Source organism: Ctenopharyngodon idella, chromosome 20 (genome assembly GCF_019924925.1).
Source record: "Ctenopharyngodon idella isolate HZGC_01 chromosome 20, HZGC01, whole genome shotgun sequence".
Lineage (NCBI taxonomy): Eukaryota > Metazoa > Chordata > Actinopteri > Cypriniformes > Xenocyprididae > Ctenopharyngodon > Ctenopharyngodon idella.
In genome coordinates this window covers 12601360-12732652 of record NC_067239.1, presented here as the reverse complement: position 1 = coordinate 12732652, position 131293 = coordinate 12601360, and the positions used below count along the sequence as shown (strand labels likewise).

Genomic DNA, 131293 nt, shown 5'->3' with positions numbered 1-131293 from the left:
CGTATATAGCCTACCTCAGAAATTCGTTGACCATAAACTTATAGTCAGCAGCAAGAAAAATAAAACGAACTATTTAAAACAAAACGAAATGGATTAGAAACTTAATTATGTAAGTATAAGTATTATAATAACAAAATGGACAAACTGGGTGCGTGTAATCAAACTCATTGTTTTCATTTTATTCTGGAGACTGAACTCGCGCTCTGCTGCCACACTGGAGCACACTCACCACCAACTGGACAGGGGTGGGAATTACAGTTAGCCTCAGTAATCTGTCAAAACGACGGAGTGGCTGCAGACGTTTTCCGTCACTGCTAAAAATAATTCCATCAATGACGGAAAATTTTCGGTTAACGCGACCTTTGAGATTATATTATATATATATACATATATTACATATATATATACACACGTCACACTACCGCCGGTGTCACTCCACGGCCGCAGTGGTGCGGTTGTCATGCCGACCGTCACAGCCCTAAGTGAGGCATACAGTTTATTAGGCAATTTAGCACTTTTTTTTTATTATTACTTGAATATCGGCTCGGTATCGGTCGATACTGAATTCCAGGTATCGGATCGGTATCGGAAGCAAAAAAAGCCGGATCGGTGCATCCCTAAATGTAATCGGCATTAAACAGTCCTCAGAGTGTGTATGTGAAGTTTTAGCTCAAAATACCCCACAAATAATTTTTTATAGCATGTTAAAATTGCCGCTTTTGAGGGGTGAGCTTTTGTGTGTGTCACTTTAAATGCAAATGAGCTGGTGCTCCCGGCAACCTTTCAAGAAGAGGGCGGAGCTTCAAGAGCTCATACTGGCAACAAAACAAATCTCACTCACATAAAATGTCAGATACTGTTCAGTTTGAAATGGAGTTGGACAATGATGCCTACAGAGCCAGGGAATATATGCTGCCTAGAGATAGAACAGGTATAGTTTAGTTTAATTAAGGTTATAATTTATGTTGTCATCTTGCTTTTATCCACTATTACAGCAGCCATATCATACTGTAGCCCAAGACTGGTTGATCACTGAAGCTAAGGTTGAACAGGCTCAACAGGGTTGAGCCTGGTCAGTACCTGGATGGGAGACCTCCTGGGAAAACTAGTTTGCTGCTGGAAGAGGTGTTAGTGAAAGCAGCAGGGGGTGCTCACCCTGTGGTCTGTGTGGGTCCTAACGCCCCAGTATAGTGATGGGGACACTAAACTGTAACAAGCACTATCCTTCAGATGAGATGTTAAACCGAGGTCCTGACTCTCTGTGGTCATTAAAAATCCCAGGATGTCCTTCTAAAAAACAGTAGGGGTTTAACCCCGGCATCCTGGCCAAAATTGCCCATTGGCCTCTGTCCATCATCAAGGCCTCCTAATCATCCCCATATACTGATTGGCTTCATCCCTCTGTCTCCTCTCCACCAATAAAGCTGGTGTGTGGTGGGCATTCTGGCACAATATGGCTGCTGCCACATCATTCAGGTGGATATTGCACATTGCTGGTGGTTGAGGAGATTCCCCCTTCCATGTAAAACGCTTTAAGTGCTGTGAAAAGTGCTATATAAATATAACAAATTATTATTATTATTACAAACCTGCTGTAGCGGACCCTGTCCAAATGATGGCCAAAACTTTACTGATGAGTTTTATGAAGTTTATTGTACATCACACAAAAGATGAAGCGTCTGTTTTCACTCCAGAAAATCACTGTAAGAGCTGAATAAAACACAGTACAAGAAGTGCACGTAAACTCTCTCTCTCCCTTGCATTATCATCAACATACACAGTGAATTACACAAAAACATTTGTTACAACTAACAGTAAACAAATATATACAGACCTTATGCCTTTTCGGGGGGTGCTTAATAAACTGGTAAACTATATATCCATAAAACAACTCAGATGAACTGTAATAAAGTGCATGTTCTCCCTCTCATTACTGCCGTAACCAGTATTGCTATGGAGACTATAAGCTGGATCACGAACAGTTGGTACTGATCCATCCTTGAGTAACATCTTTTTAGCAAAACCTTGTTTTGTATTGTCCCTTGTATTAACCCTCGTTCACAAAGCAATCTGGTGTAAAATGATTTGCATAGACATAAACGAATTTAGGTAAATGGGGGCGCATTCCCTTCAAAAATAAATCAACTGCGTCTTCAGCGGCTCTAATGTCGGGAGTAAATGAAGACTGTTATGTACATCTTAGATTCAACAAACCAACTGCATTACTTACGAGACATTGTTGTCGCTACAGCTGCTCGTGTACGGAGAAAATGGCGGACAGTGTGCAACTGGCTATGGGCAGAAACAATACTAATACGGGACAGTCCATCATCGGTCGTGGGCGGAGCCTGAGTAGTATGACGTTATACTGCTCAGAAAATCAAAATGGCTTGATAATTGAGACTGTTAAGGTTTTTTGGGGATTTAAAAAAAAGGAGTGAATGGATTTTTTTTTTTATCATTGTAGGGTGGTTGTGTCCACACACTGCTAAGACACATTTATATGCAAACACTATGTAAAAGTGAATTTTGCATCCGATGTCCCCTTTAACATCAAAATAGGCCAATCTTCAATATTTATAAAAAAAAAAAAAAAAAAAAAAAAAAAAAAAACTGAATTAACTAAAAAGAAAACTGTTGGCCTACTTAATGTGTCCATGTAAGAATATGATGTCATTCACTATGATGAGGGCTTCAGATTGTAGCAAATTAGCCCAAAAGGAAATATGAATAATTAATCATAACTGGTTATAATTAATTATAAATATTTAGATCAGCTGTAAGAATTAACTTGATGTAGCAGAATTAATACCATACTCAACTAACCTGTTCGTCCGGTGAACACTCGGTATTAATTATTGATTAATTCTAAGAAATGTTAATTTCCGGGGTATGGGAAATAACTTTCTTACTGTATAGTACTACTCAGACCAAATTAGTCAAATAACAAGGCCGCAGCATGGCATAAATGGGTTCTTAGAAGACTTCTAGCTCAGCTTCCTCTTCACATCATAATTTCTCAGAATTCACTAAAGGGGAAGAAGGGAAGGCCTGATCTTGTGATCAGTGATCTTTTAAAGCATAAAGATGACAAACCCTCAGGAGGTGAGTGAGCCAAAAAGGAGTTGTTCCTTTAGGGAAACTTTACATTCCTTTGCCTTCTAGCAGGGTGTTTTGCATACATAATTTGACTGTGTGTTGATGGAGAAACTATTAAAGATTCTTATAATACTAATATGTTGCAAAGCATAGGTATCAACAATGTAAATGATCATTCAGGCCATTAAAACAGAAACTCATAGATAACAAACATGGTACACGTGATCTTGATTAAGTAAGGCTATAACATTCAAAGAGTTTAGATTAATACATAGGCAAAACACTATAAAGGAACAAATGATAGCATAGGAAAATTGGTTACATGAGTGTACATAACACAAGTGATTACATATGGAAGGTATAGGATTAGGATGGACTGTATAGAAAAAAAGGGTACATTTGACTGTTTCAATGTGAATTTAGAGTGAAAATACATTTCTTTGAGTTGTAAACTAGTCTTATGTTTGTAGTAACCAGAGGCCTGGTGTTAGCTGCATTTGGGGTGTTAGTTGCTATTCGGAGGCAGTCCTTTAGAACTCTACTTCATTGTCAGCTTGTTGGGTATTGTATCGTAGATTATTTATTAAATATAACAAATAATTGTGTGACTGATCTGTCTCAGTTCCTACAAGATTAATGCTCCTCTGCTCCAGTATGCGACTGAAAATATTGAAAGTTCTCTCCGATGGTGCGCTGGAAGCTGGGATGCAAAGTACATGGCATGTTAATTTGCTTAATGTAGGAAACTCTTGATATCGTATTTTCCAACACTTGAGGACATCCTTAGGCCTGTGTGCTTCTGATCCATCCAACCTGTAATAAGATTTTGGAATCTAATGGCACATCACTGTTCATGGTATCAGCATCCTCCCATTCCGCGAAGTCTTGAAAAGCAGCTTTTTTGCTGGCTGCAGTTGTAGGTTTTCCTCTGTGTTTTCCTCATCACAACCACAACTCATTAACTGGCACTTTGATCACAGCTTGTCTTTCATTAACATCAATCATCTTTAACTGACACAGTTTGGGAGTGAGGAATGTTGCTATTTTGTATAGCATATAAATTACATTTGCTGAGAAACTGTTCAGCGACATTAGTTCGCCCAGATGTTCGTTGCACACAAGTCGATGCAATTTCATTGAGAATGCTGTCAGCCCTGGCTGCCTCGCACTGGTTTCTTATGATCTTACGGACCCGCGGCAGAACTAGAGAGGCACTCAAGGCTGTATTGTCTGACTCCAAGTCATTGGTTGCGTCTTTGAATGGCTTAAAAAAATGTCACCAGGGTTTTAAGAATATTCTTGTTGATGCACCCTACTTTGTCATTCTGTTTATTATCTAACAGGATTGTTGCAATGTCATCATACTGTTAAAACAGAACCTAGCATTTCAAAATTACAATTTTATCTTGTTTCCACTGACTGCTTTACTTACTCGGCTTGACTTGCAGGTCAGAATGTTTGAAAGTTTTTACGTCTTTTAGAAGATGGCCAACTTTAAATGTTTTATGCATCACAGCAGAAGAGAATGCATTTGAAAGAATGATGTTAAGTATGTGAGCAGTACAGTTCAGTCTTGTAAAGCCACTTCTGTCAGGACCACTATCGTCAAATATGATTGATAATTGCATAGAGTTTGTATTGGCGGTATGGTTCTGTTCTGGGCAAGAACTCCCTGCGCATCCATGCAGCCTAGCATGGATAAGAGCAGGGAAAGCAGCAATAACCTCCCCTAGGGTAAACAGAACAGAACCAATATGCAGATATAATTAATGTCAATAATTTAACATGTACACATATTTCAAGAATTAGTTTGATTCAGGGGAATCATAAGGCCAATCCTGACTGAAGAGAGGAGGAGCTGGGGATGGAGGAGGGTAATTAGCTCCTGAGAATGCAATAGCTGCTGATAATACTGAAGAGCTTATATATGGATGCTGTTATAGGCGTCGTATTCCTATAGATAGACGTGAGTCACCTGGGAGCTTGACTGACGTGACCTGCCAGAAATGACGCTAACGCTGGATGTAGACGAAGTAAAAAAGACTTTTTTTTTGTCTGTGAACTATCTATTCCAAAAACACTGAGATTTTGAAATAAGAAAGCTCAAATGTTTTCGCTTGATTTTGAAATGCCTCCATCGAACATGGTTGCAAAGAGCACCCTTGACACCAAGTCAAGTTGCATCTATGTCATGTTTCGTGGCTAATAGGAAGGTGGTTTTCCGATAGATTTCGGTCCAGATGTCAGCTGTCACTCTCCTACCATATTTCACAATTGTATCGGTCATGTCATCGACAACAGCTCTTCTTTGTGTTTGTGCCCTTTCACTCAGATGGCATGACAGTATCATTAGATGAGGCAACAACTTTGTCACATCAGATTTTCTAATCTTGGCTGCTATTAACTGCGTTAGTTTAATAAAACCCTGGCCAGAGCTGGTGTCATAAGGTCTTGCACAAATAAAGTCAGCATCTTTTTCTTTCGTTTCATCTTTTTAGTGCAGTTGACACTTTCGATCTCAGGGAAGTTTGGCCTTTCGAAACTGTGCACGCATGCTGCTTCAGACCTGAAGTTCCAGACTTCTGCCCGTTGTATGTGAGTATCTTTCCCTCACTGTCGGATACAACCAAAAAACATTTCCAAATATCAGATTTTCCTTTGGTTGGTTTTGTAGTTTTGTATGTTCCTTTCTTTAGTAATGAACTAATATCCGTAGCACTAAGGGATCCACCTGTGTCATGCTCAGACATTTTACCTCAGTGTGGTAGGCTACTTTCTGCATGGACCACGCAAGAAAGAGTTAGCCTCCAACCTTGTGCCTGTAAATCATTTTTATTTTATTTTAGTTGTTTTTGTTGCTTTTGTGCAATAGATGAATAACTATTTATTTGTTTTTAGATATTTCCACTTTGCAGGAGTCCCGCAAATCATTTTATTCTCCCGCAACCCACCCACACGAGTGCCTTACCACCCACAACTCACCCATAAAATCTTGTCCCGCACTGCACTCTGTTGCGTCGGGTCCCTGCAGGCCTCTACCCTGGGGGAATAGAGGCTTTACCTGGATGTGGTGCAGTTGCCACTTGTACTTGAAATAGTTTGTACTCCACTATTTTGGGTGTTGTGGGTATTAAGTGGTTGTCCTTGAAAGTAGCTTTTTTACTAACTGTTGCTTCCAGTAAACATGTTGGAAAGCTTCTTGCTTTGGCGGTGAGTGAGTTGTGCTTACACTGGTTACCGGTGGTTTCAGGCGTTATTTTTTAGACTAATCAAGACTTTCTTCCCAAAGTCTCATTCCTGTAATTTGTGAATCATTCCATTCATCTGGCTTCTTTTCAACTGCCTCCATACCACTCTAATACAAATAGGAGAGTTAATAAAAAATCTCATCAACCCTTACCAGAAGGTGTTACTTGCCATTCTACCAGGGCCACCTCTTAGTCTTGGCCCATTTTACGGGGAGTTTCCTTGGCAGATATCTGCGCTTCATGTACGGTAATGTGGCTGATGTGAGCTCTGCAGTTCTTCTGAGCAATCTTGGTGTTTTCAGGTGGGTGGCATTTCATATGACTGTTGGTGTGTGTCATCCACTAGTGCCTAGCATTGCCTCTGGCAGTCAAGAGGAATGAAGAAGAATCCTAGTTGTGTACTATAAGAAATTACAGACTGCCTCGACCCAAATTCCACCCCAAGTTAGGTGGTTGAACATTCTCATTTCCCACACTGCAAAAAATGCTTTTCTTACTTAGATTTTTTGTCTTGTTTCCAGTCCAAATATCTAAAAATTCTTAAATCAAAAAGCATTTTCTTGACAAGCAAAAATTATTGTCTTGTTTTCAGAAAAAATAAGTTAAAATTAAGTGAGTTTTTCCTTAAAACAAGCAAAATAATCTGCCAACGGGGTAAGCAAAATAATCTGGTTTTTGGTTTGAAATAAGATTTTTTTTGCTCACCGCATTGGCAGATTATTTTTGCTTGCACCAGCGTAGGGTCTGACAATGGGTCCAAGGATTTCATCCCAAAACCTAATGGCAGTCAGGGTGCCATTATCTAGGCTGTAGAGGTCCGTGCGTACCTTCGTGGATATGCCTCCCCAGACTATCACTGTCCCACCACCAAACCGGTCATGCTGAACGATGTTACAGGCAGCATAACGTTCTCCACGGCTTCTCCAGACCCTTTCACGTCTGTTACATGTGCTCAGGGTGAACCTGCTCTCATCTGAAAAACACAGGGCGCCAGTGGCGGACCTGCCAATTCTGGTGTTCAATGGCAAATGCGAATCGAGCTCAATGGTGCCAGGCAGTGAGCACAGGGCCCACTAGAGGACGTCGGGCCCTCAGGCCACCCTCTGTTTCTGATTGTTTGGTCAGAGACATTCACACCAGTGGCCTGCTGGAGGTCATTTGTAGGGCTCCGGCAGTGCTCATCCTGTTCCTCCTTGCACAAAGGAGAAGATACTGGTCCTGCTGATGGGTTAAGGACCTTCTACGGCCCTGTCCAGCTCTCCTAGAGTAACTGCCTGTCTCCTGGAATCTCCTCCATGCTCTTGAGACTGTGCTGGGAGACACAGCAAACCTTCTGGCAATGGCATGCATTGATGTGCCATCCTGGAGGAGTTGGATCTGTGCAACCTCTGTAGGATCCAGGTATCGCCTCATGCTACCAGTAGTGACACTGACCCCTAGCCAAATGCAAAACTAGTGAAAAACAGTCAGAAAAGATGAGTAGGGAAAAAAATTTCAGTGGCCTCCACCTGTAAAACCATTCCTGTTTTGGGGACCGTCTCATTGTTGCTCATCTAGTGACCTGTTGTTAATTTCATTAACACCAAAGCAGCTGATTAACAACCCCCTCTACTACTTAACTGACCAGATCAATATCCCAGGAGTTTACTTGATGCTATTCTCTGATTAAAAAGTGTTCCTTTAATTTTTTTGAGCAGTGTATATTTGTACAAGTACAAAAATGTATTTATCATACAGTACCTGTCAAAAGTTTGGAAACATTACAATTTTTTAATGTTTTTGAAAGAAGACTCCTGTGCTCACCAAGGCTGCATTTATTTAATCAAAAATCCAGTAAAAACAGTAATATTGTGAAATATTACAATTTAAAATAACTGTTTTTGCTGCTAAACAGTTTTGTGGAAACAATATTACCATTCAAACATGTGTGGTAAGATTAAAAAATAAATACTTTTATTTATCAAGGATGCATTAGAAAAAAATATCAACAGTGAAGACATTTATGATAATACAAAATATTTCTATTTAAATGCTTTAATAAATTTAAAAACATCTATTTAATAAACGCTGTTCATTTAAATATTTCACATTACTGTTTCTACTGTATTTTTGATTAAATAAATGCAGCCTTTGTGAGCAGAAAAGACTTCAAAAACATGAACAAAAATAATTTTTCCAAACTTTTGACAGGTACTGTATTCTCAGATTAATATCTGATACTTTTGATTTTTGATAAGATGTGTGTTTTTTTTATTTTTATTTTTTTGATGCTAGCTCATTTTCATAAAAAAAATATTACTATCCCTTAAATTTACCCAGTTAGAAAAATACAACTCACTTATTTTATACAGCTATGAAAAGAACTTACAGTAAATACTTCAAATAAAAGCATACTTAGTCAAAAATGAAGATTCAGCAACCTGGTAGTGATTTTCACATACAATTAATCTGTTTATTACTTTTTGGAAATATCATATTCACATACAGAAATAGGCAAATAGTAAACCGAACATCCACCAATATAAAACAGATTTGATTAATTATATATTTATATATATAATATTCTATAACAACTGAGAGTTTATTTTAAAAAGTGATATTGATCTTTAAACTATTTATACAAATAGACTATTTATAAAAATCATTTATACGGTCCCCAAATTTGATTAATTAAGTGGATTTCCACTAGTATTGAGAATAAAAGCGTTGGGATGTTTGACTGTGTTCATGGTTTTCCAGACTATGTGCGTAGTTGAAGCAGAACTATTCAAGAACTCCCTTTTCTTTTGCTTCCTGCTAGAATTCTCCTTATGCCTTTTCTTCCTTTCATTCACTTCTGCTCTGTTCTGTGACTACAGTATCTTTGCTGTTTGTTTGTTTATTGGCTGTTACCGTTCTAATTTCCTAGCTGCTTAAATTATGTTATGAATTACTTATTTTGTTTTCCTTTTGCACACTTGTTACACTTGTACTTCTTTCTGACAATTACATCTTGTACAATCTTAAACATATTACTGAAGAGAGTCTCTCCATTTGCTTACTTTTACAAAATGAAATTCAAGTGCAATCCTAAACAGTACACACCATTTACATTATTCACCAAGTATTTCCTGTTTGAGCTCCATTACATATGTGTGGTCCTTTCCATGAACAACCTCAATGATGGCCAATGCCTGTAACACAAACAATTATCACTTACTACTGGCATTTACAGAGTATTAAAAAAAATGGGTAACACTTTACAATAAGGTTCATTAGTGAAACATTATTTAATGTATTAACTAACATGAACTAAGCATAAACAATACACTTGTTACTGTATTTGCTAATCTTGGTTAACGTTAGTTAATGAAAATGCAGTTGTTCATTGTCTGTTCATGTTAGTTCACAGTGCATTAACAAGATTTTAATAATGTATTAGTAAATGTTGAAATTAACATTAACAAAGATTAATAAATGCTGTAGAAGTGCAGTTCATTATTAGTTCATGTTAACTAATGTTAACTAATAAACCTTATTGTAAAGTGTTACCAAAAAATGTTAGGCCTACTTTTGTCTGTAGTCCTAAAACCTCAAAGAGAATAAGCATTTTCAAGTTGTAAGTTGGGGTCTTAACAAGTTGTTACAAAGTGACTAGCATTACCACAAGGATGTGAGTGTATGTGCTCAACAAATCCAAAAATAAAAATATGTTGGTGCTTTATAGAAAAGAGTGGAAAGAGAGTTGATCCCACTATGAACGAATAAACCATGCAGCACTGAATGTGTGGCTATAACTAATCTTGAGTCAGTGCTTGAATAAAATTAGGTATAATAAAATCATTGGCACTGAATTGTTCGGCACTTGTAAAACATGAAATATTTAAATTTAAATGTTAATATGTCATTTTGTCAGAATACATGGCTACTTTTTTTTTTTATTATTATTATTTTTTTCAAGGGAGAAACATGCTCTGTGCACCCATGGGACCATACTAACTACCCAAACATTGAACCTTTGGGTCCTCTCACTAAAACACACTGTACAATAAACCAGGGGTGTTAAACCACATTCATGCAGAATTTAGCTTCAGCTCTAATGAAATACCTGAACCAGCCAATCATGAACTGTGTTCGACTTTTATGCCCTTGCCTCGCTTACTACATTCTGCCTTGTGGACTTGGATGTATGTCATTCCTTATGTTGTGTGAGTACCACTACTGGTGGAACCCATGCAATGGGTTTAAACAGAACTATCAGAATCTGCTATAATGAAAATGAATTATTATTTATAATTTTTTTCATTATGAATTTATTTTATGCATTGTTCTATAGGTCTATGGTTTGGGATGATGGAGAAAACCTTTCACAAATGAAAGTGATATTAATTCAATAAGCTATGACTGTTGAGGCTCTGTGGAACCAAAATTGAACAAATTGACAAAGTGGAAGAGACTTCCAAAGTGGTGCAGGGAATTCCCTGAATTTCCCTGAGGGAATACTTATTTAGTATGAATACAAACTTTGTATGAAACAAAAAACATAATAATAATATAATACATAATAAAAAAAAATCCTTCTTATATATTAAGCTACCTTGCAAATTTTGATTCCCCAAGTCTCAAGAATCAAAGAATTGATTGTTTTTAAAATCAACTCCTAGTCTTAAAGGGATAGTTCACCCAAAAATGAGATCACGCCTATATAGGTTGCTGCATCCAGGATAAGCACAAGTACCATTTTGATGAACAATACAACACACATCCTCTCTCTCTGTTGTAAACAAACACAGCTTCAGCTCATGTGTGAGTTTGCTTCAGCGCATACGTCATAATGTGACAGGAAGCTCGCACTCCAGACTGTTGTGATCGCACTCAAGACCGTTTGCCGAGGGTGTGGATTACAGGTTTTTACGTTGTATATAATATTCAGTTTCTTGTACAGACCGATTGTTTCGTTTCATAAGACCTCAATGTATCGTCAGGAGCCACAGGTATTAAGTTTGTTTTGCCTGTATATGTTTTTTTGACTCTCAAAGTGACGGTAGCATTATATGAATTACCAAGGACCACGATTTCAGCTAAAAATCTTCTTTGCTGTTCAACAGAAGAAAAAAATTCACCTACATCTTTGATGGCCTAAGGGTGAGTAAATTAACAGCAACTTTTCATTTTTGGAAGAACTTTCCCTTTAATAGTGTCTGACTAATACAGCCAAATGTGGAGTGCATTTTGGTATATATTTTCAACCTTTCAACAGATTTATAGTCTCTGTTGTTATAATTCAAAAGGCACAGTACGGATCATTTACTCATCCTCATGTCATTCCAAACCTGTATAACACTGTGTCTACGTGACCATTGTTGCATCACCTTGTGGCCTAAAAGTCTGAGGCTGTTTATGCTGAACATGTACAAGAGAAAGTTCCAAATCTATTTTTACTGTTGTTGGAAGTAACTCAAGCGCATGGAGTACATCAGAAATAGAACTTGGCATCAGATAACTGTCAACTTCTTGTTGCTTCACGCTGTGTAGACAGTATCACTGAAAACAATGGGTTCTCTGGTTCTCCGGGCCTGTCATATTCCAAAAAGTTTAAAACACGACCAAAAATGATCATGATTTGTATGCTACATTCCGAGTCTACTGATACCAACAACAGACCAAAGTTCAGTTGTTACCCATGCTGGTCCCAGCATGCAAAACATACCTTATGCTGGTGACAAGCAATGTTGGATTTTTCAGCAGGAGTAGCTCTCAAATATTATTCAATTTAAATATGGTGCATCAGAATGCACAGCACTAGGTTTAACTTTAATGACAACTGATGAGAACTAATGATATTTTACAATACAGACTTAAATAGTGTAACATGCTAGCTAAAGTGGAGTGGATATTTTCAGCGAAACATTTGGAGCTGGTCCGTTTGCCCTTTTGGAGCTCCAGTCACTGTATGCTTTCATTGTATGGACAAGATAACATTCTGCTTTTGTGTTCCACAAGAGAAAGTCATACAGGATTGGAATTACGTAAGTTTGTACCTTTTGAAGGGCACTGATGCCTGTGGACTTCCTGTCCAGAGCGATGTAGAGTCTGCCCATCTTCAGGTACATAGATGCAATATTTAGAGAGTATGCTGGGTAAAGGACACTACAGATAAAATGCAGACAATAAAAATTGTTGGTATACACATGAATATCAATTTATTTAAACACAATTTATGTATTATAAACATATACTATGTATACGTGTATGTGTGTGTTCTTACGTGTATGGCTTGATGACTTTTTCGCCATAGTGAACTGCTCCTTCGTAATTCTCCATAAAGAGACAGATGCCCATTGCCTGGTACATCATATGAAGGATGTAGATGTTGGAATCATCAAACACGGTGCTCATCTTATCAATGCTGAGCTCACACATCTCCAGCAGCTCAGCGGGACATGAACGAGAGTCAAGATTCAATAAATGTTTGATTTAAGGTGCAATGGACTAGGTGCACAAGATGGCGCCGGTGAACTGCGGCAATGCGACTGTGCGCATGGTTACTTCCGCTCATGCCCTTTTTGCAACGTTTGCATTTGGTGCAGAAGAAGAAACTTAAATATGGGGTAATTTTTTAATAAGGGATAGTTTTTTTTTTTTTTTTTTTAATTAAAGAGAAGATGGTTGTCTATCAGAGACGAAAGAAAACATCCTTGTTATATTATTGTGTAACGTTACCTCTGTGTGGTAATTCAACGAGATACGCAGAGATACGCGATCTTTGACTTTCAATCTTTCTCCTGTTGATTATGCGGTTCAGGCTCAGCGGTGATCCACAGGGATCTCTTTATCCATACAAAACACTCAAGTGTGTAATATATTGTATCTCCTGATTTTGTTCTGGCAGCTGGGGGACTAAATGGCTCAAAAACTGCCTTCTCTTTTTGCGTGGAACAACACTCGACCTTCATGAAGATCTAATGTTTGCTATTGTCAACCGAAGCATCAATCCTCATCAGAGATATAAATAAACATGGGAATATGATATGGACTCAGTGTATGCTTAAGTAACTTTATTTGGTAACATTATTATCGCCAATGTAATTTAAATGCATAATTTTCAGTGTATTTCCCCTGTGCATTTCTATTAATTACTGCATTTATTTAGTTCAAGTGAGACGAGTAAAGAGCATCTGTTGCATAAATCATTATCTGTCTCGTCTAAGCAGCAAAAAACGTATTTTACTACAGGTTAAAAAAAAAAAAAAAAAAAAAAAGTACCTATATTAAACTGTTTGTGCTACAATTAAAAATGTAAATTAAATCGCAATCTTTTCACAGCCCTTGTTTTTATCTAAAAAGATAATTGATGCAAAGAAATTGTAAAATATGATCATATTGATGGAGCAATTGATGTAGGTAAGTGAAAATATATGCGCAGAATTGAGAAAATAGTATTTATGGAAATAAATTTATCACAGGGCAAACGTGTAAATGTTCACAAGGCATTTTATGCAGACAACTCTAATCATAGTTGTATATTTACAGGCATTATTGTCATTGTATATGCGTATGCACCATGAGTTTGTTAATCTAACCCATGCATGCATGCATGCATTTAAATGCCATTGGCTCATGTGATTGTACTATATATCTTCTTAGTTGTATTTTAAGTGATATAACAGATTCTATAAAGAATCTGTTATCATTTTCGGCTTTCTCTGGCACTCTGCACCAGCATAATGCGAAACCGGAAGTGTATATGTGTACACTCGCTCATCGAAAATCCAACATGGCGGCTACGTGCAACTGGTCCATAGGACATTTTCGGAGAGGCTAGCAATAGCGAGCTAGTTTTCAAATCATAACATCCAACCCTCCCTTCAGAGCATCTCCAAAGCAATGCCTCCTCCAAAACACATGAAGGCACACACAGCTGTTCTCGGCAAAGCGCCACAAGAGACGGCGTTAAACTACCTCATGTCTCAGTGCACATAACATTACAATAATACTGAAAGTAAACAACTTAGAGAGCTTAGAGAGCACACAAATCCAGAGCAAGACATCGATGAATAGTTTTACATCATTGCACCATAGGCCCCACCCACTGGCGTTCAGTCACTTAACAGCTGACACCTGTCTACCCGAGTGTCACGTCAAAAGCAAATAAAACCCATTAACAGATTATTTTATATCTCTGTACAGTCTTCAGAAGGATCCAGTGTCAGGAACAAATGGATGGTTTATTTTTAATGGCAGTCCAGGTCATGTCGGAGGATTATGTTTGTTTGAAGCATTTGACTGCAGATTCTTTTGAAAATTAAGTAAAGTGTAATTAAGGGTTCGATGAAGAAGCCAACTGTATATGACAGCATCTACATTGTAAACCATAAGTAAAATTTCATAATGTTTCATAATTCATAATTACTCATGTGCAATAGCAAGTGAGCGTTGATACTTTTTCCTGTGCAATGATGTTAGCCAATCATAACAGTGTCTGTTTACTGACAAACTTTGAAGGAGCCACCCCTTAAAAACTGATAATTTCAGACAGAGGGACAGAATAAGGGCTGAAAAAAATAATTTTCACTTTTTTTTTTTTTTTTTTTTTGAGCAAAAAACTAAAAATATAAGTGAACCTCAAGGAACATATTAAAATAACAAAAAATATCCATATCATGACCCCTTTAATATTTTGGTCAGTTGATATGGCTTTGGTCAATGAAAGCATGTGGATTTCTTTGCCTGTTTCATGTTCTGTCAGATGAAAATCTTAAGCTTGATCACTTCAACAAGCAACATAATTTGAGACACAGAAGTTTAAATCTAGTAATAGTGATGGTGATGCTTGACTTAGCAAACATTATTAATGTTACAACCTATTTAAAATATACACTGAATCAGGGTTGCCAGGTTTTCACAACAAAACCCGCCCAATTGCTACTCAAAACTAGCCCAATGGCGTTTTTGGCAGGGTTCCCCTGGTAAAATTCGCTATTCAGGAGCTAAATATCATGTTATTCGGGTTTGTTTCAACCCGTGGACATGAAAAACAACCCGCGGCAACAGTGTAAAAGTAGCCCAAATCTGCGGGAAAACCGCGGACTTGGCAACACTGCACTGAATAATAATATTTTGAATAACTGACAGTATTATGAATCAAACAATCATGTAACAATGCAGATTTGCAAACAATCTTGCACAGTATTAAAAGTCATGGGTAAAAAAAAAGGATATTTTTCTCATGTTTGGCCCTGCGGAAGTCTTCCATTGCATTCCGAGCATAACGCACCATATCCCTGGTATCCTTTTGACTGATCTCATCACTCAGCTTCCGCACCTTCAACTTCACCATATCCTACAGACCCACAAGAGCAAAATGATATGATCTACATATTATATTAAAACAATATATAGTAAAACCATATAATGCCATTTACTAAAATCTTGTACATGTGATGGCTATAGACTTTCACCTTCAGAATGATGGTTCAGAGTCGAACTGTTTTAAAAACTCATTTGAAGCCTTGTTGAATAAAATAATCTTTTGGAATGGTAGTGTATATTTTATATTGTATTGCTTAATTATGTTGTGCTATATGTTTGTATGTGTTCATCTTGTATCGCACCACGTACCATGGATTTGGTTGTGCACTCTTTGCAGTCACAGCTGAAATAGTAGGCATCTCTGAGTTTCTCAATCCTGTCCTCTGTAGGGTACAGCAGGTCTATGTAGCTGGTGTATATCTACAAACACAGAGGAAATATACAGAAAGCTGTCAGCAACTGAAACATAACAATAAGGATACCTGCAACGTGTAAGTCATCAGGATCATGACAGATTGAATTTTAACCACTATCAACTTTGGACATCCCTGTTGAAATATCCAGCATAAACCAGCATGAATTCCATGTTGGTCCAGACTGTTTTTGCTGGTTAGAGAGGACATGGTGCTGGTCTAGCTGGAGGACTAGTACAGTCATGCTGTTTTCAAGTAAAACATATATATATATAAATATATAAATATATATATTCAATTCATATTCAATTCTTTTTGATTTGAACATTTCTTCTCTAAGATCACTTTACAGTAATGTAATGAAAATGAAATTACACAGACTGCTCCTCTAACTTGAACACACCATTGATATCAGTTCTGAACTTCTAAACACTATTACAAAAACTTCTTATTGGTAGTCAGAAAACATTTTGAATGTTAACCCTCTGGAGTCTGAGGCTGATTTGGGGCCCTGGAGAAGTTTTGACATGCCCTGACATTTGTGTTTTTTTCAGTTGTTCATAAACATATTAATGGAAAAGGTGTCATTACACTGTATTCAGCACGAACTAGGCTACCATAATATGTGAACAACATGTATGTACATGTTTGTATTTTTGAAGGAATAACGTTTATGCATGGTTATTGAAAAAACAAAAAACTTAAGTCACTGAAATAAGGCCAAAAAGCAAAAACCCTTGTTCATATAAAACAATAGAGAGATTTATATTTTCTAAGACACTTTTTGTCAAGAAACACAGTATGCATGGAGACGTGAATCTTCATGAATAATGCTGTGATTCACACCCGAGAAGACAAAAGATCCTCATAATGACCTGCATAATGACCCGCATAATGAGCCTTTCAGTCAGGTAGGCTATGTTAAAAAACCCTCTGATAACAGGATCACATCAGCTATTGTATTAAAGTTAATATAATGTCCACTTTTGACAAAAAAAAACATGATTTTTGTGATCTCATGCATGCACGTATTATTGCACATCATGTAAAGAAAATTTTGTATAGTTTAAATTACAGTACCAGTCAAAAGATTGGACGCATTACTATTATGACGTTTTTTAAAAAAGTCTCAAGTCTCAAACCAAATAATGGTTTTCTATTTCAATAAACTTTAAAATATAATGTATTTCTGTGATGCAAAGTGTCTGAACATTCATGTTACCTCTATGGCATTTCATATAGGCTTTTAGCTTAAAAGCATGCACATTTGGAGAAATAATGATGGATTCTCATATGTTTATGTCAATTTTCTATACAGAGGAGTAATATTTATTCAATATTTATTGTCATCACTATGAGTGCTGGATACTGTGTTTTCAATTCATACTTACAGCCGGAGGGCGCTCTGTGCACATTTAGTCCACAAATTACTCTAATGAAGAACAGGTATACCATGTGACATTCCAGGAACTAACAGAGGCTTCCAGAGATCGCTATAATCATGGCTATAACATGCAGATAAACACTTTTGAAGATAATAAATACACGATAAATACACGAGTGTACACAAATAAAAAGACATTCTATAGTTTCAATTGATATATTGCTTCTGTCTCTATGACAAAAAATGACAGAGTATTTTAAGCCTGTTTTGCTGCAATGTAAAAAAAAAAACCTGCAAAACGCGCCGATGCATTTCCCGACTCCAGAGGCTTAATACTTTTCACTACACTGTAAAATATTATTGTGATTTTAACGGTAAGAGAGTAAAAATGCTATGGTAAAAAATGTCTTCCCTGAAGGAGGGAACGGAGACGTCACGTTGGATGACCGACGAATTGGGATTTCGCTACAGAGGCCAATCTACTTCAAGTGTAACTAAAACAAGCCAATGCACATTAATGTGGCATGTGATAATTGCATCAGCTGCGCTGTCCTGCAAGCACGGGTATTTAATGAGCAACAGGTGCACTGGACACTTCAGGTTGAGGAGCCAAGCCAGATTTGGTGAACGAGGGTTACATACATAACCGAGATGTTCCCTCAGTCACTCTCAACGTCATGTCGGATGACTGACGAATTGGGATCCCTACCAAAATGCCACAGTTGCTGCTGCCTTCCAGTGGCCTGCGTAAGCCTGCTGAACCCTCTTGAAGATGGGACAGGGCTTACGCAGAGAGATGGACACTGCCCACACAGTGAACTTGGATAACACTGGGAAAGTCTACCCTTTCCATAGGAAAAGGGACACTGCGGAAGCCACATCCTCCACAGGAGGTCTGGTGGAGTACACATATATGGACTTACCCCGTATTTCATATGGAAGTCTCTGAAGTGGCTCTCACCCGGTTTGGGAGGAGGCCACACATGGCAGAGATGGTAGAGTCCGCTTTTTTGGGAAAAACACAGGCTTCCGCTTAAGAGCTTTACCGTGGAAAATACACATATGGGATCCCCTCAGGGTCACACATATGGGTACCCAGCCTAGAACTGGTTTACATGTATACAACAGCTGATGCTCCGCCACGTCTGGCTGCCAGGGGTGATGGAGGACTTAACAGGGTCTGCCCGTAAAGGACTCTCTGGAGCAATAGCACAGCAAGCCGACACTAGGCCGGTGCCTCTCGGTGTCTCTGACCGGTTGAGGTGAGAACACAGGAGCTCAACACAAAAGCTATAGAATCTAGCAAATGTGTTAGGTGTTGCCCAATCCGCAGCGGTACAGAGGTTGTGGCAGGCGGGATGTAACGTCTCCATTCCCTCCTTCAGAGAATGAGGGTTGCATCAGATGTTCCATATCAGTCAGTCACGTTCAACGTTACACCGAGAAGACTGACGTAATGGGGTCCCTATGGAAAGTGCCACAACCACTGACACATCCCATCGCCCCGTGTAAGTCACCTAGACCTTTGTACCCTTTGAAACTCCATCCAGTGTTCGCCTGGCAGGGAACTTACCTGGAGAGCAAATAGACACTCGTATCCCCCCCTGAGAGGGGAATGGCGCTGCAAGCAAGACACCGAGCCAGCCTTCCTGCACATGACCTATTTGTACCCAATACACATGAAGAAACTGGCTCAACCCAGAGATGTAGGATCTCGTGAAGGTGTTAGGTGTTGCCCAGCTCGCAGCTCTACAGATGTCTGCCAGAGACGCCCAGGAGGAAGCAACAATCTGGGTGGAGTGAGCCCTCACCCTAAGGGGGCACGGCTCATCTGGTACGCCAAGACGATGGATATATTCCAGCTAACCGTGCCTTGCTCAAGTGAACCGTGTGCACCACTTTGAATTGTATGAGTCCTAACTGAACAGAGGATGATGATGAGTGGACATTTTTAAGCACCTCCAAAAAAGACTCAGATAGCTTTATGCCAAGTTCATCTTCCCATCTGGATTTAATATTATCCAGATAGTACCCTTTCAAAGACAGGAGTAAGGCATTGTTAATATTTTGAGGTGTTATTTTCTTCATCATATTTTTGTCAACAGTATGTTTTAATTAAAATAGTGATGTGCCTTTTGCCTTGTCTTTGTAATGGTTGACAAAATAAACAAAAATAAATCTGTCAGTAAAAACAAACATTCTGTCTGTAATTTTGTGACTAGATTAACACTGATGGCAATGACATACTGACCTCTTGCCCTGGACTGATCTCCTGCACAGCCCGTACTTCAGCGTTGACACCTCTGTATGTGATTATGACATTGGGACAGCAGCTGTGGTTCATGAGGGCAATGCTAAGAGAGCAACAGAAACACAATGCAGGAATGTGGGAGTGTAAACTGCAAAAACGCAAATCTGTGAAAACAGTGACGGCATGCACATGCGTATTATGTGTTAAGGCTATCCAGCTTATTTTTCAACGCAAAGGTAAGGTGTTTTCTGTGAATGTGTGAGACTTACAATTTATTTGGCCGCTATAGGGAAGTAATGAGAAGAATATCAAAGTGCAGTAAACTGTAAAAGTAAGGTGGAAAGGCATGCGCATTTGGCGCGAGTGCTCGTAAAAGAATGTGTATGCACAGGTGCGGAGTTTTTATTTACAAAATGACATCGCCAACTACTTGTCTGGCATGCATAATACAGCGTTTTTAGTCATTTTTGCGGATCTGAGTGAACGGGGTTAGTTTTGATAACTGTACAAAGAAAAAACTTTTCCATTTTTAGTACATCGTTGTCGTGTAAACGTACCCTTAGTAGACTCTAAAAACGATGGATTATGTTTTTAGTCTAATCACTGGATTGAGACTGTTGGGTAAGGAAGCTGGGTTGATTTGACCCAATTTAGTTTGATAATTGTTCATAATTAGTAACAACGGTTCTCAACTCTGGCCCTCGAGGTTCACTTTACTGCAGAGTTTAGCTTCAACCTTGATCAAACTCTCCTGCCTATAACTTTCTAGCAATCCTGAAGACCTTGATTAGTTTGTTCAGGTGTGTTTGATTAGGGTTGGAGCTAATCTCTGCAGGAGAGTGGACCTCGAGGGCCAAAGTTGAGAACCCCTGCTCTAAAACTTTGCCTATCCATGTTTGTGGTGCTGGAATGACAAGAATATGTGTGGAAAACACACAACCTTGCAAGGTATACTTTATTTGATAGCGTGCGCGAAAACAGGCAGTCGACACATGCACACTAGAAAGTTTCATCCTTGTCCAGTATCGCTGCTATTTCTCTATGAAAATGTCTTTGTACTATAAAATTACAAAATTAGAGTTATTCACAAGCGCTCATCAATGTGGGTATGGGTTGTTATTGGTTACTGGTTGATCTTTGGCTGCATTTAATTTTGAAGAATTAAATGATAGATATTTATCTGACTTTGAGGAGTTAAGATTTATGTATTAATTCAGCATCTTCAACTGCTGTGAATTAAATACTGTTTATATGATTATGGCCAGTACTCCGTTTGCGTTCCCATTTCCTGCATGTATTTTTAGTGCAAAGTGGGATTCTCCCCTGTACCTAATACTGCACTATAGAGTACAATTTAAGAAGAGTGGGCTATTCCAGTGCTTGTGTCCCACTTCTTCAACTTTTGTATTTTAGTGTATGAACTTAAACACCATTTTTAGGAGTATGGGTAGTACTCCGTTTGCGTTCCCATTTCCTACGTTTATTTTTAGTGCAGAGTGGGATTCTCCCCTGCACCTAATACTGCACTATAGAATACAATTTAAGAAGAATGGGCTATTCCGCTTCTTGCGCCCAACTTCTTCAACTGTATGGATTTCTCACTACTTATAATCTATTATGCAATAGTACAGAATGGCTTTCCTCTGTATTGTGCTTAGATCTGTGAGTTGAAATTGAAGAAGATGGGCTATTCCGCTGTGTGTGTCCCACTTCCTCAGCTGTGATCTGCACATGTGCTTTGTTTGTGTACAGTGATGATTAGGAAGAGGGGCAGTTTCGCCTCTCATGTTCCCATTTCTTATAATCTGTTGCCCAACCACTTAGAGTGGCTTTCCTTCAGTGTTGCGCTTATGGCTGTGAGATGTAAATGAAGAAGACGAGCTATTCCACTGCTCGCGTCACACTTCCTCAGCTGTGTTTCTCACAATGTTATGAAACTGCATACTGGTTTTAAGAAGATGGGCAGTATCGCCTCTCGCGTTCCCACTTCTTCTAATCTGTTGTGCAATAGGATGGAGCATCTTTCCCTCTGTATTGCGCTTAAGACTGGGATGTAAATGAAGAAGGTGGGCTATTCCGCATCCCACTTCTTCAGCTGTGATCCTCACAGTACTATGTTGGTTATACTGAAGATGGGCAGTACCGCTTCTCGCATTCCTACTTCGTATATATGTTGTGTAATAGTACGGAGTAGATTTCCCTCTTTATTGCGCTTAAAGCTATGAGATGTATATGAAGTAGGTGGGCTATTCCACAGCTATTCCGCATCCCACCTTTTCAACTGTGATCCTCACAGTGTTATGAATTTGTGTTAGGAAGATGGGAAGTATCGCTTCTCGCGTTCCCACTTCTTATAATCTGTTGCGTAATAGCTTTTTTTCTGTATTGAGAGAATGGAAGAAAGAAAAACAGACTATGGCAGACTATGGCAGTCCTGCCAACTTGTAGACAAACTAATAAGTGCTAAAAAAAAAAATCAGAGGAGCAAACAGAATATGAAGGTTGCATGCATACTATGCTGATAATGATATTTACGTCACACACACTGTACACACGCCCTAGCGTATGCGTAAAAACCTTGTGCTTGTAACATGCTGTTGTAAAATATGACCTTTTTCATGTCAGTTTGGTTATTCAGATTTTTCCTTAAATAAGCTTCGGCAAATGGATTCCTAACCTTATGTCTCAGATTATGGCCAATTCCATTCAAATTCCAGCTCATTAATTGAAAGGGAGATCTCATTTTGCTCTTTGCGCTTTCCGTCATTTCTCATTTTCTGCTATTTGCTTGGCCAGTGTTTTGCTTTCTTTCAGTTTCTTTTGCTGTGGTAGGCTGTAAGACTGTTCAGAATCTGAAACTTCACATTCAACGTCATGAAAAAAAAAATTTTTTTTAATGTTCTCTATCACAGCAGCATTTCTGATTATTCATCACCCAACAGTCTCATGATTTAAAACACTTATACAAACAACATAAATCCTTGTGAGAGGAGCACATTGTCAAAGAGATTGTGTATGTGTATGTGTTTACTTGTGCTTACTCTGGAAAAATAGCTAAACCCAAGTTTGAGAGTTCCTCATCCTCCACAGTAAAGCCGTTACAGTGAACCTGTGTGAAGCAGACACAACACATCAAGCCAATCTTTTACTTTAATTGAATCATTTAGGGTTAGATCAATTGACCCTTTGTAGAGACCCCCTTTGGTTATTGTTGCTACATATCTTACAGAATACCCCAAGAAATTAATTTAGTCAGATTTTTAGCAAAAAATGTTCATAAAGTGCTAATAATGGAATAGATTGTTGGCATTTTAGGGGAGAATAGGTGGGAACTTAAAGGGATAGTTCACCCAAAAATGAAAATTCTGTCATCATTTGCTCATCCTTAAGTTGTTCTAAACCTGTATGAATTTCTTTGTTCTGTTGAACACAAAAGGCGATATTTTGAAGAATGTCAGTAACAAAATAGTTGCTGGACCCCATTTACTTCCATAGTTTGGAAAACAAACTATGGAAGTCAATGGGGACCAAAAACTGTTTGGAAATTGAAGAAATTGCAAGGGAGTGAGGAGAAAGTGTGGAGTTAGCAAAGATTCATTTTGTGATATACTAACAGTGAAATTCTTCGTTGTTTTGCTTATGGACAAAAAGAAGTCTGAAATGCCTTCACAGTGCTATACTGTTAAGCCCAAAGTATACTTCACTTTTTACCCGTACGCGAGGGTCAGCGTACAGTGCGCGTGATGCGAATTTCATCATCAGAAGAGTATGCGCGTACTGTACGCGCATCGCCGGATTTTTGTAACCGCGCGTACTTGGACATGTTGCACATGCACGTTTTTGCAGTAATTAGTTTATTCACAAGGTGGCAACCGTGCCCAGGTGGCGTCCATTCACAAACAGAACAAACCGGATTCATAAACAGAACAAACCGGAACACATGCAATCTACAGCGACGACGGAGGCCTACATAGATGAGAGATTGTGCAAAGAGTTTAGAAAACTCTAGCATGAAAGAATACAAAGATGTTTACAAGAGTTGTAACTTGTGGTGAGAGATTGCTCAAAACTGCACAAGCGTCCAACGCCTGTGTATGCGTACGAGTCAAATGAAGTATACTTTGCAAGGCTGTGCATTCGGCTGTACACGTACAAACGAAGTATACCCAAGGTTTTAACAACCATCTGACACTGTCCACACTGATGAGAGCATAGTTTGAATATGTAAATATGTGCTGCTCGCTTTTCTCTCAATATAACAAAATAATCATAGAAAAAAATAACAGCAGTAAGAAAACAGCAGTTAAGATCTGATCATAGCTATGTGGATATGTTTGCACAAGCTCTGCAATTCGGCACTGTCCAGTCAAATCACATTTATTTATAGCCTACTACACTCTGGGTTATTTTTTAAACCCAAATGCTGGGTTCAGCATGTTCATTTTATGTGTTATTTTAAATGTTTTTACCAGGTGCTGGGTAGTTTTTCTGTAACTCAGCTGCTGGGGAATTTTTTACTGTAAATACAAATGATGCACCCTCTCACAGACCTCTCACAGCGCTAGGTCACTACCAGTTGTGACTACCATGTGACTACCAGTCACTACCATGTGACTACCAGTTTTGGGTAGTTTGTGCCAAACCGGTTAAAACAGGATACATTTGTCAATGGTCATTAAGTTCTGAGAGAAAACTTCCGGAGGGGAAATTTCCTGAATAAAATTAAGGCTTGTATTGCATTGTATTCCTATCAAAATATTATTGTACAAATAGGAAAATGTCTTTAGTCTCACATTTTACCTTTTTTGATTACATGTGCACAGTGCTGGGTGATAACTGATTACATGTAATCTGGATTACATAATCAGATCGCAAAAATTAAGTACTTGTAATTAGATTATATATAACGTTTTAAAGTACTTGTAATCAGACTGTTACTTTTTTATTGATTACTTGACTGTTATTTTTAAGTGGCAGTAATTTATTCATAATTTATTGATTTGCCTGTCAATGAAAACTGATTTCACTTTTAAGAAGGGTTTTCTCAACATTGCAAAAATGCATATTTAATCAGCTCCTGTCAAACACATGAATTATTATTTGAATTATCGCACATTGAATAATTTAACAATGTATTACTGTCTTTGGGAGGTTTTTGTCTTTCAAACACATTAAAATGTACAAATTAATGTCATTTCATATTTACATGCAATGCAGGGATTCCCCAACTTTTTTATCAGCTGAACCTCTTTGACCTAATATATTTACTTGAAATATTTAAGTTAATATGTTAAAGGGTTCGTTCACCCAAAAATGAAATTTCTGTCATAAGTATTCTTGTCGCTTCATAACATTAAGTTTGAACCACTGTAGTAATGTGGACTATTTTAATAATGTCTTTACTACTTTTCTGGACCTTGAATGTGGTAATTACGTTGCTTTCTTTTAGGGATCAGAAACCTCTCGGATTTAGTCCAAAATATCTTATTTGTGTTCTGAAGATGAACGAAGGTCTTATGGGTGTGGAACGACATAAGGGTGAGTAATTAATGACAGAAATTTCATTTTTGTGTGAACTGACCCTTTAAGTCAATAATAATAATAATAATAAATAAATAAAATTAAGTTCACAACTCTTCTGTCAGTCAGTTGGCTATGTCAGTTAATGGTCACATGACACGCAGCTAAACAAATAAAAATGTTCTTTTTTAATAAGTGTATTGTTTTGATTGTTTTTTTAAATTATTTATTTTAATTTTATTTTTTATGATTGTATGAATTTTAATTACTTAGCTTTTCATTAAACTCATGAACCCCCTGCAGTTCCATCATGAACCCCAGCCTGGGAAACCCTCACATAATGTAATATTTAATGCACTTCATGTTGTTTATAACAACGAATGGAATATATTTTCTTTCCCTTTGTATATTTATATCAATATGGTACAAGATTATCCTATTCAAATCAATGTGATGAATTAGGTCAAAAGTAATCTAAAAGTAATCAAAAGTAGTCAGATTTTATTACCTAAAATGTGTAATGGATTACATTACTAACTACAACTTTTGCCTTGTAATTTGGAATCAGTAACTGACTTCAATTCGCAAGTAATCTACCCAGCACTGCATGTGCTCTGCAGCTAACGTCTGCTTGAAACGCTAACCTTCTACAAATGCAGCTACATTCTACACTCAGAGCCGCCATGGAAGTTTTCCAGCTTGAACTGTCCCTTTCCTATATAGCCTATAGGTATAACAGAGATTTTAGAGTGTATTTTTATTATTTAAAATAAAAAGCCTTCAATATCAGCTTGATTGACCCAGCACTATGTCAAAAACAACCCAGCAAATTGATCAGCGAACATAAACACAAGCTCAACCAAACCTGCTTGATGCGTGAGAACAAACCTCTTCAGAAGCTCAAACATGCTGCATAACACATTAGAATGAAGCTCATTGGTTCTCACACATCAAGCAAGCAAGCTTGAGCTTCCATTTACCATAACTGATCTGTGAGTTGATGAATGTTTATATGTGAATAAAAGCCTAAATTCAATCTGTTCATCATATAAAGCGATCGTGTCTCTTCAGAAAAAAATTTAATTCATATGAATTAGTTTTACGATCTCTTTATAAACTTTGAAGCAAAAGTGGTTGCTGCGTAGCTGTCTATGGAGGGACAGAAAGCTCTCAGATTTCATCAAAAAGATCTTCATTTGTGTTCCAAAGATGAACGAAAGTCTTACGGGTTTGGAACGACATGAGGATGAGTAATTAATGACAGAATTTTCATTTTTGGGTGAACTGCTTAAAGGTGTAAATGAATACAGTATCGCACTTCAAGCACTAAAGCCAGGAGCTTATTTTTAGTGCTTATTCTTTGACAGATCAAAATGCATGGTTCTCATTTCATTGCCTGAGATTCCTCGCAGACCCCTGCCCCCCATTTTCAAAAACTCATCAAATCTACACAATCATACAAATGATCTATTCTGGGTTCAAAACATCAATTGCCAAAAGGTTTGGATCTCTGAAGTAGATTACTAGGTCTTCCTTGCTATATTATGCATTATTTCGCCTTGTTGACAGTTTTGAAAATACAGTAAAAATGGAGACATTCTACAGCCATACACAGGCTACCAGAAACTGGGATGTCTTGTAATGAAGCAGTAAGGAAAGACAGAGCAAACGGTCAACTCTCAGACTTCTTTTACAGTATATTTACCTGTGAGAAAAGTGTGAGCAGGGCCTGATGATCAGGGAAGTCCAGGTGTTTGGAGTAGAAGTGATGAAGGCCAGCTATATGTGCTTCAGTCATCTCTCTTTTCTCATTATCCAAATCCTCTATGTCTGTGAGAAGATGAAGATATCATAATATTATCCAGCATCTGTACATGCTTAAAGTCAACATAAAAATGGCATTTCAACATTTCTCATTCCACACACATCCATATTGTACATTTGGAGATACTAGAGCTGTAGCTGTAAAAAACATACTTATATATTAAAAAAAAAGAAGAAAAAAAAAGCCAAAATGAAAAATTACCAAAATCATATTTGGGTATGTAGTGTGTAAACACTGCTTAATGGACACAGTCTAACCTGAAACACAGACATCAAAACAGCAAAAAGATTCACCTTCTTTCTCTGAAACACTACAACAATATAACGAGACTCAGGACCAAAAAAGTACAACACACCCAAAGCAAATGACAATAACTGAAAAGTCAGTCAATTCAACCAATTTTAGGATTATTAGAAAAAAACTGAATAAAACTAAGAATTGGCAATTCAAAATGGACAAATATGGGAAACCCATTTCCAAATATGTTTAATACAGTGGAAACAGATACAAATTTAAAGCAAAATGAAATAACCAAAGAAATCTGACTACTAAAATTGACTAAAAGAGAATCAAAATCAACTAGACTAGTTAAAGATGGAATATAAAATAAAATGATAACACTAAATTTAGTACTATATTTCAATTGGAATCAAGGATTGATAACACCATCTTTAAAAATTGAGAACATTTTGACCACACAAAGATGCAAGCAAAATGGGAAAGTTATTTTGTAAAACAAAAATAATAATACATGCAAATTAAATTAAACACACAAAATACTAATTTTCACTTTTAACACCGTAACTGGATGCCACTCAAATGCATTGTGTGACAACAATATAGCATAACATTCATAATGCCTAGTATGCACAGTATTCAGTAAGTTAGTAATCCATTTTGAACATAGCCTCTCTGTCAGATGTGTTTAATATTTTCTGGTACTTACGGGCTTCCATATCCTTCAGTAAGAGTAGTTTTTCTGATGGGCTTCTCTCTTTCTGGTCTCTCTACATCAGCAAAATATACGTCAAAAACTCATTGATTCTGTATCTATAAAAAGAGTAAGAAAATATTGCTTGTATCTAACCAGCCTGGCGATGATTCTGGCCACTAGTCGCACCGTCTCCGAGGGGCACCAGTTCTCTCCAAACGTACACATGGCATGACATTCCAGCTTGTGCATGGGCCAGTTCTTTTTCTGTCAAATACACACAAAAATGACACATGAAACACTCACTTACACATATACACAATACATAGTATGAATGACTATACTACAGTGAGTTATATTGCATGAAAAGTAAAATCAGTCACCATTCACTCCTAATAAATAATGGGTGACTTTTTAGTATGATTTCCATATTCAAAAATAAAATAAGCATGTTATCTCTGTGTCATGATTACCTCTATACGGTATAAATATTTGGCATTACACAGATGTTAAAATCAAGTCAACCCAGAGCACTTTGCATGTTGCATCAAGTTAATGCATGTTATAAACAAATCACATTTCAGAACGATACTCAGACCACTTCTCTTCCTTATTTATTTATTTATTTTGACAATTTCAGTTTGGTTCACTTTTGAGTTTGGAGGGATTGGTGGGTATTTGAAGCTTTAACAAGTTTTAACAGGGATGCGTAGAAACAATTGCACAAATCATCTTAGAATTACCAGCTACAGCAATCCTTAAGTGCTAAAGTGCATCATAAGGACAGTCACCTGCAGGACAACCACAAAATAACATCAGTTAGGATTCTTAAACTTCACACTTAATGTACGCTGTACAGTATGAACTGAATATCAGGATATGTTTATTAATATTATATTTACTTTTATTTAAATCCATAATTAAAATAATATTAAATAAATGCATAAAAGAAATAATATAAATAATATGAAGTAATTAAAGTGATTTTTGTGGACAACCACATAGTTTGGTACAAAGTTGTGGTGTAATTGTTGCGGACAACTGCATAAATAAAATTCAGAGGGAGTGGAGATGCTATATTTAAATCCTAATGTGCTTTGCAGATGGAGCCTCATAAAAACAGGGGAAAAACATGTCAATGACTTGCTGCTGCACATGAATGCAATGAGGAGTCACTGATGTTTCTGCACTTCATGAACAGACAGTCATTTTGCAGTAGCACAGCACCATTTTCAACAAAAAAACTGAAAACTTTTTATGCATTTTGGCCGTTCTTTAACACAACAACGGCATTTTGGGGGCCTGAAAATGCAAACTTTTGAAAACGGGTTATAAATTGCAAGTTTTTGAGTATGTTTACATGACAACGATGAACTAAAAACGGAAAAATATTTCCTTTGCATTTTTTGTGTACAGACCCCCCTTCCCCGTTCACACAGATCAATAGAAAACAACTAAAAACACTGCATTATGCTGCCAGGCCAGTAGTTGGCGATGTCACTTTGTTAAGAAACACTACTATGCACAATAAACACATAATACACATGCGTGTGACGTCACTGTTTTTTTATTTTTATTTTTACAAATTCACGTTTTTGTAGTTTACACCAAGACAATAATGGTATCATTTTCAAAAACTTTGAATCCTGTTTCAAAAGTTTTCAGGCCCCCAAAATGCTGTTATCGTGTAAGTGGCCAAAACACATAAAAAAACGCATAATAGTAAATGGTCCCTTTGAAAACAATACCATTATCGTCTCCATGTAAACTACAAAAACACGAATTTTTGTGTATTACGTGTTCAGTCTATAGGTGCGTAGTGTTTCTTTACAAAGTGACATCGCCAACTACTGGCCTGGCATGAATACAGTGTTTTTAATCATTTTTGCGGATCCTTGTGAATGGGGATCATTTTGATCATGTTGATCATTTTGATAATTTGATCATGTTGTCTGTATGCAAAAAAAAAAAAAAAAAAAAGCACAAAGGAAAACCTTTTTCATTTTTAGTACATTTTTGTGAAAACGTACACTTAAAGTGTACTCACACACACTCTTACCTGACAGTTCACATTGCAGTAGAATGCTTTTTTGCACTTTCCACATTTTGCAAGACCTTTTTTCCTGTACATGATAGATAAAAACACAAACAACCACCAATGATCACTAAAACTCTCAGTGATAAAAATGAGTGTGTGTGTGTGTGTGTGTAAAGACTAGTAATAATTTCATATACCAATGAGTGTGTTTCATGTGAAAACACAATGATTACTACATGAAAATATAACTTGTTCATTTACACTGAATTAATTCACTCTGTCTTCAAAGTCCCATCTGTAACTGTGATTAATTGGAAGATCTAAGAGAAACTGAAACAGAATGCAATAGAGAACAGCCATTAAACTCTAAAGCAGCAGTCCCTCTTTAGCAGCTGTCTGAATGAGTGTGCTACTTTTGACAGGCACTGTCATTTACACCCACTGATCCTGGCCAGAGCAAATGTCCTAAGATTTGGCCAGCTGCTTTTAGATGTTGGGTTGTATTTTTAGATATGTCCTTTTGGAGCTTATCTATACTGGTCATAAAATAAAAGCGAGATCAATCTAAATGGCTCATTTATGGTGACTATTACTGTCTTTTTAATGTCAAAAAACTTGTAAAGACCATGCCTTGGGAATTTTTCACACTAAAATCTAAAGAAAAAGTGGCAGATAAGACTGAATTCACCCCCTTAGAGATATGTGGACCTCAAGCTTCTTTGTTCCCCTACACATGCTGTTAAATCCTGTCATTCATTCAGCTTTACCAGAAAGATTTTTAGCTGTGTAGATCAGACATTAAGTGAGGAATTTATTAGAAAATAATGATCATAAACGTATCATAAAAGTAACACAGTAGTTTATAAGGTTATCATACGAAAATTAACCATGGCTTTACAACGAATAAAAAAACAAACAAAAACAAAAACATGGTTTTACTGCCTAATATAACCATGTTTAATTTTCGTAAATACGATACATATATAATTAAATAAATAAAGTACCAACATGATATGACAACAAACATCCCGTTAAGTCAGACCTTGTAAAGCACTGTTCACAGATGAGTCCTCTCTCGTTTACTGACAGGACGTACGAATAAGCGGGACACGAGAACAGCAGTTCACCGACTCCATAAGCTCTGCTCACCCGCAGACCTCTGCCCTTCCCCGGGCTGGCAAACTGCTCGATGCCCACGATTCCCTCCGCCTTCATCATGACACTGAAAACTAGTTTAATGGTGGTCTGCACCGGTTGTCCGAGTTTTTACATTTCTGAGGTTGTTGTGTTCGATTTCATTGGGCGGAGCATATATGAATATTTATGAGTTTTCCCAGACATGCACGTGGATTTGAGTCCACGCTGCTCGAATCACAGCTCCCCTCTCTGGACCCAGAGGAGCTTGTGGCGGTCCAACCACACCCTAAATCTAACCTTATTAGGTTAAGCCCCACCCCTTAAAACCACAGAGGTGGAGCTGGACCATGTCAAACCCCACCCATTTGAGCCATTTGGCTCGGGCGGCTCTGCAGTGAGCACCACTTACTTATTATGGCCACGTTCACACAGCAGTAACAGGTCATAAAGTGCGAGAGCTGTTTTGCTAAGGGGTTCTGTGTGCGATTTTGCTTTTGGTAACTTAAAGCGACGGAGAAATGAGCTGCCTCAAGGTTTTAAATCCAGTCACTGTACTCCACCGTCAGTTTTGTGTTCTATGCGCGACTCAAATTCCGTGAGACGCTAGCGCGTGTTTAAATTGAAGTTTCTGGCGGTTAATGAAGATTTGACGGATAAACTCTTGGCTCAATTATGCTGCCTTCACGTGCTCTCGGAATTATGGTAAATACGAGTTTACTATGCAAAAATTGCACATGAACCCCTCCCATTTTGAAACTTGAATGTGATGAGCTCGTAATCACGACTTCAAAGTGGGAATTATCAAATTTCCTATAGCACTTGAAGGCAGCTTATACTCTTGTCTTGGCAAAAATAACACTTTTAGATTTATGGACGTCGCCATCTTTGAAATTGGGTCACTGTCATCATAGACATTATGTCTATGATTGTCATGACTATGACTGGTACGAATATACAGACTCGACTCGTTGTAGGCTACGTTCATACAGACAGTATTCGAGATGCTGTGAGTTGCTGTGTGAACGGGACATTTCGAGACTCGCGCCTGTAAGTAAATTCGGTTATGCTAATTCCAACCCAGATAGCAAAATACACTCGGGCCAGTTCGGGCTTCTCGCCTGCTAGAGACTTAACGGTCGGGCCGGATGCCCGTACGTACTCACTGCCCGACACTGCCGCAGTCGAGCCGGAATCTGGCCGTCACTAATGGGCACAGCGCGCCTGACACGGCCCAGCTCCATTAATATATCTAATGTTCATTAATCTTTCATTTAAATTTGATACCCAGGCAAAAACTTACTTACATTTTAATTATATAAATTATAATACATTACTTAAACATTACTTAAATCTATACAAAAATCACATTATTATGAAAGAAATTGTATGTCCATTTGTAAAGAACTCACTTGATCTAGTTGGCATGAAGACATTTTATTTACAAAATTATTTTTCAAATCTAAATTACATCAAATAACAGCAGTTGTTATACAATTATTGTAAATAAAATATTTACCACATTTAAAAAAAAAATACACTTGTATTTACTTAAACGGACTGTAAAAAATTAATAAGAATAAACATTAGTTTTGATTAACACATTGGTAAATGGAAAAGGTTTTGCAGCTAAACATTTTGTACTTAGCAAAATAATTAGCTGAATAACTTAGCTGAACTCTGCTGGCAGATAGATCTCCAGGAAGGATCTGGCACCTCTGCAGTAGTACTTCATTAAATAAAAATACTAACTAAAAAAAACACCTATGCATAACTCAGGCTAATCATGATTTCATCAGGATGGTGTTCAGCATAAACTAACAAAAATAAAAATAAATAAACCTTCAGGTGTACAATTGAAGATTTTTTAATTAGTCTAGGACTATATAAGCCAGCTTAGTAGCCCATCTCAGCCAACTGGAAAACTTCTGGTGAAATGTCACTTGTTGGTGTGTTAAGCATCAATAGTGTAATACTTACTCTGGTGCTCCTTATTTGGGAGTCACACTTGTGTTCTTCCCGGTCAAAAGTGACCGGACACCTGAAATGTAACTTTTTTCTCCCTCAGCAAAACCAATGTAATAATTTTTGTGTTCAATAATATTTTTTTCTTTTGTAATTTGTAATTTGAGAGAATTTTATGATACTAATTAATATTTATGCAATAATTATGATCCATTTCCCCCATTGAAAATAATAATAATAATAATAAAATCCTTATTTTTCTCAATTATTTTTCAATTAATGCAGTATTTCTGATTAATATAGAGACTGCGCCTTTCCAATCTATTTTTTTTTTTTTTCTAATTTTTTTTTAGCACCACCTGGTGAGAGCAAAGAAAGATAATCATGTCATTCCATTGTGTAACCACTAGATGCCTGTATAGCGCCCTATATGGAGAGGCTTGTGAGTTGCCTATTAAGTTTTAAGGCAAAATTACTTACTTTTAAGTTGTGGATTTTATTGTATGGTAACACTTTACAATAAGGTTCATTAGTTAAACATTAGTTAATGTATTAACATGAACTAACCATGGAGCAATACATTTTTTTTTTTTTTTTTTTTTTTTTTTTACTGTATTTACTAATCTTTGTTAACATTAATGAAAATACAGTTGTTCATTGTTTGTTCATGTTAGTTCACAGTGCATTAACTAATGTTAACAAGATTTTAATAATGTATTTGTAAATTAACATTAACAAAGATTAATAAATGCTGTATAAGTGCAGTTCGTTATTAGTTCATGTTAACTAATGTAGTTAACTAATGAACCTTATTGTAAAGTGTTACCGAATGTATATTTAGAAATTCTCAAATTCTACTTTTTGTCAAGGTTAATATATTTTTTTGTTGTTTGAAATTTTGATTTTAACCTCTTATTTTAGTCTTCTGACTCATGTATGCTTATAGCCCTACCAATTAATTTGTGTGTATAATTGTGTGTGTGTGTGCATGTGTGTGTGTGTTTGTTTTGAACTCATTCCCCTGGTTTCACAGACAAGGCTTAAGCTAGTCCTAGACTAAAATGCATGTTTGAGCTGTTTTAACTGAAAGCAACTTGTACTGTCATATCTTAAAATATGTCAGTGCCATTGTTTTGACCCAAGATTAACACAAAGGTCTAATCCTGGCTTAGGCTAAGCCCTGTCTGTGAAACTGGGCCTTGATGTTTTAGAGTGTAACCCCTTCCTTGCTGTCCACTTTTTTTTTTTTATTATTATTTACCCAGGTGAAAAAAAGTACATTTCAATAATGTACTTAAAGTGCTCTATTTTTGCACACTAATTTTGTACTTAAGAAGTACTAAAGAAGAATTTTTAGTATATTAAGATAATCTTAAGAACATCTAAGTGTACTCAACTGTGCTATTTTGAGACACCATGAAATATGAACTAAAATGTGCTTTTAATATACTATCTCTGTATTTAAAAATATATATTTAGGTACCACTTGTAGTACACTATGGGTTCAAATGTACTGTAAGTAGTATCTAAATACATTTTTTAAATACAGAGATAGTATATTAAAAGCCCATTTTAGTTCATATTTCATGGTGTCTCAAAATAGTACAGTTGAGTACACTTAGATGTTCTTAAGATTATCTTAAGTACTAAAGAATAATTTTTAGTATATTAAGTACAAAATTAGTGCACAAAAATAGAGCACTTTAAGTACATTATAGAAATGTACTTTTTTTTCACCTGGGTAGGAGAGCTGGGGAGGTCTTCTAGGAGTAACAAGATGGCAGCAGAGAAGAGGAGACACACGCTTTCCAATGAAGATATGATGTATTGGAGTTCCCATTCAGTCGGTCACGTTCGACGTACGCCGGACAGACCGACAAATAGGAATCTCGCTAGAGAGGCCAATCTACTTCGAGTGTAACCACAACGAGCCAATGCACATTGCCATGCAATCATATGCATCAGCTGCTCGCCTCGCAGCGCGGGTATATAATGAGCAGCAGGTGCGTTGCATCTTCAGCTTTTCACTTCGGAGCCAAACCTTATGGTTTCTACGGAGTGTGTGACTTCAAAGAAACAAGCCCTTTCTTCGACTGCTCTTTTTTGGTGCAGGTGGACAGCACTGCAGCGGGGTCGGTCTCTCTTTTTTTTTTGCTTTCTTTTGTTTTGTTTGCCGAGTGAGCAACATCTCCCGAGAAAGCTGTTCTCATGGCTGGTAAAACGGTGCGCTGTATTAAGGGCGCTAAAAAGCTGTTTTAACAGCTGGTAAGAGAGCGGCTTCAAAGAGAGAGTGCACACGACAGGCTGCACTCTTCCCTGTCTGTGTTGCAGCGGCCATTCCCCTGCAGCGGCCATTCCTCCACCCTCAAAGTCCATACTGATGCTATCTCCGCATATCACGACCACATAGATGGCAAGTCTGTTGGTCAGCACGACCTGGTCGTCAGGTTCCTTAGGGGGGGCGAGACGGTTGAATCCTCCTCGTCCTCCCTCCATACCCTCTTGGGACCTTGCTCTGGTGCTGAGAGCACTTCAGATTGCTCCCTTTGAGCCCTTGCAATCAGCAGACTTAAAGATTCTGTCTATGAAGACTTTGCTGTTGGTTGCATTGGCCTCCATCAAGAGGGTAGGGGACCTGCAGTCGTTTTCGGTCGACGAATCGTGCCTAGAGTTCGGGCCGGGTGACGGCCACGTGGTACTGAGACCCCGGCCTGGCTATGTGCCCAAGGTTCCTACCACTCCCTTCAGGTAGTGAGCCTGCAAGCGCTGCCCCCGGAGGAGGCAGACCCAGCCCTGGCTTTGCTCTGTCCAGTTCGCGCTTTGCGACTGTACATTAACAGAACTCAAAGCTTCAGGATCTCAGACCAGCTCTTTGTCTGTTACGGAGGCCAGCAGAAGGGAAAGGCTGTCTCCAAGCAGAGGATGGCCCACTGGATAGTGGATGCCATCGCCCTGGCTTACCAAGCTCAGGGTGTGCCCTGCCCGCTCAGGTTGCATGCGCACTCCACGAGAGGTGTCGCATCTTCCTGGGCAAGCCTAACACGTTCGCTAGATTCTATAGCCTTCGTGTCGAGCCGGTCTCCTCCCGTGTTCTCACCTCAGGTCAGAGGCACGGAGAGGCCCCGGCTTAGTGTCGGCTTGCTGCGCTTACATGCGCTTTTACTCCAGAGAGTCCCTACAAGGCAGACCCTGTTGAGTCCTCCGATCTCCCTTTGGCAGCCGACGTGGCGGAGCGTCTGGAGCTAGGCCTATACTCCGTTGTATCCTTGAGAACCGGGGTTAGGCTGGGTACCATATGTGTGACCCTACAGGGATCCCATATGTCTAGTTCCACGGTTGCTCCTAAACGAAGCCCGTGTCTTTCCCTCTGGGAGAACCCACCTCTCATCGAGTGGAGTCACCCCAGTTTTTCAATATGTAGTACAGCCCTACGGGGTTAGTCCATATGTACTTCACGTAACTCTTTCGGGGAAGGATGTGGCTTCCGCAGCGTTCCTTTCCCAGCGGAAGGGTATGCTTTCCCAGCGGAAGGGTATGCTTTCCCAGCGGAAGGGTATGCTTTCCCAGCGTTATCCAATAGTCTCACTGAATGGGTTTTGGGGAACAGCAGTGATCGACACTCTCTGTGTTAGCCCTGTCCCACCGTCCTTAGGCAAGGGGGTTCAGGTGGCTTACAACAGAGCGCTGGAAGGGGGCAGCTCCTGTGGCGCTTTGGTAGGGATTCCTATTCGTCGGTCTGTCCGACGTACGTCGAACTTGACCGACTGAATGGGAACGTTTCGGTTACAAAGGTAACCCTCGTTCCCTGAAGGAGGGAACGGAGACGTACGTCCCGTCGCCACAGTCGCTGTACCCCGCTGATGCTGCCGCCTATCTGGTTCGGCTCCTCAGCAAAAACCTGAAGATGAAACGCACCTGCTGCTCATTATATACCAGCGCTGCGAGGCGAGCAGCTGATGCATATGATTGCATGCCAATGTGCACTGGCTTGTTGTAGTTACACTCGAAGTAGATTGGCCTCTCTAGCGAGATTCCTATTCGTCAGTCTGTACGTCTCCATTCCCTCCTTCAGGGAACGAGGGTTACCTTTGTAACCGAGACGTTATATGACATGGAGTTGATAAAACAATATAAACTTGATTGACAATTCTTTTTGTAACTGACCTAATAAGAAATGTAATAACTTTAAATAAATGTAATAAATTTAATATATATTACTTAAACAATAATTAAAACATTTAATGCATTTTAAAACATTTAATGACTTTAAATAAACTTTTTATAACTTTAAATGTAACAACTTCTCCCACTCTACAAATCAATGCTCTGACTGTAGAATGAAATAGTAATTATCTTTTTTGGTAACTGGAAAAATGCAGCAGAGCACGGTGATGACTTGGACCCATCAGTCCACAGTAAGCAGACTCTTAAATAGTACTATTGCTAAACTTACCACACCAAACATAGTGGCCAAAATTGATGTGCAAAGATTTTTATTTTTAATGACCCTACAATTTTGTTTAACCCATCAAAATATGAGGAAAATGTTTTTATTTTTATGTTTATATTATTTAAATGTTTTAAAATATGAGGGAAGAATAAAACACTAAACTAAGCAAAGGTATTTATCTGACAATTTTTTTGGCAAAAAAAAAAAAAAAAAAAAAAAGGAAAACTACACCTACAGGTTTCAGAAAAACAAAAAAAGCACACATTGACTACAGCATAATCAGTTTTTAATACTTCATTGGTCCTCTTGTTTTTGTGTTCATAATTTCTTTGTTTGACAGCCTGGCCAAAAATAATATGAAATAATTTTAAATAATTTTAAATTTCATTTCATTATCACACATGAAACAATTGACTCCAAGCACAGCTATGCAATAAAAATATTTGAATTAAGATTGACGATGTCAATTTTCATATTGCTGGACATCACATTTGGCAACTCTATGGCAGTTCATTGACTTTCCAACTGACCATCAAACCATGCGGCAAAAGCAAGCCACTTTTATGTTGATAGTGGGCTCCCTGGAGTTGTTGGAGCATTGATGGAACTCATGACACAACATTGCTCCAACTGTAAATAAGGCGGCATATATCAATAGAAAAAGATTCCACACCATAAATACTAATTTGTAATAATTTTGCACACTGCAAAGCTATTTTTAAAAATAAATTTAAATATTAAAACGTTTCAGTGTCTTTTTAAATGATTTTTTTGTTAATAATAACATTAAATGATTGGTGTCATGCTGCTGTGACTGGCTGGTTGAGGGCAGCCATTTTGAGTTGACATCATTGTAGTCCTTAGTTCACAACAATTAAGTCAGCACTTAAGAATCAGTCTTAGACTTTACTAAAACAAACCCAGAGTTCTCCCCCGTATCCCCAGCCGAGAGTGAGGAATGGGGTGGCAGAGGGATGCAGAAAACTGTTGCGGTAACTATAGGTTAGTCGGCGCTCGTCTGTGTATATATACCTCCCCTTGAGCTGACTAGATAGACCGTTTGAACATGCTCCTCCCAAACTTTGTTTATAAAACATAATTTGTCACTTGACATCTGCATTCTCTCGAGACGCAGACATGTAAGAGGCTGATAATTAGCTGAGCATACTAGTTTTATTAGTGACACTTAGCCTACATTTTAAAACGTTAATTTGAATATGGCAACATGATACCTCATTCTACAATATTTCTATGATTAAATCGCTGACAGAGACTCCTCCCCCATCAACCAGTAAGCATGTTGACATTATCCATATCCATCCACAAGGTCAACCCCGCCCTTACTTTTAGCTTAAGATTTCTCTCTATTCCTTAGTAAAAGTTGGTCTCAGCAGCTTTGTGAATAGGTTTTAAGAGAAAACTCTTAAGAACTTTTACTGCCATTTAGGAGAACTCTTAATGGTAAGATAAAATGTTTTGTGAATACGGCCTCAGATTTTTATTTAGTTTGTGACAGGCCTACGTAAAAGGAGGTCTGTATCTGATGTTGAGCTGCAGAATCTAATTTATTTGGAAGCAAATGACAGCAAACGTTGAGGCACATGCAACACCTGATGCATTCACTACATTTGGAAACAAGGTAGCATCTGAATTGAGGATACTACATAACACAGCCAAAACATCCAGATTGAAAAGGAACATTGTATTTATTTTACTCCTGTAGAAGACAAAGTCAACATTGACCGTGCGTGTTAAATGTTTTGAATCTGTACAGTAATGCACAGGACTATAGTTTTAAAACTTTATACTGTTATTTTATGTACTTTTTTGTAATGTTTGAAATAAAGGTTACAAAAAGAATCTTTACATGCAGTTGAAACAATAACAAAGAAAATCAAATACACAGTGTTCTCCACTACAAAATACTATTCTGACATCCTTACAATACTAAATGTGTTCCTCCTGCCAAGGAACACAACCTGCAGGTGAGACAAAATAGTCACACAGAAGGTTTCGTTGGCTTTCTGCTGTAACTGATACATTGCTTTCACTTCTTTGCTCCACTGGCTGGAAAGACCCAGTCCCTTGATTTCTCCAGGTTCCCTCAACTAAGCCGTGGTCCTCATTCTCCCAATCTGCAAAGGCTGGTGGTGTATATGCCTCAGACCTGCGCTCACGGAGGAAGTTATGGATGCATAAGGAGGCCATAGTTATCTTAACCACCTTGTCTGGCTCCAAAAATATGGTGTTCCTGAAAACCCTTAATCTGTTTGCAAGAATTCCGAATGCATTTTCTGCCACTCTACGTGCCCTTGAAAGACGGTAGTTCAGTACCCGTTGACTCTGGTCTGTCTGCTTGCATGGATAAGGTGTCATGAGATCAGGCCTTAAAGGATATGCCTCATCACCCACAAATACGTACGGCATCTTTATGTCACTGTTAGGCAATGGTTTAGGTGGAGGAAAGTTCAGCGAACCCTGATCCATCGCTTTGCACAAGTCCGAGTGAGCAAACAGTCCAGCATCAGAGACGCTACCTTGGGTTCCTACACTGGCATAGATAAACTTGGAATTTGCATCTACAGCAGCCATGATTGTCACAGAGAATCTACCCTTGTAATTATGGTCGAGGCTGCCACTTTTTGCTGGAGGCTGTAAATAGATCCGTTTTCCACCAAGCGCACCTAGGCAATGTGGAAATTGCCATTTCGATTCAAAGTCATGGGCTACTGTCCGCCATTCTGCCTCTGTTGATGGTGTCTAGCAATAGAACAGAAGAATAGAACAGAATAAGATTTAACTTCATTTTGTGCACTTATAGATACTACATGATAGATACTATGTATAGATACTATATATAGATACTAAGGGGTGTAACGGTTCTCAGTAAAAAAAAAAAAATCAAACCACACCGTTCTCCACCCACGGTTCGGCACGCACTTGCACCACGGTTCATCTTAAACCTAATGACGCATCTATAATATGGTTTGTTGAAAATAGCAACATGTAAAACAGACAGACAGAGTTCGGATAATGTATGTTTCAGTCGGTGGATACGCATTATGGTTTCCCAATACGTTACAACAGCAATGATCAAAAAGTGTGGACAAAACAGTCACTCTTTGTTCAGTGCGAGTGCCATATGCTCGAATATGACCAGACACTTGCGCCTTCTTCATCCGGGTGGTGATAGCGCCCGAGTGCAGGTGAGACCTGAACAGCACAATTTGCTATCTGTGTTTAAACTAAACTCATTTAAGCCTTGCTAATTTAAACATTCAAGAGCAAGATGCGAAAGAGAACTCGCACGCTGTGAGAAGATTTGTGTGTGCAGTCATCTAAAGTGCGCACACGGAAAGCCGCATCTCACAGACAGCGCGCAAATACTGAGTTCAGTTCTCTTTCGAGTCTTGCACTTGAATGGACAAATTCACACAAAAATTATCTCAACATGCCCATCTTGGAGAGTATCCTAGCAAGCAAACAGTCAAACAAGCAAAAAGTCGGTTACACCTTAAGTGAACGTAAACAGTGCACATGCAGAAAGACTGTATGTGTAATAGTATGTACTGGATTGTGCATTATGTCTTAAAGGGAAAGAAGCCTAATATTCCTGCTGTCTGTGTTTTTAATGTTAATCAAACAACAAATGACAAATAAATCACTCACTGCTCATGACTGAATAGCTATGGTAACTTAAATAATGATTAATCTTTATTCAATTCATACAGTGAAGATAATATGCAGTGTTATTTTATATTTGATTATTCAATTTCTGTACCTAAAATCTAAAGCACTGTTTATTTTAAGTGAATATTTGCTCTATTGTATTTATTTGTGCTGTTGCTTGTATTCTCATCCCAAGTCTTTAAAATCCATTCTCTGACCATGTCTTTCTATTTTTTTTAGTATTTCTGTATAATATATTCATTGTTACATTTCATTTTCCTCTTCAATTCATGTTCTTCTTTACCCAATTAACGCTATGTATTATCTTTTTTTTTTTTTTTTTTTTTAATAGGCAAGTATATATATTTTGTTAATACTCTAAATGTATGACAATCATGCCAGTGAAGCTTTAGTTTTATATGATTTCTGTAGGCCTATGCAGTAGGTGGCAATAAATTTACCGACTTCACTTTATGGGAAGTTAACACTTATATTAGGCTATAATATTTCATTTCACTACTAGGCTAATCAATAATCAGTTATTATACTAAGGATAATTGTAATGTTATAATTATAATTAGTGGTGTTTGTGAATGAATCGTATAAGTGAACAAATCATTTAGTTCATGTTCATTGTTTTGTTTGTATATGATTCACTGTTTTTACCAAATCGGTTGAATCAAGGATATAATGATTCTCTAATAACACATAAAACACTATTTTTTCACTACCTACAGAAATACTTTGAGTAAAAGCTTTATTGGCATAACTGTCGTGCATTAACAGTATTTACAAAATATTAATGGTGCTTTAAGTATAAGTAAAATAAATATATAGCAATAAATATAGTATATACAAATATTACATAGAATTTAGAAAATCAGTGAATGGATTTAGAAGACTGTGGGATAGAATAAATAATTTTTTGTAAGTCTATATTGCTTGATGTTAATACATATTCTTGCAACATACATTGACAATACAAATTATTTCAATCTCATTTGAATGCTGTCAATACTTGGCATGAGTAATGGAATATAATATAGCCATGCCTTAATGCTGTACTGTCTCTATGTCATTCTTAACTTAAAATAAAATATTAATTAATAATCCCTATTTCTGATAATCCCAGGTTGCTATAGTTGTGCAGGTTTGTTTATGCATGAAACTTTGTTCTCTCAACATAGGATCTCAAGGCCATGACTTCACATTGCGTGGTCACGACAAGATACTATCAAGTAAATAATGGAAATCAGAGCCTACCTTCAGGAAGTCTTTTTTCATGACCTGGTGAAGAGCGGCACATGTCTCCATAACTATCTGTGAAATAGTGCTGGCCCCAATCCTGTATTGTAAACTGAGGGAACTGAATGTTTCACCTGGTTAACAAAAATAATTACAAAATGTACGGCCCTTAAAATAAACAATAGCTAATTTAATTTAATATTATTTTAATACTGCCCTGACAGACCCACCTGATGCCAAATACCGTAAGGTCACAGATAGGCGATCTCTTGGGGATATTGCCCGTCTCATTTTTGTGTGCTGCTTGGTTATGAGGGCTCCGACCATCCCCAGCAGGAACTCAAACTCCTCAGCTGTCATCCGCAGCAGCTCCCTGCATCCAGTCTCATCATTCAACTATTTGTTTGGTGGGCACAAAAATATAATTTCTATCAGAATAAATAAGGTTTCAGATATCAGAATAAATACACAAACGCGTTTCAATTGTTGGTAACACTTTACAATAAGGTCTCATTTGCTAACATTAGTTAATAAATTAACTAACATGAACTAACAATGAGCAATACATTTGTTACAGTATTTATTAATCTTTGTTAATGTTAGTTAATAAAAAATACTACCATTCATTGTTTGTTCACGTTAGTTCAGAATCACAGTGCAATAAATAAGGTTAACAAATACTACTTTTAATTTTAATAATGTATTAGTAAACACTGAAATTAACATTAACTAATATTAATAAACTCTGTATAAGTTTTCATAGTTAGTTCGTGTTAACTAAATTAATTAATGAAACCTTATTGTAAAGTGTTACCCAATTGTTTGAAACAACAACAACAACAAAACCTTGTCGAGGCGCAACACCAGCAGGCAGCAGCAGCTACCTGCGTTCATTACACAATTATTTACCTCCAACACTCTCTGCGGAACTGACAATCCTTGCTGCCCGCGTCTCTTCAAACATTCTCTCCTCCATATTCGCCTTTTTTTCTTTTTTTGTTTTTCGCTGCAAATCAGCGCACAAATAACTTGGATTGCAAGCTGCTTGTTGCTGTTTGCCATATTTGAGGGAAGAATTCCAATCTCGCACGAATCTCCTGTCTCGCGCGTGCGCTTACATCTCTTCTTCTTTTTTAATGGCGACCAACTCCGTAGGAGCATTATCGCCACCTACTTTACTGGATGGCAGATTAAACTTGCATGAGTGATGAGTCTGAATTCTATGGTCTGAATGGATGTTTTATCAGCCTTCCTAATCAAATCCTAACTTTACTTTACAAACCCACATACAATCCTTGCAATCCATATAAACCCTTGATTCTTATCCCCCCAGAGAGGCTTCATATAGCTTCATCCGGTGCTGTGTGTTCAGCTCCATCCACACTCAGCCCCCATGGCGGGATTAGTGCTCAGAGTATTCCCATCCATACATATTATATTCTAGACCCTAGACCTGAGTCATATATAAATTTAATTAATTCTCTGTATATAGCTGCCTGTTCGTTAAACCTTTTCCTAAAATATCCTCATTCTTCATTCTGTCCTCACCATTCTTAAAGTGACTAAATAATAAATCACGATATATATTATATTTACTACATAAAAAGCACATGACACCACACACATTGCATAATCCATTTTCATGTAAACCCATAAGTGCCAGTGTTGATTTCAACCGTGTGTGTCCAAGTTTTAATCTAGACAGCAATACTTCTTCTTTTCTATTTTTTCCCTGGCAATTTATTCTCCCTACTGTCTGTGTAATACCATCTCCCTGTGCAATACCATCTCCCTGTGTTACTACTGTCCCATCTAATTTGCCACTTATTCATTAACTTTTCCTTTTTCATTAACTTTCCTTTTTCCCCATAGGTACTTTAACATCCACCTCCCTCTTGTCTAGAGCTTTTTTTGCTAATTTATCAGCAACTTCATTACCAAATACTACAACATGTGCTGGTACCCAACTATTTCAGCCTCTTTATCTGTATAGTGATAAATATACTTCCATTAATAAATCTTCTTTGTCTGATCTTGCATGTATTACAGGTGCTGGTCATATAATTAGAATATCATCAAAAAGTTGATTTATTTCACTAATTCCATTCAAAAAGTGAAACTTGTATATTATATTCATTCATTACACACAGACTGATATATTTCAAATGTTTATTTCTTTTAATTTTGATGATTATAACTGACAACTAAGGAAAATCCCAAATTCAGTATCTCAGAAAATTAGAATATTGTGAAAAGGTTCAATATTGAAGACACCTGGTGCCACACTCTAATCAGCTAATTAACTCAAAACACCTGCAAAGGCCTTTAAATGGTCTCTCAGTCTAGTTCTGTAGGCTACACAATCATGGGGAAGACTGCTGACTTGACAGTTGTCCAAAAGACAACCATTGACACCTTGCACAAGGAGGGCAAGACACAAAAGGTCATTGCAAAAGAGGCTGGCTGTTCACAGAGCTCTGTGTCCAAGCACATTAATAGAGAGGTGAAGGGAAGGAAAAGATGTGGTAGAAAAAAGTGTACAAGCAATAGGGATAACCGCACCCTGGAGAGGATTGTGAAACAAAACCCATTCAAAAATGTGGGGGAGATTCACAAAGAGTGGACTGCAGCTGGAGTCAGTGCTTCAAGAACCACTACGCACAGACGTATGCAAGACATGAGTTTCAGCTGTCGCATTCCTTGTGTCAAGCCACTCTTGAACAACAGACAGCGTCAGAAGCGTCTCGCCTGGGCTAAAGACAAAAAGGACTGGACTGCTGCTGAGTGGTCCAAAGTTATGTTCTCTGATGAAAGTAAATTTTGCATTTCCTTTGGAAATCAGGGTCCCAGAGTCTGGAGGAAGAGAGGAGAGGCACACAATCCATGTTGCTTGAGGTCCAGTGTAAAGTTTCCACAGTCAGTGATGGTTTGGGGTGCCATGTCATCTGCTGGTGTTGGTCCACTGTGTTTTCTGAGGTCCAAGGTCAACGCAGCCGTATACCAGGAAGTTTTAGAGCACTTCATGCTTCCTGCTGCTGACCAACTTTATGGAGATGCAGATTTCATTTTCCAACAGGACTTGGCACCTGCACACAGTGCCAAAGCTACCAGTACCTGGTTTAAGGACCATGGTATCCCTGTTCTTAATTGGCCAGCAAACTCGCCTGACCTTAACCCCATAGAAAATCTATGGGGTATTGTGAAGAGGAAGATGCGATATGCCAGACCCAACAATGCAGAAGAGCTGAAGGCCACTATCAGAGCAACCTGGGCTCTTATAACACCTGAGCAGTGCCACAGACTGATCGACTCCATGCCACGCCGCATTGCTGCAGTAATTCAGGCAAAAGGAGGCCCAACTAAGTATTGAGTGCTGTACATGCTCATACTTTTCATGTTCATACTTTTCAGTTGGCCAAGATTTCTAAAAATCCTTTCTTTGTATTGGTCTTAAGTAATAATCTAATTTTCTGAGATACTGAATTTGGGATTTTCCTTAGTTGTCAGTTATAATCATCAAAATTAAAAGAAATAAACATTTAAAATATATCAGTCTGTGTGTAATGAATGAATATAATATACCAGTTTCACTTTTTGAATGGAATTAGTGAAATAAATAAACTTTTTGATGATATACTAATTATATGACCAGCACCTGTATACTATTAAAGCTGAAAAAGAATCTGAGCATATTTATTTGTTCTGACTTGTTCAACGCATTGTAGTCCTATTATTATAGCTGTTAACTCTGCAGTGTACACAGATAACTCATCGGGCAACTTCAAACTAATTTGTGGTTTAAATTTCAGAATATATACACCTATTCCAACCTTTTGACTGACAGGTTCCTTAGAACCATCTATAACATTTTTGTAAAATTGAATAAAATTTGTTATTTAAAATAACATTAACCTCGTTTCCAATGTATTCTTTTTTGGACTTGTCTGTTAAGCTCAAATCTACAAGCGGTTCAGGGACTTTCCATGGTGGAGCATCAGTAAGTGGTACATTAGAACAGAAAATCTTATTGTCCATGCCACATTCCTTAGCCCACATTCTACTCTTCCATCCAAAACTATTTCCTCCGCTCCATCATATGAATATTCCCAGAACTCCTCCAGTACTTTGCGAGTTAGATGTTTATTCACTGATTGTTGAAGATTCACCCAGTATTTTCTCCTCTAAGATCTAGAGGCATCTCTCCCATTTCTACCCCAAATGCATTTACAGGGGATGTTGGGGGACTGCTCCACAACATATTCTTTAAAGCTCTGGATTGAATAATATCTAATTTTTTCAATAAAGTCTTGGTTGCCGACCCATATACAATACACCCATAATCAAAGCAAGAACGAATCAATGCTTGATACACGCACAACAATGCACTATGACTAGCTCCGCAATTGTGACTAGCAACTGTATGCATACAACCATACAGCAAGGTATTTAAAAACTGGTAATCTTTCCAATGTTTGATCATACAACTTCAGATCTAAATATTCAGTCCTCTTGTCCTTTGTGAATAACATATGTGTTTTTGAAACTGAAAACTTAAGACCCTGCTCCATTGACTATTCCTCCACTTCTTTAATCGACTCCTGTACGCCTTTAACTACATTTTTAATATTACGGCCTCTCTTCCATAATTCTCTGTCATCTGCATAAAGAGCTAATCCTATTCCTGGTTATTTAACTTTATCAAAAACATCATTAATCATTAAATTAAACAATATTGAGCTAATTGTACCCTGCGGAGTTCCATTTAGTTACATCTCTTCTTATTATTCTTTTTAGTTTTATGGCAGATTGCAACCATGACTTAATCGGGTGCATACCATCACCTACTGTACTAGAGTATGTAGCATGGATTATAGTTTGATGAAACTACTTTACATAATAATGAAATTATATAAAAAAATAAATCTTATAATATACCCCTATATCTGTCACAAACAGAAGAGGACAGACGAGGTGAGTAATGTAAAACAATTCTTTATTGCAGGTAACAGACAGAGCTAGAACACAACAGGTAAGTTTGGCTTGAACTTAGCTGAATGGTAATATAGTCTTTTCTGGTGTAGGTGATGTGGAGATGAAGCAGACAGACGGACAGGAACCAGGATGATAAGGAAGATGAGACTGAAGATGAGGATCAAGATCAGGATCAGGAACCACAGGTAAGTGCTCAGGTGAGTACGGGTGAGTCTGTTTGTTGAGTGACGAGACCAGACAATGAGGTGAAGGGAGTGGTGGTTTATAAACGGTGCACTGATGATGGTGAACAGGTGCAGATGATCAGTATTCCAGGGATTGTGAGTGAGTGGGCAGATCTGGTGCTGATGGCTCGGTCGAAGGTGTTGCTGACTCTGTGACAATATCCTTCAGGTATTCCACAACATCTTTCTGTGCATCTTTTTGTGCATATGTTCCCAAAACACCCTCAAGATTCCATTTCTTCCTGTCTGACTTATCTTTTGCTTTAATCTAATCCTCTCTTCCCTATACTTCCTACAATGCAACAATATGTTCTGCACTTTCTGTGATTTTACCTTGCCTACATTCATCTGACTGACTTGTACCTAATAAAAACAATGTTTTATTTAACCCTGTGTGCTCAAACCTCAGTCTAGTTAAAACTGACTCCTCCCTTCTGTTCCTTCCATTCACACCCTTTGCATTGATACATTTCTGTATACTGTAATAACTAATGCTGCATTCACGCCACCGCGTAATTACCGTGAGATGACAACACATGACGTTATATTCGGAGGCGGAGCTGTTCACGTCTTCAGACTGGGAATTATGCGTTTCTAAAGGTGCGTTCACGCCATATATTTTTTCTTGTTTTCTTGTTTTCAGTTTGTGCCACTGCCTCCCCCTGAGTGGTTTCATATGTCTCCTTCTCAGTGTGTCGCTCATCATCTCCTCCAATCTTGTGTGCCTCCTCATTGTGAAGCTGATCACTTTCTCCAGCCTGGTGGACCATAGTCTCAGCTGACTGCAGTCGTCTTGCAGAAAATACAGTGTCTGTGTGTGTATCTCAATCAACTCCTTAGCTTGTGAATCACTATAATGTACACAAATTCAGGCACTGGTAAAGACCCTGACTCATTACACATTGGGACACTGATGACTCTATTTCTGGCAACATGACAACATCCTCTTTCTACAACATCACTACTGATTTATGAACAACATCAGAACTATTTTTCTGAACTGTTTTTTTTTTTTTTTTTTTGTAATGCTATTTAAAATACATTATGATAAATACTTTGTTACATATCCCTTCCACATATCAGCTGAAAATTAATTATAAATGGTTACTAGTTCACTATCACTTCATGCCTATCAATGTATGTATGTATGTTTATGCTGAAATAATTAAAGAACAGTTTGTTTTTCTTTAAATCATCTATCATGTGTCATGATGTATATTTCCATTAAAGGAAGATAATGAACATCGATTCTACCTGGTCTATACAGGGCATGGTGGGACTTTTTAGGGAGCGAATGCCCTGATCAGTGCCTTGATAACTGAACTTGAGAGCTGATTGAGATACCTCATTATATGAAATTAAAGGGGTATGCTATTTCATGTATTCTGACTTATTTACACTGTTAAAGAGCTGGATTCTCATGCTAAAGTTTCAAAACACGAGTTGGACGTAGGATGGAGAATTTCTGTGCCAAAAATACTCTTCCAAATCCTCGTAAACTTCAACTGCCTTTTTTTCGAGTATGGGGCTGGGTGACGTCATAAAAGTTGGAAGTCCTTGTATGGGGACTTCTCCCGGAAGAGCACGTGCGCACACGCCGACCACAGCGAGAGAGCAAGAGCACGCCCATCAACGCGCGTTCGGCTTTACGGAAGTCGTTGGCAGTGCTGCAGAGGTCACAGGACTTCACGAAATCAACAATGTCACCAAAGAAGTGTGTTTTTGGTTGTGAGGGAAAGATAACCTTGCTTCCCAAAGAACCCAGCGTTAAGTGGACCTGAGAATTTTGTGCTCACGCATTACATTGATGCGCTTTCGATATTTGTTATTAAAATTACCATAGAAATTGTTCTACGCTGGATTTGCAGATCGTTTAAAACTGAAAGATGGAGCGGTCACAGCGGTAATGATTCCAGTCATGAGTCGGAACCGCAGGTGGTGAGTAAAACTGCTTCAAATGTCTGTTTTGTTGGCAATAGGCGCCTAAATGCATATAATGTAAACAACACGAACGTAGTGAATTCATTAATTCATTATTCATCATTCACTATATGCTATATTTATAATAGTGATTCAAAAGTTATCCAGGGATAATGTGATGGTGTATTGTGTGTGTTTAAATACATTTGTTTAGCTGACCATTGATAGCTTGCAGACGATCGCTATGCAAAAGCTGCGCGTGCCCGTCACTCTTTAGCTCTGCCCACGGCACGCCTCCAAGCACTTGGCTGTTTTCGGAAAGACTCGGTACAGGGTATGTATCTTTTATAAATATGATAAAACTAAAGACTTTTTGAAGATGCACTACTACTCTATAGGTACTGAAGATTAACATGAGATTGGCAGAAACTGTGCGTGATACCCCCCTTTTAAAATTGTAAGAATTAAAAACTTTTTTTTTTTTTTATATTTATACATTTAAGTAAAAGGGTTCAGTTTAAATCGCACTACGGGGCGGCTGCATGACATTTTAACCTCTGTGCCGAGACAGTGAAGCAGTACAGCTCTCCTACTTTCATCCGGACAGGGATCCCCTGTAGCATCAATAACTTGTAGGTAATTTTCAAAGATCCGCAGTCATGTGCTAAACGGCATAGTAGGCTCACCAGGGCAAGGCAGAAAAAAACTTGGGACAAGTCAGTTAGCAACAGCCATCTTCGTGACCATCGATCACGACCAATCCTTATCGCCAATTTGTGGTATCTGTATGGAGTTAAGCAATGAAGCACACAAGACAGGAGTAGAGAACTTCATCCATCTTGTTTTTTTGGTCACTTATATTTTCACACACATTATATCATTAGACAACTGTTCAGACTTCCTTTTCAAAATAGTAGTTTACAACACAATTCACACATGAACACAACATACACCAAGATATTGGGGCTTATTGACTGCTGATGAGCATCATATGTTTAGAGAAAATGTTTAGTTGTCTGAAAAGGTGATTACTAATGTAGGTTTGCTGCTCTTCTGTTTATGTAATAACTGTACTAGTTTATTACTGGGAGCTATTTGATTCAAATATGCAGATGACACAATTTAGTTAGTCTCTTCCAAGGGAATGAGAACTGTATAATGAACTCGTCTTGGAAGAGTTTATCCCATCATGTGATATTTCAAATCTTCTTATTAACACTTCTAAAACCAAAGAAATCCACATACATTTCAGGAAAGAGCCCAAACTGGTTGCTACTATTACTTTTTTGTTTACATGGTGCATGGGACAGTAAAGAGTTGAGACGAAAAATTGTCCAGTACTGTATAGAGAGAGGGGATTGGAAAGAACTCAAACTCAAGTCACCTGTGATGTGTCGGAGTGTTGACCACAAGGCTATTAAATCACCCATAAATTCTTAACAGCCATTAAAATCTCATGACATAGACTGTGTTCTTTATCTAATGTCCCAGATATGGAACATTTCCTTAGCAAGGCCACAATTAAAGTCTCACATTGACCATTACAGTGGGTCTGGCACACGACAGGAAATGGGTGTTTGCATCCTCCTCTTAAGTACAGACTTTCCTCCATTATGACATCACGGGGAACAGGAAGTCATTGGAATGGAAAAAAAATCTTTAAAGCCCTGAGCAGCCGTGAACCACACAATATACAAACAGATGCCAGGTGCCTGAGGAAAGACTGAGAGATGAATGAAAGGGAAGGAGACATGACCTGCCCCAGCTCAGAGCACTGCTGGTGGGCCACAGGCTTCGTTCAGGGACTCTGGGGTGCTGCGAAAAGCAGGATGTTTTGGTTTATTTAGCACTAAATGTGGGTGTTTCCGACAAGGTGCGCAGTGCCCTCCTCACCACAAAGAAGTAGATTTATGAGAACGAAGACTGGTAGCACAGGGGGTAAGTAGAGTAGAATCTCTACTGTGCTACTCCTATGCCACAATTTATTTAAAGAAAATACATTTTCAGTATATATATAATATATATAAAATTCAATATATATATACGCTACTGTGCAAAAGTCTTAGGCATGTCAGTATTTTCAAAAAATGGTTTTAAGCCAGTTATTTATATCTTTTGTTGTAGTGTGTCAATAGGAAATATCAGTTTCTATTTCCAAACATTCATTTTTGCCATTAATTGTAATTATCCAGTGAAATTTCTGAATGCACAAGGAGTCTGACAACAGCTGTTGCTTTACACGGAGATCTGATCTCACCATCATCGAGTCCGTCTGTGATTACATGAAGAAACAGATGAAACTGAGACAAACTAAATCCAGAAGAACTGTGGCCGTGTCTCCAAGACGCTTGAAAAAACCGACCTGCAAAGATACAGTACTGTGAAGAGTTTTAGGCACTTGTGTAAAAATGCTGTAAAGTGAGGAAGCTTTCAAAAATACTGTCATAAATAGATTTTATTTATCAATTAACTTTTATGAACTAAATCAAATCAATATTTGGTGTGAGCTCAAGAGCTCAAGACTTTTTGCACAGTACTGTATATATATATATATATATACCCGCTGCTTTGCATGCTGCCTCTGCCAGTCCCATGGCCCGTCCAGCGACATTCACCGGTGAGGCGGAGGATAGCAACGGGTTCATTCTCCAATGTTCGCTCTATTTTGAGATGCAATCTCAACAATTCTCTAATGACAGAGCTCATGTAGCATTTGTGATTTCTCTACTCTCAGGAAGAGCTCTTCAGTGGGCCCACTTGTTATGGAATTCCAACGCTCAAGTAACCACATCACTGTTGTCATTCCTCGGCCACTTTAAAGAGGTTTTTGGTCAGACTGCATCCGAGCTCTCAGTTCACGATCAACTGTTTATGCCCTCCAGTTTCGCACGCTGGCTGCATTGAGTGGGTGGAATGAGACTGCACTGCTCACTGCTTTTCGGCAAGGTCTCAACACAGATGTACGCCAACTCATGGTCATTTACGACGACGCTATGGGATTAGAGAACTTTATTCAAAAGACCATTCGTGTATCACAATGCTTGTCGGCTTGCTCTATGTCTTCACCCGTTTTGCATCCTCCACCCTCTGTTCCATCTGTTGCCCTTCCAGCAGCTGAACCCATGCAAGTCGACTAATTTCATCTAACATATACGGAGCGTCAAAGGAGGATACTCAACCAGCTGTGCCTGTACTGTGGTGGAGATGGTCACATCCTAACCAACTGTCCCGTTCGACCACCACACCCAGCAGTGAGTACATTTCAGCTTCCTCCCAAAATTGCTCCTTTAATTCAAACAACTGTACATATTCTAACTCCACAAATCTGTGTTTCAGCACAAGCCCTCATCGACTCCGGTTCAGTGGGGAACTTCATCTCCCATCAATTACTCCAGAAACTCAATGTCAAGAGGAAACGCTGCTCCCAGGAATTAACCATCCACACCATCCAAGGAAAGCCGCTGGGCCGTGGTCGCATCAGTTACTTCTCCCCCACCATGACGCTCCGCATAGGCTGCCTGCATACTGAGAAGATCTCGTTCATGGTACTGGAAGGTTCCACCGCTGACATCATCCTGGGATGCCCTTGGATGTCACAACATCAACCTCAAGTTAGCTGGAACACAGGAGAAATCCCGCAGTAGAGCGAATCCTGTCATGAAAACTGTCTAACTCCAGTTCTCAGAAAATCAGTCATCTGGTCCTGGTCAACCTGGTGTCCTTCTCTGCTCGACTTCCGTTGAAAGTCCAGAGACTGAGAGTAAGGTGAAGACTTCCTCCAAATACTGGGCGTTCCAGGATGTGTCCAGTAAGCGGTTGGCCACTCATCTACCACCTCATCGACCATCGAGCTTCTTCTTCATAGCCAAGAAGGATGGAGGCCTATGGCCATGCATTGATTATTGTAACCTCAACTCTCAAACTGTCAAGTATAGTTATCCTCTTCCTCTGGTCCCAACAGCCCTAGAACAACTGCGTGGAGGTCCTGAAGGGCTCCTTTACGTACCATCAGATCTTTGACAGCCCCTCATGGACTTAGCTCATTCCTCTACGGGCCCTGGACACCCAGGTAGTCATCGTACCCTCTCGCTCCTTCGTCATCACTACTGGTGGCCCTCCATGACCCAGGATGTCTCCCAGTTCATCAAAGGATGCTCAGTCTGCGCCATCACTAACACCCCACGGAAGCTCCTGGAAAGAAAGCTGGTTCCATTACCTGTTCCACACCGTCCTTGGTCTCATCTGGGTATAGACTTTATGACCAACCTTCCTCCTTCAGATAACCACACCTGTGTGTTTGTCATAGTGGACCGCTTCTCCAAAGCTTGCAAACTTATCCCTCTGAAAGGCCTACCCACTGCCTTTGAAGCCACAGAGACTCTCTTCCAGTATGTGTTTTATCATTTCGGTCTACCCGAAGACATCGTTTCAGACCATGGTCCTCAATTAATCTCACGTGTATGACAAGCCTTTTTCAAGCTCCTCAGAGTTTCTGTCAGCCTCTCCTAAGGCTATCATCCGCAGACCAACGGCCAGACTGAGTGGAAGATCCAGGAGATGCAGTCCTATTGCCACCAAAACCAAGACAGCTGGAGCCGATTCCTCTCCTGGGTGGAGTACGCCCAGAATTCCCTCAGGCAATCCACCACCGGACTCATGCCATTCCAGTGCATGCTGGGTTACCAACCTCCTCTGTTCCCCTGGTCCGGTGAACCATCGGAGTTTCCAGCTGTCAATCATTGGTTCCAGCAGGAGCCACCCATGGAGGAGGGGGTACTGTCACGGAGTCGCAACCATCTATCTATCTATCTATCTATCTATCTATCTATCTATCTATCTATCTATCATTAATAATAGAAATCTGTATTAAAAAAAACTATTTGACTTTTTAGTTCTTTATTCAGGGTGCGGACATTAATTAAGATTTGTTGAATGGAAAAGAGCCACCCTAACACTCTGCTACCTGCATTAACTCTCATTTTATGTTACCCTGAAGATGGAAAGTCATACAGTTTACAGATTAAAGAATTTTAATTTTTGGCCGAACTAACCCTGGCATGGATTCACATCAGTGTTATTTTGGAGCTAATCTATTTTCCAGAGTGTAATCTTGATGTGTAGCTGCCAAAAAAATTTAGATTAGTAGATTTTGGCAAAGCCTCAATTGATTCTCACCTGTGGTTATTATTGTTAAGATATTGTTTTACTTTATTGTACAGACAGCTAAATGATTGAGAGACAGTTTAACCCATGAGGTGCCATGAGGTCAAATATAATTACCATGTGTACTACAAACGCACCGCTCTTATCTATGTTATTCCACTTGATCTTTATTAAAATATCAGGTAAAGTTGGAGTACTGTTTGAAGTAGACTGTCTGGTGACCTTCTGTCACACAATCAGAAGGTCAGTAGGTAAGAGAACATCAAAGCACAGGAGTAGGGCACTCGTGAAACATGAAAATAACCCAGCGATTAGACAGATTAGATAGATAGATAGATAGATAGATAGATAGATAGATGGAGACTAATCAGAAGAGACAGATAGAATCCTGATTAATCAGTGCTATGATGACCATCACAGATTAGTGGCCTGCATGTCATTGCACTCCAGTATTTGTTTGCTAGTTGGCCATTAAGTGTGCTGCACCCTCTGTCATCAGGCCCTCTGTTTTTCTCTCTCACACAGTCTTTTCCCATGTTATGATAAATAGAGAGATAGTCTTTTTGCATTTAATGAAAAAAATGATGGGGCTGGGGTGGCTGGCAGCCTTCCTTGGGGCAAAAGCTGCTTGTTCCAAAGGTCTTTTCTCTATTTTCAAAATCATCACAATCATTACCTAATGATCTATATTTAAAATGAACATCTTTGTCTTGTAAAAACACAGTTATTCTGATGATACATGTTTGTCATAACAGATCCTGGGTTTGTCAGATCTTGATCTGATTGTTCATTTAATTGTTAATTTGTTTGATGTGGAATACAAGCTCCACTTTAAGGGACATTTGAAATTTAAGAGGAGGAGCTTGTCCCTTTACCCTAATAAATGTAACTGAGTGGTTGTGTTCTGTTAAAAATAGTATTTATACTTTCATTTCTACATTGCTAGCAAAACAATATGAAGATACAAAGATACAGATAAAAGATAAAAAACAAGGACAAAATATGATTTCCAGTTAGGTAGTCTGAACACTGCTACTGAATGTGGAGTTAAATTTCAAAGGTGTGCACTTTTTTCCCCTAAAAAACAATTTAAAGTTGTTATTTGATTATCTTGACATGTACTATGAAATGTTATCATCCCTCTAATTTTTTTGCTCCCACTTTATATTAGGTGGCCTTATGTACTTACATCAAAAAATAAGTACAATGTATTTATTGTGTTCTTTTTAAACGGTTAGTTCCTGTCTTGATTCTGATTGGTCAATAGCTATGTTTTATTCATGATAAAACACGGCTATGACTGCTTCACCCAACGGTTCTGTGTATCACTACACAATACCCTTAGCAACCACTCTTAGCAATGTAAACTGTATTATGTAGAAGAGTATTGTGAGAACGAGATCGAGTGAGTGAGTTTATTACCAGCATTCAGATTTAGCATTTTCCTTCAGGTCAGTCCTATGTTCATAATAAAAAATCTGTTTACATGTCCGCTGCAATATCTTGGGGTGTAAGGGGTTTTCCAGTGACTGACAGCACTAGTCAAAGCATTTGTCAGTTGCGTCTTGTCCCGTGTTCACAACAATTCAGTCTTTTCAATATAAAAGTCTTCACTACTGACTGACACACTCATAAAGACAGTCTTTGCCGCCATCTAATGGTGTAATAATGTAACTTCTGTTGCTGTTCACGGTCAGGGACTATTTTTTTCCGGCGGAAGGAAGGCTTTTAGTGATTTTACTTCATGAAAGTTGCAATAATACATACATTTTTTTTGGCTTTAATATTTGTACTGTGTGGTTTTATAAAAGCAATAAGCAATAAGCAATAAGCTTCACGTCGTGCCTAACATCGCACTTCAGCTGTGACTTGTTCACGATACAGCACAGCCTCTCGTACCTTATTGCTTGCATATTGTATTGCAAAACCCTTTTTTGCTGCTATTGAGGTGGGATACAGGTAAGGTTAGGGACAGGATTGTTGGTATGGGTAGGTTTAAGGGTGGGTTAAGGTGTAAGGGATGGGTCAACGGTGTAATTATAAATGTAATTACAGAAATTATTACAGATGTAATTACAAGCAGGTATTTTTTAAATATAAGTACATGTAAAAACATGTATGTACTATGTACACAATAAGTGCATTGTATCAACATAGTAGTATGTAAGTACATAGTAGTTAAGGCCACCTAATATAAAGTGGAACCATTTTTTTTTTTTTTTTCATGGACACTATGGTGCAGACAAATAGTGGAGGAACTTGAGAGGGGAGCAGTTTCCCATGCACTGATGCTCTGATCAAAAAAGCAATTTTCATTTTTTTTTTTTTTTTTTTTTGTAAGTCATACAAGATTTTTTTAAAAAGTCAGTTATATACATTTTATGTTGAAATTACTTACTCAGCCAAGTTGCTTGTACTTAAAAAAAAAAAAAAAAAAAAAAAAAAAAAAAAAAATTTTTTTTTTTTTTTTTTTTTTACAGTGTAACTGTAATTATTAATGATTAAAAGTAGTTATTACTTTTTGAACAGCAACAACGTTTGTGCCAAATCTAGCTTATTTGGCACTTGTGGTTTGGTTTTGGCATTGGGATTGTGTGAAGCAGAATCAGGTGAAAAATAAACGGAACCTGTTAGGTCTGTCTTGAAGTCTGCTCGACTAAAGCCTGAACTCTGGAGTGAGTCCGGTTTGTCAAATGAAGAAAAAAAAAAAAAAAGCAATAATTTGAATAAACAATTGGAATATCACGCTGGGTTCATTGCTCTTATTGGTAGTTACGGCGTTACATCACACTGATTTAATGACGCGGAGTCCCTGTTTCCTTCATTTTTGTCTTTAAGTGCTTCTTACAGCTAGAGAAGAGCGTGCAGAGCGCTGGTAGTATTCCATCATTATTGCCCGTCACTCATTTTCTGCTTCATTCATATGCCGCCTCGTCCTGCTAGAAGATTTTATATCATATTATTCTGTTTATCATCTCACAAACCACAGCAGCTTTTTCTCCAGTCATTTGCGAGGTAAGTGACATTTTGTCCATAGGCTATGACAATGAATGATGAAGTTTATCGTGAAGGATTTGCTATCTGCTGGCGACGTTCACAATTTTGTTGTACAGAGTCCTCTGACAACACGCACCGTCTTTTATTTTTTTCCCCGTATTTTTCCCCGTCTAGTATAATTTTTGTGTTTCTTTTGGACTTTTACGCGATTGTTTTCTTTTTCAAAAGCTCTAGGCCTATTATTTAAAAAATATTTCGAGTTTGGGATGCTGAACATTGTAGGCTTATATTTCTGTTGTTGTTTTTTTAGAGTTTGGAAACGTAATAGGAAACAATGTTACCTTAGGCACAATGCTTGTGGCTGTTTGACCAGAGGTTTAGTAACATTTTTTCTTGATGTTTTCATCTGCGGAATTTAGAGAGAGAAGTTTGCTATGTTTTATATGTGTGTTTTTTGCTCATTTGGGAAGCTGGTTACAGGTGTATTTAACACGATTTGCTCTACACGTTGTATTGTACGAATCAATAATGTGACAATGATGTAAAATTAAGTCATACAAATAAATATTGTTAGGTCAATGAAGTTAAGATAATTTTTAATAGATAAAAAAAGAAGTCATGTATAGCCTTAATTTATTCAAAAATACTTTAAAAAGCAATTCATACATACTATGACTTGAATTCCCCTAAAAAAATGTCAGGTTAATACAACTATCCTGATGGCATAATGAAGGAAAAAATCTTCTTAAAAAGGTCATTCTTAAGAGGAAAAACTTTTGGCATAATGTTTTATTATTATTTCTTACATTTTACAGTCCAGTTTTACATTTTACAATCCTGTTTCACATGTAGGCTACATAATTAACTGGGTAATAACTAGGTAGTAGTCCTGAACCTACCCCTAAACCAAATCTTAACCCATGTAGTTACCTTATATTATTCAGTACTTTCTTGGTAAGTACACTCTAAGTACATTGAAAATGCACATACTGTAAAATAAACTGTGGCGTTTTAAAAATTTTTTACTTTTAATGGATGGTAAGCCTACACCACATGACATTATTAATTTCATTGAAAATCTTGGCAAACTGTTTAAGTTTTAAACCTCTGTTGAAAACTAGATTTATGAAGGATCTTAAGATGTGTGATGAAGGCCATGAAGTTGGCCATAACATCAGAAATAAAGTCAAGTCTGTGTTTGTAGAGTGAGTGTCACACTTTTTTCTTAAGTTTGAAATTGTGATTTTTTAAATTTTTTTATTTTTTTATTTATTTAAATTTTTTTAGCTGAAAATCCTCTACAGTTGGTTGAGCATCTGTCTTTTATTTTTGCCTATTTTTAGATTTTTCCATTTATTTATTGTGGACATGCTTTTGTGGACACACTTAACATGGGTGGTAACACAAACATTTTCAAAGAGGTGTTAGTGAGGATTGTACAGGTAAATGCACAGGTGTCCAAATAGGAAGATTGAAGTCACATTTTATCTGGCTAAACAAAGGACAAAGTACAGAAAGAAAGAAGATGGAAAAAAACAAACAAACAAACAAAAAAACTGTACTATAATGTAATGTACTGCTAACTCATAACTATTGCTAAAATAATAATCACATTCCATTTAAATTTATTGAAATTACAGTTATAATATTTTATTATGATATAAAAAAATGTATCTTTAGACTCATGGTCCGATGCCTTTAATCTAGCTTTGATACAAATTTCATCAAACAGCATATTTAATGATTTCTGCATTCATTCTCTCCCCTTCTCTAATAGTTGTAATATTAAATATAATGAGCCATATTATATATTTTTTGTAAATATTTATTTTGGGTTTTTTAATATTTTTAGAAGATTCTAGTTTTATGATTCCAGTACAGAAAAAATCTCCATTAATTTTGTGTTTGTCTAACTTTTTTTTATTTTTTTGTCAGTAGGGGGATTGAGATGATGGTTTGAAAGTTCAGGCTTGTGTGAAATAGGTCAATAGCAGCTCCACAAATGCCAGACCATGGCACAGAGTTCCATCTAAATCAACAGACCAAGAGAAAACGAGTGGACATTGGAGTGAAGAGAATTGTTAGCTCAGCAACCACATCAACACATACAGCTTCTGCTGTCATCACTGTCACTCGTGCAGCCAAATCCACTGTCATCTTTGATGCCATGAACTCCCATCACAGTAGGAAGCAAGATGTGCTTGAGTGCCAAGGGGCTCATCTCAAGCATCGGGACTCAGGTGAGGCTAAGTCAAATGTTCTCCGCAAACTGCTTAAAAGGGCCAGCTCATATGAGGATAACATGATACCCTTTTCTGGTGCCACAATCATCACCAAGCTACTGGAGAGTAATAAGGCAACGAGAGAAACAGGAGGCAGGGAGCCAATGTTCCCCAGGAAAGCAGAACCTGAACCACCACAGGAGGACACTTGCAGCAGCTCATCCCAGGAGAGTGCAAAAGAGTGTCTCTTATCATTTGGACAAATCACACGGACCCCATTGGACTCTGAGCGGCTAAATGAAGAGCACCTTCAGGCCAAGCGTGCACGTGTCGAGAACATAATTCGTGGAATGAACCACTCACCAAATGCAATGGCACCTTCTATCCCTAGTGAAAAAGATTGTGAGCAAGAGGGAGAGGGAGAAACCAAGGTTCCAGCACAGTCCTTCAGCCCACGAGAAGGCAATCGTGAGAACAAGAGGAAACAAAAATTACCGCAGCAGCAGCAGCAGCAGCAGAGCTTCCAGCAGCTGGTTTCCACACATAAAGAGCAGAGGGCTGACGAACGCAGGCAGTTGAAACTACAGTTAGAAGACATGCAGAAACAGCTGAGGCAGCTTCAAGAGAAGTTCTTCCAGATCTATGACAGCACGGATTCTGAACCAGATGGAGGGAATCTCTCAGAAGACAGTGCACGATCTAATGGAATGCTTGGTCACAGCGGTATCACTGAACACCTCATTCAAAATTCTGTGGCTGATCGAACTGATAATAAGATAGCGGACTTGGATCCGGAATGCATTCTAGATGAGGCAAGGGTCCTGCTCAGTGAACAAGTATTGCTAGATGGAGAGATGGCCAAACGAGAGGGTTCTTTGAGGAGCAATGGTTTGAGGTCTATGCATGCAGTAGGCAAGCATCTGGCAGAAACCTTAAAGCAGGAGTTGAACTCTGCCATGTCTCAAGTGATAGACACCGTGGTGAATGTTTTTTCAAAACCTCCACGGCCACTGTTACAAGTATTCCCATCACTCCCAGCAACCCAGGAACGCTTTAATTTTAACGGGGACAACCCAAACTTCCACACTGCTAATCAGAGGCTGCAGTGTTTTGGTGATGTTATCTTTCCCAGCCCATTTGACTCATTTGTTGGAGTCCCTCTTCCTAGTTCCAATGACCAGACAGAGGCACTACCACTGGTGGTACGAAAGTCTGCATCTGATCACCACCAGTCCACAGATCTTGGAGCTCAAAGTATCCACCCACATCCCTCCCTACACACTTCTTCTCTTTCTGGAAACACAAGCTTCATTTCCCCATCATTCCGCCATCCATTTTCGCTTCCTCTCATGGGTTACTCATTTCAGAGCACACTTGGTGCTTCATCAACAGGATACTCTAGTAAAGACTCTCCTGATTTGATGGATCTGTCAAGGGAGACCACCAGCTTACGAAAAAAAGTGGCTTCCAGCCACCATCTGATGCATAACAATTCCTGCTCACCAGTTCACTCAGAAAGCACTGCTGAAGGGGTGTCACTCGTCAAATCTGAATATGGGGACATCCAGGAAATGTCAGACATCTCGCCACTCTCAGGGAGTACAATATCCTTTTCATAGTAGTGAAAGCTATTTTTTGGTGCTTCAGATTTTACAATTCACTTTTTCTCATGCTTCTCTCATTTACGTGTTTAACCATAGTTATACAAATGTTTCATTATAGTATAAAGGAGATTTTGCCCCAAATGATTTTCTAGAGAAGTAGTTCAAACCAATTTTAAAGCGGTTTTCAAAGTCAACATATCAGATCTTGAAGTCAACATGACATCATATTTAACTTTAGTTACTATTTACATCTTACATGTTGACATGTTTTGAATCAGTGCACAGTATCCTCCAGTAAAGAAATGTCAGCTACACTTTATTTTAAGGTATCCGTGTTACCGTGACATTTAAGTACTGAGTAATATTAATTAACTACTTGTACTAGGGTTAGGATAAGGGTTTGGTTTAGGGTAAGTTGCTTGTAATTATGCATAATTTATAGTTTATACTGCAGTAACTTAATGTAACTTGTAATAAAGACACTGTAAAACAAAGTGTTACCAAAATGTCTTATCTAATTATTAATTAATATTTAATTGAAATGTACTTGCACACTCCGCCACTGAAATTACTTTCCTTTTCACCTGATGTCATGTTAATGTTAATTAGCAGCCAAATAGCATTGAAGTGAATGTACTTTTCATTTCATGGATAATTTTTATTGAATAATAGGAAGAATGACTTCAGATTTGGATGTAGATCTTTGAGCACTAAAAGAAAAGGGCTTACTTTACAATTCCATTGTTATGGCATGTGTCCAAATAGGACAATGAAGTTGAATTTGGTTTATGTTTATGGCACTTATTGGGGAATCGGTTTATTGCCTGGGGAGACGATATGGTGCCCTTCTTGGTAGTTTGTGCCCTGAATTCTGCGAATAGGAAGTAGCATAATTGAAATATTTTTAATAAACTGATATAAATTATTGATAAAGTTGTGGGGCAGCGCTGACGACAAGTTTCTCTGTGTGTGAATGACTGTGTGTCCAAGCATCTGTATGTGTGTGTGGGAGAGAGAGAGAGAGCAAGAGAAAGATATATTGCACGTTACATAGGTAATTAAAAATAATTTCTTTTAAAAATAGAAATAGTTTGCCATTTTTATTCTATTGTTTTTCATATTTATTTGCTTTGCCGATGTCTTTGTTGTTTTGATTCTAGCAGCAAGACTCTTTAAAATAACTGAATTAACTTGTGGCAAAGTGATATGGACCTGTAATGGGGTTGACAGACTTGGAACTACTTCATAGCTGTGTGTTTAATGGGAAATGATTGGGACTATTGTTATATTAAGTTTTGATTCAGATAAACCTAAACAACATAGATTTGCTTGCTGTTGTGTTTTTTTCTTAGCAGATGAATGCTCTCCTGTTTGTCAGCTGTTATATTGGCAGTGGTCAAGGTTTTTTGTTTGACAGTCACAAAAAATACTTTACACTGATGTCAGAGCTCAGAGAGGCCTTAAAGGAGGCAACTCAGCCCTCTTTGTCTGGAAAATTTGCCCAGTCAGCAATTTCGTTGTCTGGCAGAGGTCAGTGCAGGACAACGGCAGGAGTGTCACACACAGTGCAGTTTGAACTTTCAATGTGTTCTTATCTTGATTATTGATGGACGCTGAAAGAATGGAGGAAAATGTGCAGTGTTGGCAGAATGATCAGACAGTTAGCCAGACTGTTTGTTTTCCCTTCAAACATCTAAAATTGAATACACCAGGCATCAATACACTATGTAGGGTTTTTGTTATTTGAAATCAACAAATATCATTAGTACATAAAAAAAAAATTAAAAAAATTAATTGATTTTAGTTACTAGTTACGTCTTAAAACATGTTTTGAATCAGTGCACATTACTCCCCTAGTAAACACATGTCTTATCTAATTATTAATTAATATTTAACAACATGTTCACTCCACTTCTGAAATTCAACAAATTTCATTACTGAGTACATAAAAAATGCCCTACCCCGATTCACTTCTGTAATCTTATTATAATTATTTATTTTTAAGTGTCTTTTCAGATTATTGTCACCTATGAAAAACATTCCTAGCTTGCCATGCCCAAAAGATCCTCCCAAAGCCCTTACCGCTATATTTGTGTTCCGTCCCTGGTAAAATGAAGGTTACAAACACATTTGGAGGTGATATGCAAATACTGTCTTTATCTCTTTGACATCTGGAGGTTTGGGATCAGGGCATGGGGAAAGACGTTGCTCGCTTTGCCTGTAAAATTAGTTTCTGATGTAAAATATGCTGGTGTGGTGTTTTTCATGTTTTATTGAACGTGACGAGCCGACACCTTGAGTGATGAGATAATAATGTCAAGCAAATATTGTGCCTTAGCATTGGTCTTATTTTCCTTCACTGCTGGTCTCACATCCAGGAGGGCTTGTCCCCAAGTCACCTGAAGAAGGCCAAATTAATGTTCTTCTACACTAGGTACCCAAGCTCCAGCATGCTCAAGATGTACTTCTCAGATGTGAAGGTGAGTGTAGACTGATAGCGATTCTTTAAAACCTAATGTAACTCATTAGTATTTAACATGCTGCGTGTCTTAGTTTAACAGGTGCATCACGTCTCAGCTGATAAAGTGGTTCAGTAACTTTAGAGAGTTCTACTACATTCAGATGGAGAAGTTTGCCCGGCAGGCCATAAATGATGGTGTGGTGGCAGCGGATGACATCAGAGTGAGCCGTGATTCTGAGCTTTACAAAGTGCTCAACATGCACTACAATAAGGCCAACGATTTTGAGGTATGTGCTCACTTACAAACACATGCACAGGCTCAGATGTTCTGACACAATGTTGATGATTGTGACATTTATTAACTCTTTCCCTCCCAGAGTTTTTTTTTTTAATTTGCCAGCCAGCCCTAGCATTTTTGAAATTTTCACAAAACCTTCATGGCCTTCAGAATATTTTGTTGTATTAATATCTGAACATGCAATATATAAAAAGAAATAGTCTTTGCTTTTAATCTAAAAAAAAAAAAAAAAAAAAAAAAAAAAAAGTTTTATTGTAGCTTCATGTATTCTTTTTTTTATCAAAACTTCAATGTGGGTAAGTTTCATAAAACAATACATACATATATATTTTGAACAAAAAGCTGAGAAAATAGCATTTTTGTCAAAGGCTACGTCCGGCTTGGATTCAGGCCAATGATCAAAACATATATGCAGTAGACTGAGTCCATGAGCACCCCTAAAGCTTGCAGAATCCTATACCTCATCCTGGGTCGATATTTCATTGGTAACGTTAGGCAGTTTTGATTTATATGCTTTATTGCATTATTTTACATGTGCGTGAGCAATGCTTCTATGGCTTGTTTCTGCTTCTTCTTCGCTTGTATTTTGATCCGGAGATTCTGTACTCTTTCAGAAGATGTGTAAATGCATCACCTACCATATAAAGGCCTGTTCACACCAAGAACGATAACTAGAAAGATAACAATGAAGATATAGTCCTAAAAATCGTTCTCAATATTAAAGATTAGCAGAGTTCACAACACAGCTATAACGATAACGGCACAGGGAAACAATATCTTTGGAATCACTTTCAGAACGATTTTATCCAGCTGATGAATGAACGATAAAAACACTGACAGCCAATCAGAATCCATCCTGCTGTAATGAGCTCGAGCATTTAAAGTGACAGACAAGAACGTGATTAGAATAAACAGAACGATATCGTAGGCTGGTGTGGGCGCTAATATAGTTATCTTTATTCTCATCGTTCTTGGTGTGAACAGGCCTTAACAGTGAAAACATGGATTGCCGGAAAATTACGTCAATGGCGGGGAAAGAGTTAAGGTTAAATTTTGGTTAATGTTGAGAGTCAACTAAGAAAAAAATTGATTTCCTAAAGAGAGTAACCATTGTGGCTTTGTTTGTGCTTTCAAAACATTGCTTCAAAATGCACTTTTGTGCACAAAATTGCACACTTGCACATTTTTTGCTGTTTGAGTTGCAATTCATTTATGATAGTCTATTGTAATGCAACACAATATATTGAATAGATGTATATACCAAAAAAAGTATTGTTTTGTGAATCAGTCAACCCGTTCTAAGTTTGTAAAAAATATTTTTCTGTTCTCACGCAGCTCACTCATAAAAACACACAAAGACACTGTTTAGGGATGTATGGACACAGTCCTTCAATAGAGGGACTAAAAGATATTCACCTAAATGCAAAATAACTATAACTTTTTATTACACAAAACTAAAGTCTTCACACGAAATGATCCAATAAAAAAACATTTGCAAAACATGTAACCTGAGCTTTTGGACTCATATCACCAACATAATTAGCTTATTATAAAAACAATGGAAAGTCTTTGCTGTCTTCACTATAGAGTGCAGAAGACGTCATTTTGCAGCAGCAGAGTGGGACAGAAGTGCTGTGAAAGGGTTTGTTTGAGTGTGTTTATAGGGGAAGGTGACCTGCCAATGCTGAGTGTTCCTGTGGCACAAATGTGCTGGAGTCATGTGATAGAAATCTACCCCCTCTTTCTCACTGCAACAGAATCTCTCCATGCCCCTCCCCCCCAAGACTCCATCCATGGTCAGGGAAAAATGTTATTGCTCTGAACTCCATAAAGTCTCCTGAGCAACCTCTCAGTTATGATTCAAATATCAACTTTGTCTCAGATGTTTCTCCTAACATTCATGTGGATAGCATTACTTAGATCATTTGGTTATAGACGAATTTTACAGAAATTGTTTGAGTTCATATTTAAGTCATTGACTTTTGATTGCTCAGATTTCCAAAGATACCAAATGTTTGCATAGTTTCAGACATTTTTGTGATCTTTGTCTAGCTAGAGTAGGCACATATCAAATATGTTATATTAAAGATAAAAGATATTAAATGCTCTGGTTTCACTTCCTTGTGATGGTCTCTTTAACACATTCTGTTGACTATAAGTAACGCTGCACCTACATGTCTATTAACTCTCATTAGAGTGTTAGAGTATTAGTAGACTGGTAGGGTTAGGGTTAGAATAAGTTGACATGTACTTGCAAAGTTACTTACAGTCAGTAAAATGTCTTTTGGGGACCATCACAATAAACAGTTAGCAGATATTAAGCAGACAGTCACTAATACTCTGAGAGTTACTTGTCATGTAGTTGCAAAGTTTCTTATAGTCAACAGAATGTTCAAAAGGGACCATTAAACTAAAGTGTTACTAATGATCCCAGTGATCAAATTTTTCTTACTGTTGATGTTCTTTCCTTATTTGACTGAATCAAAGAAATGGGAATACTTTTATACACACACACATACACACTGTTCTGGTTCCAGGAACTGCATCAATACTGTTATTTACATAAATAAATGAGGAATTTGCAAATAGTGCTGAGATCAGTGTACAAATCTACTGTTAGGTCCATCACATGCTTCGTGAGTGTGTATCTGTGTGAAGACATGGAAGGGAACATGTTTTGCATGTTAAGGATTTTCTCAGTAGGTATCTAAGAGATGTGATGGCTGATTAAAACTTTGCTTAGGGAAAGTGTGTCAAGCCATGCAAATTTCACACACAAATCAACCACCTTGACTTTTACCTGTGTAAGTGTGTTTGTGTGTGTGTGTTTATGAGTCTGTGTTTATCCACTGAAATGGGAAATCATGCTACTTGTGAACTTAAATGTCCCTTACACCCCTCCCCTACTGCTTACATCATCAACTGAAACCAGATTCATGCCTAACTAGCAGCACACACTCATAGGCTGCGTACGAAATCACATGCTCTCCCAAGTAGGTACTTATTTTGAATAAGTACCTACTTTGCGAGCTCCAAAAAAGTATGTTCTATATAATATGAATGTGTATAGTATGAATGTAATACGAACATACTATATTCGCCATGTTGTCACTGTCATGTAGCTGTGTTTCCACTACCCTTCAAATTGTGCAAATTAAAATTCCACAAATCAAAATTGCGAATTGAAAATATGCCCAAATGGAAACACGTCAATATCGCAAAAACTCCCATATACAGCAAAAAGTTTTTACACTTGCATGAGGTGGTTTTTCTGGTAATTCGAAAAAGGAATATTTTTCAAAACTGCAATGGAAACAGTTTTTTCATATATACAGGTCACCTGGTGTACGTAAAAGTCGATAATTCTTTAAAGATGTTTGGACAGAAGACGAGACAGTGTTCTTTATTAAACTCATAAAAGACAAAGGAATTATGGGAATACTGGATTCTAAACAACAAAGAAATGCCACAATTTATCAAGACCTCGAAGCAGATAGGAGGGTGAAACACCCAGAAACACCTAATACATGGCCGCTCCCAAGCATAAAGGGATTTCCTTGCCATTAATATTTGGATAACATGCCTACGTCTCCTTATATTAAAAATAATGGCTAGTGCAGTGGCCGCAATATACTTAAACCTAAAATCTGTTGCCATAATTTTTGGAATGACTTATTGCGAGAGGAAAAAATTAAGTTTTAATCGCATAAGATCAGTTAATGGAAATGGCATCATTTCACAGTAGATTTTTATAGACATTAAGAAAATATCGCAAAGGTTTTGTGCAAATCTGTAATGGAAACCTAACTAGTGTCTGTTGTGTTGCTTCACTGCAATTCACAAATGGGATAGTAAAGTGTCCATCAGAGTTTTTTTTTTCTTTCTTTTTGCCTACCATTTTAATGAGCACTGTGAATTTCAACATACTTCTTTTGTCACATACTGTTTTTCACCTAGTAGGGAAGAATGTAATTTCAGAAGCAGCCTCACACTTCTACAGATCCACAGCTTTGTTGATCCTAGTCTTGGGAATCTGTTTTCTGCTTCTGTTTGATGCTGATGTGATTTGTTGTCACACTTGCTCCTTTTGAAAGGGAACTCGTGCTGCATCCCCAAGGGGTCGCTATGGGGAATGCCTCCGGTGTCTGAATGCCAGGTGTCTGAATCGTGAGTCTAAACACGACAATGAACTTGACATTGACAGGCGGCAGTCTATGACGTCACCACAGGTGTGACCGTGAGTATAAAAGGGCACCTGGAAATAACATCATCCTCTTTCTTTTCTTCAGTATACTGGTTTGTTTGACGTGTGTTTATTCAAGACAAATCTAGGATTATGGCGAGCACTAGCACCAAAGTCTTTCAGACAGTGTGTTCCTCCATGTCAGGTTCATGTGACACCAGATGACACAGACAATATGTGCGTCCCTTGAGGGGGCTGTTTGTGTGGATTTTGAGTGCCTTTGAGGAATTTTCCTTTTTTCGAGGGTATTGGGCCAGCCATCTGTGTCTCGCGGTTCAGGACCTGCTGCGGCTGAGGCGAGTAGGAGACTGAAGTTGTGGGGCTCGCAGGTGGAGCTAACAAATGAATTCAGAGAGGTATGATTATTTCTCATTCATTTGCGGTTGACAAGAGCAAAAGCTGCCGGATGATGATGTGTTATCTCTCTCATCATCTGATCTGACAGCGAGCGCACTCCTTGCTTTGGGCTATTATGAGCAAGACGAAGCTGATGAAATAGATTATGTTTAAAAAAAAAACAAAAAAACTCTTTCAGCCTGCTTGCTCGCATGTGACGAGTTTTTGGATGTTTGGATTAGATATGCCGTGGAAACATGAGAAGCTTGAGCCCCTTCGCGGTCGCCTTGATGAATGTTTCCTGTCGGGACATAACTGTCCACCTCGTACGTGCCTTCCTTTTCTCCCAGATCTTCACACTGAGGTAAAGAGATCTTGGAGAAAGCCATATTCTGCCCGCATCCATCACACTCAGCCGATGTATGCTGTTGTTGAGGAGATGCAGGAGCATGAGCATGCGTCGATACCTCTGATCAAAGAAACATTGGCCAGCTATTTCGTGATGGGTGTGGCATCCACGTTGAAGGCTCTGTCTCTGCCTACTAAACCTTTTGGCGTCATCTTGCATCTTAATGGCAGAGCATACGCAGCAGCAGGCCAGGCTGGCATGGCGATGTACACTTTGGTTGTGTTGCAAGCCTATCAGGCTGATCTGCTGAATGACCTTTTGTTTTTTTGTTTGTTTTTACTTTTACATCTGCCTTACTGATGGTTTGGCATTAGTGGCTAGCTTTTATTTAGGCCTCTGCACTTTAGAGCTCTGCCATAATAGCAGTTTTGGGTTGCAGGCTCTCTGTGAGCCTCTTTGCTAGACATCCTGAATGTGGGGCATTGTTAGGCCTCCTCTTGATTAGAGAGTCATTATTCTGAGGCCTCTGCTTCTAGAGCTCGGCTATTATTTGCTAAGTTGTCAGGCTCACTGTGAGCCTCCTTGGCTAACTTGTACATCGTCAGGTCTCCTCTCATTAGAGGGAGTTATCTTATTGAGGCCTCCGCTCTCTAGAGCTCCGCTAGGGTAACAGTTATGAGTTGAAGGCTCTCTGTGAGCCTCCTCGTAAGTTATCCTGAGCATGGAACGTTGTTTAGGCCTCCTCTCAATAGGAGAGTCGTTATGCTGAGGCCTCAGTTCTTAGAGCTTGGTTATTATTAGCTAAGTTGTCAGGCTCTCTGTGAACCTCCTTGGCTAACATGGGCGTCCTCCGGCTTCCTCTCGTTAGGAGGAGTTTTCTTACTGAGGCCTCCGCTCTCTAGAGCTCTGCCAGGTTATCAGTTGCGGGTTGTAGGCTCTCTGTGAGGCTCCTTGCAAGATATCCTGAGTGTGGAATGTTGTTAGGCCTCCTCTCGATAGGAGAGTCCTTATGCTGAGGCCTCCGCTCCTAGAGCTCAGCTATTATTAGCTAAGTCGTCAGGTTCTCTGTGAGCCTCCTTGGCTAATATGAGCTTCGTCAGGTCTCCTCTCATTTTTGAGAGTTGTTCACATTGAAGCTTCCGCTCTTTAGAGCTCCACCAGGATAACAGTTGCGGGTTGCAGGCTCTCTGTGAGCCTCCTCGCAAGTTATCCTGTGTCTGGAACGTTCTTAGGCCTCCTCTCAGTAGGAGAGTTGTTATGCTGAGCCCTCCGCTCCTAGAGCTTGGCTATTATTAGCTAAGTTGTCATGCTCTCTGTGAGCCTCCTTGGCTAATATGAGTGTTGTCAGGCCTCCTTTTATTTAAGAGAATTGTTTTATTGAGGCCTCCGCTCTCTGAGCTCCACCAGGTTAACAATTACGAGTTGTAGGCTCTCTGTGAGCCTCCTCGTTGGATATCTTGTGTGTGGAACATTGTTAAGGCCTTCTCTCAATTTAGAGAGTCATTATGCTGAGGCCTCCGCTCTTAGAGCTCGGCTATTATTAGCTAAGTTGTCAGGCTCTCTGTGATCCTCCTTGGCTAATATGAGTGTCGTCAGGCTTTCTCTCATTTAGAGAGTTACCTTTTTTTGAGGCCTCCGCTCTCTAGAGTTACGCCTGGATATCAGTTGCAGGTTGCAGGCTCACTGTGAGCCTCCTCGCAGGTTTTCCTGAGTGTGGATCGTTGTTAGGCCTCCTCTCGATTGGAGAGTCCTTATGCTGAGGCCTTTTGTTAGCTAAGTCATCAGGCTCTCTCTCTCTGAGCCTCCTTGGCTAATTTGAGCGTCGCCAGGCCTCCTCTCATTTTAGAGAGTTGCCTTCTCTGAGGCCTCTGCTCTCTAGAGCTCCTCTGGATATTAGTTATGGGTTGCAGGCTCTTTTTTAGCCTCCTTGTGGAAAAGTCCTTGGTGTGGAGCGTTGTTAGACCTCCTCTCGATAATAGAGTCGTCATGCTGAGGCCTCCACTCCTAGAGCACAGCTAGGCAGTAGGGTAGTGTGCTAGGTAGTTAGGCTCACTTTGAGACTCCTTGGCTGCTTACCTCAGTTCGAGTGTGTTAGGCCCCCTCTCAATCTGTGAGGTATTATTTAGGCCTCCTCTTTGCAAAGCTTTGTGGGCCAGCTGGACTCAACCCGGCACTGCCCTTGGGTTACAGTGTTGTCAGGCCTTTTGTTGAGGCCTCCTCTCTCCAGGACTGCTTTTTTGCGAAGCTCCGGCCTATGGTTTTCACTGGTGCACCTAGGGATGAAGACTGTTTGAGTCTTTGACTTAGCTCAGCCAATAAGGCATTCATCCCTTCAGCATGGCAGCGTGGGTATTCCATTCCCCATAGCGACCCCTAGGAGACGCAGTGCGAGTTCCCTTTCGAAAGGGAACGTCTCAGGTTATGCATGTAACCACGGTTCCCTGAGAATAGCGAACAAGACGCTGCATCCCTTTGCCATGCTTCAAGCATTCCTGCTCAGTCTCCTACAGGCAAGAAGTGGATGACATTATTTCCAGGTGCCCTTTTATACTCACGGTTGCACCTGTGGTGACGTCATAGGCTGCTGCCTGCCAATGTCAAGTTCATTTTCGTGTTTAGACTCACGCTTCAGACACCTGGCATGCCGGAGGCATTTCCCATAGCGACCCCTATGGGGTGCAGCATCTCGTTCCCTATTCTTAGGGAACCATGGTTACATGGGTAACCTGAGACGTTTTCTCTCATCCCTTTTTTCCTCCTTCAGAACAAATCAACACACCTATGCACAAAGCCTTTTAAAGGGGTGTTTACACGACATGGTTTTCTACTAAAAACTGAAAACTTTTTATGTGTTTTGGCCATCAACAACAACATCAACAACAGCGTTTTGGAGGCCTGAAAACACAAGTAATGCAATGCGTTAATCCCCTCTCTTCCAGGTGCATTTTTGATGTGCATATAACAGGCTTTTTTTCTCCGATTCTCTGATACTGGGCTCTAGATTAACATATGAGAGTAGTGGCACCAGGTAATATAACACAAAGTATAGCATTATAAATATTATTTTTTTAAAGAATGAAAATACGAAAAAAAAAAAAAAAAAAAAAAAACTTTTAATAGAGCCACAGTGTTTACAGTTTTTTGGTGAGCTCAACCTACCAACGGTTTACTTGCTTTCAATTGTCTCTGCATATTAAGCAGGAGAAAGTATTTTAATGTCAACAAAAAAATAAAAAGAGGAAAAAAATCCAACAGAATACTCACAATTAATATAATTTATAAGGCCGCGAGAGTAAAATAAACTAGTTTGAAGTATTTCACTAGTTTGTAGATGGCTCTGAATATGATTTTAAGTAACATAATATGATATTAAATAGGGATGTGCAACAGCGATCGAGTACTCGAGTACTCGACCTTGACAGCGACGATCGATCATGTAAACGATGATCGAAATGTTTTTTTCTTTTTCTTTTTTTTCTGATTGGTTATAGCAGCACTTTGGGTGGCGCCCTGAGCTCTGATTGTTTAGCTTTCCACAGTATGCGTCAAAAGACGTGAGAATGGAGCGAATGGCCTCAAAGTCACATAGTGATGTCTGGCTTCACTTTGACAAGATAGATGAAAATACAGTTCAATGCAAGCTGTGCAGCGCCAAGCTTTTATCTTGTACTGAAAATATTCATAATTAATTTAGCAATAATCATCAGTGATTTTCATACTGTAAAATAACATTTTGGTTGATCAGAAAGTGCAAATTGAATCCAAAATACTGCTGAAATATTAGAATACATAAAAAAATTACAATAATGACACTTTTTAAAGCGCAATCGGAGTTACGCCCATTTCACACTGCAAGCTTAAGCGGCGCGTGAGCAGCGCGTGAGCGTAACTACATCGTCACTGCAGCTGCAGAGACGCGCGAGTATTCACACTGGAAGCGTTTGTACAGCGTCACAGCAGCGGCTCGAAGCTACATATAAAGTGAGCATTTCTTTACAAAGACAGCTATAAATTTGTTTTTATAAGTTGGTCATTTATAAACTTAATAGTCTTGAAAGTTTGTTAACATGGGGAGGTGTACAACATTCGCATATAAACGTAAATAAATAAATAAAAATAAATAAATAAAAGCCTCGTGTCATCCATTGCTGCGCATGAATGAGGTAAGCTTTGTGTTTTACACCATCTGCCGCGTGCACATGTTTACAAGACAGCAAACTCTGCGAATAAAGCCAGCAAACTCGGGTTTGATTTGGGTATGCTGCAGCCTATATATCTCTCTGTGTAATAACTAAAATAATGTTTATATATCATATTTTTTGGCTAGTTTACTTTAGTGTTTTATAATACACCATACTTTAACCCAAACTGAATAATTAAAAACAAGTTTAAATAGGTAAATCTTCTATAGGCCTAAATATTTTTGATTCTTAATTTTCTTTTCTGTCATACTCAAATTCTTGTTAAAACACATTAGACATGCTTATTCTGTGCATTTTGAACACTTTTTGTGTGAAATTATATTTATTTTGTCCATCAAAAGTGTACTTTCACTTTAATTGAGCATCAGCAGCGCAGCAAAAATAGACTCGGCGCCGAAACCCCCGCTTCACTGCTGCTTACGTGACGCTCCTGCTTGACCCTTAAGGCTGATTTATACTTCTGCGTCGAGTGTACGCCGTAGCTGCGGCGTAGGCTGTGTGTAGCACGCGTAGCCTACGACGTAGCCTGATGTGCACCTCTTCAAAAATGTAACAACGCGTCAATTCTGCGCGGACCGCAAGAAGTGCTGTGATTGGTCTGCGTTTTCAGCTTCCATATGAATGAAAAAACACTCTGTTCCAGGGGACACATTCAGTCAAACTGCAACCTAGTGGTCTGCATGCACGTCAACGCGGACAACGACGCAGAAGTATAAATGAAAACAGACGCATAGCCTACGGCGCAGAGGCTCCGGTGTAGGTCCGACGCAGAAGTATAAATCAGCCTTTACGCGCTGCTCCTGCTGCCAGTGTGAATGCTCTCATTGATTAGCATGCACGCCGAAAAAATACGTGTTTAGTTTCATGCTCAAATGCAATGCCCGATATTGACTTATTGAGTTGTCAGGCTCTCTTTATTATTGAGTTATTTGAGACGGTCATATTGCTTTTAGATGTTTCTTTTAAAAAAATAAAAAATACTGATGTTATAATAATGAAGCAGTGCTTTTTTCGTAATATTTGTTCAATGGCATAAAAAACGTGCAGGCGATTTATGGAATCACTTAATAATGTACATGAAAATAAAGCACAGATCTGCCATAAACATATCATTATAATGAGAACTTAATAGAAATCTACAGTAAATTCTGTCCTTGCCCGTGTTTCAGCGCGCTGTCATGAAAGCGCATCACGGCGAGAGCTCTCTCTCTCTCTCACTCTCGCTATAGCGCGTAACTTAAAGTTCACTGCCATTTGCATACTTTTGTGCCGATACAAGTTGTAATGTTACATCTATATTATGTATCTAAGTTATTTGATTAATATCATAGGATTTGTCATAGAACGAGCTTCAGTTTATTGGCATAAATTCACTCTTCACCTCAGGCAGCTATTCCTTTTAGATGCTTCCTTATTATTAACATTACTGCATCATAATCAGTCTTAACAGTGTTCTAATCACGTTTTCATGTTTTCATGTCATATTTTTATTTTTAACATTTACTTTACTAAAAGTCTTTATATATTTTCATTATCTCCATGACGGCCATGCCCCGCCCCCCGCACACGCCCCGTCCCCCGAGTACTCGATTACTCGTTTTTGAAACCTATCGATGATCGAAATGAAAAATTGCCAAAAATGCCCATCCCTGATATTAAAAGGATAGTTTACACAAAAATGAAAATTCTGTCATCATTTACTCACCCTCATGCCATTCCATGCCAGAGAGAGTCCCTATGTGTAGATGTCACCTCCGAAATTTTGCAGCGTGTAATTGGCTGTCAGTCGAAAAAAAATTATTTATGATTATATAGCCTCAAAAGAGTTAATCCCTTTATAATCTCTAAAAAGATGTCACTTTGTTTGTTAATGAGAGGCTTCGCGATCATGCAGAACTCAGCACTGAACAAAAACTCTGGCGTTTTGAGTGGTGAGTGGATTCTGACTAAATGAAACCCCTGTCATTGCGTTCAAGAGATCAACAACCATGTCTGTGATTGGCTACATTTCTCACCACTGCAAAAATATGTTGTAAATAGAAATATTTGGGCTGCATCCGAAAACCTAGGCATCTGACTTGTTTCCTTGCTGCCCTATCAGGCAATGACTTGTAAGGCAGTGTTTGAGCATGAAGACACCTCACGTCACAAAACTGATTTCAGACATACTTCTGAGGCAGCGTAACGGTTTACAGCAAAACAGCGCGAGCTTTGGTGAGAACTAAACAAATATTTAATTACTACAGTAGTGATTTCTCGCTAGAAATGACATCAAAAGTGGAAAATGTTGGTCAAAAACGTACATTTACACACAAACTGACCAGTAAACGCAACTTTCAGACGCCATCTTTATTTTTCTAGCTCAACTGTCACAGAATGGAAAGCACAGGATTGTGGGATATCAAAGGCAGTGAAGGATACATCTATGTTGCCTTCAAAAATCGATCAGATGAAGGTATCTCAGGAGACAGGAAGTGAAGCTAACATTGGATTCGGACCTGCCTTGATGCCTTCCTACCTTGGAATGTGTCCTCTGAAGGCAGCGTTTTCCTGTTTTCGGACGCAGCCTTAATGTTTTCCAGAGCGGAAAACACACTGGAGTGTTTGCCTAATGTTTTGCCAATATACATATATGAGAGTATTATTAGTATATCAACTGAGGGTGCTCTTATTTTAATTTAAGGGTGCTCAGCGTTTAACTTTGTGATGTTTTTTTACCCATGTTTTAATTTTTTTTTTTTTTTTAACAAAAAATTATTTGTGATCAAATATTATTTGGCAGACCCCCTACAGTACAGCCCCAGCTAACAGATTTTTGTTATAAGAACGTTCTTTAAATATTCAGTGTTGTTTCTGGAAATGTAAAAAATGTCCAGTTTTCTTGACGTTAGAGGAATGTTTTTTATAAGGTGTGATGTTCCTTAAACGTCCTTTTAACATAATTTTGATTAACAATTCAACATTCTAAGAATGCTGATTTGTAACATTCCAAGAACATAAAAATGTCCAGTTTCCTTCATGTTAATAGAATGTTATTTAAAGGTTAGTATGATGCAGTGGTGTAATTAACGAAGTAATAATACTTCGTTACAGTAGCCTACTTGAGTATTTTTTGGGAGAATCTGTACTTTACTTGAGTTTTTATATTTAAATCAACTTTTACTTTTACTCCACTACATTTCCTAAATAAAATGTATACTTTTACGCCGATACATTTTCACAAAGCATTTTCATTACTTGCTACAAAATAAAGTCGGAAGAACAGACTGCAGCAAGCATGTGCAAACAAGTGCTCGCACAACTGCGGTTGATTTCATTTTCCGGGTTGCGTCCGTTGCTGGAGCAGCTGAGAAGAGTGCGCTGTCATTATACAGTACGAGAGCGACCTCTAGAGGCGAAATAAAAACTATCACTGATGCCTCGTAGAGTTTGTTTTGACACGTGACGTAAGGCTGCGCGCTGCACAGAGCGGGACACTTCAAAAACGGATTTAAAACATAGACAACAAAACGGTATGTTATACAGTGTACACTACAGTACATGTTTTTATATCATTATAAAGTAATTAGTTTGTTGACTAGATGCTGCATTAGTGGAGACGTCTGCTGTCGAGGCTGAAAGGATGCTAACATTAGTAGTACCTCAAGCGGTTAAAACAATGTGACAAAAACACCAACTGTTTAATGTCACGATTCATTTGCATTAGTTTATATCCATTTATTTGCTGTTATGCATTCGTTATCCAGTGAAGTTACATATCTAAACTGTATCCTCATCATGCAGCGACAGAAACATAAATCAGAAATGTATTCGATTTCAGTTCTTTTTTTTTCTCGGCACTGTAACACATATTTTGATTAGATAATCATCAAGTTTTCTAAAATAGAGCCAAATAATGTGTGAAAGTATACATATAATAGACCTATGCTATGCCTTTGTGTGTAAAGATGGCAATGATTAACCATGACTGTTTGGATTTATATGAAATGGTAACACTTTACAATAAGAGTCAGTTTATAACATTCAATAAGGTTAATAAAAATATTGTTCATTGTTAATTTCAACATTTACATTTTAACATTTTAAAGTTATCTTACATTAGTTATAATGCACTATGAATTAACATGAATGATCAATGTATAATTAATATATTAGTATTTTTTATTTAAAACTTACAATAAACTTACAATTTTGCCTTTTTTTTATTCAAAGAAAACAAAATGTAAGAGTTAAAACTGAACACAATTTTGCTGCTCAAACTGTGTATAGAAACTATGTATATTTTTAATAAAATATTTTCTGAAGATAAAAGACATTAAATCTCTCAAGATTAAACAACCCCACAAACAGCATTACCAGCTTCACTTTTTACTAACCAGATTGACTTTATTTCTGTCAGATGTCTATAGCAGTTCTTATTGAGAAGTTGATGTTTGGTTGAAAATGTTTAGTTTGAAGTCACCATAATGGGATCAGCATTTTGCTTTAGTTGGGCTCTTGACCCTTGTTTTTTGTTAAGTTGCTTTTTTTTTAGCAATTGCAAGTGTTTTCAGAAAACATTTTGGCATTGATAAAATGGATCAACATGTTTGTTTTAATGGTCAAATGATTGCTTTAAAGTGGTTTAAACAATTGCTTATTCTGTAGTTGTTGACTTACAGAATTGAAGCATTATTGAAAACTATACTACAGGGCTGTTGAATGCTCAAATCTGATTGGTTGACACACGTTCTAAGGTGTGCAATTCTTTTTTTAGGGAAATGCACGGCTAAAGTAGTTCTAGCAGATCTTGTCCACATTGCAGTTCTATATCACTTCGCCAAATGATTTCGGTTATCTCAATAGGTCCTTACAGCCTACAACCGCAAAAGAACCAAAACCCACAACGACACCGACCAAGCAAATAAATATAGTAAACAATAGGATAAAAACGATTATTGTCATGGTTTTTGCCACAAAATATGTACAGATCAGGTAGGCTAATTAACATATGCTGCTTATTCTCTCTCTCTCTACTTTGTTAATAACTGTATCAGTGGTATTATTCTGCTATCAAGGCTCAAGCCTTCGTTACTAATTACTAGGAATTAGCAACAGAGGCTTGGGATGAGATGCGTAAGAAATTGGTCCCACACACAAGTGTTTTAAGGACAAAAACCTGATGAATGTCTTGAAATACAACATTGGAACAGTGTCTTGAGGTGTGATCACCATAGTATAAGCAGAATAATTGACTCCAGGGTGTTGAATTCTTAGAAAATAATGCACACCGGAAGTGTAACGGCCATGATGCGAAAGAGAGCGACTATTACACCGCGGGTGTGCATTATTTTCTAAAAATTCAACAGCCCGGAGTCAATTATTCCTTATGTATTAAACTCAGTTTTAGATGTTGAATATTGATGTCTGGGACATGACATTGTTAACTTTCTATTTATACACACACAGACATCAACATTCGGCATATGAAACACAACAATGGTAACATGTTTCAAGCCAGCATACAAAACACATTCATTGCTCCCAGCATGCATTGCGGCATCAATAAATTATGCAGCTGAATTATTTTTTGATTGTCACCATTGTTGAGGTTTGTATGATGAGTGTTGATGTCTAAGTGCGTCGCAGTGTCTTATCTTTCAAATAGTTGTGAACAATCTTATGCAAATCACTTCAGTGTTTCAAATGATATTTGTCAAATCAGTCTATTACTTTCTTCTCAAAAGATACTTCAGTTCCAAAAGTAGTTGTTTAAACCACTTTAACCCAGTCATTTGACTGAAATAAAGTCAATCTGAGGGTGCGCTTTCCAAAGCGAACTATGGTCGCAAGTTCCGTCGTTATCAATAGAGTTTAATGGGATTTAAGCCCCGGGTATACTTCATTTTCCACGCCCAGACGCACATCTTTCAAAGTATACTTATTATTATTATTATTATTATACTAACCACGGATGCGCACGGATGACTGCGTTCGACACATGCGCAGAACAATCATTTCTATATTCATTACCAGGCATCGTGTCATCAACGGGACATTCGCTGGGCAGGATCGGAGAAGAAAAATAGTGCATCCACCATTGCAACATAGTTAAGAAGATACACCAAGAGAACAAGAATCAAAAACGATGAAGAAGGCATGCTTCTGAGTTTGCTCGTCTTGTTTTTGAATCGCTCTTTACTCACTCTTCTTCGACGACTGCACATTGTGCTCAGTACTGTGCGTATTGCCACCTAGTGGACTCTTCTGACCTGCTTGCGCATGCGCTGTTGCACGCGCACCGTCTGCGCGGTCTCGAAATTTGGGCTGCACGCAGACAGGGTTTGTGGCCGTCCACATGATGTAATTTTCGTCATGCGGACGGTGCCAGAACGCAGACGGCTGAAGTATACCCGGGGCTTTACGATCATAGTTGGCTAACGATGCTTTCGGGAAACGCACCCCTGGTTAGTAAAAAATGAAGCTGGTAATGCTGTTTGTGGAGTTCTTTAATCCTCCTCTGCTGAGGTCTTGAGAGATTTAATGTTTTTTTTTGTTTGTTTGTTTGTTTGTTTTTTTATCTTCAGCTGATTTCATCTAAGGCTGTGGCTGATGAAAGTTGTAGTTTCTGTTCTTATTTCAGCAGGTGTTTGAATGATTGAAAGAATGTTTTAGGAACATCATACTAACCTTTAAATAACATTCTATTAACATTAAGGAAACTGGACATTTTTATGTTCTTGGGATGCTACAAATCAATGTTTCTAGAATGCTGAATTGTTAATCAAAATTAAGTTGAAAGAAAGTTTGAGGAACATCATACATTTTAAAACATGTTCCTCTAACGTCAAGAAAACTGGACATTTTTTACATTCCCAGAACCAACACTGAATATTTGGAGAACGTTCTTATAACAAAATCTGTTAGCTGTGGACTCCCAGTTGAAGATCTTTGGTTTAGTTACCAACATTCTTCAAAACATTTTCGTTTGCGTTCCGCAGAGGAAAGAAAGTCACACAGGAACAACATGAGGAATGACATGAGGGTGAATAAATGGTGACAGAATTTTCATTTCTGGGTGAACTATACCTTTAAGTTATAGGTTTTATCATATTCACAATGTGGCAAAACATACAGTACATCTAGTAGTTATTGAAAAGTGTCAAGCTTGCTGACTGTCCTTTTTCAGTGTGTTTATGTTCCATTTTCGGTGAGAAATTGTGCTGATTTCAGGATTCAGATTTCTAAAGTGATATCAATGTGTTCTTTTAATTGTTCTACACTTTTACCTGAGGGTGAAACACAGTCTTTGGGATATCCACACCTCTGACCTTGAGCAATCAAGGTCTCTGCAGTGCAGTGAAAAACAACACGCTACAGTTTCAGAGGTGTGATTGAGTTTAGTCATGTTCCAAGATCCCCTAGGGTCCTCATTTGAACACAGTCCACAGTCTCAGGCAATTGCTAGAGATGGTCACATCACCATGGATATATATTAGGGCCATACTGTATACACATCCAACAGAGGACTGATAAAGACCTTATGGATCTATTATAATGTACCTTTGTATGTTTTTACGGTAACATTTTATTGCGATAGTCTACAAACTATAAGTAATTTGCAACTACATGTCACTACCAGTCAATAGAGTAGACTTTATTTTGGTGGCAGACATTCTACTGGCTATAAGTAACTTTGCAAGTACCTGTACATGTCAACTTATTCTACTAACCTGAACCCTAACCTAACAGTCTAGTAATACACTAATGACAGTTATTTGACATGTAGTTGCAAATTAATTAGAGTTACAGTAGTTGAAATGCAGTTGCAAAGTTACTTATAGTTATAAACTGTAACCATTTTTACTTCTCTTTCTAGTTTTCTCATGTTCTCACCTGCTGAGTTTGAAAACAGTCATTTCACAACTACACAATTTTAGAACACTACAAAAGCAACAATGCTCAATACTTTTTGGATTGGATTTCATTTATACTTTATTTAGGTCATTTTCACAAAATAGTGCCAATAAGTTTATTATTATTAGTAGTATTCAATTGGAATTCTTTTTTTTTTTAATTATTTAATTTATAAAGGCTGCTGCTGAACCTTTAAGATACCATATCTGATTAGTCTCAACGTACCAGAGGACAAACCACCAGACACTGAGAGGCCGCTACAGTGGGATATTGCATCCCGCTGTAGCAGCCTCTCAGTGTTTGGTGGTTTGTCAGATTAGCGGTAAACAAATGTTGTTGTTGTTGTTGTTGTGGTTTTTTTTTTGTTTGTTTGTTTTTTCAAAAGCTGATACAAAAACTAGTGCAACCTGTGCATAGTTATTTATCATTGCTAACACTAAACAACAACATTATTTCAAGTTTTTCAGGAAGGAATTAATATATACTACCAAACAAAAGTTTAGACATAATTGAATATTACTGTAGAAACTAATACAGTGCTTCAGTGATGACATAGTTTTGTAGGCAAACTCAGAAGTTAGCATTACCCTGAACTCCTCAACAAAAAGCATGTAGAATGTTTCAATTGGCTTTTGGATTATTGCAGAAAATAAGCTCTTTGACCAACAAAGGTTTTCTGATTCTTACGTTTTGTTCATCACGACAATGAACACAACTTTTATGAATTTTGAAGCCTAAATACATTAGGCAGAAGTAAAAAGCTAAATGTATGATATAAATTAACTTGACTTCAATGTCACCATCACTAAATTTCTACTAGTAGTTACATTATACTGTCACATAGAATTTTAAGCAATTAACCTCACCCCTAACCCTAAATCTGAACCTAACAACTTCTCAACAATTTAGAAAACATAACAGTGAGTAGTGCTACTATTTAAATTTATGATGTGGAACCATTTTATCACACATAACTTGAAAATCATGGCATCCACTTACGCAAAGAAAATATATTTCCTAATATATGAATGACCAATATATTAAATGGTTTAACGGTATATTGAAAATATGCAGAATAATATATTGTTAATATATTACAATATAATGAATAATACATAAGGAATTGCCGCTTTCATATATTGAAAAATATGAGATGATATATTTACTAATATATTATAATATATGTAATTTTATATTCAGGAATACACTTCATAACATATAGTTGTACATGTGATAAGATATGGTAGCCTATTGCATGGGTGTAATTATATTGCACATATATTTATTCAGTATAAACAAACACACACACATATATATATAAAATTATTTACATTATAAATGTCTCTTAATTTCAAGCTAGTTAACAATAACAGCACTGTGCTGAAGAGTACACAGCAATTATTTTTTTTAAATAAATCATATAGTCTTAATACCATTCGCCCAATCATCAACCTAACCACAGGCTCTACTCTTCAGCACAATGGTAACCCTAAAAACTCAGACATACCAGAAAACCTTTTAAATTCTAAAATAATAATACATTAAACACTAACAGATCTCCCCCTATATTATTATTGAGCAAAACACATGAAATAACATTTAATTTTTACATTTACTCTCCTTTAACATGCTGGGAACTAGAAATCTGCTGTAACTCATTCCGTGAATGTGTTTATATGTGTGTATATACATTCACATTTATATGGGAACATGTATGTGCAATATATGTACACAATAAGGGATAAAACTTTATGAATATTACATGTAATGCTATTTTTGTATTAATTTCTAAATATTTTATATATATCAATATAGAGCCATACATGGTCATTGCATATATTGCAGTATATTGTAAAATTTAAGCACTAGTTTCCTATATATGGAAATGTATTATGTAATATAGCTCATTATATTTTGCAGTATATTCCCATATATTTTTGTTACGTAAGGGTCATTATACAGGCCTCGAGTCGAGCCTTGCGTTTCACTCTCACACAGAGTTAAGTGTGTTTACTTACCCTTCATCAAGGCTGCTCAATTCGAAGCCTTGCTTTTTATAGAAGTAATCTCTGAGCCCTCAAATCAACCAGACAGATTGCATTATACCTGTGCAGTTCTCAACTGACATGAGAAGTGTTTTAAACTGCATTCCCATGTTGGTTGGTTATGGATTAAACAGAGCAGTTTAGAGTGTATGTGCGTGCATGTGTGTGTGCGGTTCATGGATCCTTCAAGTATATCGCTTCCTCTATCTCTCATGGTCAGTGTGTGTTTGGTGAGTGCAGATCAAATAAAAACATGTTCCCAGAAGAAGACTGAGTCACTGTTCTCTGCACTCTTAACAAGGTCAACTCTAGAGTTTTGTCAACTATTCGTAAAGGAACAATTCACCCAAAAATGAAAATTCTGACATTATTGAATCAAATAAACAAAGTCATTGACATTCCTTTCCAAACAAAAATGCCCCCTTTCTATGTAAATTTAATTAGTCTTATTATAGATTGCGCTTTATTTACAAAATAAAAGTTTGGATGCATTTCGATGTATTGGGTCGATTTATATGTCGGATTGGTGGACGTTAATACACCAAGTGCAACATGTTCCTGGATCAACATCTTTGTTGATTCTGGAACAACATTCCAATCAACCAATCAGATTTGAGGGACAGCTTTACAGTTCATGTCAAGTTTTGGCTTACAACCAAGGTTAGGTGATTCTACATCAGCGTAATTCACCTTCATAATTTCTCTCTGATTTTAGGGATAAGTTATAGGTATGGTTAGGTTAAGGGGTAGGGATAGAGTTAGGACAAAATTTTGGCAAAATCACAGTGATGATGTAGGCTTGTCGTCAATGTCATTTGCTCGGTGCAAATTAGCAACGGTTCTAATTTTATGGGTGTGTTTGCAGCGTTGCCTGATCTAAATATTTCCTTTAGTGAATTGGCCGCTAAACCAGTGCAGTTAGTTCATTAAAAAAAAAAAAAAAATGCTTTTAGCAGGTGCAATTCATTCTTAAGGAATTTGGCTTTTGACTTTGACTTTGTAGAGCTGCCAAAACACTGCTCTCTTTGTTTGTGTCTGGCTAGTTTGGAAACCTGTTTAAAAACAGTCTTTATTTACTGCAATTTCTGCTTACAGAGCTGCTTCCCAGCTAACAGGGAAAGTACTCATAACTTTGGCTATAGTTCTGGCAAGGTTCTTTCAAAGTTATGATCGAACAATCTTCCAGTAACATTAATAGAATATATGTTCAATGTTATCTGGTCTTCAATAATGTTCTCAAAAGGGTAGCACAAAAATGTTATTTATACATTGTTTGTAGAAGGTTTTTTAAATGTCCTCATAATGTTGGGAGAAAACATTCTTAGAACAACATTCTTGAAACATCCCAGGTGAAAAAAATACACTTCCATAATGCACTTAAAGTCCTCTATTTTCATGCACTAATTTTGTGCTCAATATACTAAAAATTCTTCTTTAGTACTTCTTAAGATAATCTTACATCAACTAAACTAACATCTAAGTGTACTCAACTGTACTATTTTGAGACACCATGAATATGAACTAAAATGTGCTTTAACATACTATCTCTGTATTTAAAAATGTATTTAGTTACCACTTGTAGTACACTTGAACCCATCTTTGCTCCGCTGCTTTTAAAACATTCATACTGCGCTGGTCCAGGTCCATGCCTCAGCCTGCGAGGGGGGCTGGCCCGTCCCAGTCTCAGGACCGGAGACTGATGACTCTAGAGCTCCGCTAGGATATCAGTTGCGGGTTGTAGGCTCTCTGTGAGCCTCCTTGAAAGATAACCTGAGTATAGGCATTGTTAGGCCTCCTCTCGATTAGAGAGTCGTTATGCTGAGGCCTCTGCTCATAGAGCTTGGCTATTATTTGCTAATTTGTTAGGCTTCTGTGAGCCTCCTTGGCCAGTGTGAGCATCGTCAGGCTTCCTCTCGTTAGAGAGAGTCATCTTTATTAAGGCTTCCACTCTCCAGAGCTCCGCCAGGATACCATTTGCCGGTGGTAGACTCTCTTTGAGCCTCCTTGCAAGATATCCTCAGTGTGGAGCATTGTTAGGCCTCCTCTCGTTTAAAGAGCCGTCATACTGAGGCTTCCGCTCCTAGAGCTCGGCTATTATTTGCTAAGTTGTCAGGCTCTCTGTGAGCCTCCTTGGCTACTATGAGCATCGTCAGGCCTCCTCTCGTTAAAGAGTTGTCTTTATTGAGGCCTCCGCTTTCTAGAGCTCTACCAGCATAGCAGTTGTGGGTTGTAGGCTCTCTGTGAGACTCCTTGAAAGATATCCTGAGTGTGGGACGTTGTTAGGCCTCCTCTCGATTAGAGACTCGTTATGCTGAGGCCTACGCTCCTAGGGCTCAGCTAGGCGGTAGGGTAGTATGCTTGGTCGTTAGGCTCTCTTGGAGCCTCCATGGCTACTGACATCAATGCGAGTGTTGCTACGCCTCCTCTCATTGTGAGAGTCATTGTATTGAGGCCTCCACTTTGCGAAGCTTCATGGGCCAGCTGGACTGAACTCGTTACAGCCCTTGGGTTAGAGTGTTGCCCATGCCTCTTGTTTGAGGCCTCCACTCTTCAGGGCAGCTTGAATGGAAGTTCTGAGTTTTTTAGGCTCTCTGTGAGCCTCCTGGAAAGCTGGCCTTAGTATAAACTTAGTTAGGCTTCCTCTCTTTAGAATCATCCTGTTGAAGCCTCCGTTCTTGAGAAGCTCTGACCTGTGGTTGTTGCTGGTGCACCTAGGAATGAGGACTCCTTGAGTTTTTTGACTCAGCCAATAGGGCACTCATCCCTTCAACATGGCAGCGTGGGTATTTCGTTCCTCATAGCAACCCCTAGGGGATGCAGCGTGAGTTCCCTTTCAAAAGGGAACATCTCAGGTTACACATGCAACCATGGTTCCCTAAGAACAGGGAACGAGATGCTGTGTTGCTTTACATGCTTTCAGTATTCCTGCACAGGTCACCTTCAGACAAGAAGTGGATGACGTAATTCACAGGTGCTCTTTTATACTCATGGTCACACCAGTGGTGATGTCATAGGCTGCCGCCTGCCAGTGTCAAGTTCATTGTCGTGTTAAGACTCACGCTTCAGACACCAGGCATACCGGAGGCATTCCCTATAGAGACCCCTAGGGCACAGCATCTCTTTCCCTATTACATGCATAACCTGAGACGTTTTTCTCTGGCTGCTTTAATAGCATGAAGTTATTAATTACAGTGCTAGTTAGACACAACTGGCATATAAAACTCAACAATATTTTAATATATGTCAGTGCAAATTGCTTTCAGTTAAGTAGCTCAAACATTCATTTTAGTCTGGGACTAGCTTAAGCCTTGTCTGTGAAACCGATGAGAAAATGTCTTTCTGTCAGTCTGGTGTCTAATAGCTTAGGTAAACATTCAGAAATTAAAAAGAATGCAGTCAAATGTAAAATAAAATCACTTAAATTTCTCATTGTATTCATTATTGGTGAAGATATTGGTGAAGAATGCTGGGTTAAAAACGACCCAAGTTGGGTTGACAATGGACAAACCCAGTGACTGGGTTGTTTTAACCGAGTGGTTGGGTTAAATGTTTGCCCAACGTGCTGGGCAGTTTTATTTAACCAAATGAACAACAAGAACAGAAAAAAGAGGAGATAAGCAGAGACATAACAACTAAACTGACAACTATTCCAGCCACACATTATTACATTTATTACCAATCAGTTTGTCTTTATTTCTGTCATACATCTGCAGAAGCTGTTATTGAGAATTAACAGAGGTTCAGATGTTGATGTTATATAGAAAATGTTTAGTTTGAATTACCATTATGGTGATCAGTGTTTGCTTTAGTTGGGCCCTTGACTTTTTGCAGATAAACACTTTTCAAGATAATAAATACACGATTGCGACGATGTATACATGTATTGCCTCAGAATTTGCGTCTGAATAGCGTTTGCTCCGTGGGCATGGCCGCATTAGCGGATAATGAGCTGAATCACGGGCGTCTGACGTGTCTCTTTTCATTCAGATTACATAAACAGAGAATTTTTGTTTTTGATTTGAACCTGACATTCGATTTAAAACCTGACATTTCAACGTTTCTTTAGACATAAGTCTAATTTTTTTGTGATTAGTATTTACTAAGTTACAGTTCGTTTTCTGAGAACTATCAGATTGGATTTCGTTCAGAGGGTGACGACAGATCACGCATCATGTTAGTTTTCTTTATTTTACAAAAAACACAATATTTTGTTTTTACTCTGAGTGTACACAAATAAAAGAAGATATTTCACAGATTAAAATGGTGTATAACTCTTAATTGTATGTGCAACATTGACCGAGTATTTTGAGTCTCTTTCATACTGATAAGAAAAAAGCACGGTGGTATTGCCGGCGCGACCAGCCGACCCCTGAGTGTTAAAAGCTACCGCCGGTGTCTTTTTCTGCAAAAAAAGTTCAACTTTTCTGAAAAAAGTTTTGTAAGTTTCTGTTTTGTAAGTTTTTTAAGTTTGTAAGTATTTTGTAGGGGCGGAGCTTGTCTATACATAAACAAAAACATGCAAGTACTGAAAAATGTATACGTGGAACAGGCTGCAATACAATAACAATACATTGTGTAAAGTGTGTTTTGTGTTTAATAGCAATAGAACTGAATAGCTCTTAAATAGATGTTTTGGGTAGCTCTTAAAAGAGCTGTTGATTTTGAGAAATGATGCTGCATCAGTAGCTGTCTTGCCAAGGAACTCGACCAGCTGGAGACATGAAGTACTCAGCAAACCTATCCCTCACAGCTACAGCATCTCTCCTGGCATTGTTGGTGCCAAGCCAGGGTGCATTCTGCATTCCTAAAGATGGCTCTGTTTTCAAAGTTGGAGCAGGAGCTGTGAGCATATCCATCCTCAAGAAATTGTGGAGCATACAGGTGGCCTTCACAATCTTCTCAGCTACACCAATGTCTACAACCCTGAAGTGCTACATGGCATCAACAACTGCTAGGAGAACTACTGAAAATGTCCTTTTGTAGTTGTAGTATAGGGACCTGCTAGATGGAGGGGCTTCAATGACATGCTTCCCATCCATTACTCCAAGGCAGTTGGGGAAAGCCAAAAGATGTTGGAACTCAGTAGCTATCTCCCTCTACTCTGCTGCATCAGGCACAGGCATGCAATCAGATAGTAGACACGTCCAAGATTGCCTCACACACCTGGCTGATTATTCCAGCCACAGTACTGGCACCTACCCTGAAGCTAAAGACAATAGACCGGAAAGAATCGCCTGTTGCCAAGTACCTTTAAAACAGATGAGAGATTTTATTTAAACCTATTATTAAAGTGATCTTATGTTAATCTTATTCATCTTAGCTTGTCAAGAACTAGAACATAGAGCCATTATATCATTTACAGAGACTACAAGATCACAGCAGCCTCTGGCAGTGAAAATGGATCCTGTGAATATGAGGCCATCTAGTGGCATATGTTGCATTACAAGATGTGTTGGACTGGCTTAATTATTGTATTCCTCCAGGCTGATGGTCTCCCTGAATTCTCTCTGCGTTTTTGCAATCAGTGGTGCAAGGATTTGTACCAGGGGCCTCATTTATAAAGCGTGCGTATGCACAGATTTGACCTTAGAGTGTGCATACGCTTAAATCCATGCCAACGCTCATGTTTATAAAAACAATCTTTGACATGGAAAAGCGCTTAGTGCCACGTCAGGGTATGAGCAGACGTATGCACTTTTCCTTGTCAGATTACTGCAGGTTTTTGGAAATATAAGCTATTTTTGCAGTTCGCCATTCTAAATGAAAGGATTTGAATGATGACTGGTCATTTTTTATATGTAAATGACATTAATTAGGTGTCATTTACAACGCGGAGAACTGAAACCATTCAGCTGCGTGCAAGTTCAAGATCATTTGCGATTTATAGATTTCACATCTGAAAGAGAGGCATACGCTAGTTTTCTATGAATCACACGTACGCACATCTGAGAAATGATCGTAAGATCAAATTTAGGTTGGTTTCTGCGCAACATTTTATAAATGAGGCCTCAGGTCTTCAAATTGACTTTTGTTTAGTCTAAAATATGCAGCAAACCATGCATCATCCAACAAGAGCTCCTAGAATAAATTGTTGTAAGCACCATACTGTTTCCTTGCCCATATAATGTTGTACACCCACAAACGTCGTTGTGAACCGAATTCTCCTCCCTGTTAACTTCAAAAGCTAACGCAAGAGCCAACTTCCTCTTTCTTGACCTTTCTGCACCACACAGCACTAGGCTACTGTTACAACTACAGTTACAGTTAAAAAAACAGTTAAAATGAAAGATTTTTAAACTCATCAAAAAAAAAAAAAAACTAGATAAACTCTGAACATCACAAAACAGGCTTAAAAAAGTCACAACAAAAACAACAGCAAAAAATACAATCAAATAAAGAAACTAGCAAGACCATTCAGCTGCATAATTTATTCATGCCGCAATGCATGCTGGGAGTTTTGTACTATGCTGGCACCCAAAATGCATTGTGACATGGAACTTTTGATTGTCACCATTGTTGAGATTCATATGCTGATTTCTGTGTGTGTCTAAGATAATTGTAGCAAGGTTCAGGATTCAGGAAGGAAGAGGACAGGGTCGGCTTGACTACTTTATTTGAACTAATTCACCATATACAAAAAACAAAGGGGTGCAGACAAGCACAAAGCAGTCATAAATCATTCACAATTCTCTCTCAAAAGGACATATCCAGCACGTCAGTAGTCCTTCTCTCTCTCCTCCACTCCTGTTTCTCCTGGTGTTATATACTCTCTCCACACCAATTACTGAAACAAGAGACAGGTGTTCGTCATTTGCATTTAACCCACTCACTCACCGTTCGTCTCCTGACTCTCTCTCCCGCTGCTGACTCCGCTGAACCACGCCCCCCTCGCCACAATAATGTTTTCACAACAACAATGTACTAAAAACAATGTACTTTTTGTGTACAGATGACAATGTTGTCAAATTGGTCTCTATTCACATAGATCCTAAAAATGCGGTATTATGCTGCCAAGCCAGTAGTCACTTTGTAAAGACTAAAAAACTAAACACCTATAGACTGAACAAATAACATGACATCACCATTTTCGCAAATTTGTGTTTTTGCGGGTTACAGAGATAACGCTATCGTTTTCTAAAACTTGCACTTTGAAAACCATTGTCAAAAGTTTGCGTTTTTAGCCCTTCAAAAAACTATAACTGATTCTCTGTCTCTAACAAAAAAACAGCTATACAAATTTTGAAGGAGGGATCAACTGTATTACTTCACACAATACTCAGCTACATCAATAAAGAGTTTTTTTCCAAACCCGTTTGCTGATTAAGTTCTTTTTATATGCAAACATAACATATGCAAAATCCACGCTTATCAATGACTCGATTCTTCAGAGATTTCCATTTACACCAAACATGAATAACCCATAGTTGAACAGACCTTCTCCAATTATATCAGTACAAACAAGGACCAAACACAATCAAAACAAAACAAAACAAACAACAACAAAAAAAATAGTAGAAATCAATCAATAACCCAAAATAAGAAATCACAAAAAGTCTTATCAGTGGAAAGAATACTTGTACTTGTGATAAAGTCCAGACATATAACGTAGGAAATATCCCATATGCCCTGGCACATCAGTCTCTTCTTCAATGATAGCACCTCCAAATTATTCCCATAGCATGAGTTGATGAATAAGGAAAGGAAGCCCATAAACAAAAATCCTTAATTGAGCAGCAAACAATTAAGTTTCTCAACAAGGATGTTCTCTCAGGGCCGAGAAGGAACACAAGGCACACCATGCTGTCCTCTATCTTACTCTACTACTTCCTCATCTTTTATCACACCCAGGGAGCACACTAGGACCCCCTGGTGGTGAGGATAAAAACTACAACCATTAGAACCTTGTACAGTTGATGACACTGTTACATACCCTTCCCCTCATTGGAAGGCCTAACATAACCATGGAAAAGCTTCAAGTTCTGTACATGAAAAGTGTCTGGATGATCAGGGTCATCCAAAAATGCAAGAGAACAATTAACTGGACCCAAACACTTTAGAATTTTAGCTGGACCTTTCCATTTGGCAGCTAGTTTAGACATAAAATCTTCACTGGCCCGTGACAAGGGATAAGAGCGCACCCATACCAACTCCCCAACCTGATACTGAGCATGTTTCTTGCGAAGGCTATAATAGCGTCCTTGCTTCATTTGAGCTTGCTCCACATTCTCTCTCACTGACTTCAGTAGGTTCTCATATCGTTCCAGCACTGAATAAGCAAGATTACTGGGATCAGGTGGACTTGACAGGGCTCGCTCTACTGGTCCTTTTAGTTTTCGCCCTAAAGCGATTTCGGCAGGTGTGAATCTAGTGGATTCTTGCCAAGCTGTATTAATGGCAAACCTGAATTCTGCAAGCCAGCAATCCCAATGACGATGATGTTCGTTGACGTAGGAGGCTATCATAGTTTTGAGCATATGGTTAATGTGTTCTGTGAGATTAGTTTGTGGATGACTGCCATCTGTCTGCACCTTAAATGGTCTAGAAAAGTCTGGGGAAATTAGGACAGGGGTTTGAGTTAGATCATTCTTGATAGTTTCAAATGCTTCTTGACAGGATTCTGTCCAAGCCTGAATGGCTCCCTTCTTTTTTAAAACATGTAGAGGGGCTGCTTTTTTGAAAATCGTGGTACAAATAGGTGATACCACCCAGCAAGTCCTAAAAACCGTTGCACATCTTTCAGGGATTGAGGCACTGGAAACTGACTCACTGATGCTATCTTAGCAGGATCCATCTTAATGCCTTGCTCTGAGATCACATGGCCCAGAAAAGTTAGAGACCTTTGCATCATGTTGCACTTTTTAAGGTTTAAAGTCAGCCCAGCTTGATTGAGGCAACTGAAAACTTGACTGAGGTGCAGCAGGTGTTCATTCTCATCCTTTGAGTATACCACGATATCGTCAATATATACAAAGCAGCACTTTCCCTTGATTTCTCTCAGTACACATTCCATTAAATGCTGGAACGAGGCTCCGGCAGTTTTGAGGCTGAACAGTAGACGTAAGAACTCAAATAGCCCCGAAGATGTCACAAAAGCAGTTTTAGGTATGCTTTCTGGCTCCAACTCCACCTGCCAGTATCCACTTTTGAGATCTAAAGTGCTGAAAATTCTTGCTCCATGTAAAGATCCCCAAATGTCCTGGATTTGGGGCATCGGATAAGCATCCAAGTAAGTTTTTGAGTTCAGTCCATGGAATTCTACACAAAACCTGGATCCACCGTCCTTTTTGGGAACAATAACAACAGGAGAAGCCCATGGTGAGTTGGAAGGTCGAATTATATTATTGGCTAACATCTGCTTAATCTCTTTGTCAATGAATTGCTGTTGCTCCACAGATACACGGTATGCTCTCCTACGGAGAGGCACTTCATCTATAGTGTTGATGCAGTGCTTGATTACTGAAGAGTGTCCTACCTTATTTGTGCAAACCATAGGCCATTCACTCATCAACTTCTCCAAGTGACTCTGGAACTCTGAGATGGTATCAGCTTTAAATGCTAGTTGTTGAACAGCCGATGAGACTTCTGATGATACTTCTCCACCAGGCAAAGCAAGATAAAAGGAAACCAAGGAGTTGGTAAAGGACTTAGATGGCAAAAGGGTAAACTTCTCACTTTCCTCTTGGGATACTATGCCATATTGGGCCCTTCGGTAATCCAGCATAATCCCAGCAGAAGTTAAAAAGTCCATACCCAGAATTATTGGTACTGTCAGATCTGAATCTTTCAACACATACAATGTCAATTTGAGTTTTTGTCCTTGCAGCTCACATTCCCAGTTAGACATGCCTATGGAAGAATGCATTTGACCATTGGCTAACATGAATGTCTGTCCTTTGCTTGGGTTCCACTGGTCTTGTCCTTTCAGCTGGTTCCAACAGGACTCTGGAATAAGAGACAGGGTGCTCCCTGTGTCCACCATTGCCTGAAAGAACCGACATCTTAGTAATATGGGTAAAGTCACCATTTTCAACTCAGACTGACTGGGAAATGAAACAGACTGAACTACTCGGGTATTAGCATGGGTCGACCTATGGATGGTATCTTTCTCGCTAGTAGATCTTTTCTTCTGCATCTCAGAATTAGCATGGCTCCAATATCGTTTGGATTCTTCAAAATCTCTTTCGATTTGGGTCCCTATCCTTACCAATTCACTGACGTCTCTCACTGTTCCACGCAACAGGCTTGCAAGACGAGGATTGCAGTTTCTTAATATGGCTTGCACCATCTCTCTCTCGGGCATGTCCTTCTTCCATCTTAGGCACAGTGCTCTATAATGGAATGCAAAATCACGTATACTTTCCTTAGCCCCTTGTTTCCTCTCCAGAAGCCTTCTTTCAGCCTCAGCCTCATAATCGTCATTTAAAAATGAGCAGAGAAAGACTGCTTTAAACTGTTGCCATGTCAGTACCATTCTTTTCTCTGCTAACCACCAATCTTTTGCTGTGCCCTTCAATACTGAAATAAGTGAAGCGAGAATTTCAGAGTCACTCAGGGGTCGAATGGCCAAATATTCTTCACATCGTTCGTTAAAAGACACAGAATCGGTGTCTGCCTCACTTCCAAAATGGGGAAACTCTATTTTTACAGGGGGCAGATATGGGGGTGCAGATACAGTTTCAGTGTTGACTGAAAGATGCTGAGATGCATGGGTCTTCCTGACACCTTGACGTGAAATGGTTGTGTACTGCTCAGGAGCGGGTGTAGCTACTGGAGTTGAGGTTACTGGTACCCAGGATCTTAGCTTGTTATCAATCTGTAGATCTCTCCTTTTTAAACAGTCAACCATAGACTTCCCCAGATCTTGTATACTCAGTTCTAATATTCTTTTAACTTGGTCACACTCCCTCTCGATGTGATATGCCATCTTTTCCTCCAGAGATCCACACTGAACATCAAGATCTGCTTGCGAACAGCACTGGCTCACCTTCTGAATACAGTCTGCACTGCATTTCTCCAGGTTGACAACTCGTCCTTTTAATTCCTCTATTGCTGCCTGTAGGGACAAGTTCAAGTCAGCTTCTTCCTTTTCATCAGGTGGTAGAGGCGTTGTAGAGCGAGGTTGTGGGTCTGCATCTGCAATGGAATCATCCTCTTCAGAATTTTATATACAGCTCACTCAAAGTATGTATAAGTTCTTTAACAGGTTCTCTACGAGTCACAAATGGACCAGCTGTAAAATCAGGGTTGGGCATACTCTCATCCCTCTCATCAAGACTTAAGTCTTCCATTTCTTATTTTGCACATCAAAGTAGTTAGATATAAATACAGAATAGTAGAATAAATACAGATCGGTCCCTGTTCGGGCATCATCTATAACTGATTCACTGTCTCTCTAACAAAAAAACAGCTATACAAATTTTGAAGGAGGGATCAACTGTATTACTTCACACAATACTCAGCTACATCAATAAAGAGTTTTTTTCCAAACCCATTTGCTGATTAAGTTCTTTTTATATGCAAACATAACATATGCAGAATCCACGCTTATCAATGACTCGATTCTTCAGAGATTTCCATTTACACCATACATGAATAATCCATAGTTGAACAGACCTTCTCCAGTTATATCAGTACAAACAATGACCAAACACAATCAAAACAAAACAAAACAAAAAATAGTAGAAATCAATCAATAACCCAAAATAAGAAATCACAGAAAGTCTTATCAGTGGAAAGAACACTTGTACTTGTGATAAAGTCCAGACATATAACGTAGGAAATATCCCATATGCCCTGGCACATCAGTCTCTTCTTCAATGATAGCACCTCCAAATTATTCCCATAGCATGAGTTGATAAATAAGGAAAGGAAGCCCATAAACAAAAATCCTTAATTGAGCAGCAAACAATTAAGTTTCTCAACAAGGATGTTCTCTCAGGGCCGAGAAGAAACACAAGGCATGCTGTCCTCTATCTTACTCTACTACTTCCTCATCTTTTATCACACCCAGGGAGCACACTAGGACCCCCTGGTGGTGAGGATGAAAACTACAACCATTAGAACCTTGTACAGTTCATGACACTGTTACAACACTGTTGGTGTGTAAATGAATGGCCAAAACTCATAAAATGTTTTCCATTTTTAGTTAAAAACGGTGTCATATAAACAGCCCCTTAGTGATACAGGAGTTAAAAATGTTTTTAAAATACTTCAAAATAGCTGATTACTGAAACATTGCGGGATCTCACACTGCAGATTCACAGAGCTACTATAATCAATAAATACAAACTTAATAAAACACCCATATAATCAGAGGTTAGACACTGGATGAGATCAGTGAATCAGATGAGTCCACGATGATTACAGCATCATCACAATGTAGCCAATAACACCTGACCCATTTCTTTGTACAATTACAAATGCACCTTATAAACAGTTACAACAACCAGAGAAAAACTGATGTTAAAAAGTGAAGGGTCAAAAGCCCAACTAAAGCAACACTGATCTTCATAATGGTAACTACAAACTTTATAATTTTTTTAATGAAACATCAACATCTAAACCTTTGTTAACCTTTGTTAATTCTCTTTTGTACATGTATGAAAGAAATAATGTAAAATTAGTTAGTAAACTGGTTTCACACTCAGTGTGATAGGACCTTAAGGCTGTGACTGGAAGTCAGTTGTAGTTTGTGTGTATGCTGCCCATCTCTTCTCCTTTTTTTTCTGTTCTTGTTGTTCCTCTTTCCTTCAGTGATTCTGCTTAACAGCAGGTGCTCATCAGTGTCTACATTCACTCACTTCTTTTAATCCACTCTGTCAAGTGGACTATATTAGTAAACTAATGTAGGGAATAGTGAATGAGGGTATAGGGTGTGATTTTGGACACAGCCTCTGAGTGTTGACTTTAAGCACTGTTTATTCATAGGGCCCTATATTAACGATCTACGCATATGGTCTAAAGTGCACGGCGCAAGTGCACTTAGGGCGTGTCCGAATCCACTTTTGCTAGTTTATGGGAAAGAAGTTCTAAAAGGGTTGTCCCTATTCTCTTAATGAGTAATGGATGTGTTTTGGGCATAACATGCAATAAACCAATCAGAGTCTTATCTCCCATTCCCTTTAAAAGCCAGTTGCGCTCGCACCATGGCGGATTCGCTATTTACATGGCGGAATTTGCAAGCGGATAAACTGAACGCTTCTCTAGCGAGGAAATGGATCTGCTTGTGCGCAAGGTTAAAGCTTGCGAACAGACCATTTACGGGACAAGCCTGATTCCATCAAAGCATTTTTATCTTTATGCACACAATAATAATTTTTACATTGTAATCCTTTTATTTGTATTTTTTGGCGTGTTTGTGTGCTGCTGCACATCCCTGTGTGTGTAATAAGCAGAGTGCACACACATTGTGCACCCGCCTATAGATGCATATTACTAACACGCTCTTTAAATAACAAAAAAATAAATAAATACTGCACCATTGACTTTAGACCAGGTTTTTGTTGGTCAAAGGCGCAGTCTATTTCAGTTGCCTCAAAATAGCAACATGCCAACAATGCACCTGAACACACCTCGTTTTCAGACCAGCACGCCCATGGACACACAAATGGGTGCAAATGCATTTGCTATTTATGCACTGCATTTTTTTATAGTGATATCTGTTTAATGTGATTAAAATCATAGTGCTCTATATATCTTAATGCTGTTATGTTTATTCTGGTTATAAGCATAATCACATTAACATAATTGCAGTATTCTGTTTACATGAACTAAAGTTTAAATCACAGTATTGCCTTAATCACATTGTACATTAATTGCATTATGAGGGTGCATGTAAACACAATTCAACACTTTAATTTTATGGTATCTTTAACTTCCTCTCCCCTTGTGTTTCTGCAGGTCCCTGAACGTTTCCTGGAGGTAACTCAGATTGCGCTACATGAGTTCTTCAATGCCATAGTGGCCTGTAGAGATGTGGATCCATCGTGGAAGAAGGCCATTTATAAAGTCATCTGCAAACTGGACTCTGAGGTTCCAGAGATATTTAAATCATCCATTCATCTTCAGGAGATCCTACATGAGTAACATGTTACAAAACTTCAATTATATGCTTTTTTAAATGAATATTGATAATTTGAGTTTATCTCACAGTTGAATGTGATATATGAAGTAGCATTTTATTTATTAATGCTCTCATTTGGTAACCTTTAGTGTATAACTCTAATCCATGCAACCTATTGATTGTAGACCAATCTCACAATCCCGTTGTGAGACATTCCGATTTTGTAGTGTGTATTTTTCCTGGAAGCAGGCCATTGAATGTGAAGGGTGAACAGAATTATGGTGAAATCATTTTTATCATTAATTTTATGTACCCTGTAATTTTGTGTATTCATGCTATGAGGTTTTCTATTTGTTCTTTGGTAAAGCTCCAGTACATGAATTATTATTTCAAAATATATAACTCAATATGCAAATTTATACTACTGAAAGAGAAGTAAAAGAGTTGTTTTTGCTAAAGAGCAAGTTTCATTTTTTTCATTTTCTTTTGAGGTTTGTTGGAGTGACCGCTTAATATGCCAAAGAGAGTAGTCCCCTCTTGATTGAGCTTGCTTCACAGCATAGAAAACAATTGTGCTCACTGTTTGATATAGAAAGGCTGGCACAGCTGGAAATGCCTCTGCTATCAGCAAATTCATTAGCATATTCCTCAATCAGACTCTATCAGGATGTCTCACTATACCAGAAGTATATGAGTGGAGTGAAGTCACTCCTAAGTGTCCTAAGTCACTCCTGGATGACTCTAGCATAGCTAAAAAAAAAAAAAAAAAAAAAAAAAAATATGTCATCTCAAAAAGCCATCAAGAGCAAATGGAAGTGTTTGTTATTGCCTCTTTTAAAAAGAGAGCCAAAACATTTGGGGACAGTGTTTGTATATTCATATATGAAACTGAAACATGTCTGGCTCCAGCTTGTGTGGCTGATCTCTTATTTGAATTCCTTCTTGTCATACAGTACACACTTTTGTGAATAAAACGTTACTGTGATAAGATACAAAAAAACAAACAAACAAAAAAAAACCTTGAACTGAGATATAGGCAACATTTTTATCTTTGTTGCCTGACACTATTTATGACACTATTTTTTTATTTAATAAAGATAAAATAAAATAAAAAAACCTTGTATGACTTGTTTCATTCTGGTTTTACAGATTAAAACTAAAATTACTGAAGCTGTAAATCAGGCGACTGAGGCACAGTGGTTGGATTGGGAGTTATCTATGTTCCCAGAGTATTATTTTCCCAGGGTAACCATAAGTTCCTATGTTACTATAACCCATGGATACCAAATTATAAATATCCTGCGATATCCAATGTCCAGCATAGTTTAGTTGCAACTTGCCCCAATACACTAGAGGTTCTAGTAATCCTGAAGACCTTGTTTATCTTGCTTAGGTGTGTATAATTATGATTGGAGCTAAACTCTGCAGGATACCCTGCAGAGTCCTGTTCTAACTCTAATCCAGACTCTGGGAACGTAGGGCCTCTTGATCATGTGTTCATTATTTGCCATATAAATCTTGGAAACATAGGATCCATGTTCTGAATCTTTTAATGCAGTGCCTCTCAATCCTGTTTCTGCCAAGCTAGAATTTTTATTGTTCTAAGAATGTTCTGAGAAAATTATGCTATATAATGTTTTCAGCAGCAAGTTTTATTTTTGTTCTCAGAATATTCTGGGTTATACGTTTTAAACTTATAAAATAAGTCTTTAGTGGGAAGTTTCCCATCGGGCACTTGATGTGGAATCCAACGTCGCTCAGATGTCAAATTTTGGTCGAAAATGAAAATCAGGTTGATGTCTAAACTCAAACTCAAAAACAGCATTACCAACTTCACTTATTACAAACCAGATTTTATTGCTGTAATATGCATATAAAAGTTTTTTATTGAGATAAAAAGAGGTTTATATGTTGATGTCTGTTGGAATTAATAGTTTGGTTTGATGTCACCATTATGGTGATCAGTGCTTGCTTTAGTTGGGCAGTTTGACTCTTAACTTTTTATTTGTTAGTTTTTCTTTGGCTGTTGTAACTGTTTGTTGTGGCAAGTACAGCAAAAGAAAATGTGATCAGATTAGGGATGCACCGATCTGGCTTTTTTTTGCTTCCGATACCTGGAATTCAGTATCGGCCGACACCGATCCGATATTCAAGTAATAATAAAAAAAGTGCTAAATTGCCTAATAAACTGTATGCCTCACTTAGGGCTGTGATGGTCAGCATGACAACCACACACCGCAGTCGTGGAGTGTCACCGGCGGTAGTGTGACGTATATATATATATATATATATATATAATCTCAAAGGTCGCGTTAACCGAAAATTTTCCGTCATTGATGGAATTTTTTTTAGCAGTGACGGGAAAAATCTGCAGCCTGTCCGTCATTTTGACAGATTACTGAGGCTAACTGTAATTCCCACCCCTGTCCAGTTGGTGGTGAGTGTGCTCCAGTGTGGCAGCAGAGCGCGAGTTCAGTCTCCAGAATAAAATGAAAACAATGCGTTTGATTACACGCACCCAGTTTGTCCATTTTATTATATATTATAATACTTATACTTACATAATTAAGTTTCTAATCAATTTCGTTTTGTTTTAAATAGTTCGTTTTATTTTTCTTGCTGCTGACTATAATGGTCAACGAATTTCTGAGGTATATACGTGACATTGTTTGCAACACTGATTGAACTGACGTGATACAGATTTCGGTAAGCTACTGCAACTTTCAACATATTTTTTGATTTTCATTCATGTTTATTTCCTTCTGTAAAGTAGTAAAGAGGAAGAGATGATCGCGTTCACTCACGATCCTCAAAAAGTGTTCAAGATGAAAACTGAAAAGTGACGCAGTCTTTACCTTTCTTTCCATAATACTTTCTTTTCATAATATAAATAAATGCAAAGCCAATTTGTTTATCCTATAAGTTTGTGAATAAATATGAAAATGTGGACGAAATCAGAAGCTATTAAATGTCTTGTCATTAAAATATAAAAATGAAAATGATGCATGGTAATAATTATGACGGTATTTTTACGATCCTGTCCGTCAAAATGACGGCGAAAGTCTAACGCAACCTCATATATCGAAAGTGTAGTGTAACAACTGTAAATAAACCAATAGCTTCACTAGCTCGGTAGACATTCAAAATAAACAGGAGTCCAGCTGATTCCTTCATCCATGACTCATGGCTTTTTCATGAATGTTTGAGTCATATAACATAAACTAAATATATTTATATATAAATATAGGCTATACTATAAAATTAAAAGACATTTCTTTTAAATTCATAGCGGAGTTTTTTTTACTGAGGCAGCAACATATGATATATAGGACAGAACAAAAAAAAAATGCTATTAACAATCTTTCATTGCGCAAAAGTATTATAATATGAACGGCTCCCATACAGAGCGGCACAAAGCGCTTATGCGCATCCCGTGTGCAGAATGATGCGCTTGAAGCATCATGGAGTCACAGCGCGCAGCGGCAGTGCTTCGCATTGAAAAGTTCAAAGCACAAAGTGAAGATATATTGATGCGTATTGTATTACCGGTATCGTTATCTACAGATGAAGTATAATAATAGAAACACTGATTCATCTTGGAGAGAGTTTCATTGTGTTGACTGTTGTAACCGAACGCGACACGCAGTTTGAATGCTGAATGGAGAATGACTGACAGCCGCAGCGGAGGGAGGCATTTACGTGAACTTTAATTTAACGACTTAAATATTTATCTGTACCTCAAATTAAACTATGGAATGGCTTCAGAACACTTGGAATATAGTGCACTGAAACTTTCTGGTGCTTTTTAATGTTTTTGTGCCTTTTGTGGAGCCTAACAATAACAGACTATGTATTACAGCCATATACTGATACGCACAGTATCGGATTTGGATCGGTCCCGTCCGGCCGATACCCGATCCGGCAAAAATGGCAGTATCGGAGCCGATACCCGATCTGAATATCGGTGCATCCCTAGATCAGATGATATTAGTTGTTTGTTGATGATAAAGATATTATTGGTCTGATTTCACCCAGTCTAATTGAATTTCACGTTACTTCTTATAGCAACTCCGTGATTTTGTAGCATTAGATCCAGCAGTGTTTTAATCAGATAATCTCAAAGATTATAAACTGGATGAGGTTAGTTGATCAGACCACTACACGATGATTGTATATTTATCACCAAGTAGCCAACATCATCTGATCATATTTTCTCTTGTTGTTACTTCTATAATAAACACAATTACAACAACCAGAGGAAAAACTAACATTGAAAATTCAAGAGTCAAACTGCCTAAATAAACACTGATCACCATAATGGTAACATCAAACCAAATTATTATTTTCAATAAAACATCAACATCTAAACCTCTGTTAATTCTCAATAAGAACTTTTGTATGACAAAAATAAAATCAGTCTGGGGTGCTTTTTCCAAAAGCATCATCAGCCAACTGGCCGCAAGTTCCAATGAACTCTATTGGTAACAACAGAACTTGTGATCAGCTGGTTTTGGGAAACACACCTCTGGTTTATAATAAGTGAAGCTGGTAATGCTGTTGGAGTTATTTAATGATGTTGGAACTTGAAACAAAGATTGGGTTTTTTACTGAGCAACATTTGAGTCCACATTCAATGCCCAATGGGAAGCTTCCTGTTAAAAACTTTATAACAGTGTTACAGGATAATGTTTTAACAATGTTATCAGTAAACATTTTTAGAATGTTTTTAGAGAATGTATTCCTACATAGCAAAATCCCCAGTGTTAAATTAACATCCCTCAGTGTACATATGTGTCCACACCCTGTAGGGTGTTAAAAGTAACAGCAGTGTTAAAGTTAATAAGATAATTAAGTGATGATTGAGTGATGAATGACCATTATTGAAGACACCTGATGTTAATAAGCAAAATCATTGAAGGAAAGGGAAACAGCAAGAACAGAAAAAAGAGAGACACAACAACTACAACTGACTTCCACTTATTACTAACCAGTTTAACTTTATTTCTGTCATACATATACAAAACCTCTTATTGAGAATTAACAGAAGTTTAGGTATTAATTAATTTTTAATTAATTTAGTTTTAGTCACCATGATGGTGGTAAGTGTTTGCTTTAGTTGGGTTCTTGACCCCTTATTTTTTAATATTAGTTTTTTTTCTGGCTGCTCCAACTTTAAGGTTCATAAGAATCAGCATATGAACCTCAACAATGGTGACAATCAAACAAAGTGCTTTATGTTGCAGTGCATGATGAGAGCCAGTCAAAATTCATCACATGCATTGCAGCATGAATAAATTATGCAGCTGTAATTTTCATTGATTGTTCCTGTTTGCTTTTATTTTGCTGTTGTTTTGTTGTGACAGTAGCTTGTTTTGTGATGTTCAGAGTTGTTTGTCAGTATTTTGTATTTATTTATTGTCTCCGTTCTTGAGAATCGTATGCTGATTTTTGATGTCTGTGTGTGTCTAAGCTTCTGTGCACAATGCATTTTTGAAATTGTTCATATTGTCGTTGGATTTCAAGCTGTAAAGTCACAGAGCTACAATCACCAGTACTAAAGTTACACATCAAGCATACAGTCAGAGATTTAGACTCTGAATGACATCAATGAATTGGAATGTTCTTGGAACAAACTTGGATGGATTAAATCAGGGGTCTCAAACTCAAATTGGCTGGGGGCCGTTGCTGTGATTGACACCTCATAGGAGAGCCACTTTAACATTCAAGCACAAGAAAGCGCAAAATTTCTGAAAATTTACTTTGTTTTGCATTATTTCTCATTTACTTCAAATTTCATTGCTAAAATATTTTTGCCATACTTAACAAAAAATGTAAACAGCAGTGTCTCTATCATTGTTACAAACAGTAGGCTATTAGTTAGTGCAAATATTTTCCCTTTATTTTAGCTTAAATAACATCGAAATCTTGCACTGAACAACACTGTAATGAACAAATGCAATCCCTGAATACATTTGTACACTATTCTATTTCTTGCCAGACACCTGGCAGCGCTTCTGCTCACACAGCTGAGCCACATTTGTCAGATGCCGTTTGAGCATCGGTAACGTTTATTGGTAGCATCGGACGCGTTTTGTTGGTTTAAATCGACACTCGTGACTTGCGCGAGTGCTTTTACTGTAATTAAGGCAAGCGGTGCGCTTGTTTTTCCAGGCGCGCCTATGCCGTGGCGAGATGAAAACATCTAAACTTTTCAGAATGCCGCAAGCGCACCGCAAGTCATGTGACAAGGACCAACAGATGAGCTTCGGCCTTTCCTTAACAACATCGAAAGCTCAGCCAAACAGTTGATCATAGCTGTACAGAGTGGGTTTTTATTTATCATATCCATAAATATATTACTTTTTGTTTTGCTGAAACTTCCTCGTTATCTTAGAGAGCGCAGTTTATGGTTGCATAGCAAGGAAAGACGCCACGGGAGCAAAAGCACTTTGGAAAGAAGGAGAAAGCGGCGTGGCCGCATATGTGATGCAATATGTGAATGGCTGCCTTTTTCTTTGCATATCAGGCAGGCAGGTAGTGTTTCCATTAAACTCCATGAAAAAATGCTGCAATTTTTTTGTATATAATGGACAAAAGGGGGGGCCGTAAATGGCCCGCTGGCCAGCAGTTTGAGACCACTGGATTAAATGCAGAGGACAAATTCCGAGTATGGGTTGCCATACTTGGCCATCACGTCATGTCACTTTCCTCTTATGATGTAACAAGTACATCGGGTGTTATGGGGAGTGTTCCTGGTTCCAGTTGATCTAATTCACGCAGCCTAACAATCCTTTAAGGGATTTAAATAGAAATGTGATAGTGTGTTATTTGTATGCTAGGTTAAAGAGATGGGTCTTTAATCTAGATTTAAACTGACAGCATGTGTCTGTTTTTCTGAACAAGGCTAGATAGACTGCTTTAGAGTTTGGGCACTAAATAGGAAAAGGATCTACCACCCGCAGTCGATTTTGATATTCTAAGTGTTATCAGCTGCATACCCCCTCTCTTTTACACTGTTAAACCTTGCTGTAAAAAAACGGCCAAATTCTGACAGTAACAAACCATTTTCCATTAAAACAGTAATATACTGTAGAAAACATTGCATCCTGGGTAATATTTGTCATTTTTGAGAAAGTAGCCTACAGGAATATACTGTAAGTTAACAGCGCTCAAAGTTGACACTCAGAGGCTGTGTTCTAAATCACACCCTATACCCTCATTCACTATTCCCTGCATTAGTTCACTAATATAGTCCACTTGACAGAGTTAATTAAAGGAAGTGAGTGAATTCAGACACTGATGAACACCTGATAAGCAGAATCACTGAAGGACAGAGAAACAAGACCAGAAAAAAGAGACGAGCAGAAACACAAGAACTACAACTGACTTCAGCCACACTGAGTGTCAAACCAGTTTACAAACCAGTTTGACATTATTTCTTTCATACATGTACAGAAGTTCTTGTTGAGAATTAACAGATTTGTATGTTGATGTTTTATTGAAAATAAAAATTTATTGAAGTTTGCAGTCACCATTGTGGTGACCAGTGTCTGCTTTAGTTGGACTCTTGACTCTAACGTTAGCATTTTCTGGTTGCTGTAATTGAGTGTTTATAAAACACATTTGTTATGACAGGAAAAAGCCAACATGAATTTGATCAGGTTTTTTTGGCTGTTGTGATGATGCTGTAATCATCTTGGGCTTGTCTAATTCACTGAACTCTTTCTGTGTAGTCTTTGGTTAAATAGGTATTTTATGTTTATTGATTATGCATGTCTGTGATTCAACAGTGTAAGAACCAACAGCATTTCAGTTATTTAGAAGAATATTGAAGTCATATAGTGTATAAAATATTTTGATTCCTGCATAACTTGGACAGCAGAGACATCAATCAGAATATGAATCTCAACAATGGTGACATTCAAAAGTTTAATGTCGCAATGCATGCTGGGTGCCAGCATAGTACAAAACTCCCAGCATGCACTGCAGCATGAATAAATTATGCAGCTGAATGGTCTTTTTTTATTGCCACCATTGTTGAGATTGGCATGCTAATTTTTTTATATATGTGTGTCTAAATAATGTCGTAGCTGTTTTTTGTGCATGGTGTTTAAAAAAATATATTTTTAACTGATTGTTGTTAGAACTCTTGCTGTACTTTCATGGTGGTGTAAAATTTTAGTCTGTTAATAATGTAACAAAAGATTACACACAGTATGAGTTCAGTGAGTCAAGAGACTGTGATGGTTACATCTTCATCAACACATAACTATCAGTACTCAATGATTTTTTTTTCCATATTTGTTTCTGCCATAACAAACATGGCTTGTAAAAAATAGTTTAAGCAGCCAGAGGGAAAAAAAAAAACTGATCAAGGGTCAAGAGCTCAACTAAAGCAAACACTGATCTCCTCAATGGTAACATCAAACCAAACATTAATAATAATATTTTCGATAAAACATTGACATCTAAACTTCTGTTAATTCTCAATAAGATCTTCTGTAGAAATAAAGTTAAACTGGTCAGTAATAAGTGTAATAATGTGTAATGGCTGGAAGACAGTTGTAGTTCTTGTGTTTCTGCTTTTTTTCCCATTTTTGTTCCTCTTTTCAGTGATTCTGCTTGTTAACAGCAGGTGTTCATCATTAATGCTCAATCATCACTTACGTATTAACTTAATTATCTCACTGCAACACAGCGTCAATGTTACTTTTACTCTGTAGTGTGGACAATAGAGGATGTTCCTGTGGGGTTGAAAGGGTTAAAGGTGTAAGATAAAAAGAAAAACATTGTTGCCAGTAGTTTACTGTACAATTGAGTTTTGTGGGTCACCATTGTGCTGAAGAGTAGAGCCTGTGCTTAAGTTCAGAAGAAGATCAAGAACCATTGATGATATACTGCATGCAGTGAAAATCTCTTTATTTAAAATGTTTTTAGTGGGCTGTAATGAAGTAAGTTTATAGTAAATGCAAATTTGACAATGATGCAGAAATTTGCTGTTGACGTGCACAGTGAGTGTGTTTCAAGTCTGGGGAAATCCCACGCTGAAGCTGCGCTCACCGAGACGAGTTGCTTTCGTTGTGAGAGCCTGTGAGGAAAAAACAGTGGGGCAGTGGATCTCAGCGCTCGGATATGAGTGAGCTCACATCGGCTCAGGTCTCAAGTGCCTCACTCTCTCCACATAGAGAGGTTTCCCCCGTATTTTTCTCCCGCCCAGGCCAGCGTTCCTCTGCCATCATGAGCGATCTGGTCTTGTTGGGGGGGTCGGAGGAAGATCCCCTGGATGACAGTATGTCACTGGCAGCCTCAGACGCGGAGGATTGGACGACGCCAGGGCTGGAATGGACACCGAGCTTCTCCATGCTCTGTCCAAAGCTGTCGAGGAACTCGATCTGGAGTCATCTACACCTGAGGAGCCCACTCGCAGTTGTCTAGATGAGTGATTCTTGCCGGGGCCCCTCCCCAGCGAGCTGCGCCCTTCTTCCCAGAGGTACACGACGAGCTGACTAAGTCATGGCGCGCCCCCTACTCAGCTCACCTGCGTACTTCTGCTTCGCCCGCCCTCGCTATGGTCGACGGCGCTGGTGAGAAGGGTTATGAGAAGCTGCGTCCCTTGGTCGAGACGGTGGCTGCGCACCTTTACCTGCCCATTGCCATTGGATGGAAAGCGAAACCCATCCATCCATCCATCCATCCATCCATCCATCCATCCATCCAAGCCCTGCCGAATGATGTCAGTCCTTCCTGGGTGTGCTTACACCTCGGCTGGCCAGGTGGCTTCTGCTCAACACTCTATGGCCGTTCTTTCAAGCTAAGCTCTTTCAAGTCTTTCAAGCTAAACTTCTCCGCTCCATGGACGAGTCTGGACCTGACCCAGCCATGTTTAAAGAACCGCGCAACGCAACAGACCTGGCCCTGCATGCTACAAACAGGCTTGGGAGGGTTACTTTAAAAATGTATTCCGTTACAGTTACAAATTACTTCATAAAAAAAAGTATTCAGTAACGTAATCCAAGTACCACAATATGAAAGTAATGTAATCTGATTACTTTTGGATTACTTCAAGGTCAATGAAAGTTTAGTTTGAAGTCACCATGATGGTGAAAAGCATTTCCTTTAGTTGGGCTCTTGGCCCTTTATCTATTAAAGTTAATTTTTCTCTGGCTGCTCCAACTTTGTGTTTGTAGAGCACATTTCTTATGGCCAGAGAAACTGTGATCTGGCTGCATTTCCAAAAGTGTTGTAAGCCAAAGTTGATCAGTTTAGGTTTATGATGCTTTGGGAAGCACAGCCATAATGGTTGTGTTTTGATGATGACATTCACATTGTGAAATGTCCTGATTCGTTGGTGACATCCAGTATTGTTAACTGGTCATATAGATAGATTAGCGAGTTGGCAGTGGTGACGGCAGGAGCGCGTAAGTGTTTTGCTTAATATCTGTTCTGGGTTATTTGCTTTGTTTATTATTTGCTACTAGGAATGATTTAAATTCGTATCTGTGTTTGTCCTATTTTCTACCTTGACTATAAATGTATTTTAATTGCACTTGTTTAGAATAACAGGCGCGTTTGCAGACTTTATTGGTGTTGTTGCTCGTAATTGAGCAGAGTTTCATTTCGTTTCGATTCTCAGCCATTCACGGGCTTTAGGCTTTTGCAGTGCTAATTTGCAAGGCGGGCGTGGTGAAGGAAAAGTATATTTAAACTCGTGTAAGTTAGAAGTGAGCAGGAGTAGCGAGTTGGCAGTGGTGACGGCAGGAGCGCGTAAGTGTTTTGCTTAATATCTGTTCTGGGTCATTTGCTTTGTTTATTATTTGCTACTAGGAAGGATTTAAATTCGTATCTGTGTTTGTCCTATTTTCTACCTTGACTATAATTGTATTTTAATTGCACTTGTTTAGAATAACAGGCGCGTTTGTAGACTTTATTGGTGTTATTGCTCGTAATTGAACAGAGTTTCATTTCTTTTCGATTCGCAGCCATTCACGGGATTTAGGCTTTTGCAGTGCTAATTTGCAAGGCGGACGTAGCTGTTTTCAATCACGTTTTAATAAGCAGTATATTTATTGTGTGTGTGCGTGCTGTCGTGGAAGCGTCAGCGGGAGCGTTCAGCCTCCTCGTGTGAAGACCGACTCGGGTAAAGATCTGCGACTCTACCTGCGTGACTCCACCGAGCAACGACACCGGTAGGCACTTAACTTTCTTCCTCCTTTCATACTTTTCCTTCATCCTCAGCATGTGCTTTCAATACATTCCTGTTGTCTCTCGGCAACGCTCCACTAACCCACGTAAAAGGCAGCGCAATGCTTCTAACCTGCGCCCTATTTACTCCTCTTCTAACACTAATACTCCTCTCTCTGTCTCTGTGGGTCTGTGGAATTGTCAGTCAGCAGTTAACAAAGCTGACTTCATTCCAGCCTTTGCTACTAATTCTTCTCTTAATATCTTGGGATTGACTGAGACCTGGATTCGTCCAGAGGACTCAGCAACCCCTGCTGCTCTCTCTAACAACTTCACTTTCTCTCATACCCCTCGCCAGTCTGGGAAGGGTGGGGGCACAGGTCTTCTCATTTCTGACAATTGGAAATACTCGACTCATTCCTCTCTTTGCAACAACAGTTCATTTGAGTATCATGCTATTACAATCTCAAATCCTGCCAAAATTCATATCGTACTAATTTATCGCCCCCCAGGCCAACTGGGTGCCTTTGTAGAGGAACTGGACATGCTGCTGTCCTCTTTCCCAGAGGATGGTAGCCCACTTGTAGTTTTTGGCGATTTCAACATTCATCTAGAGAAGCCTTATGCTTCAGACTTCCTCTCTCTTGTAGCCTCATTCGATCTTAATCGGCTCATCACCACAAGTACTCACAAATCTGGCAACCAACTTGACCTCATTTACACATGCAACTGCGTCACTGACAACATCTTGGTAAAACCTCTGCACGTTTCCGATAATTTCTTCATTACTTTTAATCTACAACTCCCTATTTGTTCACCACCAACCTCTCTACCAGTTACCTTCAGACGAAACCTGCGCTCTCTTTCTTCTTCTCATCTTTCCTCTGTCGTGTCATCCTCCCTTCCCTCACCCACACAGTTCTCATCTCTGGATGTGAATACAGCAACAGACACTTTATGTTCCACCTTAACTTCATCTCTTGATAGTATCTGTCCTCTGTCATCCAGGCCTGCACGTGCTACTCCCTCTAATCCCTGGTTATCCGATGTTCTTCGTGAACATCGGACCAAACTCAGGGCTGCAGAGAGGAAATAGCACAAATCAAAAGACCAGTCTGACCTAGGTTGCTATCAATCTCTGCTCTCATCCTTTTCTGCTGAAATTCATGCTGCTAAATCTACCTATTTCCACAACAAAATCAACAGTGCTTCAAACACACGCACACTTTTCAGAACATTAAACTCTCTCCTCTGTCCCCCTCCACCACCACCCACCTCATCATTAACTGCTGATAATTTTGCTAATTTTTTCACTGACAAAACATCTACCATCAGCAGTCAGTTCACCGCTCCACACACACAGGAACTCAGACCAACCACACACACAGCCGCACACCTCCTCTCTTCATTCTCCCTCCTCACTGAGACAGAAGTATCCAAACTTCTCCTCTCCAGCCATCCCACCACCTGCCCTCTAGATCTCATCCCCTCACACCTTCTACAAGCCATCGCTCCTACACTTTTACCAGCACTTACACACATTATCAACACATCTCTCCATACTGGCACTTTCCCTAACACATTCAAGCAGGCTCGGGTAACCCCACTGCTTAAAAACCCACATTAAACACGTCTCTTGTAGACATCTACAGACCTGTTTCTCTCCTACCATTCATAGCAAAAACAATTGAACGAGTTGTTTTCAACCAGGTGTCATCTTTCCTCTAACAGAGCAACCAATTGGACGTCAATCAGTCTGGTTTCAAGAGTGGCCACTCGACTGAAACTGCACTACTGTCGGTCACTGAATCCTTGCAGATTGCAAAGGCTAATTCCAAATCATCAGTTCTCATTCTGCTCGATCTATCTGCTGCCTTTGACACAGTGAATCATCAGATCCTTCTGTCCACCCTCTCATCACTGGGCATCACAGGTACTCTACTTCTCTGGTTTGAATCCTATCTCACAGGAAGGTCTTTCAGGGTTGCCTGGAGAGGGGAGGTATCCAAAGCTCATCAACTGACCACAGGGGTTCCTCAGGGTTCAGTGCTTGGACCCCTCCTCTTCTCCATTTACACTACATCACTTGGTCCCATCATTCAGGCACATGGTTTCTCCTATCATTGATATGCTGATGACACACAACTCTTCCTTTCATTCCAACCAGATGATCCCACAGTAGCTGCACGAATCTCAAGCTGTCTGGCGGACATCTCGGCATGGATGAAAGAACATCATCTACAGCTCAACCTGGCAAAGACTGAGCTTCTCGTCTTCCCTTCCAATCCGACTCTAAATCATGATTTCAGCATCCAGCTAGGCACATCTTCTATTACCCCATCAAATTCGGCCAGAAATCTTGGAGCAATCCTTGATGACCAACTGACCTTCAAAGACCACATTGCAAAGACTGCTCAGTCATGCAGATTTGCACTATACAACATTAGGAAAATCAGGCCCTTTCTAACAGAACATGCAACACAACTTCTGGTCCAGGCCCTGGTCATTTCTAGGCTTGATTACTGCAATGCTCTTCTGGCTGGACTGCCATCATGCACAATCAAGCCTCTACAAATGATTCAGAACGCTGCAGCACGTCTTGTCTTCAACGAGCCTAAAAGAGCCCACGTCACGCCTCTCTTCATCGGCTACCAATTGCTGCTCGCATCAAATTCAAGGTGTTGATGCTTGCTTACAGATCTACCACAGGCTCAGCACCCTCCTACTTCCACTCACTCTTACAAGTCTACACTCCTACCAGAAGCCTACGCTCATTAAAGGAGCGAAGGCTTGTGGTACCATCACAGAGAGGCACGAAATCACTCTCCAGGACATTCTCGTTCACTGTTCCTTGCTGGTGGAACGATCTTCCTGCCTTTATCTGGAATGCAGAATCCCTGGCAATATTCAAAAGACAGCTGAAAACTCATCTCTTTCGTGAGCACTTAACCTCATCTTAAAAAAAAAAAAAATTCTTATACCTATCCTTTCACTTCCTCTAATCCCTCTCTATTGTAGCTTATGATACTCTGAACATTGCCTAAGACTTGTATTGTGAGCACTTTTTGTGTCTATTTGCCTCGCCATAACAACTCGCTTGTTGTATTCCTCACTTGTAAGTCGCTTTGGATAAAAGCATCTGCCAAATGAGTAAAAGTAAATACTTCTTTATACTAAATCTGTTACCACTTGAGATCCAGCAGAGCTTTTATAATCTGAAGTTTTTTTTTTTTTTTTTAACACAAACAGACATCAAGAATCAGCATATGAACCTCAACAATGGTGACAATCAAACAAAGTGCTTCATGTTGCAGTGCATGATGGGAGCCACCAATCAGAGCTCATCCATGGCTCCCATCATGCATTGCTGCATGAATAAATTATACAGCTGAATTGTCCTGTAATTTTCATTGATTGTTCCTGTTTGCTTTTATTTTTCTGTTTTGTTGTGACAGTAGCTTGTATTGTGATGTTCAGAGTTGATGTTTGTCAGTATTTTGTATTTATTTATTGTCACCGTTCTTGAGAATCATATGCTGATTCTTGATGTCTGTGTGTCTAAACACAAAGGCTTCTGTGCATAATGAATTTTTCTTAAAAAAAAAATAAATAAAAAAAAAATAATTGTTCATACTGATGTTGGATCTCAAGCTGTAAAATCACAGGACTACAATCATTAATACTAAAGCTACACATCAAGCATACAGTCATAGATTTAGACTCTAAATGACATCAGGCCATTGCATGATGATGATATCATCAAAACATATTGTGACCAGATCATATTTGTGCTTTATAAACACAAAGTTGGAGCAGCCAGAAAAAAACTAATAATAAAAGATAAAGAGTCAAGAGCCCAACTAAAACAAACGCTGACCTCTTTCATGGTGACTTGAAATGAAACATTCCATAAAACATTAATTAACACCTTTTTTCTCGCTTTCCTTCAATGATTCTGCTTATTAACATCAGGTGTCACTACTAATTCTCAATCATCAATCAATTATCTCATTAACTTTAACACTGCTTCAGTGTTACTTTTTAACACCTGGCAAGATGGACTTATATGTACACTTTGGGTGTTAATTTAACACTGGGGATTTTGCTGTGCAGCTTAAAAGTTTTTGGTTCGTATCCTAGTGATAAAGATGAATTAGCGATATTAAGAAGAGGATCTATGACCTCTGGGAGCATTTCTTTCAATAGCTTAGGGTCTAACATACATGTTGTTGATTTTGATGATTTAACAAGTTTAGACAATTCTTCCTCACCTATAGCAGTAAATTAATTGAATTTTTCCTCAGGGATACTACAATGCTGTAGTATGTCTGATGTAATACTATAGTAGACGGTTGCATGGTTATAATTTTCTCTCTAATGTTGTCAATCTTGCAAGTAAAGAAGTTCATAAAGTCATTACTGTTGTGCTGTTTGGAAACATCAGAATTCGAAGCTTCATTTCTCATTAATTTAGCCACTGTATCAAATAAATACCTAGGGTTGTGTTTATTTTCTTCTAAAAGATTTGAAAAATAAGCAGATCTAGCAGTTTTTAAGGCCTTTCTGTACCCAATCATTCTCTCTCTCCACGAAATGCAATATACCTCTAGTTTTGTTTTCTTCCAGCTGCGCTTCATTTTTCTGGCTGCTCTCTTAAGGGCCCGAGTGTGCTTGTTGTACCACGGCATTGGACTAATTTCCTTAATCTTTTTTAAGCGCAAAGGAGCTACTGCGTCTAATGTGCTGGAAAAGAGAAAGTCAATAGTTTCTGTTGCAACATTGAGTTTTTCTAAGCTGTCTGGTATGCTAAGGCAATGAAACTGATCGGAATGATTATTTATGAAGCAATCTTTAGTGGTAGAAGTGATAGTTCTACCATATTTGTGGCAGTGAGGTGGTTTAGCAGTCTTGGCTAAATGTAGTATACACGAGACTAAATAATGATCTGAGATGTCATCGCTCTGCTGCAGAATTTCAACGGCATCAATATCGATTCCATTTGACAATATTAGATCTAAAGTATGATTACGACAATGAGTGGGTCCTGACACATGTTGTCTAACTCCAATAGAGTTTAGAATGTCTGTAAATGCCAATCCCAATACGTCTTTTTCATTATCTATATGGATATTAAAATCACCAACAATTAGGACTTTATTCGCAGCCAGTACTAACTCTGAAAGAAAATCAGCAAATTCCTTGATAAAGTCTGTATGGTGTCCTGGTGGCCTGTATACAGTAGCCAGCACGAATTTCAAATGAGATTTGTCACTTACGTTACATAATGTTACATAAAGCACCATTACTTCGAAGGAATTATAATTGAATTACTTTTGAGTAATACTAAAAATATTACTATAAATTACAGCAACACCTCCCCCTTTGCCTTTCCGATGCGGTTCGTGTCGATAATAGTAACCTTGAGGACTAGACTCATTTAAAGTAATGTAATCGTCTGGTTTTAACCAGGTCTCTGTCAAACACAGCAAATCTAGATTATTGTCTGTGATATTATCATTTACAATAAGTGCTTTTGAAGAAAGGGATCTAATATTCAGCAACCCAAGCTTTATAATTTGTTCATCAGTATTATATTTGTTTTTTATTTGTTGAACATCAATTAAATTTTTACCCTTAAATGAGTTTTGTAGTTTTTTGTATTTACTAATTCGGGGTACAGACACAGTCTCCATGTGATAATATCTAGGTGAAAGAGTTTCTATGTGTTGGGATTTATCTGACTTCTGTGATGTGAGACAGCTAGCAGACGGTCGGTTTAGCCAGTATGTCTGCTTCCTGACCTGGGCCCCAGTTTGTCATGTTTCAGCTCTAAGATTATGTGCCATATAACTAGAGAGAAGAGCGGCACCATCCCAGGAGGGATGAATACCATCTCTGCCCCAAAAACTTTTCCAAATGTCTATGAACCCTATATTATTCTGCGGACACCACAGCCAGCCATTGAGTGATGATAGTCTGCTAAGTATCTCATCACTCCAACGAAAAGGAAGAGGGCCAGAGCAAATTACAGTGTCTGACATTGTACTTGCGAGTTCACACACCTCTTTAATGTTAATTTTAGTGATCTCCGACTGGCAAAGTCGAACATCATTAGTGTTGACGTGAATAATAATCTTAGAGTATTTACGATTATCATTAGCCAACAATTTAAAATTTGCTTTGATGTCAGGCGCTCTGGCTCGCGGCAAATATGTGACTATGGTGGCTGGTGTCTCTATTTTCACGTTCCGTGTAATAGAATCGCCAATAACTAGGGCACTTTCATCAGGATTCTCAGTGGGTGCATCACTGAGTGGGGAGAACCTGTTTGATGTTCTAATCGGAACGGAAGAGCGGTGTTTTTCCCCACGACTAGGCCGTCTCACTGTTACCCAATTGCCCTGCTGCATGGGCTCTACAGCCGGAACCGAACAATGTACAGAGTTTACTAAGCTAGTCGCATCCAAAACAGTATCTAAAGCCCTTACATTCTTACTATCCTCAATTAAAGTTTGGATGCGTGTCTCTAATTCTGAGATTTTCTCTGTCAGCCTGACTATCTCCCTACATTTATCACATGTGAATCCTTTGTTGCTGACAGAGAGAACTATGCTAAGCATGTGACAGGCAGAGCAAGTAACAATAGAAGGAGAGGATGACGTGACTCACCATGTTTGTAGACTGATCTGACTTACCACAGCTGTTTGATGAACGCGTAGAAAAGTTAACAAGCTAGCGAAATGCTAACGCGTTGTGATAGCGATTTAGATTAAAAGCTAGCGACGTCAGATTAATGCGATAGGCAATTTTAGATATATGGTAATGATAATTTAAACAACAAGAAATGATAGTAAGAGATTCAAAAACAAAGCTATATGGAGCTACAGATGCAAACCACTCTGAGCAGCAAGGCAGACAGGAGCAGACAGGAGCAATCGATCCAGCGATCACGATCACGAACCAGTGCAGCTCTGCAACTGTTGGAAAGCAATCCAGTCTCTCCCACTGCAAATGGAAAGATACCAGTGGAAGACGCTAATCACCCGACCAAGTGAAATGTAAATATAAGCTAACCAAACCTTTTCCCAAAGGCCTTGACATTAGGTTGTTGCTATATGAGATTGCTATTTGTGTAGAGACTGTTTATCTAGGGTCAACGTACACAGATAGATACATTAGACACCTTATCTGTATTCATAGTAAATGCTTATTTACGATTTCATACCAGCATCCAGAAAAACCACAACTGACTACCCCATAGACTGCTAATTGCCCATTCATTGCTTCGTCCAATCCATTGCTCATCTACTTGGCATTCATTTTGTTAACATCCATTTGTGTAGAAGTTTGTAGTTTCTGTTTGATTATTGATTCAATTTTCTTAGTAGTTTAGTCATTTTCCTTAGTAGTATTTAGTGAGTGTGATGATTGTTAATAAATTCATTTTATTCCAAACTGTGTCATTCTTGTGTTAATAATCAGAGGCTCTACAAGCATGCCCGAATCTCACTAAATCCTTCAGATTGGTCAGATGATAAACTTCCTCCAATTTATAAATTCTAATTCAGTCAACAATCTTCCATGATTGTTCTTTATTGTCAAGGTGAGATTCCTTGCTGGTGCCCTGAAATATTGGAAGGAGCATCTGACTCAATATTAATATTAATATAAAATATTAATATTAATATTTAAGACCATAAATAACTACATTTGTGGTGCCCTTGTGTGAGGCTAATCCAAAATCACTACAACTGCAATTCATCAACTGGCCGCTAGGGACAGGCTCCAAAAGAGAACAGAATCTCATTGACCCCCATGTTAAAATGCCCAACTTTACAACGAAAAAAAAAAAAAAAAAAACCCTTTACAGCTTGGTACAATTTGTGGTTTTGGTCTATACAACTAATTTTGCCCTTCATGACAACTCTGAGGGGGGTGAATGTTTTTATAACTCATCCGTTTAAATTATATTAAGCATTAAAGTTCTGCATAATTTAAGGCATGGTCACTTGAGTGACAGGTAGATTGCCGCTGATGTCTGTGAGTCGTCATGTTACCTCAGCTAATTCCAGCCACTGAATTTGGCATCGGGCTCGGGACACGGGCTCATTTGTTTGTGAGAGTCTAATGTATGTGATCATACACAGTTTTACAACATAAACGCTGCTCAGGTTGCATAATTTCCTGAAGATCGATGATGGAGAGCAGATCATTCAGAAGAAATGTGATGCAAACAATGGACAATATATCAATATGTCATGGATTTAATGCTTTTGTGGACAAAAAGTGCTGTTGTTTGTTTTTCACTGGACGCTCATTGACATTTTACCCAAGTGCGATGGATTGGATTCATCCCGCAATCGCTATTTCATTACAAAGGTATGAAGTTACATTTTGATTTTGCGTGTTGTTGTTTGCACACCCGACACACATTGCAATATTACTGTTGCTGGAGCAGCTATATTGTAAAAAAGACATTGTAGATTGACAGTAAACCTTTAGAACTTACAAATGATATAACTTGCCATCTTTATTAATATTTTAGATAGTATCTAAGATAAATAGATAGCTTCTTTAGCCTGCTAACATGATCACGTCGCGCTAGGTGGGCGTGGTTTCAGCAACCAGGCACCTCAGTTCCAACCACGTCCCGCCTCTTTGCCCATTTTCACTTTTCCGGTAGTAACGCACGATGACGTGCTGCCAAAATGGCAATGGCCACTTTTTTGCTTCAAACATGCTCTTCAGAAATTTATGGGTGACGTCACGGACATTACGTCCATATTTTTTTTACAGTCTATGGTATTAGCACATTTATTTGTTCACTTGATATGAAAGAAAATGACTAATCGTTTCGCTATATAAGACCCTTATTCCTTGTCTGGGATCGTGTAGAGCACTTTGAAGATGCACTGAAACTGCAATTTGGACCTTCCACCCGTTGTACCCCACTGAAGTCCACTATATGGAGAAAAATCCTGGAATGTTTTCCTCAAAAACCTTAATTTCTTTTAGACTGAAGAAAGAAAGACATGAACAAATTGGATGACATGGGGGTGGGTAAATTATCAGGAAATTGTCATTCAGAAGTGAACTAATCCTTTAAGTACAGTAACAAAGTATTTTTACTGTGCAACCACTGTCGTACGTAACATACGGTAATACGTAGGGCTGCACAATAAATCACAATTAAACCATACGCGATTTGGCAAAGGCTGGGGATTATTTTATGCGCAGCTTGTCAGTACTGTAAGGCTCTGTGATCAGTAGTAAATGCTTCTCCATCTGAAAGCCAGACGGCGCTCTTGCACAGAAACGCCAAATATGCCCTGCCTCAGAAGTAGATAACATGTGTCATTCCAGGAAATCCCTATGGGCATTATACTGTGGCTGTAGCTGAATAAACAGAAGATTGAAATGCCTTGATTGATTAAACATGGCTAATAAACACACAACTCCCTTATTCTGTGTAAGAAGCCACATCATCTCACAGAAGGATGCTCAACTGTTTGGAGTAAAAACATGTTATTAAATGTTGTCTTTTGTTGGACAAGATGTTAATAAATGCTTTTCATGTCTGGAAAGATGTTTGACATGTGTTGCTTTTTCAAATGCACATAAGCGACTCAAACTCGCAGTGCTTTCAGATGGATTAGCATTTCATTGACATTTCATTTCATACTTCATTGACAAGCTGCGTATAAAAAATCCTTTGCGATTTCATAATTGCACTAAGCCAAATCATTTAAGAATGATTTCAATGTTATTTTTCTAATCGTGCGATTAATCATGCAGCCCTAGTACCACGTCGTTCTGCATTTCAACAAAGTTTGCTTTATAGAAACCAGATTAGGGGTTGCCCGAAGCCGAATACCTTATTCGGAGAGGCACGGATAATGGCTTCACAATGAATAACGGATAATGAATAATTCTGCCGAATAATATTCAGCTGAGACTGACTATTAAAATGCTTCCATTCTCTTTTTGAACCATAATGCTTTATGATGTCATCAGTACTCAGGTTTTTAGTGCCATGAGTTGCCCTACAAATATATGTTTTAAATATATTAACAGCAGTTTAGATATTCCTTATGTACAGTATAAATTATTTAAAAAAAAAAAAAAAAAGCTAAAAAATTTACTGCTGAGTAATCATTCAAACACACACGTCATATTAAAATTGACTCACCACAAGACAACAGGAACATCCTCTATTGTCCACACTACAGAGTAAAAGTAGCATTGACGCTGTGTTGCAGTGAGAAAATTAAGTTCATACGTAAGTGATGAATGAGCATTAATGATGAACCCCTGCTGTTAACAAGCAGAATCACTGAAAAGAGGAACAAAAACGGGAAAAAAACAGAAACACAAGAACTACAACTGTCTTCCAGCCATTACACATTATTACACTTATTACTGGCCATTTTAACTTTGCTTCTACAGAAGATCTTATTTAGAATTAGGAGATCAGTGTTTGCTTTAATTGAGCTTGACCCTTGATCAGTTTTTGTTTTTTTCTCTGGCTGCTTAAACTATTTTTCCAAGCCATAAATGTGGAGAAAAAAAAAAAAAAAAAAACACTGAGCACTGATAGTTATGTGTTGATGAAAATGTAACCATCACATAATCTCTTGATTCACTGAACTCATACTGTGTGTAATCTCCTGTATTACATTATTAACAAACTAAAATTTTACACCACTATGAAAGTACAACAAGAGTTTCAACAACAATCAACTTAAAAAAAAAAAATATATATATATATATATATATATATATATATATATTAACACCATGCACAAAAAACAGCTACAGCATTATTTAGACACACATATATCAAAAATCAGCACATCAATCTCAGCAATGGTGGCATTAAAAAAACACCATTCAGCTGCACAATTTATTCATGCTGCAGTGCATGCTGGGAGTTTTGTACTATGCTGGCACCCAGCATGCATTGCGACATTAAACTTTTGAATGTCACCATTGTTGAGATTCATATTCTGAATGTTGATATCCCTGCTGTCCAAGTTATGCAGGGGCTCAATATATTTTATACATTATATGACTTCAATATTCCTCTACATAACTGAAATGTTGCTGGTTCTTACACTGTTGAATCACAGACATAGTACAATCAATAGACATAAAATATCTACTAAATCAAAGACTACACAGAAAGAGGTCAGTGAATTAGACAGGTCAAGATGATTACAGCATCATCACAACAGCCAAAAAAAAAACCTAATCAACTTCATGCTGGCTTTTTCCTGCCATAACAAATGTGTTTCATAAACGCTTAGTTACAGCAGCCAAAGAAAGTTAAAGAGTCAAGAGTCCAACTAAAGCAGACACTGGTCACCATGATGGTGACTGCAAACTTCAATAAATTTTTATTTTCAATAAAACATCAGCATACAAATCTGTTAATTCTCAACAAGAACTTCTGTACAAAACTGATTTGACACTCAGTGTGGCTGAAGTCAGTTGTAGTTTTTGTGTTTCTGCTCGTCTCTTTTTTCTGGTCTTGTTTCTCTGTCCTTCAGTGATTCTGCTTATCAGGTGTTCATCAGTGTCTGAATTCACTCACTTCTTTTAATTAACTCTGTCAAGTGGACTATATTAGTGAACTAATGCAGGGAATAGTGAATGAGGGTATAGGGTGTGATTTAGAACACAGCCTCTGAGTGTTGACTTTGAGCGCTGTTAACTCAGTATATTCCTGTAGGCTACTTTCTCGAAAGTGACAAATATTACCCAGAATGCATTGTTTCTACAGTATATTACTGTTTTAATGGAAAATGGTTTGTTACTGTCAGAATTTGGCTGTTTTTTTACAGCAAGGTTTAACAGAGCATCATACATGTTACACTGTTCAATGTGTATATTTAATTGATGTAGGCCTAAACCTTGTACAATATGAATGAATGGAATTAGCACGGCACGATCGCAAATCAAATAGCCGCGCTCCGTCTCTGCGCGTCTCTGAAAAACAAACCTGCTCTCTGTCAAGATAATCAAGTCAAGTCAAGTCAACTTTATTTATACAGCGCTTTTTACAATGCAGATTGTGTCAAAGCAGCTTTACAGTGATAACTGGTATATCATTTTGGCTGCACAGCAGCTCTTAAAGAAAATGGTGTCAATGCAGGCAGATCAAAGCACTGCTGAATATCAAATGTCAAGTGTCCCCAACTAAGCAGGCCAAAGGCGACAGCGGCAAGGAACCCAAACTCCAACAGGTGACATCAGGTGGCAAACAGGTGTTAAAATGGAGAAAAAAACCTTAGGAGAAACCTCCTCTGGCGAACAGTGCTTTGTTACGATTCAGGTAGCTATCATAAGTCCGATGGGATCGCAACATTCAAAGTATAAATCAACTACATTTTGTACTAGGTCTACTACACGTTTGCTCCTTTATCTGTTGTTGGTTTGAGAGGCACACGCACATTTGTTTAGTGAAGTTAAAAAGAGAGTCTCTTATGGTAAAGAGAAAGTTTTTAATTCTTTCAGCGCCTTGAAATCCTTCAGTCGTGAACGACAATCACTAAATCACTAAACGTTTGCCATGAAATCACTCTGCTTGTACGATCATTTATTATTAATATTTTCAATTATTAGCTAATTTTATATTTAGAAAACTGAATAGGGGAAATAGTCTTGAAACAAATATTTTTCCATTTCTTTTCCAGACCTGGAAATTACATAAATAAAATTTCATAAATTTCCAAACTGCATAGGAACCGGTGACCATGCAGGGAAAGCACGATATTATACACTAACCTCTAAAATCACTACGCAATGAGTGTCTAAAGTGAATGAGTATAAATTTTATGAATGAGTATTAAATTTTATGAATGAACTGAATGCAAATCAAGTAGCTGCGTTCCTGTTGCCCTTTCCATACGCTACTTTCCAGGCCTGAAAATTAGTTAAATCAATTTCCATACATGTCCGAACTGCGTAGGAACCCTTACTGTTTTATTTTGAATATATTTAAATAGCCTATTTATTTATCGGATCACGAAAGGTCCCCGAGCTGGGATTCAAACTCGTGTCATCCGAAGCACAACTGCACGAGAAGCACTTCCATAGAGACTATCGGCTCAGACAGTTAGAAGACATTTAAATAAATGTTATAATCATAATAATAAATAAATAAATAAATAAATAAAAAAATCAGTTATACAAGGCATATTTTAGTGATATCTATGAAGAAAACTTACATAGGCTGTAATACCATAGACAAAACGGTCTTCTCAAGTAAGTGTACACACTTCTGGGTAAAGCCTGTTTTATGATGCATCTCTAAGCACCTTTACCTTATTTTTATTATTCTCAGGTTAGGTAAGCAAGTCAAATCTGATCTCAATTATAAGCATTTTAAAATACTTACAATCAGACAGAAGACTTCTCCGTGGTCTGTTCAGGCTCAACGACTTAAATTAATGCCACATGAGGCCGCATTTAGTTATAAAGTTATAAGTTTATTTATTACATTAGTATTTCTAGCATTACATATATTCTACAAACATTCTATACAAGTAATTAAATAAAGTATAAGTATTAAAAAGTTCTTCAGTCAAGGCAATATCAGCGATGTAGGCATCATCAGCTTTGGTTCTGGTGTCGGAGAAGCAGCCTCAGGTGCGAAGCAGCCCCTCCTGTTCTCTTCTCGTTCCAGCCTTTTATAGACAATCTGACCTCTTGATGTCATCTTCTTTGGAATTCCCCTCATCTGTCTATATATAGAGGCCTTGTGTCTTTGTTCTCGGGCTCTTCTCCTCTGCTGCGTCCTGCGCTTCTGATCAAGACATCCTTCAACGGTAATGATTACCTTTCTTACTGATACATGTTATGTCTGTACTGATCTACTAGCATGCTTTAATAAAATCTTAAAACAATAGTTGTAGTGTCTTCCTTTATAAACATATTCTTAATAAAGCTTTACAACAATTGTGTTTTGTCTCTTTTCTAAAGAAAATCCTTTAGACGAAAAGTCACACGCGCATTAACCAATCTTAATGTAGACTTTTTAGAAACTTGACGTCGGTTTGCGCACTACGAATATACGTGCTGTGGCTGACCTCGAAATGCCAAATGAACCCGTGTCCGCCCCACTTTTTCCATAAAACCTGATTTTCTTATATATATGCTGTCTTACCCAAGAGACAATACCACATCGCTGCAAACATTTCTACTTTTGCAGTTATGTGGTATTGTATCTTGGATAAGACAGTGTTCGCTTTATACAAAAGGACGCTGTGACACGGGCCCCAAGATGAGGAGAGGTTTAAGCTGCCACAAAACACAAGCACAAGAGAGACGGGAGCCGGGCTAACAGAAATGATCTCTTATTTAGCCAAGAACTTAGGAATTTAAACTGGAACTTAGGTTCTTCCTGGGCTGGGGTACCCATGGCGGCTTTGTTCCCCACATCTCTTTCAACGCTATAGGCCCCCTTAAAGGGGGAAGACAGAACAGAAGAAAAGCAAAGTCGCCATAGAAAATGTTGCAAGGCTAACTCTGTCTTCTTACTCTTCGGCCAGTTTCTCTCTAGGCCAGTCTGTGCTTCAGCACCTCGTCCTGAAGGAGGCGGTACTCAGGACCATCCAGCCTTGAGTCAAGCAAGTTCCCAGGTTTATGCTGACCTCCATTGGCCATTATTGGCTACAGCTGTGGGTAGTTCCACGTTTGGAGGGTGAGTAGGTGGAAGTGCTCAGGATTGATGACTTGTCCTAGCTAGGACTTGCTCCATTGCTCCTGTTTGCAATACTGGATTGCCACGACGCATTCCAGAAAAGCTCCTAAACCAAACCACTTTCTCAAAAGGCACAAATGTGAAACAGAACTCAGATCACACCCCTTTCTTCAATGTTGACAAAAGCAAGACAGAACCTTCATCAACGACACAGAGTTCACATCCGACCAGAAATTCACACGCATACTAACTACTTCTAACGTAGGCATTTCAGAAACGTGACGGCGATTGCTCTTAGAGAGCTTGCAACAGCTGAACTCAAAACGCAGAGTGAACGCTTATCCGGACCATTTTTTCCATAAAACCGCTTTTCGCAACTGCTGTCTTACGCGGCATACGGCACCTCGTCGTTACAAACAGCTCTGCATCTCAGCAAAGCTTGTTTTATGGAAAGGACAGTTCTCTACAAAAGAGGAAACCAATTTTAAGAACACTGGAACACCACTCAGAACACACCCCTTTCTTCAATATTGCAAAAGGCAATACAGAACATTCATCAACAGCGCAGAGTTCACAACCAAAGGTGTCGCTCTGTGCCCAATTCACGCTCAGAAAGGAGCATCGTGACTCGTCATCGTGGGTTGGGAGACAAACACTTTCGAAACACATTTCCAAGCAAAGAACTATAGAAATGATCCCTGAAAATATAGTCTTAACAACTCATCGAAACTCAAACGGCATTCCATTCTGATGCGCCTCTCCTCTCAAATGGTTTTGCGTAGTTGAGTTCTGTGGGCTTTAAAGTTTACGTGACATTTTAGCGCATACATCGGAGCCAAGAGCAGAAAGCACATCCACAATCCCCTAGAAGCCTACTAAGACATGATGTGGAATACAAACAACAATCTATAATGTCATACTGTTTTGGAGCATTGCTTCCTGTGTGATGCTTTGTAGTCCACCCGTTGAAGCTAAATGGAGAAAATCCTTTAGACGAAAAGTCACACGCGCATTAACCAATCTTAATGTAGACTTTTTAGAAACTTGACGTCGGTTTGCGCACTACGAATATACGTGCTGTGGCTGACCTCGAAATGCCAAATGAACCCGTGTCCGCCCCACTTTTTCCATAAAACCTGATTTTCTTATATATATGCTGTCTTACCCAAGAGACAATACCACATCGCTGCAAACATTTCTACTTTTGCAGTTATGTGGTATTGTATCTTGGATAAGACAGTGTTCGCTTTATACAAAAGGACGCTGTGACACGGGCCCCAAGATGAGGAGAGGTTTAAGCCTCCACAAAACACAAGCACAAGAGAGACGGGAGCCGGGCTAACAGAAATGATCTCTTATTTAGCCAAGAACTTAGGAATTTAAACTGGAACTTAGGTTCTTCCTGGGCTGGGGTACCCATGGCGGCTTTGTTCCCCACATCTCTTTCAACGCTATAGGCCCCCTTAAAGGGGGAAGACAGAACAGAAGAAAAGCAAAGTCGCCATAGAAAATGTTGCAAGGCTAACTCTGTCTTCTTACTCTTCGGCCAGTTTCTCTCTAGGCCAGTCTGTGCTTCAGCACCTCGTCCTGAAGGAGGCGGTACTCAGGACCATCCAGCCTTGAGTCAAGCAAGTTCCCAGGTTTATGCTGACCTCCATTGGCCATTATTGGCTACAGCTGTGGGTAGTTCCACGTTTGGAGGGTGAGTAGGTGGAAGTGCTCAGGATTGATGACTTGTCCTAGCTAGGACTTGCTCCATTGCTCCTGTTTGCAATACTGGATTGCCACGACGCATTCCAGAAAAGCTCCTAAACCAAACCACTTTCTCAAAAGGCACAAATGTGAAACAGAACTCAGATCACACCCCTTTCTTCAATGTTGACAAAAGCAAGACAGAACCTTCATCAACGACACAGAGTTCACATCCAACCAGAAATTCACACGCATACTAACCACTTCTAACGTAGGCACTTCAGAAACGTGACGGCGATTGCTCTCTTAGAGAGCTTGCAACAGCTGAACTCAAAACGCGGAGTGAACGCTTATCCGGACCATTTTTTCCATAAAACCGCTTTTCGCAACTGCTGTCTTACGCGGCATACGGCACCTCGTCGTTACAAACAGCTCTGCATCTCAGCAAAGCTTGTTTTATGGAAAGGACAGTTCTCTACAAAAGAGGAAACCAATTTTAAGAACACTGGAACACCACTCAGAACACACCCCTTTCTTCAATATTGCAAAAGGCAATACAGAACATTCATCAACAGCGCAGAGTTCACAACCAAAGGTGTCGCTCTGTGCCCAATTCACGCTCAGAAAGGAGCATCGTGACTCGTCATCGTGGGTTGGGAGACAAACACTTTTGAAACACATTTCCAAGCAAAGAACTATAGAAATGATCCCTGAAAATATAGTCTTAACAACTCATCGAAACTCAAACGGCATTCCATTCTGATGCGCCTCTCCTCTCAAATGGTTTTGCGTAGTTGAGTTCTGTGGGCTTTAAAGTTTACGTGAAATTTTAGCGCATACATCGGAGCCAAGAGCAGAAAGCACATCCACAATCCCCTAGAAGCCTACTAAGACATGATGTGGAATACAAACAACAATCTATAATGTCATACTGTTTTGGAGCATTGCTTCCTGTGTGATGCTTTGTAGTCCACCCGTTGAAGCTAAATGGAGAAAATCCTTTAGACGAAAAGTCACACGCGCATTAACCAATCTTAATGTAGACTTTTTAGAAACTTGACGTCGGTTTGCGCACTACGAATATACGTGCTGTGGCTGACCTCGAAATGCCAAATGAACCCGTGTCCGCCCCACTTTTTCCATAAAACCTGATTTTCGTATATATCTGCTGTCTTATCCAAGAGACAATACCACATCGCTGCAAACATTTCTACTTTTGCAGTTATGTGGTATTGTATCTTGGATAAGACAGTGTTCGCTTTATACAAAAGGACGCTGTGACACGGGCCCCAAGATGAGGAGAGGTTTAAGCTGCCACAAAACACAAGCACAAGAGAGACGGGAGCCGGGCTAACAGAAATGATCTCTTATTTAGCCAAGAACTTAGGAATTTAAACTGGAACTTAGGTTCTTCCTGGGCTGGGGTACCCATGGCGGCTTTGTTCCTCACATCTCTTTCAACGCTATAGGCCCCCTTAAAGGGGGAAAACAGAACAGAAGAAAAGCAAAGTTGCCATAGAAAATGTTGCAAGGCTAACTCTGTCTTCTTACTCTTCGGCCAGTTTCTCTCTAGGCCAGTCTGTGCTTCAGCACCTCGTCCTGAAGGAGGCGGTACTCAGGACCATCCAGCCTTGAGTCAAGCAAGTTCCCAGGTTTATGCTGACCTCCATAGGCCATCATTGGCTACAGCTGTGGGTAGTTCCACGTTTGGAGGGTGAGTAAGTGGAAGTGCTCAGGATTGATGACTTGTCCTAGCTAGGACTTGCTCCATTGCTCCTGGGCTCCTGTTTGCAATACTGGATTGCCACGACGCATTCCAGAAAAGCTCCTAAACCAAACCACTTTCTCAAAAGGCACAAATGTGAAACAGAACTCAGATCACACCCCTTTCTTCAATGTTGACAAAAGCAAGACAGAACCTTCATCAACGACACAGAGTTCACATCCAACGAAAAATTCACGAACATACTAAAAATTTCTAATGTAAGCATTTCAGAAACTTGACGTTGATTGCTCTCTTAGAAAATTTGGAACGGCTAATCTCGAAATGTGGAGTGAACGTGTATCCAGACCATTCTTTTCCATAAAACCGCTTTTCGCAGCTGTCTTACATGTAGTGTTTTTACTTTTGCCCTTTCAAGGACACTAAGTAAAATAGGGATTTGTACTCATGTCGCTGCTGATGTTGTGATTTTTGGATCACACGTCACTTAAGGTGTAGTTATGAGTACATCAGATGACCACTTCCCCCTTCTCCTAGTTCAGGGCACCAGTCAAGGTATTTTACAATGCAGTGGGGAGAGGAGCCAGAATCTGTTTGAACAGTCTTGAACACGAAGCTCTGTCGGATGCTGATATTTTGGATCACCAAAGGGTCCTAAAATCTGGAACACGCAGATGAGGCCCTGGCATAGCTGCAGAAGGTCCTTAACAATCTGGAACATGCAGACGAAGGTACCTTGAAATTAAGGTTTGCTTTCCTGAGCTTAACCTTGTTGCAAGTCTCTGTGTGTCTTCTGCCTCTATGGGCCAGACACTCAGAACTTTGTCAACCCGCTACTGTCTCGCTGGACGAAAACTCTGAACGTAGTGTTTGTTAATGTCTTTTTCCTCACAGGCTGGAGACTCAGAACGTAGTCATCTCTGTTGCTGCCTCACAAGCTGTAGACTCAGATCATGGGATCTGTTGTTGTCTCTCTGGACGAACCAGAGGCTCAGAATGTTATGATGTATCTGTCTTATAGGGTTGAAACCCACAACGGTATATCTTTTATGTCTCGGTTTCACAGGCCGGGGACTCAGAACAGCATATCTGTAAATGTCTATCCCCTTACAAGACAGACTCAGAATGGTGTTGATCTGTTTCTGTCTCACCCGAGGGGAGACTCAGAACAAGGAGTGTCTGTTGAAAGGGTACCTTTATCCCTTTTCGATGAGGAGGAGATTGCCATTTGGTGCTGCAATTGGCTGCTGGCATCAGAGGGGACATACACAGTTTGTCCAACCCTTCTTTCCCCTGTGGAACTCATTTGCATAAAGCACAAAGATGGACGTCTTTAAAGTGTCTTTAAGTTTACCAATGCATTTCTCATTTTCCAAACCACCACCAGAATACCTTTGGCAATATTCTAAACAAATAGAGACCAAACATGATGGGAAAAAGACTGAACTGTCATGCATTCATTCATTTGTAAATCAACAGCTGAATTTGTGTAAGATGTTACATTACAAATAGTTGTCACTGAGAATACTTATTTCTGTGAAAAAGTATGAAATGGATGTGTGTAGTTTACATCAGTTTTAAAGTTTCAAACATGGTTATGAATGGATTTGGATGGATCACTGTGATCTCTCTTTGTTTCACCCACTGCTGTTGAGGTCCTGAGGAATTTTTATGGCAGTCACAGTCCAACCTTAAGCCGGGTGCACACTGTGTGCGATTTTGGCCACGATTTGGTCGTCTGAGACAAATTTTAAGAATTCTAAAAGATTCTTATAATTCTAGGCTAAAACCTGTTGTCTTTGATCGCTAGTTTGACATGTTCACAGACAGCCGATTAATGACCGTTGCGATCAAATTTTACCTCAGACCAAATTTTGGCAGTGTCAGAAGAATTGGCACACAGTCCTGCGGTGTGACTTCTCCTACGACGAATGTCAAATTGTCTTCGTTTTTCGAGTCAAGCCATGATCAAAATTAACATTAGAGATGTCTTTATTAGCCACCATTTCAGTCCCACGTGTAATGCAGCTCACTGTCACCGAATGTGTGTTTGTTGATGATGTAAAACCCCGGACAAGTTTTCATGTGTGCGTCCATTTTTAACTCGTCTTGACTGTCGTACAGTCTGACATAAATGACGGCTGAGATCCCACAGTGTGACATGAGGATCATGTTCGTACAGTCTGACAAGCAACCATCGTAAATGACTATTATAAATCGCACAGTGTGTACCCGACTTTAGGAATTAGTCTCTAGATGGGTGAAGGGTAGAAACTGCATTTGGACCAATGAGAAGTCTTGTCCTTCCTGGGCTTGGTACCAGAGGTCTTCTTCTTTCTCTCTAAAGCCCGGGATATACTGCACGATTTTAGCAATCCTATAAGATCATTACAAATCACACTGTGTGACATAGATCTATTAAACTTGGATACGACATGCATGTAGACCATACGATGAAGACACCTGTTGACTCGTAGGCTACGATGCAAGTTTCTATAGAAGAATAAAACGTCATCAGCATGCACTAGTGGTAAACAAAAAGACCATGTTAAATCACACTTCGGCAGTTGTAGTTTTTAAGTGTGCTGAAAAAAAAAGGAAGCGGCAAAAGAAGAAGGGAAAAGAGCTTGATGTAAGCAGTTTTAAGTTTTAGCGCCATGTCACATTGATTTCATGTCACATTTTTATTGGCTGGTCAGTAGACGTAGGTCGTAGCAGCAAACACACTGTACGTTGATCATGCTGAATTTCTGACACTGTCAGAAAATGATCGTAGGCTATCTTTGGTTGCAAGACCGGGAAAACAGCCGTCTTTTAACCTCTCTCACTGTACGACATAGGACCACCGATTAAGAGCCATGATCACAGAAATTGCCACAATTGTTTCATGATGGCAATCTTTCGTCTGGGACAGTAAAAAATCGTGCAGTGTATCCCAGGCTTAAGAGGTGTCTGGCTGTTGTCCTAGCATCTTTATCTGATGGCTTTGGACAGTTCGTTTGTGTTAGTCCACCACAATCCAATCAAAATGTAGCAAAACTTCTGCTGTTCCAGACCAGCCATAAAATGGGCCCTGGAATGTGCTGTTCCCTACATACACAACATACGGTACCCCATCATTACAGAAAGTTTGGCATTTCAGCAAAGTTTGTTTTATAAAAACTACAGTTCTCTAGAAATAAAAAACCAAACCAATCTCACAGCAATTCATACTTAATTTATAAGGTGGCTAATTCATATGACCTCACTGGGAAAACTCTATTTACCTACATGAACTATTAATCACCATACAGTATGTATAATTTTGAAGTTTCAAGGCCTAGTCCCGACCTAATCACAGGCAATACTCTTCACCACAATGGTAACCCTACAAAACTTCAACATCACAGAAATACATTTAAATACCAAAATAACAGAACATTAAACAATAACACATCTTCCCCTGTATTAATCTTGTGCAAAAACACACAAAATAACACTCAATTTCAACATTCATTCTCCCTTACAGAGTGTGACGCAAAGCATGCTGGGAACTTGAAATCTGCTGCAACTCAGTTTAATGTTGAATGGATTCTTCTGATAGCTTTGGTTATGTCAGTAACATCGGCAACGGCTTTGACATGGATGACGTCACTTTATATCGCTCAGTAAACTTAAAAATAATAATTTAAGTATAAAGATTTACTCAAAAATGTTGCGCTACACAAAAATAAAGCTAAACTCCTTGTTCAGTCAATCTTTATAAGTTAGTAGTACTGTTCGGGTTTACTGTGTAATAAATACTTAACATGCAAGCTAATTAAGCAACTAGTTAAAAGTGAGGATTGTTCCCCATACAAGTTAAACTTTTGTTTCTACCACACAAGACATACAGTAGCATGAAGAAAACATTAATTAAATTGGTGTTCTTGTCATTTAAAATGAAAACTGCTCTAGTAACAGGCTATTTTTAAACATATAATACTTAATAATATGTTTAATATTAATAAAAACTTTTAAAACACCAAAACAGCACTTACCTGAAGCTAATTAGAGCTTATTTGGGCAAAGCAGGTTGTTGTAAAATGAGAGCAGAGTAACTGAAGTAATGGAAATATCTGCATTTAAATAGCTGCCAGTCACAATAGGAGTTTAAGGAAAGATTCAAAGCAACCAATAGCGTTGTTGGAGAGGCTGAGATGTGGTCTGCCACAAACCTGCAGCACAGGTTACATGTGTTTTTCTAAGTATGGGCCAAATGTTAACCATAAGTTAAACTATTCCATGGTGTGCTATAACTAAGCCACATGTGATCCGCAGTTGTGTGTGGTCATTTGGGCTATATACCTCAATACAAAATTCCCTCTGATTGTCCCCAACTAAGCAAGCCAAAGGCGACAGCGGCAAAGGAACCCAAACTCCAACAGGTGACATCAAGTGGCAAACAGGTGTTAAAATGGAGAAAAAAACCTTGGGAGAAACCAGGCTCAGTCGGGGGGCCAGCTCTCCTCTGGCTAACAGCGAACAGTGCTTTATT

At 38.7% G+C, this 131293-nt stretch overlaps 3 protein-coding genes and 2 non-coding genes across 5 annotated transcripts; 1 reads left to right on the top strand and 4 right to left on the bottom strand.

The window, feature by feature from the left end:
* Positions 1 to 8774: 8774 nt before the first annotated feature.
* On the bottom strand, positions 8775 to 31312 carry smyd2b (SET and MYND domain containing 2b). Its single transcript, XM_051876312.1, has 12 exons — positions 31043 to 31312; positions 30022 to 30085; positions 28119 to 28229; positions 27978 to 28038; positions 26912 to 27036; positions 22728 to 22795; positions 19687 to 19789; positions 15948 to 16058; positions 15549 to 15669; positions 12595 to 12769; positions 12368 to 12476; positions 8775 to 9520 (listed from the first exon to the last, which is right to left on the bottom strand). Exons 1-12 carry the CDS (start codon positions 31216 to 31218, stop codon positions 9440 to 9442), a joined length of 1305 nt encoding a protein of 434 aa, XP_051732272.1. The 5' UTR covers positions 31219 to 31312; the 3' UTR covers positions 8775 to 9439.
* Positions 31313 to 39236: 7924 nt separating this feature from the next.
* On the bottom strand, positions 39237 to 43613 carry si:dkey-121j17.6 (uncharacterized). Its single transcript, XM_051875535.1, has 4 exons — positions 43373 to 43613; positions 42694 to 42859; positions 42482 to 42597; positions 39237 to 40309 (listed from the first exon to the last, which is right to left on the bottom strand). The coding sequence occupies exons 1-4, from the start codon at positions 43523 to 43525 to the stop codon at positions 39497 to 39499; spliced, it is 1248 nt and encodes a 415-aa protein (XP_051731495.1). The 5' UTR covers positions 43526 to 43613; the 3' UTR covers positions 39237 to 39496.
* Positions 43614 to 56760: 13147 nt separating this feature from the next.
* On the top strand, positions 56761 to 98729 carry LOC127502553 (prospero homeobox protein 1-like). The gene is made up of 5 exons (XM_051875534.1): positions 56761 to 57777; positions 59695 to 61585; positions 63958 to 64065; positions 64139 to 64333; positions 97315 to 98729. The coding sequence occupies exons 2-5, from the start codon at positions 59762 to 59764 to the stop codon at positions 97498 to 97500; spliced, it is 2313 nt and encodes a 770-aa protein (XP_051731494.1). The 5' UTR covers positions 56761 to 57777; positions 59695 to 59761; the 3' UTR covers positions 97501 to 98729.
* Positions 98730 to 123862: 25133 nt separating this feature from the next.
* On the bottom strand, positions 123863 to 124076 carry LOC127503019 (small nucleolar RNA U3). Its single transcript, XR_007927004.1, has one exon. It is a non-coding gene; the product is annotated as a small nucleolar RNA U3 (small nucleolar RNA).
* A 1490-nt stretch (positions 124077 to 125566) lies between these two features.
* LOC127503018 (small nucleolar RNA U3) lies at positions 125567 to 125780 on the bottom strand. Its single transcript, XR_007927003.1, has one exon. It is a non-coding gene; the product is annotated as a small nucleolar RNA U3 (small nucleolar RNA).
* Between the last annotated feature and the right edge of the window lie 5513 nt (positions 125781 to 131293).

Bases quoted from the DNA above. Each gene is read 5' to 3' on its own strand.
- smyd2b (XM_051876312.1), bottom strand. From the start codon at position 31,218: ATGATGAAGGCGGAGGGAATCGTGGGCATCGAGCAGTTTGCCAGCCCG. The intron at 27,037-27,977 runs GTAAGTACCAGA...ATCTTCTCACAG, and splicing joins ACTGAAGGATATGGAAGCCC to ACATAGAGGATTTGGATAAT. The intron at 16,059-19,686 runs GTCAGTATGTCA...CTGTGTTTGTAG, and splicing joins AGATCAGTCCAGGGCAAGAG to ATATACACCAGCTACATAGA.
- si:dkey-121j17.6 (XM_051875535.1), bottom strand. From the start codon at position 43,525: ATGGCAAACAGCAACAAGCAGCTTGCAATCCAAGTTATTTGTGCGCTG. The intron at 42,860-43,372 runs GTAAATAATTGT...CCAAACAAATAG, and splicing joins TTCCGCAGAGAGTGTTGGAG to TTGAATGATGAGACTGGATG. The intron at 42,598-42,693 runs GTGGGTCTGTCA...TTTGTTAACCAG, and splicing joins CTTACGGTATTTGGCATCAG to GTGAAACATTCAGTTCCCTC.
- LOC127502553 (XM_051875534.1), top strand. From the start codon at position 59,762: ATGCCAGACCATGGCACAGAGTTCCATCTAAATCAACAGACCAAGAGA. The intron at 61,586-63,957 runs ATATCCTTTTCA...TGCTGGTCTCAC, and splicing joins CGCCACTCTCAGGGAGTACA to ATCCAGGAGGGCTTGTCCCC. The intron at 64,066-64,138 runs GTGAGTGTAGAC...TGCGTGTCTTAG, and splicing joins TGTACTTCTCAGATGTGAAG to TTTAACAGGTGCATCACGTC.